The following is a 144,179-nucleotide window of genomic DNA, read 5'->3' as shown; positions in this document are numbered from 1 at the left end:
ATAAGATAACAGCAAGAGGGGCACTGGAACCTCAATAAACCAACCACAAATGGGGTTCTGGATCTTTAAATAAAACAAAGAGTGGCACTGGAGCCTCAATAAACAGTTGGTGTACTGGATTATTAGTTAATACCAAAAGGGACACTGAAACCTCAAAAAACCAACAGCAGTTGGTGCACTGGATTATTATGTATTAGTTAATACCAAAAGGGACAATGAAACCTCAATAAACCAACAACAAATGAGGTTCTGGATCATTAGATAACACCAAGAGGGGCACTGGGACCTCAATAAACCAACCATAAATGGGGTTCTGGATGATAAAATAACACCAAGAGGGGCACTGGAACCTCAATAAACCAACACCAGTTGGTGTACTGGGTTATTAGTTAATACCAAAAGGGGTACTGAAACCTCAATAAGCAAACAACAAATGGTGTTCAGGATCATTAGATAACACCAAGAGGGGCACTGGAACCTCAATAAACCAACCACAAATGAAACACCGGATCATCAGATAACACCAAGAGGGGCACTGGAACCTCAATAAACCAACCACAAATGGGGCACCGGATCATTAGATAACATTAAGAGGGACACTGGAACCTCAATAAACCAACCACAAATGGGGTTCTGGATCATGAGATAACATTAAGAGGGGCACTGGAACCTCAATAAACCAACCACAAATGGGGTTCTGGATCATTAGATAACACCAAGAGGGGCATTGGAACCTCAATAAACCAACCAGAAATGGGGCACCGGATCTTTAGATAACATTAAGAGGGGCACTGGAACCTCAATTAACAAACAACAGTTGGTGCACTGGATTATTAGATAACACCAAGAGGGGCACTGTAACTTCAATTAACCAACATTAGTTGGTGCACTGGATTAATAGATAACGCCAAGGGGGCACTGGAACCTCAATAAACCAACAACAGTTGGTGCACTGGATTATTAGATAACACGAAGAGGGGCACTGGAACCTCAATAAACCAACCACAAATGGGGTTCTGGATTATTAGATAACACCAAGAGGGGCACTGGAACCTCAATTAACCAACAGCAGTTTGTGCACTGGATTATTAGATAACACCAAGAGGGGCACTGGAACTTCTATTAACCAACAACAGTTGGTGCACTGAATTATTAGATAACACCAAGAGGGGCACTTTAAACCTCAATAAACCAACTACAAATGGTGCACCGGATCATTAGTTAATACCAAGAAGGACGCGTTAACCTCAATAAATCACCCACGAATGGTACATTAGTCATTACATTATCAGTTAACACCAATAAGAACACTAAACCTTCATTAAACTACCCACAAATGGTTCACTCGATCATCAGATAACAACAGGAGGGACAATGAACTTCAATAAAACACCCATAATTGGTTCAATGTCAATATACCACTCGCAAATGCTGCACTGGAACATCAATGAACACCCACCCAGAGAAGCACTGGAACATCAATACACACCAATAGGGGGACATGTGAACCTCATAACAACAACACACGTTGGGCACAGGATCATCAGTTAACACCAAGTGGAAAACTGAAACCTCAATGAACCAAATGTTGCACTGAATCATTAATTAACAAGTCAAAAGATCAGTCTGATTTGCTTGAAGACGGGTCGTTTTCTAACCACGCTCTTTGTTGACATACTTAGAATTTAGAAGTCTAAAGGGGTATTTTAGTTAATCAGTTATTGAGTCTATTGTTATGTGAACTTTTCCGAAATATTTTGCTTACGAATGTTAGACAGTTTAAAAAAAAATGAATATATGATATAACATCGAATTTATGTTTGAGCGTTTTCGTACGAAAGCAAATGTTCGAGAAATCAGCTTTGAACATTAGGAGTACGCTAATAAACGGTAAGTTGTATTTATGTCCAAGCTTTTTTCTTCAAATTTAAGCAACTTCTATTCAATATGAAATTTTTATTTAGACCTAATTTACTGGTTACATGAGATGTTGTAGACAAAACATGGTCGTCTAACGTGGGAGCACACATAGGCATTAGACCCATACGAAGGGAAACACAACCTATTCGTATTCGACATGGTTATAGTAGAACGTTTGGCACTAGAGTGTGTATAATATCATTCTCTTTATGAATATGCTGCAACTTTTCCTTCGATTGTTCCATTCTTTGACTCGTAGTGCATTCCTTCGTGGAATTGAAACAACGGGTGATACAAATGTCTATTACCGACAATTTTCCTCGACTTGCCGCGCGGCATTGTTACTACTGCTTACGATTTTTCGTTCAAGCGTAAGGTCTGTAAGAGAATTGGCAAATGTTTGATGAGAGAAGAACATCCTCGTACGTTTGTTTTAATTATAGCAACTGTGGAAAATGAGTGTGTACGGGCCTTTCAGTCTTCAAAATGATCGTGGATGTTTGTTTTCCATTTCGTTTTGTTAACGTCCGTATTGAAGATCCTTTATATCAATTATATTTGTAAATGTATTGATATCTTGTCAAGTGATGGTTAATTATTATGTGTGTTTATAGCCCAAGATATATGGTTTCACTTACGCATAATGGTCCTTTTATATGTCCACAACAACTGATTCTAAATGGACAGCATTCTTCAAACAGTTCTATTCATTGTATGGCATACTTTGAATGTATTTTTCTTAACTCTCTGTGTTTGATTTCTATATCTGAATAGTTAATGTAATTACATAAAAACGTAATTATGATGATAAACCTTTCAACAGAATACTGCAATGAATTCCCATTAACCTTAAACACGAACACTATAAAGATTTCTGAATAGTAATCGAACAGTTTAAAGACGAAGAATTGAAAGATATATTCGATTTCATTTCAATTTTATTGTGTACGTGTATTATCAAAGTTTATGTAATGACGGCAATAATGATAACTTAATAAAACAAAGGTTACTAGAAGTTAGGATTCGCTTAATATATCATGTAATGGCGCACTTGAACCCACCTGCAGTGGATCCTATAATATCCAAACAGTGCAATACAACCTCTATTAACCAAGGAGCCGATATAAAGCATTGTGCACCCCCCCCCCCCCCCCATCCCCACACCCAAAATACTGAAACCTTACTTGTTCGCAGCTGGTACGCTGTAAGGTTTATACAACGTTGTTTTAATTAAAGTGTGTATGTTAGCTCTTCTAACAGCATGAACTAGTTTAAACAACTTGTGAGCATATGATTTACTGAAACTACAAAGAAAGTAACCCACACAATTTGCAAATACATGTTTAGAAGGTCTTCTAAAATACGTATGTGGGTTGTGTAAGTTGTTGCTCTCCTGAAGTGTCAGCTGGTCTTTGAAATTGTGACTTTAAACATGGTCATCGTAAATGTTGTTTCAATACTGGACATGTCCGAGAAGGATCCGTATAATCAGCTACATGATCTTGAATTATTCCAGTAGTATTCACGTATCCAGCCTCTTGACTGGTCCCAGCAGTATCTATATCACCAGCTCCTTGACTTGTTCTAGTAGTATTCATATAACCAGCTTATTGACTTTTCTGAGTAGAACTTATAAAACCAGCTTCTTGACATGTCCGAGTTGTTTTCATATAACCTGCTACTTGACTTGTCCGAGTTGTTTTCATACAACCTGCTACTTGACTTGTCCGGGTTGTATTTATATAACTAGCAACTGGACTTATCCGAGTTGTATTCATACAACTAGCGACTGGGCTTGTCTGGGTAGTATTCGTATAACCAGCTACTGGGCTTGCCAGAGTTGTTTTCAAATAACCAGAAATGTGCTCTTCCTAGTTGAATTCATATAACCAGCAATTGTGCTCTTCCCAGTTGAATTCATATAACCAGCTACTGTGCTCTTCCTAGTTGAATTTATATAACCGGCATTTGTGCTCTTCCTCGTTGAATTCATATAACCAGCAACTGTGTTCTTCCCAGTTGAATTCATATAACCAGCTACTGTGCTCTTCCTAGTTGAATTTATATAACCGGCATTTGTGCTCTTCCTCGTTGAATTCATATAACCAGCAACTGTGCTCTTCCTAGTTGAATTCATATAACCAGCTACTGTGCTCTTCCTAGTTGAATTCATATAACCAGCAACTGTGCTCTTCCTAGTTGAAATCATATAACCAGCAACTTTGCTCTTCCTAGCTGAATTTATAAAACTAGCAACTGTGCTCTTCCTAGTTGAATTTACATAACCAGCAACTGTGCTCTTCCTAGTTGAATTCATATAACCAGCAACTGTGCTCTTCCTAGTTGAATTCATATAACCAGCTACTGTGCTCTTCCTAGTTGAATTCATCTAACCAGCAACTGTGTTCTTCGTAGCTGAATTCATATAACCAGCTACTGTGCTCTTCCTAGTTGAATTCATATAACCAGCAACTGTGCTCTTCCTAGTTGAATTCATAAAACCGCCAACTGTGCTCTTCCTAGTTGAATTCATATAACCAGCAACTGTGCTCTTCCTAGTTGAATTCATAAAACCGCCAACTGTGCTCTTCCTATTTGAATTTATACAACTAGCAACTGTGCTCTTCCTAGCTGAATTCATATAACTAGCAACTGTGCTCTTCCTAGTTGAATTCATATAACCAGCAACTGTGCTCTTCCTAGTTGGATTCATACAACTAGCAACTGTGCTCTTCCTAGTTGGATTCATACAACTAGCAACTGTGCTCTTCCTAGTTGAATTCATATAACCAGCAACTGTGCTCTTCCTAGTTGAATTCATATAACCATCAACTGTGCTATTCCTAGTTGAATTTATACAACTAGCAACTGTGCTCTTCCTAGTTGAATTCATATAACCAGCAACTGTGCTTTTCCTAGTTGAATTCATACAACTAGCAACTGTGCTCTTCCTAGTTGAATTTATACAACTAGCAACTGTGCTCTTCCTAGTTGAATTCATATAACTAGCAACTGTGCTCTTCCTAGTTGAATTCATATAACCAGCAACTGTGCTCTTCCTAGTTGAATTCATCTAACCAGCAACTGTGCTATTCCTAGTTGAATTCATACAACTAGCAACTGTGCTCTTCCTAGTTGAATTCATCTAACCAGCAACTGTGCTATTCCTAGTTGAATTCATACAACTAGCAACTGTGCTCTTCCTAGTTGAATTCATATAACCAGCAACTGTGCTCTTCCTAGTTGAATTCATCTAACCAGCAACTGTGCTCTTCCTAGCTGAATTCATATAACCAGCAACTGTGCTTTTCCTAGTTGAATTCATACAACTAGCAACTGTGCTCTTCCTAGTTGAATTTATACAACTAGCAACTGTGCTCTTCCTAGTTGAATTCATATAACTAGCAACTGTGCTCTTCCTAGTTGAATTCATATAACCAGCAACTGTGCTCTTCCTAGTTGAATTCATCTAACCAGCAACTGTGCTATTCCTAGTTGAATTCATACAACTAGCAACTGTGCTCTTCCTAGTTGAATTCATCTAACCAGCAACTGTGCTATTCCTAGTTGAATTCATACAACTAGCAACTGTGCTCTTCCTAGTTGAATTCATATAACCAGCAACTGTGCTCTTCCTAGTTGAATTCATCTAACCAGCAACTGTGCTATTCCTAGTTGAATTCATCTAACCAGCAACTGTGCTCTTCCTAGTTGAATTCATATAACCAGCAACTGTGCTCTTCCTAGCTGAATTCATCTAACCAGCAACTGTGCTCTTCCTAGCTGAATTCATCTAACCAGCAACTGTGCTCTTCCTAGCTGAATTCATATAACCAGCAACTGTGCTCTTCCTAGTTGAATTCATATAACCAGCAACTGTGCTCTTCCTAGTTGAATTCATCTAACCAGCAACTGTGCTCTTCCTAGCTGAATTCATATAACCAGCAACAGCATTTCCTAGTTGAATTCGTATAACCAGCTATTGGTCTTGTCAGAGTTGTATTTATATAACCAGCTACTGGTCTTACCCGAGTTGAACTCATATGACCAGCTACAGGACTTGTCCGAGTAGAATTGTTTAACCAAAACACATTTTAAAGAAGCTCTGTGTTTTAAACTCGGCATGGGACTAAATTGTACAAAATTGATCTGCATCAAAATGAAATGTTGTTCTACTCATTTTACCAATATGATTAACAATCTGTTGAATGCTTATAACAAACAGGCATTTATTCGTATTCATTTATACGGATAGAGCGATTCGAACTATTTGAATAGTAGCTCTGCTTTCTTGTGAAATGTTCATAAAGGCATTTTACTTCAAATAACCGTCGTTCGGATTAACAACGAAGAAATAATGTTGAGTGGTTTGTTTCTTGCATGGTGTTTTCAAAGTTTTGTGATAACTGCTGTACGATCAGGTTGGTGTTGTACGGAAAAGTAAAATACATAACGATGTGCATTTTGTGTGGCCGTAATACTTCTCAGCAATTCGTAATAATAAAACAAGCATTTTGTTATTACAAAAAAATCATTCGTTTTTAGGGAACGGTTTTCGTCATTCTGAAATAACAGCGTTTAATAAATATGAAACTAATTATTTGCTATGACTGGAATGAAAAATAAAGTTTTTTATGGTTATAAGAAATTATGAAAACGAATTAAGGAATCGTATCTACAATATTTTTATCGAATGGAATTTGCTATAAGGTAATAAAATCAAATCACTGGAATAAACAACAAAACAATTGTCACACTAATATCACCGTAGCAATGAATAAAATAGCAATTGAACACAATAATTTTTATTTTAAAATAATGTTTTTGTTTCCTTGTATGCTTTATTTTGTTTGTATCAATGAATTATACCTTTTCATTATATTTGTTTAAGTAAACAAGAACTGTTGTTGTTTGATAATTATTTTCAGCTTCCTGTACAGGACAGTTGACCGTCGGGGATCAAAACCCGACAAATACTGTTGTCGAAACCAGGACAGGTACCCCTTTTAGTAAAGTAAATAATACTAGTCAAGCCGCAACAAAAAAGAATAAAGCAGACTTATCGAAAGGCAATCGACTGAAGGGCCCCGGAAAATGTTATTTTTAGATGAATACACCGTATCCATGGTGACAAATTTAGATTCTTTGCGCTTGCAAAAGTCATAGTCTTAGAATCTTTATTAGAATAAATTAAACTTTTTTATAACCTTCACATAATTTCAGGACGTGTTTTCTACACTTTTTACGTTTACAGACACTGCCTATCTTGTCTGTGGAACCCCCGGAAACTACGGGTTTGGCTGCTGCGGAAGCACTGCAAGGTTCAACTTTTTCGCGTCTGCCACCGGAACCGTCGTTCTACAGATCTGGAGGCCCTTGTCGGGGTCTACTTACACATTGGTCGGCAGCGTCAGTCACACTGCAACCGAAATAAGTAAAATTGATTGATAATTAGGTATTTCGTTATTTGCTCAATATTTAGCCGTAAAAGCACCATACTTCTTTTTGTTATTCACAATGTAATCATAATCTCATATGTGCTAGCTGTTCTTTTTTAAACGTACGTGAAGTAAGCTGCCTATCAGCGACGTGAAGTAGGTGGCCTTTTGAGATATACTAAAGCAGTAACATTAACAAGTTCATTGAATTAAGCGCAAAGTAAGGCTTTTTAATGTCTATTAACGAACGTTACACAATAATTTTTATTTGCGAATTGGAAATTTTACACTGCATTTGCATTTTCATTGAATAAAGAACTTTAATTCAGTATTTTTCTATGAGAGCAAGATACTTCCCATAGTGTCCACCAAGGACAAAGGGCCGACATAGCCAGAGTTTGTGATCACACTTCTGATGAGATTATAAGTATCTTCCATGGGCGAGAGTGTAAGATAGGTTCATTCCGACCCGAGCGTAGAGTGTTTTGCGGAAACGAGGTTAACCGAGTTTCCGCAAAACACCCTGCGCGAGGGTCGGGATGAACCTATGTTACACGAGCGGCTATGGTAGATGCTTTTTCTCCCACCTCAGTTAAACCAAATTAAGTAAAAATGTATTTTTTGCTGGAACTCTTTTGTGCTTTGTAAAAATAATTGCGTACGGATATGCGATGATTCTTGGTTGTCATGAATATTCGCGCAGTGATTCAGGGTATGTAAATGGTCTGATCAGTCTTTAAATAGTTCTAAGAAGAGTGAAGCGAACCAGCTTCTTGAAAGGTGTGTGAAAACTGTTTTCTGGTAACATTTGAAGTGAGAAATAATTAAATAGCGTTCTAAATATTGCCACCAGACAAGATTTCCATGATGCGCTACAGACGACAGTCTTCAACAAGAGAGGTAATTACAATGTGGTGACCATTAAAAGAAGTTCCATACGGGCATTTTATCTTCGCCCGTGGGCAAGATAAGAATTTCTAGCATGGTTAAATTAATGGATCTACTTATCTGAGGTGGGAGAAAGAGGTTTTTGGAAGTGTGCGTCAAGGTGGAGTCGTGTCTTTAACCGCTTGATGAAACAGAAGCTTTCAAACTAAGGACAAAGGTCATGTCATTAAATTCAAGCAATCCCGCTTTTGCAGACGATATCGCCCTAGTTGAAGTTATTTTTAATCTAAAAAGTATGGTAGAAATAGCATACATGGGTGCCATCCTCGGCACCCCAGCGTATCAGTACCTGTATGTCATAAATCATATAGGTTATGATACGCAAGGGTGCCGAGGACGATGTGTGCCGACCCTGGAGTATATGCAAATTCACCATTACGGGTTTCACCCGGCCGGCGATCCGATCTGCGGAGACACGAGCGTAAACAGTAAACGGGTATATGTGTTTTAGTTTGTTCTGCTTTGTATGGTGATTTGATTTTTTTGCTTTAAAAATCTTAATGATAAGGGAGTTAACTCTAGTACCGTTAGTATCTTTAATTTCTTTTCGGTAATTTTACGCTTAATTTCTTTTATTTGGCGCTCACTTTCATTGTTAGAATATAAAGTCGCGGGACAGGTCGTGTAATATTTTTAAGTAATCAGCCTTTTTTTCGGCCAAAATAATATATATTTTCATATCATGGGCTTTAAATAGTTCGGACATAATTGAGCAGTGTATGAACGTGTGGATTGGTAGAATTGACGGTGCTCTCCACTAGCGTTCTATATTTAACTGTATTCATTAATGAAGATAAACGTATAGATTATTTGCAAAGGAAATCTTTTCGAACTGTATAATCACATTCAATTGTACTGTAGGTGGGGGTAACCTGTTTTGGTGTTATATGTCTATTACTTTTTTCAGAGTTACAGTCAGCTGCAGCATCATTCCAAGTGAAAGAAAATGACTGCATCGGCTGGTAATTTAACGTGTTTAACTGTACTATTGATTTATTCATAATTGGTCAGACTCAGAAAGTCGACACAGCATAATGTTTATAAAACGTTTGACGATATGCTTTGTATATATCACATTATCCAGGATTTTTATCCATCAATTCTCGTTTTCTCTGATATAACAGTATTTACCTTTCTTCCTTTATTCATATCACTCTGCTTATAATTTCTAAAGGTAACAAACTCTTAAATCAGATACAAGTTTCGATATACTATTACTATTCTGCAGCTCCGTCAGTAGTACAGACTCTGCGATTGCATTGAAAATACATTATGTGGATACGAAATTTCCTTTATTTACTATTCTACCATGCATTGATGTGGGTTTCATATTTGATTTAATAATATGTTTTGTAAACATCTATTCATAAACATACAGATATGTGCACAAAGACAAATGTGTCGGCTACAAATTACAACAAAATTAGTTTCAGTTTTTCCAGGTAATATCGTATGCATTTATAATAAAACGTTAATGCAATGTATATAAAGAAGTTTATACTTAAATATGGAAAAGATAATTGTTTAATTTCAAAGAAAAACATGTACATGCATTGTACTAACATCCTTGACCAATAATATAAGGTTTAAGGACGAAAATGGTTATATTTTCATAAAAATGGCAAGATGTTCTCTTATTTTGTTTTATTTCTGTTCCAAATAAAATATCTTTTATTTTTCCCCCATCATAAATCCACATGCAGTATATAACGCAAATACGGTAGTTTGTATTCCACCCCATAGCAATACGGCCTGTCAAATTCCTTTTCCATATCCAACAGTGAAAATACAGCACGCCGTATTGAAAAATCCGTATCATGATACTGTCGTTTTCGGATTCCGTATCATGCAAGTACCGTGTGTAATCTCAGAACTACTTTCGCGTTGCTAAAAATAGCGTGACCAAAAAAAAACCTGGTAAAACCTGTCATCTTTTAAAAACATTAAAGTATCTAACTTTACTCTCGCTCCTGAAGCATGTAAATATTCAGGAACATGGTTCTCATGTTCTTCAAACAACCATGAGGATAAGCACGAAGCAGACAACACTTACAATCTATCTAGACAGCTACTTCAGTGGACTAGTTGTTTGCCATTTCGAAGTAACATTATCCATGTTATCCATGTTTATTATCATAAAAATATAAGCAGCTCGCCAATACAAAGAAAGGCGAATTCGCGTCATCGAAAGAAATATATCCCACGAATATTAACTTAGTTAAAAATGGCCGCGTTACGTCTACAGGAAATACGCGCATTTGACAGATGGCGGTAAATTTAAACCGAAAAATAAACAGGAATAATTAAATAGGCAGGTATATAATAAATGGAATATTACGATAAAACACCTTTCTGGTGGCCAGTACACGACGAACTCGACGTGATACAGGTCCCCAGAAAAGAGTCCTATCATAATATCGCCTATATATCACATGACGTCACATCATTGCACGGTGTTAGACTGACGTCATGAAACGTATATGTATATAATTTAGTACTGTGTTTTTATGAGAAATGTCGTATTCGACTATCGTGTATTTTGTAGGATTTGATTTCACTATCACATCTAAAACATGTTCCTTGCCTGTCCGCAACCACAATCAGGATTACGAGGAAGACCATTTATATGAGATGTGCATTAGGCTTACTGCATGAATTTCTGAACCTTGCATGGCGTATATCAGAAATTATTTCGCCAGCAAAAGAATACTTATAAACAAATGAGTCGTTCTACTTATGCTCCACACCTCGTTTCCACAAACCTTTGGAAGAAGAAATTGTTGATTTCGGTGAAATGCATATAATTGCATAGCTTTCACGTGTAGTATGGGACTTGTCCCTGTAGTTTCCAATGTACTATCTAGTTTATCAAAATTATCAACATATAGATGGATTTCAGTAGAAGGTTGTATCCAATTCACATTTTTATTTGTTAGTTCAAAGATTGACCAAGGCAGGATAACAACTTCTTTTTCCTTAATCCTCTCTCATAGGTATACGTCGGGAACCGATATAATCCCTTCCCAGAATGACGGTAACGTTCCGGACACGATTATTGTCAACGGCGCTCCTACCACCAGCGCTGGGGGAACTCACGATTTTTCCGGTGGCACTGGATCTCCTCTGACAAAACGCCGCTTCGCGATCAATGTTGAGCAAACCACCCGTAAGAACACCTGTTCTGAATCTGAAATGTTAAATTCTTAAAAGAAGAAAGCAATCGTTATAACATATATTCGCACAATCTCAAATAACCATAAATCGTTTGCATGCTGTGTTGATTTAATGAATTATAAGGACTCAGGATAATTCACTGTTTGGTAAGGAATAATTTGAATGGTTTATATTGTTCAGGAATGTATTTCTTCAGCAAATGCGCCAACAGCCCAGGCCGTGACATACGACGCCGGAAACCAAAACATCCCCGACACGACGGCCGCGGGAACAAGTATCGGTACAATGACGTTCACTGATTTAGACGTTGCAGACACCATCACTATCACCATGGCGGCAAATAATTACTTTACAATGGTTGATCACGGGGATGGAACAGGTTAGTATGAGATACGACTGACTATCAGTATCATTAAAAGCACGAACACAAAAATTAGTTAACTTCCCATCTTATTCAAAATATATCTTTCTTAACAAGACTCTTTTATATTTAATTTGAAAGAAAACGTGTCTTATATTTTGGTGTGTTTATTAATATACTTATGTAGAGTAACTGAACGTTAAAATGCGGAACAAGCCACACTGGCACTGAACGTAATTATATTTCTAGCTTCCGTGTCTTTAACCGCTGATACAAACTTCCCTATCTCCGACGTGTCAGCAACTACACAGAACTTGACCTTCACCGCCACGGACTCGTGTGGAACCCCTACCATATCGACCATGCCCGTATTAGTTATCAATATAGTATGTGTCTTTGTAATCGCATTATCTGTTTCTGTCGGTTTCTTGTCACTACAAAATTATAACCTGTTATAGATATAGTGCGTGACTTTGGAATCGGCAGTATTTATTTCTGATAGCCGGTATGTTTTCATTACTAAATTATAAGCTCTTAACGATTGCTTTTTAAATAACAACTAAGCATTAGTAATATTTTTAATTATATATAGTGAATTCAAAGCTCATTATAGATTTGCCTCCATATTTTTTTTAAAGGAAGTTGCATTCCGAAGTTAAAACTTGATATCCGATTTAATAAGTATGCTAAATTATGCAATCATCCTCATAAAAAAATAATATTGCTTTCTACTTTTGCATTAGCCTCCGACTCTGACTGGGCTGGTGCCCGGCCAGACAGAATCAGAGACAGTTGGCTCAGAGAGACAAGTGATGACGTATACATGCTCAGACACCGTCGATGACGTCACTGGAACGATAACAGTCAGTCCAAGCTCCACGCCTGAGTTCTTTTTATCAAGGTTCCTCTCTGGAACTAATAAAAATGCAGGTAAATGCTGACAAGGCGCATATCTTTTTACAAATTAACAGTAAGCACTTTAAATTAGTTAAATGTTATTAATTAATACGCTTTCCAAACAAGAGATCAAAACAGACTTCTTAAAGAGTGCTTCGAAGTCAGCTTATTATATGAATTTACCAGTTTACGAGATCTACCTACCTGCTCAAAGTCCAACGCACCAGTTTGACGCCGCTGCGGACCCCGTGCACACCATCACGGTGACGTGTGATGACGGGAAACCATCCGGCACCGATACTGGCACAACTATCATCAGTCTGAGCGCCAACCAACCGCCATCAATCACCAACCTACCGGGTCAGTAATTGCAATTATAAAAGCCAGATAATATGATACCCTGCTCGGTAGCAACTGGTGAATAAATCATACCTATAAAAAAAAAACATTACATTACATTACACATTTTTTTCTTATTTTTACAGGCACTATATATCTTTTTTATACATTAGAGTTAAACGTCTAAAATAACGTTCCAGCACCAACATCTATCGACGTTTCTCAAACTGTGACGAATGGTGCCATCGTGTTTACAGTTCTCTTCACGGACCCAGATGCAGATGATACGATTACCTTTACCTGGTCATGTACACCAACAGGCTGTCCCTTCTACGTTCTGGATTGTGCGTAAATTTGTATCGTGTCCCATCAAGTTTTATTACCCCACTCATTTTATTTTCTATAATGTACCTCGTTCATGTTTTAATGCGAAAGATGGATTTTATCAATTATATAACAGCGGTGAAAATATCAATTTGATACATTCACTGCAAACTAAGAAATGCCAATATCAACTTTAAGAACTCCTTTAAAATCAAGTGTAGTTACTTCCCTTTGATCAAAACTTGGTTCCTCACTGATGAACCAGTAAATTACGCCTAATTGCTAATTAGATCCAAATTTTCAAAACATTTTTAAGCTGAATGCTCAAAGCCTCGCTTTCGTTCAAAAACATTAAAAGTAAGCAAATGTTCGAACGATGTTAAATCAACTATTTAATATTTTCACAAACTGCCTGACTTTGTTAAAAGAACAAATGTCAAAAAACGAAGCTTAGTCTTCGTACCATCTTGGAAACGGCCTGTATCAAACAAGACCGATCTAAAATTGAAAATATCTCAAATCCTTTCTACTCTGGAAAATTTATGGATTCGCTTTTGATTTGCAGTCGACGATATATACGTACATCTTTGTACAAGGTCATTACAAGATATTCACATTTACTTTTAAAACCATTCGTTTTCCTCAAACACATTTAGGACATTACAAATCACGTAGCATTCAACCGTGACAATATTACGCTTATAAATGCTTAAACATACATGTATGTATTTACTTACAGACATTAATGTTTAATTTCTATTGTCTTTTCAGACGTAATTAATTCATACAACCATGTTCCATGCAAAAAAATTATCTAACTTATAATTGTGTTTATATATGTATGTAATGCTATGTTCAATCTCGTCATCAAAGGAGGACATAAAAAAAACATGTCTACTTAAATATAATTATCAGCCTTACGTAAAATCGTTTACATTTATACCTTTTTGAGGGGGTTTCATTTGTGTTCGACTATAATAATAAAGTACGTTCATTCCTATATCGCAACGGATTGAGCTTAAATCCGCTCAATAACATGCGGAAAAGCATCACTATCCACTTATACCGCAATCTAGTTATTGAACGTTGTCATTGACAACATTTTTGAAATGTTAACGAGTTGCACTGCCTACACGTGTGATATGCAGTACTTCTTGCGGTTTTACTTTAACAAAGTTCTGAACAATCATCTTATTTGTTAGCTGATAATTTAACAAACCATTCTAAATCATTACCAACAATCACGACAAGTGAACGTTTTCATTCTTGTTTGCGTAAGGTTATTTTTATAACACAACTAGCCGGCGAAGTTCAGACTATCCAAGACATGGCAGAGGCCAACTCCAACGGTTATGACATTCTGGTCACGCCAGAGGACAGCAGAGGGAACGTTGGCGTCACGCGCACATTGACGGTGGTGGTGACAGGTAGGATTGTATATTCATCCAATAGTTCGTCTAATCCTCTCTACTTGGAATTGCAAATCGGTCTTAAATCATAATCGATCATAGGAAATAATCGGTTAAGCTATTTCTATGTTATTGAAAAAAAATGTTTATGAAACGGAATAAAAGAACAACTACCAAGTACTTAACAATGATGAACATTAACGCAAATTACTATGCTGTGTTTTTTGTTATTTGAAAGTCATATTCACTAAGACTTATGAACATTTTAGCTGAATACGGAATGATTAATACTATTGTTCTATCATATTATTTTTTCAATTTTTATAGAATACAGCGATATTGGATTCCAAGAGTATGCAATCGATTATTGACTTATTAACGATCGATTTCCAATAAAACTCGACCATCGTTTTATCAATACAGAGTAGCTGCTTTTAAAATTTGCTAAGGCCCGCCATGGTTGCCATACTGATCTTTGTTACATACTTAGTTTGGCGTTTGAGCGGCACACATTTTTGCCTAAAGTTATAAATGCAAAACAAAAGAACTATGTATATGCACACTAATCAATTTGTTCCGATATAACTTATAAGTGATATCAGACGATAGTGTTAACATCTAGGCTTAACTCCCAAACACTTTCTCACACTATTCCGTTTATTTCGTATTAATTAGAATGCTTGTAACTATATACGTTTTTATATCGCTTACGAACGCTCACAGTCCTATCAAAATTTATTTACTTCTTTTCAGACATAAACAGCTCCCCGACGTTCTCAAACCTGCCCATTGACGTACCAATTGATGAAAACATTGCAATCGGAACGTCTATTTTCACCGTATCGTTTACGGACCCCGATGTCGCCGACACGCATACGTTTACTTTAGGAGCCTCATCGTACTTCGAAATGGCAGACCCTTCAAGTGCGTAACAAATGTCAATTAATAATCAGTACATTAGTTAGAATATCTTTCCAATGCATCCATTTTAGTCAGTTAATGGCCAAATAAGTTTTATGCACAGACGAATCACATTACTAAAACACACATTCCGGTAAGAATGACACATTTTATTTTTCAATTTAACATTGGGAATTGATGAACATCTTTGAATATTAATGTTTTTATAGTATATTCCATTACATCCTTTTTGCAGCTGGTGTTATCACAACTAAAGCTATAATTGACTACGAAGCGCTGCCACAAACGTCGTTTCCTATACAAGTGAAAGTTTCCGACGGCATCAAAACGGCAACCTCATCTGTAACTATCACAGTAAACGACCTGAATGAGCCGCTCGTGTGGAGTTCCGCCACCTATCGAACCAACGCTGCTGATGGCGCGGTAAGTAAAGAATAATTGTAATGTCTAATTTTTATCTGTTATTGACAACCAAAAAAAAATGTGCCATCTCCTTTGATGTTGTATAATGACGAGTGCGCGAGTGTGTGTGTGTGTGTGCGTGCGCGCGCGCGCGCGGGCGAGTGTGTGTTGGCGAGTGGGCGAATGTGAAGGTACGCGAGTGGGCGAGTTGGCCGAAACTTAAATACATATCAAGTTATTTGCATATTAAGAATTCTAGGTACCTTCTTCAAATGTATGAATGCAAAAACGTAAACCTCCTCTCTCGTTTGGCAGGCGATCGGTACAGTGATAACAAACCCGGGATTTACCACCATCGATGAAGACCCAGGGGACACTTACAGTTGTTCTATGGATTGCGGAGCAGCGGATGGGTATGACACGGCTTTGGTATTCGATAAGGAAATAATGTACCTGTATGACACGCACTGTTTTAGTCTAAACATACATAAAACTGTAAGTATATTTTCAAAATCAACGCCGTATAAATCTTACCTTGTGCTACGGCAGTTATTTCAGCCTGCTGTCAAGTTGCGCGTCAACCTCCGCTTTGACTGTAACATCCGTATATAGTCTGGACAACACTGGACTCGGCACGTCTGTCGTCTGCAAGGTTATCGCCGTGGACACGGGATCCAACACCGCAACCACCACACTAAGCATAACTATCGGTCAGTGTAGTTATCAGTAACGTCGTCAAATTGGTAATGTGAACCATAAAATATAAATCCAGCGTTCAATAAGACTACTGTATTTTCCCCCTGGGTCTCGAATATAAAGTAGTTCGATTCCATCCCAGGGATACGTGTTCCGTTACTTAGGAGTAAGTTATGGCATAGGAAAAACGGCAGGAGATACCTACGTATCCCTTTTGTTTTTAACGAGATTGGAAATGTAAGGTTTTACTAGTTCTTTTTTTACAGACGACACCAATAACTACACACCGAGCTTCAGCCTCACGAACTACGCATTCACGATGTCGCCTTACACGGGCAGCGGTACCTCCGTTGGCACGGTAAACGCCACTGATGAAGACTCGGGCACGTTCGGCCAGTTCTCGTACTTCATGGACACGTCCTCGCTCCCCGGGAATTACTTCTTGGTATAAATGCCGAAAACGTTGCACAAATTCTCTGTCAAATCTAGAATATGTTGCATTTTAGTGTGAATTTATCAACTTACTAAGGTTTCTATGTTGAATTCAATAAAAAGACTATGCTGTAGAAAAAATTCCAAGTACGGTCAGATTTGTTGCAATCCAAGCGTTTCGTGTGTGCTTTTCGTTTGTCCTTTCGCCATTTGTATTTCGTTACGTGTGCACTTAAACAAGACAAGTAGTAGCAACAATTCCACGCTTGGATCCAGTTTGTGCTAATAAAAATATCAATCTGGATCTAGATGAACTCGGCGACGGGGGAGATCACAACTGTGGTGGATATTCCGACAGCGTGCAACTGTTCCAGCACCTCGTACACATTGCCTGTGACGGCCACAGACCAGGGCGGACGGGTCGCCACCTCACTGGTCACCATCTACATCACGGAGAGCACCACAACCAGTACAACGACTACCACAGATAGGTAACCGGTATTCACTTTCTAATATGGTCCCTTTTTTAAATGTATTTCATATGAATTTAGTACATCTTGACCGCGTCAAATATTGAAAAATGCATATCGGAAGTACCTGCTGATTAAAAAATACATGTATCAAGTATTATACTATGGAAGGGTATTGACGCAAAAAATGCATTATGCTTGATGACGTTTGTAGTTTGCCTTGTGACCACTCCATTCCGCCGGTTAACATTGTACGTTCAATTCTGTTTATTGCTTGTTGCCTGATGGTATGTTTTTAAGCTTCCTTATTATTATTCCTTTGTTGAACAATGCATGCCTGTGTTTACAATTTGGGTGATATTTATCGCGTATAGATGGTTGCATCGTGCATACTGTGGTTTGTCAATTGTACATCTGAAATGTGTTTTTCATCATTGCAACGTTTGTTCTTTCATGTCTTGTTTGTAAACATGGATCCTTCTTTCTTGCCTGGCTGCATTCGAAGTTTGTCACAAGATGTTATTACGAAACAGACATGCAGATGGCGCTTCCTCGTTATTTTTTACGAAAGGATACGGAAAATGTCGAAACTCAACGATTGTACTAGTACAGGCGCTTAGAGTTATTTCCCTTTGTAGCAAATAAGCCACGATTTCTGGTTTCTCCCACAGGCGTCTGACTCATTGCTTGTCTCTAAAATGTTGATTTATATCATTTTGGGTACATATAATGAAGAGATCTGAAGATACGTAATGCCTTTTAAATGCAAGAAAGAAACAAGGTATGTAACTCAAACTTACCGGATTTCACGTTAGAGTCAAGTTTTATTCATATGTCAAGATAGAAACAATCCATTTTTAAATAGGTGACATGAAAAGAGGAGTCAATTTCATTTAAAATGGTATGCGATATGTCGGTATAACTTAATTGTCTTTAGACAAACATGCACATTGCAATGTCCCATTCTCGTTTTTTTTTTCTGAAGTCGGAAACTGTACAGCAAATTCCAAATATCAATCTGTTTCCGTGTAAACTGCACTGCACACAGAAAGGTTCGTCTATTACGTGATTTTATACTTATGTGTATAGTTAATATAATTCCATTTCGAAATATCACAAAATGACAAACACCACAATTTTAGGGACTACCGTATTAGTGTTCAAATTAAATCCACTTTAAAATTTCCTACGAGGCGGCCATTTCCATGACAAGCGTTCAGATAATATCAGCGGCTTTACATATCTTCAGATGTGTTGTTTATCTCATTATATGTACCCAAAATGATATTAATCAACATTTTAGAGACAAACAATGAGTCAGACACATGTGTTCATTAGCACTCGTTGTAATAGCGTCGAAGGCATCTTTGACTCTGTTCAAAACGGATGACACATCAACGTGATATGACAGCTGGGTCAAAACTGTAATTATGCACCAGTCAATTGTAACCAAGGCCCCCAGATCCGGGGGTATACCGGGGACAGCCAGGAAATGGGCCGTGTTCTTACCTTCCAGTGCTGCACACAGGTGAATGGGTGATGGGTGCTGGGTGAATGCGGTTGTTTTGTCATCCCGCCAAATATAGCGGGGAATGGGCCTTACCTAGAGTCCCTTGGGTGCGGGGGGGCATTTGGCGAGGGTTTTACGAGCAGTTCGTCCCCGCAAGGCGCGGACCTTGCATGGGCTTGGCTGGACCGAAAGTCAAATTCCCCGCTCTTTCCCGGACCTAGGGGGGCGTGGTTACAATTGACTGGTGCATTACTGTGTAGTCTCAAAGTATTCCACGAGGTACTTTCCATGCGGTAGTTCGAAATATTATTAGCAAGCTGCAATATCCTGTCCCTTGTATCATCTGTCATCGGCAGAATTTTCTGGGATTTACTTTGGTCGACCCAAATAAGTGTTGAATATATTCAGCCGAAATATAAATATACAGCATACACAAATCACATCAACTTATTGCTATGACCGATTTAGAGCAAAGGGAAATAACTGCTATACATATAGTTCGTTCAACTCCGGACATGTACCGAAACAAATGAATATGCATACAGCGCCCCCTGTTGTCAAATTTCGTCATGCCTGTTTCTTGGCAACCGCATTATGGTTAGTTCATTTGGCTTGCGTCATTTGGCTTGTCTAAATTGCACTGCTTCATTCGGATTAATCTACAATGCTTGGTGATTGTTGCATTGTGCGTACTTGTATTTCTATTCGGTCTCGTCAAATTTCGAACTTTATGATAAAATAAAGAAGTTATGTAGATTGTAACAAAAGATGTATTCATTAAATGATGTTCACAGACATTTAAACAAAATGAAGTTAGTATGTAATGTTGTAATATAATAGCTCTAAACAAGAGTAATGTCAACGTGCAGAATACAAATGCCATCATGCAGTACGACATTTCATAATGCATATTGTAAGGTTCATTACCCGAACGGGAATGCCATCAAGCATAATACAAATGTCATAAAGCATAATGCAATTTTTGCGTCAATACCCTTCCATATTTTACAGCTAGAATATTGAATCCATTGTTTCAGCATAGAAACATATTTTCAGATACCGTACATTTTTCGAGGATACTAAGAATATCGCTTGGTTTTCGATTGCAATGGCGTTGCTTGCAGCTCTGGCGATATTGGGGCCTTTTGTCACCTACAAGTACCTTTGCTCGGGCCCGCCTCTGTGTAGGAACCCCTGTCGACCTAGGTATTTCGAAAGTGCAAGATAGTACTTCAAATAGTTATTAGTTGTGATATAAAAACAAAAAAAATGTAGCACTGCAGCCGATTAACTGCTGTACTGTACGAGGTGAGACGGTTTCCTAAGTAGAATGGTGTTTATTGTTGTATTTTTTTCTGCAATCATTTATGTCTGAACTCAAGTTTATCCTTCTTTACACAGGTACCAGTACTCCCCACGGCGCATCTTCACCCCTTACAGGCCATCTCCTCCTCAAAGACCACCCCCGCCTCCGAAACCTCTACAGACAGGTGAGTTTACCAGGTATTATATCGTTGTAGCAATGAATTTACCGGGTAACCTATGAATTTGAATGAAGAAATAAACATGTTGTTAATACATTTATAATACTTACTATCTCTCCGAAACGTTATGAAATTGGTCAGATAAAATATCGCCTTCACTGACCATTTAGTATATGCTTAATTTAAACACTCCTAAATCGATGTTGTAACTTATCCCAACAAATCATGGTAAAACTCGTACATTAGATGTATATGAATGTTCAGCAGGCACTGTATGGCACTTGGATAAGTTGTCCACATACTGTCTTAGGTCTAGTTTGTACATTTACAAGATGGATTGGGTTGTAGAATTTATTGGATAAAATTGACCAACCAATAAAGATGTTGGCTCACATTGACCAAACCAAGACAGGAACCGGTTTATAAATTGGCTGCAGAGGTTCATATCACTAACACTCTTTAAATTATGCAGATATTCCTACAAGTTTGTAATATGTTATGTCTTTTTCTTTTGTAGTGAGAAAACCTCCACCACCGAAGGGTAAGGAATGCATATTTAAATATTACGATAAAAATACCTCAATTTAAAAATAAAATAAAATGCAAATGCTTACTTATAGTGATAACTCTTTTGAAATGAAGATGTTTTCGAACAATTTGATTGGTATCGAATATTATGTATTATATATCGTACAGGTTTCCAGTTTTGGAGAAGTGAACGCATCTGAGTGACACATAGACGAACAACCAAAACCTGCATCGAATCGAAAAGACTGAATAAATATTCAAAATACTTCTTAAAAATTGGTCTACATCTTCGAAGAACTGACATTGCATGTTTATGATATTGATACTTTCCACAATTCTTTATCACTTAAGAAGCAGCACATGCTTGTTGGAAGAGTACACGTTATATGCGCTCTAAATGTAATAATATATCTCACATTATTTCTGTAAACGGACATTATTAGTTATCACGTTTGTCTAATTGTTTTTTTGTTGATGTGTTGTTGTGTTTTTTTTGCTACTTTGTGTTGTTGCTAGAAATATATAAAATAACATGTGTTTGTCTTTTATCTTTTAAACATTACTTTTCTTTACCTATGTGTTTCTTAGTAATGCTTAAATCACTGGACATAATTTGACATTAGATGACAACCGCTCTTATAGACTAGTTGCGGGCGGGCGGTCCGTCATACCGAAAGACGTTGAAATAGTGTACCAGTAGCTCCCTTTGCCTTACGCTCGGCATTAAAATGGAAAATGCTGTACACAGTACTGGTTTAAACCAAAATTTGTAGACTGTGTGTAGGTGATTTACACAAACACGTTAAAGAACGAAGAGGAATGTGTACAACGAGCTTGGGTATCGTACCCGACTTTCTTGTATTTCACTCTGGATTGTTCCGTCTAATATCTGAAAATGACTGGGAGCTGCAGTCTCCTCTCACCCATATAACTTATATCATTTAAGCACAATTTAAGTAGTGTAACTCTACGGCGGGGTCAATATTTATTCGAAAAACTACAGCAAAAAAGTCCAGTAATCGAAAGCTTAAACATAACCCCTGTTCAATGGCACTGGTCCAAGGTCGGAAACACAGAACAACATCACGCGCATCCACAAACAACAAACATCATATAGAATGTATAAAACTAGGGGTGTTTATCAAGGATTCAAGTCATAAAGCAGCCAATGGGGTCGGACAGACCGTCAATCTATCTAACAAACAATGTTTGCGTACTTAAGAGCTTATGCAATAGTCCTTGGTTTAATTTGTTTTTCATCTTATAAAAGTTTCTACGTTTTATACGTTTATTTATGGAATTGTTTAATATACATAAACAGCTTAGTTATTCATTTTAATCTCTTAATATATGGGGATGGTTTTGAAGGCATTTGTAAAAAGTCAGGGTAAATAAAAGTTGTTTTTCCAAAAACGCTCTGCAAAGATGAACTGATCTTTCTATGGCGTTAAGCAATTAATGCAAATTTCTTTTCATGAAAGTATTTACAGTATATTCAGCCTCAGATTATTTATTTCATTCTGGTTCAAGTTTATATTCACCTAGTTTGATACGTCTATAGAAAGCCATCCTTCAAAAGGCAGCTTAATTTTTTCATGAAAAGATGTTTTCAATGTTTTATCTATATACCAGTTACGCATAAAACGAATATTATTATTTTTTTAATCTGAAAAAAATCCAGAAATTTATCTAAATAACAGTTTTGAATATGAATCTTACAGCAAACATGATGAGAAATACGTGGTTGGTTTTTTTTCTAACTTTTCGACTGGAGATTGTTTTATCAGGTATTTAATATTGATTCTATATTTTAGATATATATAATATGACATTTATATGCTAATTTCATATTTGTTTTATTAATGACTGTTATTTGTATATGCATTTGTATCCCCCTCTAAAGATTTCGGATATATGTTTGGCGTTGTCCGTCCGTCCCTTAGTCCGTGCATCCGTCCGCTATCTATTGGACAGACAGTAATGAAACTTATTTTAAAGTGGTATAACCATACGCGCAAGATGTCGGTCAATAGCACAAGATTTATTGTACTTCAATTTTAATTAACAATGATCAAATTTATCCGTCCGGAACAATCACTATGTTTCTCATCGAAAGAAATATTTTGAAATTTATGTGAAAGGTATATAACCATGATGCGGTAGTGTACGAGCAGTCTTTAACTAATGAAAAACGCTAAAATGTGTTGTCAACGGCCACTTCTATGTATACAATTGACAAAACGAACTGGTAAAGCTTATTTTCACAAGAGTTTTTTTTCTCCTGAAGTGATAACAATTGTTTTGTCGAATATAACTTAATGGAGAGAATATCATACGATATAATAATGAAATTGTGAGCTAATAAATTTATTTATTTATTATTATTTATTTATTTATTTATTTATTTATTTATTTATTTATTTATTTATTTATTTATTTTATCTATCATTTATTTATTTATTTATTTATTTATTTATTTATTTATTTATTTATTTATTTATTTATTTATTTATTTATTTATTTATTTATTTATCTATTCATTTATTTATTTATTTATTTATTTATTTATTTATTTATTTATTTATTTATTTATTTATTTATTTATTTATTTATTTATTTATTTTATATATCATTTATTTATTTTAATATGTTTCAAAAACTTTTGTTTAAGCTGCGTGCACCAACAACAATGAAGTTGGAGAAGATAACCCGAAAAACGAAGATATCGACACAAATTCAGGTAATGTTAGGTGTGTATGTGTGTGTGCGTGCGTGCGTGCGTGCGTGCGTGCGAGCGTGCGGGTGCGGGCGCGGGTGCGTATGCGTGCGTGCGAGCGTGCGTGCGTGCGCGGGCGCGTGCGTGCATGCGTGTTTTTTAGTAGAATCTGTCACAAGTGTGGGTTTCAATTATCCAGTTAAAATCCCTGTGAACTTTTGGACTGTTTGAAGGCGGCAGTAATTCCCATTTAAGTGCTTGCTGATTACAGATATGCTAAAAATTGATTTTAGAATGTTGATGCTTTATTGACTTTCACACCTTTTTATTTTTTCATCTGAAACGAACGTGAAAAAATACTATTTTTGCGGCTATGCCGCTTTTGTAATGACTACATGGATTTTTGATCAGACTGAAAACGTCGCAGAATTCATCACAGAATGACAGTTCGAGGCCAAGTAGTTCTCAAACCCATGAACGCAGTGTACATGAATTATGGTTGATCTTGTTTATTTTTTTCGGCAGTGTTTTCTATCAATGAATGTTGAATGATCTTTTTTATTTTATTTTTACTTTTTTCTATTTAACGTACTAGTCATGCACAAATAAAATTGAATATATCACTCCACGACTATATCAAAAGCCGAACAATTTTGTGAATCCGCCCGAAAAAGCATTTCCAAATATACATCGTCGAGACATTAACAGTTCAAACGTTTTTAGTGTATTTATGTTCGAATTTTAAAATAATCAACAAATTTAACAGTTTTTGTTGCTAAAATGATATGTACATGACCGATAAGTTTCCAAAATATTACTCGCGGACGACTACTGTGACGTCAGCTTTATTATGCACTTTCTGACACCGGTCGAATAAACCAAACGGCAGCCATGTTGTATTTTACGAAGAGCCAAACAAAGAAGCAGTTATCATTAACTAATTCAAGTTCAAAATCTATTGAAGTTATACAGCAAAAGCCGATATTGATGTTGGCTGTCCATGGAATGATTTACATTATCATGTGGATTTAATTACATTAACCGTGAGTAACATGGAATAAATGACACGCAAATTTTTCATGCAATTAAATTTCGTGACATATCATTGCATCATTGCAAATAGAATTTCAATTAGAAGTCAATCGAAATTGAAATAGAATTGAATTGAATATAAACACATAATTATGCACACGGTTTCTTCATCAACGAAGCCAATTGTATGAATATGTGCAAAAGCATGTAAAAAGATCAACACATGAAGGTGATGCAGGCATAGATCAAGGTAATTATAGTTCAACAATATGTTTTAGTATCATTAACATGGTAGCTAAGTACAAATTACTACAAACAATATATATGGTTTCATAGCTGAATGCGCTGATGCCTGATGCATCAATACAAATGATGACCCCCCCCCCCCCAAATAATTCGTGTGTAGTACTTGTAATGCAACAGTAAATTGTATCCACGGCCCCCGCAGGTATAGGGGTATAGGCGAAGGAAATGGGCTGCGTTTTCACCTTTCAGGTGGCCCCATAGGGCAGAGTGAGTGAGATGGTTTTGTTTTCACCGAAAAATCAACTGGGAATGTGTTTAACCTAGCATGTCTCAGGGGTGCAGGGGCATTTTGCTGGGATTTTCCAGCAGTGTGCCCACAGGGCGTGGATTTTACCAGGGACTGGCTAAATCAACAGTCAAAGTCCCCGCTAATACCTTGAACTGGAACGGCCGTGGTTTCATTTGTCTTAAGTGCATAACCAGGACTAGAACGCGTCATTGTACGTTGACGAATTTTTTAAAAATTTGATATGGAAACCCCCACATCTACAAATGTGTTGTACCAAAAGTGGGTCATTATTCCGGTCGGAACTCGAGGCTAAAGCATATTGTGGTTATAAAATAACATAATTACACGAAATATTGCCAGATAATGTTATTTAAATTAGTTCCGTACAATCGCATACGTGACAAAATAGGTCAAACTTAAATTTGTTTTCGTTCATTTTTTGTTTATTTTTTAACACATAACGGCGCCCGCTTTGCTTGCTTGTGATATTTTTCTTAAAATTAAAATATATGAGCGATATCTATAACACACACACGTACTAGGAGTCCACAATTTAGGTATCAGGTGCCTTGAAACACTAATCATTGTTTATACCTAAGGTTTTCATGGCATAATGTTTGATATAGGTGTATTTGATTAATAATTTATTGATAAAGATAATCGCTTTACAGGCCAGGCCGATGCAAATTCAGAATATATCGAATTTCCTGTATTCTTAAGAACAACATGTTCTATATATGTCGTTTGTACACCTTTTTTGTTTATACCACTTAATGACCCGCCTTCTGCCACTTATCCGATAAAAACCATACGTTGCATGAAACTGAAGATATTTCAACAAATAAGATACCGTTTGATCAAAGTGCTAAAAATTACAGTGCTTCCTCTGATTATTTCAGTGTTGATATATATATATATATATATATATATATATATATATATATATATATATATATATATATATATATATATATAGCGTACATGTAAACACCACTGTTAGAAATTTACTTTTTTGTCCCTAAATGTGTGCGGTTTTAATTCTAAGCTGCACTGCCCCGAATTCATTGATTTAGTAAACCAATATGACAATATTGGACTCCAAGAAACGCACATTGATGATTTTGATTTTATAGAAATGAAAGGGTTTGATATATTCACTAAAAATAGAATATCTATTGTTACTAATTCGCGCAAGTCAGGCGGTATTGCGCTTTTAGTTAAAAGTAATGCATCTAAATATATAACGATTGTAAACACTGATAGTAAGTTAGTATTATGGTTCTCCATAAGTAAAGAGCTAGTAAAAACAGATACAGATATTTTATGCGGTGCAGTATATTTAGCACCTGAAAATTCGTTATATTCAATAGAGGACCCTTTTTCAAATTTACAGAGCGATCTTGAGACGCTTTCTCACCAAAACAATTATATTTGCATGTTCGGAGATTTTAATACCAGAACTAAGTGTTTTGGTGATTTAACTTTTGTAGATAAAGAATTTGCTGAAAGGCAACACTTTGAAGTAGTTAACGATGAGTTTCTAGGTGAACTTAGAATGTTTTAAAACTCGGAAAATGTATCTATCAAACGCAATAATAGTGACAAATCCAGTAATAAGTATGGAAGTAGGCTTATCGAATTCCTTCCCCAAAATAATTTTTATACTTTGAATGAACGAACACATGGTGATAAAACAAGAAACCCCACCTGTAAAGGTTGATTATTTTATATGTACATCAAGCTTATTTAAGTATATAAACTGTCTTAAAGTCAATGATTTTTGCCCAATTTTATCCGATGCACACAACTCTGTTAGTTTGACATACAACTTCGAAATGCAGGATAACATGCATAACATTTTCAACAAGGGAGATAAACTTATCTTATGGAATAATATACAGAGAAATAGATTCATTAAAAGTATTGATCAACAAAAAGTATCGTCTATCCACGAACGTCTCAAAACATGCCCCGAATCAAATATTTTTACTAAAGAAATAGCAGATAGCATTGTCGACTCATTAAATAATGTATTCAAAAACTCGTGCGAAAGTGCATTTGGTCTTACAAATTCAAATTCAAATAGTTGTAATAAATTGAAAGATCATGAACATAATATCGTGACAAAATGGTTTGGAACAAAATGTAAACAAGCACGCAGAGACTTTCACCGGGCTTAAAATATATACAAAGTTCGTAAAAATATACAGAATAAGGCAAATCTAAAAACTAAAAGCAAATTTTATAAATCAACGATGAATAAATTCAAAAATAAAGATAAAAACAAAAATATTGATAAAACTTAAAAATCAAAGACCCGCGTTAACACTGGAAGTGTTTAAGTAATAAAAAGATAAGTAAAAATGAAGCTAGCTTAGACGATTTGCACAATTTCTTCAAAGAAGTAAATTTTTCTCCAGATGTAGACATAGCTGATATAGAAAACGAACACAATAATGACATAAACGAAGAAAATAATGCAAAAATAACCGTCGAAGAGATTGAAAAAGCAGTAAAAACACTCAAAAACAATAAGGCGTGTTACATCGATCATTTTTAAAGTGAGCATATAAAAAGTACGTTTCATATATTCAAAAATATTTATGTAATTTTATTCAATTTAATCTTAGACAAAGGAGTTCTTCCACAGTGTTGGACGACCGGTGTTATTAACCCTATTTATAAAAATAAAGGCGATCCTAGCCGTCCGGAAAATTATAGACCGATAACATTATTAAGTTGCCTTGGTAAATTGTTTACTTGTATAATAAATAATCGCCTCGATAAATACGTTGAATCTAAATACCTTATTGATGGCAGTCAAGCCGGTTCAGAAAAGGATATTTAACGACGGACAACATGTTTATAGTTTCATAGTTTCATAGTTTATTTCAAATGCATAAAGGCCATATGCCCATGAGCATACAAGAATTTTGCATATATACATATATCATGACAATTCATAGATCCGCGGTCAAATACAATTTCATAGATACATTATTTTTTATTTATTTTTTTACAATAACTAACACTATATTATTATATATTTAAAACTTTAATATATATATATATAACACTGTATTATTATATAATTCAAACTACTATATATATATAATACTATAATATTATCGCAGTGAGGAGACAGTGGCTGTTATACAGATATAAACTTATTCCATATGTTAGATATGTTAGATATAAACAAAAGTATTTCTTAATTCAAAAGCTTTATGTACATACATCGATAATTTTCTACATGTAGCTTTCCTATCACTAGCAATAAGTTCCACAAATTTCAGTACATTTGGTCTTTTCCAATAATATTTACTGATGTATTGTTTTCTTAAATCATTATACAATGTACATTCTAACAGAAAATGAAACTCATCTTCGAGGATATTACAAATTTGACATTTTCGTTCACTAACAGGTATAGATTCAGGTTTATGCCATCTACCGGCCTCGATTTCTAGTCTATGTGATGAGAGTCTTAACCTCGTAAGGGCTTTCCGAAATTGTACAATATTTACATCACACAAATAAGATTGTAACTTAAAATCTGCAAACAGCACATATGATTTTGCTCTGGATGAGTTATTAATTTCTGCAAACCAGTTTTGTACATAAACATCTTGCAGTCGCTGCTTTAATTCATATATAAATTTATCAACGTCACCAACAGTTTGAAATAACCAAACTTCGTTAAATCCTAATGTTTGTAAAATATCTCTAACGCTCTTTGCCCATGATTTACAATTAGGCAGTCTCTCTAAGTCTCTATACAATATTTTATAAACTGCTCTTACATATTTGATATCATCACAATGCAAAAAATTTAACCAGTACTTTATAACGCTTACAACTCTTTTAGTGACGAATGGTGTTCTTCCAAGTTCTCCATAAACAAAATTGTTCTGAGTTTGGGTTCTTACACCTAGAATCTCTTTACAAAACTTCAAATGAACTCGTTCTATCTTTACGCTATCGTTTAACCCCCAGACTTCACAGCCATAATTCAACACTGGGTATATAAGTTTATCAAATAATGACAAATAGTGGCTTATTGATATACCAGGAAACTTAAGATCTGAATTAAGCTTATATAATGCCTTCATAGCTTGCCCTGACAAGGTTTCAAACGTTGTACTGAATGAACCACCAGGTGTAAATACAATGCCTAGATAAGTAAACTTTTTTAAAATCTCTAGTTCTTGTCCTTTGTACATAAATTTAATATTTCTTCTAACATTGCCACCTTTTTAAATATCATCACCTTTGTTTTATTTAAATTAACACTAAGTTTCCACCTGTTACAATAATCTTCTAGCAGTACTAATCCATTTTGTAACCCACTTTCAGATTCTGATAAAATAACAATATCATCAGCATATAGCAACAGGAACATTTTTAACATATCTAAATCAACCCCTTCAAAACCATGAAACATAAAGTGTTCTTCTATATCATTTAGATACATACAAAATAAAAACGGTGATAATGATTCACCCTGCCTAACACCGAGCACACAAGGAAAGTCATCACTTAATTCATTTTTATATCTGACCCTAGATCTAACATTTTCATACATTGACTTAACTATATCTAATATTTTTCCTCTAACACCAAGCTTTATAAGTTTAAATCACATGTTATCCCTCACTATATAATCAAACGCCTTGGTAAAATCAATAAAGGTTGCAAATAATTTTCTCTTATTGTTTAACAAATGCTCAATGATACCATGTAACACAAATATATTGTCTACCGTTTCCATCTGCTTTCTGAAGCCAGATTGTGCCTCTATATATACATGATATGTTTCAGCCCAAGAACTTAATCTATCATTTATTATTCAATTCATTTAGCACTAAGTCTGGTCCAGCTGACTTACCACAGTTCAGCTTCTTACAAGCCTTAACAATCTCCTCACATGAAAATGGTATGTTTAGCTCATCAAACATTATCTGCATTTCACCATCTAAATATCTTTCATTAAAATATAACACATCTTCATCTGGTTGAAAAAACACAGAGTCTGGGTCATTAATAGCTTGAAAATATGCCAAAAAATCATTGACTGACAATTTTGAAGAGAACTGCTTACTAACTTTTCCTTTTAACAGTCTCCAATAGGCTTTAGCATTTGACAACTTAGTACGTTCTAACTTTTTTGTCTGGTTACTATCATATATAAATTTCTTCTTTCTGACAGTATTTTTGTAATCGCTTCTAGCTTGGACCATAGCTTTTCTATTTTCTGTATTTGGGACATTTCAATAAGTATTCAAGTATCTATAAAAATGTTTTTTTTTATCTTTACATTCAACATCAAAGAAACATTTATTAACATTTTGACTTGATACTTTATTTTGCAAGCTTCTCGCTTTTTTAATAAAGGTACACAAATATCGTCAAACTAAACCATTTAATATTGTATTTGAATAACAGAAAAAAGAAACTGTTTTGAGCATTTATAGACTTAAAGCAAGCATTTGACACTGTATGGCGTTCAGGCTTATGCCACTTACGGCAAAAACTAATTATTACAAATATCAATGGAAAGTGTCTGCAACTTATACAGAACATATATAACAACATTAAATCGTGTGTTACTAAAGATTCAGAATACTCAAACTTCTTTCCAAGTAATATTGTCGTCCGCCTAGGCGAAAATGTATCCCGCTCCTTTTTTCTCGCTGTTTTTAAATGACTTGCACTCCTATTTTACCCAAATTATTTATTTTATTATATGCTGATCACACAATTATTATGTCAGAGACAGAAATAGGACTACAAAATGCTATTAACACATATTTCAATTATTGTGATCTATGGAAACTAACAGTCAATACCACAAAATCAAATATAGTTGTTTTTGGTAAAGGCCGACAACGGCCCTATGATTTTAAATTCAAAAATAACAACTTAGATGTAGTAAACGAATACAAGTATCTCGGGATTTATTTTAGTAGAACCGGTTCATTTCCTAGCTGCAAAAAACATATTGCTTCTCATGCATCACGTGCAATGTATAGTCTAATAAAAACTCAAATCGCCTATCATTACCTGTTGACCTACGAGTAGAACTTTTTGATAAAACAATTAAACCTATTTTGTTGTATGGTGCAGAAATTTGGGGATTTGGTAACAATAGCATACTGGCAAGGGTTCAACTTAAATACTTGAAATATGTTCTCAAATTGAATCGATCAACACCAAGCTACATGGTCTATGGCGAAACAGGCATGAAACCTTTATCAATCGATATAGATTAAAGAAATAAGGAAGATTACATACACCATACAATACTAGACAAGAAAAACTCTCATCACTGATATATAAAGTTATATATAACTATGCACTTCCATTAGATGACAGAATAACAAAGAAAAAATATCTCTGGATATATTTCATTTAAACAATTTTCATCAAACTTGGCCTGAATAACCTATGGCTTAATCAAGAAGTAATAAATCGCAAGTGGTTAAAAAACAATGTAAAGCAAAAGCTAATCGATTTATTTTTAAATGATTGGTTGTCGAATATAGAAAATGCAAGCAACAGTATATTTTATAGAATTTTTAAAAAGGACTTTGGTTTTGAAAAGTATTTCCAAATAAACAGTTATTTTCATTCATCAAATTTAGAACAAGAAATCATAGAATGCCTATTAAAATAGGCAATTGGCGTAGAATACCACTAAACGAACGATTATGTACTCATTGCAATGACAAACTAGGAGACGAATTTCATTATTTGTTTGAATGTCAATACTTAGACGATGAAAGAAAACAGTTTCTAAAACCTTACTTTTATAGACACCCCAATACATTTAAATTAGAGAAACTAATGAATACAAGCAATAAGCAAACACAGATAAATCTATATAGATTTGTTATTTTATTCTTTCCAAAATTAAGCAACTATATGCAATATAGTGAATTGATAGTTATACATAGTGAAGTACATGTAAATTTTCATTATTTTGATTTTTTGAATGCATGTATTACATATATAAATACCTAGTTACACTAACTGTAGTTATATGTTAGTTATTGTCGATTTGCAGATTTTTCACAAACATATATATATGAAATGTGCTGTAGTTTAAATTAATATAATTAAGTAAAACATTAATATTGTCACATTGTCGTAATACAATGTTAGTTAGAAACAAGCTGTGATGTATTATTTACATGTCTCATGTCAGAAAAATAAAATATTGAATTGAAGACCCTTTGATTTCCTATCATTTTGTTTCGGATAGGTTTTCTCATATTAAGGGGTTTTCGTATGACTTCCTCTTCTGTTACAGAATTTCGATCGCCAAATTTGTTTAAATATATCATTTTTTCAAACGCATGTTGAAATTGGCTACAATTATTAGAGAATCTTTTTATTATGTACAAGTGATGTAAAGGTATTATTTATACTATTGATACAACCTTATTCATTGTGATTTGCCAATTATGTTTTCTGATTTCATGTGAATGACTCTCCGATACTCGTATTAGGTATCATATGAATTGTAGTTTGAAATTAACAATGTGTCTGCCGCCATGTATATATGTTTTGTATATGACCTTATTTGCCGTGTGTATGGTATGAGTGAATACACGGTGTTTGACTTTGACTTTGATACACATTCGGTGCGTTATCTTTGCGTTGACAATGTGTCAGCCAATTAGGTTGTATTCTAAGTCAGTAACATTACCTGCAGTAATATCTTAATGATTATGAAGGCCACGCTCCCTACCTTCACTCAGCCCATTCTAATCACTAAGCTTTTTATTCACGTCATATATCTATTACGTTAAAACATGGTCGTCAAAGTGTTTAATGTTATGCTTTCAGGTTATGCGTACCTGGTGTGTGCCACATCCGGAAGATTCGCATTTGATTGTTGCGGAAGCATCACAAGATTCGAATACTACGCACAAGCTACAGGAACCATAGTTCTGCAGGTCTGGAGGCCCATGGGCGGGAACACGTATAAGCTCGTTGGTAGTGTCACCCACACAGCAGGTGCTACAGGTAAGATAACTGGATGTTTCAGTGATTAAACTTAAAGCAACTCATTCGCTAGTACGCTGATTATATAAATAGTTGAACGATGTATCGTCAGAGAATTGCAGCCACACATTATGAATAATGGAGCAAATCAGTGGCATTTCAACTCAGAAATGGCAAAATACAGTCGAACCCCGTTGGCTCGAACTCGCTTAGCTCGAATTCCTCGTTGGCTCGAACTAGATGTAAAGGACCGATTTCATTATATTGATGGTAAACAATGCCGCTTGGCTCGAATTTTCCGAGGCTCGAGGTTATTCCGCCGGTCCTTGGGAGTTCGAGCCAACGGGGTTCGACTGTAGCATTTTTAGAGACCGATAGTCACAACATTTGCCTAAAGTGTCTTCTGACAAACGATTGACCCTACTACGAAGTTACCAGACTCTTACTGATGCCTGCTTTCATAGATCGTCGAAAACTCAGTCACAAAATGTTCACGATCTGTTTTCAAATGGTATTTAACTAACATTGCCAATAATTTAAAATGTAAACATGGTAACATTTGTATCAAATGTAATTTGCGTTATATTGTCAAGGATCGTTAACGCTGAATAAGTTATCACTTTGTTTGTGTTTTCTGACAAATTTGCATGGGGTTTTGTAAAAAATATCCACACTTACATTTCGAATTGTACGAAGAATGCACATTTTACAGTGAAATATACCGCCAACAGTGAAATATACCACCAACAGTGAAATATACCGCCAGCAGTGAAATATACCGCCAGCAGTGAAATATACCACCAACAGTGAAATATACCGCCAGCAGTGAAATATACCGCCAATATATCATGGTTTATTTGCAATTGGTTTAATCGTGTACCTAATATCGTTGTCCTATTTTGGCCACTTATTACATTATTATCATACGGCAGCTCATTTTTAAATATTTTGCTGCGTAAAAGTTTTGCTCTTATAACAGTTGATATGTGTTCAGATGTAGCATGTAACACGAATATTCAAAGATATTTGATAAACGGATAAAAAGGGTTTAGGAATAAGGAATTCTGACCAATCGAAAAGTCATAAGGGATTTATCAGCCAATAGCAGTGGTTCTCAGAATTCCTAATCCTAAAAGGCAGTACTTCGGTCGAGTAAACATTAATTAATATTATGCATAAACGTTGAGTTAAGCATACAAATTTTGACAAAGGGCAGTTACTGTTGTCATGGAAATATCGAGTTAATACATTATTACCTTGATTTATTTGCAATCGTTACAAACAACATAATCCATAACCTTGGAATTCAGAATAAGGAACCCGCGAACGTTACTAAATAGTAACAATATATTAGTTCAGAGTAGTAAATGGTGTAATGCATCCGTTAACTATAGATTTACAATTAACAAACAACATTGTAAGACACTATAAGATTACACTTGCCAGTTACCGGATAACAAATTGGCGGAATAACAGTTCCTTTAGGGCCTTTCATTATCCAAAAGTGGGTGGGGAGGGCCGAAAATTAAAGCTATTTGAAAAGTTCATGTTCAACTTAGTTTTGAGGCAAAATCTTTTTAAGGAGTAGAATCTACATCCTTTGTAACATGGTTTGGTGAAAGAAGAAGATGAGTATTTTACGTCGACTTTCTATAAGCATTTGATGGTTTCTTACACAATACACTATGGCAGTCCATATACAGAGCGGGAATTTGTGGAAAATTTATATATATTTTTAAATCAATGTATGGTCAACTTGAATCGTGTATAAAACTCTCTCGTGGATTGACTGAGAACTTCCCCAGCGAAATATGGACCAAACAAGTGTGCATCTCGTCGCCTAGAATATTTTCAGTCTTAATGAATGATCTAATAAACATACTCAAAGAACATTCACCAAATGGAATCTACGTTACGGAGGAGATTGGGATTTTGTATGCGTTTATGTTTGCGGATGATGTTGCTAGTTTTGCAGATACATCCCGTAATCTACAAGCTAAAATTCACCTTTTCGATAGGTTTTGTGACAGCACAGGTATGAACATTAATACGGACAAATCAAAAGTGATGGTATTCCGAAACGGGGGCACGTTGTGGCATTATGAAAGATGGTGGTACAGGGAATACCTTGATATTGTGTCGTCATATAAGTACCTCGGCACATTTTGTACGCCTAAAAATGGACTACGACAACCGATCATCTTTCAAAACATGCAATGAAAGAAATTTCAGTTATATTCGGCTACCAAAATCATTTTGGTCATTTTCATATTTATGCAAATTGTATTGGTCATATAATGAACATATTTGTAACATCCTTATCACTAAGCGATCACTATCCCATATGGTTTACTCGTCTTAAGAAAAGTACATGTTATAAAAATATTGATCACAAGTCAAATATGTACAAATGTTACAAACATTTTAACGAAAATGATTTGCAAAATGAATTAATGTTATCGGGCCTTGAAACTGTGGAATCTATATCAAATCCAAATCATGCACTGGATGTGTTTTGCTCACTCTTAAATGATGTTCTAGATAGACACGCCCCTCTAAAGGAATAAAGAGTAAACCGCGATTACCAACCAAACTGGTTATCCGGAAAAGTTAAAGAACCTTCTTTACGAAAGAGACAAATGTCAAGATGGTGAACATGACCGATACAAAGTTTTAAGAAATAAGTCTCTGCATTAATTAAACAAAATAAGAAAGCATTTTTCAACAAAGCCGTTGAAAATAAATTGGACCCAAAATATATCTGGAATAATTTGAAAGGTTTAACACATTAAAATAACTGTGATAAAATAAACTTACCAACACAATTGGTTGTAGATGATAAAGTTATCAACGGAAAATTAAACATAATTAATGAATTAAATAATCATTTCATAAACATTTCAAGTATACTTGATACACCAACTATAGATAAACATGATTTTATCTAAGATTTTTGAAAGACACGTAGCTAAGTAACTTCAGTCTTACTTCCAAGAAAATATATATTTTATTCAATAAACAAGAGTTTAGGGAAAACCATTCCTGTATTACCGCATTGACTAGTTTAATAGATGCGTGGATTGGAGATGTAGACAGTGGTAAACTCATTGGAACTGTTTTTCTTGATCTCAGGAAAGCATTTGATTTAGTGGATCATGAACTATTTTTGCACAAATTGAAGCTGTACCATTTTTCGAATCACGCATTGGCGAGCTTTCCGTCATACTTAAGTGACAGAAAACAGTTAGTAAAAGTCGGAGATACACAATCTGAATTACTCACTGTTACTGCATTTTTGGCCAGTCGAGCTACCTGATTCGAGCGATTTGGCCCCTAGGGTGATCTCTTGGACTGAGGATTATAATAAATGTGTTTTAGTACTCTATGATACACATAATAAACAAATAATCCACTATTTAATATGTAAAAATATGCGACTAAAAGAGGATTATTAGTTTATTGATTTAACTCGTTCTTGCAATAGATATCATCATTTAGCTAATATATGCCAGGAATGTAATGAGGTAATATGTTCATGCAGTTTTTTTAGGCAAGTTATGTGTGTTGACCAAATTGAAACGTGTAAAAACATCGAAAGTATACATTCTGAGCTAACATACGACGTCTGGCAAAATGAGAATAGATCTAGCACAAATTGTATCGAAAATAATGTTGCGTTATACGGTCACGTCAACTCGCTAGGAACCGATATTAAATCTGATAAAATTATTACCGATACCGATAACAACGTAAGCACCATAATAAGCCCAAAATGCTGTCAACTAAATTGCACGAGTGTGTTGGGCGGTAGTCATAATTCGCAGTGTATTAATACAAATATGGAAACAAATGGAAACACATATACTCCAGCAGCCTCTTCTCAAGGTGACACTGTGTTCATGTTTGATAAGAAGGGTGTTCGGTGTGCACACTTAAACGTATGTCATTTGCTTCCGAAACTTGAGGAAATTAAATACCACCTTTGTCAATCGTATTCGCCAAATATATTAGGTTTATGTGAAACTTTTTTACACGCAGATATCAATGACAATATGCTGCAAGTTAAGAATTACACGTTTGAAAGGAAAGACCGAGAACATAAAAAGGGAGGGGGTATTCTTGTTTACGTGAACAATAATATACAGTACCGTAGACGTCTAGATCTCGAGGTAAATGACATTGAATCGATTTGGCTTGAAATTAATGGTCTATATTGCAAATCGTTCTTAATCAATTTCATTTATCGACCTCCGAACTCCCAACAAAAATGGATTGACTTATATGATAAGCAGTTAGAAATAGCTGATAGTTCTAATATTGGGTTTCATTTAATTGGAGATTTTAATATCAATTATTCGCCGGAAAGTGGCAAATATAACAACACTAAATGGGCAGATCTTACCACGAAGTATGGCTTGGAACAATTAATCAAATCACCAACAAGAATTTCAAAAAATAACTCTACTATAATAGATCATTTATATACGAATATGAGTAATCATGTAACTAAATGGTGTGTGTCTCACTTATCACTAAGTGACCACTTTCCCGTTTGTTTCACACATTCTATTACAGACAAATTACCAAAATTGGCCCCTAATAGCCATACAGTTATACAATATAGATCTTTTAAGAAATTTGAAAAAGAAGCTTTTCAGGCAGAATTGATGTTTTCAGGACTGGATGAAATAGACTCATTGTCAAATTCCAATGATGCACTGAAAAGATTTTATGAAATTCTAAATGGCATTTTATCTAAACATGCCCCAGTCAAAGATAAACGTGTGAAACGCGAGAATCAGCCTGATTGGTTTACTGAGGAAATTATATCTATAATAAATCACAGGGATAAATGCCGAAAAACTGGCAACATAGACCAGTATAAAATACTTAGAAATAAAGTAACTTCTATGATAAAGAAAAGTAAAAAGAATTTTTTCAACAATGCAATAAAAGACAATAAAAATCCGACATATTTATGGAAAAATCTAAAAGATATTTCACATTTGAATCAATCAACTGTGACAGCATTACCTCATAAAATGACATTTAATGAATTTCCGGTTGAAGATCCGTCAAATATTGTAAACGAATTAAACAGTCATTTTGTAAGCATTTCAAACATTATAAATAAAACAAAGTTTTTGAATACAAATTTTAGAAACTTAAAACATATTCTAGATACAAAACTAGGTACAAATTGGTTTGAGATTAAACATATTACCCCTTATGAAGTCCATACTATTATTGATAAATTAAATGTTGGAAAGGCCACAGGCATAGATGGAGTAGGCCCCAAAATTTTGAAGCAATGTGGTGATACTATTACACCTTGTATAGCATCAATTATCAACAGTAGTATAGCGCATGGAGTTTTCCCTGATAAACTGAAAGAAGCACGAGTAATACCAATTTTCAAGTCGGGCAACAAAGAGGACCCCAATAATTACCGCCCCATTTCAATACTCCCAACTAAATCAAAAATCTTTGAAAGGCATATAGCGACACAGGTACAGTTGTACTTTGAGAAAACCGATGTCATACACAAAACACAATCTGGATTTAGAAAACACCATTCATGTAACACTGCTCTAATAAGACTTATAGATACTTGGCTTAAAGATGTTGACAGTGGTAAACTAGTTGGTGCGATATTTTTGGATTTGAGAAAAGCTTTCGATTTAGTTGATCATGAAATTCTTCTTTATAAATTGAAACTGTATCATTTTTCTGAAATAGCATTGAATTTGTTTAAATCATATCTTGAAAATAGAAACCAAATTGTAAAGATTGGCAAAATTAAATCGCAAAAACTCACTGTTACATCTGGGGTACCCCAGGGTTCCATACTGGGACCCTTGCTTTTTATTTTATACATAAATGATATTGCAGTTATGCATCCAACATTAAATATAGATCTATATGCAGATGACTCAACACTTTATGAATCTGGATATCAGTTGACGGATATTCAAAATAAATTACAACATCATTTAAATTATGTTAATAAGTGGTGTCAACTAAATAATATGTCATTGCATCCTTCCAAGACTAAATGCATGTTAATAGGGTCTGCAAATACATTAAAAAACACTGGGAATCTTGAACTTTGTATTAATGATGTTCAAATAGTTAATGTTGTTGTGCAAAAGTTATTAGGGTTGTATATAGATAATACACTAAACTGGCATGTGCAAATCGATTATGTTTGTAAAAATCTGAATAAGAAAATTGCACTTCTAAAAAATATAATATATTTCCTCACACCTGATACAAAACGAATGTTTTACAATGCATATATTCTGCCAAATTTTGATTACGGCTGCTTGGTCTGGGGCAAGGGAACCAATTCATATGTGAATAAAATAAATAACTTACAAAAACGAATTGCAAAAATCATACTTGGTAAATCTAAACGAGATTCATCAACAAATCTATTTAAAGAACTAAAATGGCTAAACTTCTCGGATAGATGTAAATACCACGCAGCAGTATTAGTTTACAAGACGTTGAATAGCATGGCTCCATCATATATGTCAGAATTAGTAACAGTTTCACACAATAATGTATATATGCTAAGATCAATGGCACACAAAGATATTGTTTTGCAAACTAGACCTCGTACTAATTATATGAAAGCATCGTTTACATATTACAGCAGAATTGTTTGGAATAATATACCTTTGGAAATACGAGAATCAAAAAACTTTAATACGTATAAAATAAAGGTCAAACAGTACCTCATAGGAAACTTGTGATTATACAAATTGTGATGTTTTATTCATAATTATATTTAACTGAGAGTATCTGTCTAATATTGATTCAACATCATCATCATGTCATCATATGCATCATTATCGTCAGCATCAACAGCATACTTATAATCATCATCATCATCGTCATCGTTGTTAGCATCGTCTTCATGTTTGTCTTATGATTATTTGCCATATTTTCATTCTGTTTCAGAGGGCCATATCGAAAATAAGATTCTGTAGTTTTGTACATGATCTTAATATGTCACCTTCTTAAAATAAAGATATTATTATTATTATTATTATTATTATTATGTGTATTATAGAGTACTAAAACACATTTTTTTTATGATTCTCAGTCCAAGAGATCACCCTAGGGACCAATAGCTCGAATCAGGTAGCTCGACTGGCCAAAAATGCAGTCCAAATACCAAGTTACTGTGATGAAAATTGCCGTGGTTACATTGAAACCCCTCGTATATATGTGTTTGTATATCTGTATACATGAACAGAACACGTTCAGCAGGAAGACGTCACAAATCATCATTTTACACTATTTTCAGTCACTGTTATTATGTAAAGTTATTTTCCCGTGTTCATTATATATATTATTTCTTCGTTAAGGTGATCAATCAGTGCCGGCAGTATTTCAAGTCGACCAGAATGACTGCATCGGATGGTATGTTGAGTTGATTGCTTTGGTGTTCATGGAAATTATCTGTTATAAAATTCTAGTATTTTTTTATGTCAGTGCTCTTTAATTACCTTATATATTACTTCAACAAAAAGCTGAGCGCTGATCGAACGTCAACTATTTCAGGTACACGTCGTCGACGGACATGGTCCCTTCTAAGAACGACGGTGGCGCTCCGGACACGATCTATATCACATCAGCCCCAACCAACAACGTTGGAGATACTCAAGTCTTCTCCGGTGGGGGAACTGTAACAAACGAGCGTTTTCAAATAAATGTGCAGCAAAACGTCCGTAAGTCACATCGGATATAAAATATGTTCGTTGGAATGGAATACGTTAATCATTAAATTACGTTCTTTTTTCCGATGCAACATTAAATTTAAATTTTACCCTGGTATATAAAAATATGCTGTATAATAACGTTACAAAGCATTGGTGTCACCTTCAGCAAATGCTACAGTAGCTCAACCGGTTACGTACGACGCCGGAAACCAAAACATCCCCGACACGACGGCGGCCAGTGCAAGCGTCGGTACAGTGACGTTCACGGATTTAGACGTTGCAGACACCATCACTATCACCATGGCGGCAAATAATTACTTTGCAATGGTTAATAACGGGGATGGAACAGGTTACTTGTGGATACTATTAACTGTTCTCATAGCTATAACAATACATCAAGTACGAACAAAAGCATGCGTTTGCATTTATTTTCAATGTTTCATTGCTATATATATATATATATATATGCTTTGAGATATAGAACGCCCTTTACTGTTAATAACTGTTTCTTATATATTCCAAAAGTACATGTGAAAATCAAATTTGCAATCAGTGATATAAAAATGTATATTTTGAAAAATACGTAATTATTTTTTTCTAGCTTCCGTGACGTTAACTGCTGATGCGAACTACCCGATCAACGATGTGTCAGGAACTACCCAGACATTGACCTTCACCGCCACGGATTCGTGTGGGAGCACCGCCACCACAACCATGCCTGTAACAATTATTAATCTGGTAGGTGTCTTTTAAATCGGGACATTCATCAATTATGTAAGCGATGTAATTTGCATTCTTATATCTTTATCAATGACCTTCAAACATTCAAAACAAAGGTAAATACAATCATATGTTATACATTTAATATAAATACTCGAACATTTTAAAAAAGAGGATATATCTTTGTATTAAAATTTGTTCTTAATAACGGATTTCCCATACCCTGATGGATGAATTTTACGATAAGCCTTCCCTTTTAGCCTCCGACTCTGACTGGACTGGTACCCGGCCAGACAGAATCAGAGACAGTTGGCTCAGAGAGACAAGTGATGACGTACACATGCTCAGACACCATCGATGACGTCACTGGAACGATAACAGTCAGTCCAAGCACCACGCCCGAATTCTTTTTTTCAAGGTTTCTCTCTGGAACTAATAATAATGCAGGTAAGAGCGGACAACACAAATCGTAAATTAAACTGCAAGTATTGTGTATTGTTTTAGTCCTTGAATTTTAAAGCTGCGCTCTCACAGATTTACCGTTTTTCCAACTTTTATATTTTTGTCTTGGAATTAGAAAAAATTGCGTAAATATCTGCTAACCAGTGATGAAAGACTGCTGACAAAAGATCAGATCGCTGATCTTCATATTTCTATTCCAAATTTAATGTTTTATGGCTTAAACCGTTACTAACGGTTTAAGAAAAATGCATAAAACATCAATTTTGGGACGGAAATATGTAAAGCTGGGATCTGATCTTTTGTCAGCAGTTTTTTATCACTGGTGTGCATATATTTACGCAAATATTTGATCGTTTCAAGACAAAAAATAAAAAAGTTGTCAAAACGTTCAATCTGTGAGAGTGCAGCTTTAAGCCATCTATTCCATAGAGCGATATATCACTGTCACATGTATTTCTTATCATAACTTTGTTACTTACAATAGTACTGTAAAATGTATAAAATGGCAGAATATGATGTTATTATATATTTGACAAAAAGTCATGCTAGCGTGTTAAATCATAAGTTATATCGCAATGATTTAAATATTTAATTTGTGTGATAACGTTACTCTGAATGAAAGTTCTTCTTCTCCTTCTATGCTCAAAATGCAAACCTCCTATATATTGCATCAGAAATGTAAGGTACTGCTTATCTGGATGCCAGAGATCTACCGAAAAAACTGGGAGCCGTTTCATAACTGAGTGATTTCGTATATTGAATATTGAAGAGAACTTGCATTAAGTATATTGAAAAGATTAAATCTGCCACCCGTTGCTAAATTCAAAGTTCCGTTTGCGTTTCAAATATTTGAACGCGATCAAATGAGCAAAAAACAAGACCGCACTAAATGGAGACTGGCATAGATGAACTTTCATAACGAGTGCTTTTTATCAAATGTTAAGTTATAAATTACCCACAAAATGTATCATTTAAGTAAGTATGATTTCTCGGGCGTGCAAGGATAGATTTCGAAAAATAATGGGCTTTTCTGACAGGTTATGTAACTAATAAAACCAAACAAAAACAATATAAACGAATCAAAATTGAAGTGTTTTCATTGATTTGAATAAAAATAACTCAGCTCTGCAGAGTTTTGCATCCGGTGGTTGGATATATCTATTGTCATGTAAAGATTTGTATTTTCATTGTTCTGAGTATAATTACCAGTGTACGAGATCTACCTCCCTGCTCAAAGTACTACCCACCAGTTTGACGCAGATTCCGTCTCTCAGTACACCATCACGGTGACGTGTGATGACGGGAAAACACTCGGCACCGATACTGGCACAACCGTCATTAGTCTGAGCGCCAATCAGCCACCATCAATTACCAATTTACCAGGTAAACAACTTCATTTATATTATTCTGTGATAAATAAGCTAATACTAAGAAGGGCATATACTGATGTAGTATTGTTTTAAAAAAAATATCGACAATGAATCTTTATGATACACCTTAAATAAAATACATGTATATTGATGATATCTAGTTTTATTATTACGATTTTTACTAAGATTTTTATCTTCCAGCTCCTACGTCTATCGACGTTTCTCAGACTGTGACAAACGGTTCGATCGTGTTTACAGTCCTCTTCACGGACCCAGATACAGATGATACGATTGACTTTACTTGGTCATGTACACCAACAAACTGTCCCTTCTACTTTTTGGACTGTGCGTGGATATGTTTTACTTGAAGTGCTCTTTATGCCATTAAAATACAGCATCAGCTTATGATCTATAATAAGGCCAGTTGCAAAAAATAATATGAAAAATTATTCTTACAGAACATTATTATACAAAATCAATCCATGAGCTGTTGCACATATGCATTAGCGCATTTTTATGACAAACAGGTCATCAAACGTGATTGGGTGCCGGTTTCAGAAAAGTATAGATACAAATAATATCCTAACTGCTGCTTAGTAAATATAGTTTTAATTCGAGATGTTAATGTTAGCTATAACTATAACTATAAACAATATTGTATTGTAAAATTAGCCGGCGCTATGCAGACCATCCAGAATATGGCGGACGCCAACTCCAACGGTTATGACATCATTATCACACCAGTCGACAACAGAGGGAACTTAGGCGTCTCTCGCACATTGACGGTGGTTGTGACAGGTATGTTGCAAATTAGTCCAATATATATGTTTTATCTCTTTTACATGCTAGATTTTAGACAGCATGAAGGTTCGCTAGTCGTTCCGTTCTTGGTGAATCATATAGAGACGCATTTGTGAACTCCTTATAATCGGCAATAAGAAACAGTTTCTTATATTCGTTCTTTAATATGTGCCTGAATAGCGCTATAACCATTTCAGACATAAACAGCTCACCGACGTTTTCAAACTTGCCCATTGACGTACCAATTGACGAGAACATTGCAATCGGAACTTCTATTTTCACCGTATCGTTTACGGACCCCGATGTCGCCGACACGCACACGTTTTCTTTCGGAACCTCATCGTACTTCGAAATGGCAGACACTTCAAGTGCGTAGCAATTGTCATTCAAGTTTTATGAAAAACGTGATAATAATAAAACGTTATACGCGTATAAAGGACGTTTCTGTTAGTTGTTTTATGACATATTTGATATTCGTTAAACTGTATTGGCGTATAACGGACGAAGATATAAAATATTAAATCACATTTATTTCCCAGCTGGCGTTATTACAACTAAAGCGGTAGTCGACTACGAAGCGTTGCCACAAACGTCGTTCCCTATACAAGTGACTGTAACTGACGGTATAAAGACGGCCACCGACACTGTGACCATCAACGTTAATGATCTCAACGAGCCCCTCGTATGGAACTCCGCAACATATCGAACAGACGTTGCTGACGGCGCGGTGAGTCTGAATTAAACGTTTAAATGCTAATATTTTATATCTGTTTCGGACAAGTATATTATTTCTTATACGTAGATTTGTGCTGTTGTTTGAAGTCAGGCTTTACACATATTGTGCATTTCTAACTTGGAAACATGCGTAAAAAAGGATTGAATGACAGAAATAAACATTTCGTTTCCATATGTCCAGGCGGTTGGTACAGCGATAGCTAACCCAGGATTTAACATTACGGACGAAGACCCAGGGGATACTTACACCTGCCGTATGGATTGCGGAGCAGCGGACGGGTATGAAAACGCATTGGTATAAAGTACGGATATAATGTATGTTTTATTAACGTACTGTTGTATGCTTAGCTTCGATAGTTAAAATCAAAAGCATCCGTTTTCAAAATATGTTTAAACATGCAAACAGGCGGGGGTGGTGGGTATTTTTCACAACTTATCCATACATCCTTAAATATGTTACGACAGTTATTTCAACCTGTTGACGAATTGTGCGTCCACTTCCGCGTTGGCGGTGACGTCCGTATACAGTCTGGACAACACGGGACTCGGGACGTCTGTGGTCTGCACGGTTACCGCCGTGGACACGGGATCCCACACTGCGACCACAACACTCAGCATCACAATCGGTATGCCAAAATTATGCTGAAGCAAAGATGTCACCCCAGTCAAAAATAGCTTGCGAGGGGTATTCGAGTAGTTTGCGACGGCATTATCTGTTGGGCCCCACGGAAATCACCTTGTTACTGGCGGGTCATTTTAGGGAATCGGTCGGCCATCGAGTTACTTTGACCTCGGAGGAAAAACCTAACTGTAGCTTTAAAATTGTAATTAGTGTTACCGCATTACTGTGATCGAGTGGCGATCTGAAAAATCGGTTATTCAGTTGAAAATTTCAATGTTTCCAATGAAACAAAAGAAACTCCGTTACTCGATTTTGCAAAATGCTCATTCTAGGCAGTTCTCCAACAATGCTCAATATGTATATGAAAAAGTACAGAAACAAGCTCAGTAGCCAGAATTTTAAACATAAACCCCGTTTAATGGCACAATGTCAATGCCAAATACATAATATACAAAAACAAACAATCTCAAACCAGAAACATGGAACAACAGTAAAAAAGATCCGCAAACAACATCATACATATATACTATATAAAAAAATAGGGGTGTTTATCAAATTCACACACTCACTGATTCCACATCAAATCTCACTTTTTCACGTAAATTTTACAACATTTTGGTTGCTCCAACTCGCGGAGATTGACAAAATACCATGCTGTAATCCATCAGCTGCAAAGCGAATGTTCGCATTCTGAAAGCACACAATGTTAATTCTTCGCGCTTGGACCTGAGAATATGTATTAAAGAAATGTTGACGTAGATTTTGTTCGAATGGAGTAACGTTATGAAATAAGTTTCAAAATAGTGTTTATTTGGTATCCAATTTATTAAACTCTTCTTTTAAAAATCTATCTGCCAAAATCTCGGTTATAATTCGTATTTAAGACATGAACATGCATTACAATTGCATGTTTGTTTTACAGTACTTAACAGTATATGTGGCTAACGAAACCCCACTTTTTAAGGCACCATGCAACTAATAGATACAGATAAATTTGGCTTAGTGTTGATGTTATGGTCAATAGATGTCCAATTACTTACTCTTAACCGATCCAATCATTTGAATGTGACCCCTCTGATACTAACCTAAATTTAACCTGAAGAGAACTTAACCAAGGAGGTATTAATTAGCTGTCTGTAGTGAAATATCAATTGATATAAAGAACATTTTCACCAAATTTCAATGCGTATTTTTGTCAGCTTGGTTTGGTACAATTCCCCGCATTCCTCCACGATGGCATCAAAAAACAATATAACACGTTGATGTCCGTTACGTTGGCAGTGTAGCAGACCGGCTGCCTAAATAAGCAGCATGACACAATGGCAGTTTGGCTGCGTGAACAGCATAACAGCTTTGTATGTATCTTATAGAAACGACACGACAAGTACCCAAACAATAAACAAGTACTCTCTTTTTCTTTTATACATTCTAGACGATGCCGACAACTACACACCTGCGTTCACGTACACCAACAACGTGTTTACTCTTTCTGCGTACACGGCAAGTGGCGTTGTGGTCGGCACGGTAACTGCAACTGACGAGGATACTGGAACCTTTGGACAGTTCACATACTCGATGGATACGTCGTCCCTGCCGGATAGTTACTTTGCGGTAAATAAATTTCATAGCATCACGGATATATTATGGTATCGTAGGTCCGTGATAGTATACCGCATATTCGAGAAACCGTTTAGTGACTGCTTTGTATTCACTTTTTACAAACACTTTTTTCAATGCTATGAAAACGTCATACGCAGAAGTGAACTTTGCAGATGGACTCTGCAACCGGGACCATATCGACGGTGGTTGACTTGTTAACCACGTGTAACTGTTCTAGCACTTCTTTCGTTATGCCGATAACGGCGGAAGACCAGGGAGGGTTGGTTGGCTCCGCACAAGTCACCATCTATATCACGGATGCGACAACAACACACACGACAACCACTACTGACAGGTATGTACGCAATCTTTGCATCTTTTAAGGATTAATGGATATTGCATGGTGATATGTATTTTTTAATATAATGGTAACTATACATTGAAGAAGTATTCACCCGTGGTAGCGTCGCTGATTCCGATTTTACATGTGGCGTTTCTGTTACAATCATATATATTATAAAAAAGAATCTGAAGTCACAAAGAACACTGAATAATGTTTGTTTCTTTGGTAAATGAAGGTACCGAACATTCTTTGAGGATACAAAGAACATTGCGTGGTTTTCGGTTGCCATGGCGCTGTGTGCTGTGATAGCTGCGGTTACTACCTTCGTAATGATTCGTTATGTCTGCAACGGGCCGCCACTTTGTCGCTTCAGAACAGGGTAACTGTAACTTTACGTTAAAAACAAAGATGTTAAAACTACAAAGCAAAAACATCGAAACCATATTATTTTCCACTACATATTTAAGTATTCACTGTTAGTTGCATACTTTAGTATAAAGTGAAATTATTTAGGGACCCATAGTAAGTGAGTCTAGGGCAAGAAACGATGATATGTCTTCTTAATAAAAAAAACGTCTCCTTGTAATAGCGCGTTATGCATTGTATATACATGCATGATTATCTTTGAACCTTTACTGGTACTTTTCACTAAAATTGTATTATGATTTCTTTAGTGTCCTTCCTACTATATTGTAAAATTTTATTCAAGATCCAAATTTTATCGGAGGCAGCTGGACACACCCCCTCGTCCTTTGACACCACGTCGACCGCCTCCACCGAAACAAGAGCCACATCAGTCAAGTAGGTATTTTGATATCTCTCCACGTGACACATACTGCTGACAAAAAAAAAACTGTCAAAGAAGAACCATTTTCGATAATACGCACATATCATGCAAATGCTACATAACTATAATATGTTCTGTATTGTTATTATCAATATACTGTATTATTATCATTATTATTATGGTTCATTATTACTAACATAATGATTCATAAATACTGGCATTGTGTTGCATCATAACTATCATTATGTGGCATTGTTTTTAGCATTATATTTTGCATTATTCCTATCATAAGTGTTTTTATAGCATATATACTCATATTATACTTGGTAAAGTTTAACATATAAATTACACAAAAAAAGATATAAGTAAAAACTGACCGAGGAGTTAAGTCCCACAGTATGTTGCTATGTTTTGCTGCTTTGTGTGTTATTCAAATATATCTACAACCGCACGGCAGTCTTATCACCATGATTACTTTTGAATAGCTTTGTGTAGGTAATGCTGATACATTGATTATGTTGCTATCAGTTTAAGTTTTGATTTATTTCCAGTTCGGCGATGTCCTCCTCCCAAAGGTAAAGCACTGCAAGCTCTTTGTGTTTTTATATTGAATTTGCGAAACGTTTTCAAATTATTATACAATATGATGGCAGGAAAGCCAAAGTTGTTCAAAATAATGGCAATAGTTTAACTTCTCTGTTATTTAAAATGATAACATATTAAACACACGTTTATTGTCAAGATTACAGTCTAGTACACCGGTATTATAATTAATGTTATAAATGCACTGCCGTTGTGATGATAACAGTTTAACTGCACTGCCGTTGAAATGATAACAGTTTAACTGCACTTTCATTGAAATGTTAACAGATAAACTGCACTGTTATTATAATGATAATAGTTCAACTTCACTAAAATTACAATGATAACAGTTAAACTGCACTGTCATTGAAATGGTAATGATTAAACTACTCTGTAATTACAATGATAACAGTTAAACTACACTGTCATTGAAATGGCAACAGTTTAACTGCACTGTCATTGAAATGATAACAGTTTAACTGCACTGTCATTGTAAATGTTAACAGTTAAACTGCACTGTCATTGAAATATAACAGTTAAACTACACTGTAATTACAATGATAATAGTTCAACTTCACTAAAATTACAATGATAACAGTTAAACTGCACTGTCATTGAAATGGTAATGATTAAACTACTCTGTAATTACAATGATAACAGTTAAACTACACTGTCATTGAAATGGCAACAGTTTAACTGCACTGTCATTGAAATGATAACAGCTTAACTGCACTGTCAATGAAATGATAACAGTTTAACTGCACTGTCATTGAAATGGTAACAGTTTAACTGCACTGTCATTGAAACGGTAACAGTTTAACTGCACTGTCATTGAAATGATAACCGTTTAACTGCACTGTCATTGAAATGGGTACAGTTTAACTGCACTGTCATTGAGATGATAACAGTTTAACTGCACTGTCATTGAGATGGTAACAGTTTAACTGCACTGTCATTGAAATGATAACAGTTTAACTGCACTGTCATTGAGATGGTAACAGTTTAACTGCACTGTCATTGAAATGACAACAGTTTAACTGCACTGACATTGAGATGGTAACAGTTTAACTGCACTGTCATTGAAATGATAACAGTTTAACTGCACTGTCATTGAAATGATAACAGTTTAACTGCACTGACATTGAGATGATAACAGTTTAACAGCACTGTCATTGAAATGGTAACAGTTTAACTGCACTGACATTGAGATGATAACAGTTTAACTGCACTGACATTGAGATGGTAACAGTTTAACTGCACTGACATTGAGATGATAACAGTTTAACTGCACTGACATTGAGATGGTAACAGTTTAACTGCACTGTCATTGAAACGGTAACAGTTTAACTGCACGGTCATTGAAATGATAACCGTTTAACTGCACTGTCATTGAAATGATAACCGATTAACTGCACTGTCATTGAAATGATAACAGTTTAACTGCACTGTCATTGAGATGATAACAGTTTAACAGCACTGTCATTGAAATGGTAACAGTTTAACTGCACTGTCATTGAGATTATAACAGCTTAACTGCACTGTCATTGAGATTATAACAGTTTAACTGCACTGTCATTGAAATGATAACAGTTTAACTGCACTGGCGTTGAAATGATAACAGTTTAACGGCACTGTCATTGAAATGGTAGCTGTTTAAATGCACTGTCGTTGAAATGACAACTGTTTCACTGCACTGTCATTGAAATTATAACAGTTTAATTGCTCTGTCATTGAAATGATAACAGTTTAATTGCACTGTCGTTGAAATGGTAACAGTTTCACTGCACTGTCATTGAAATTATAATTGTTAAATTGTTCTGTCATTGAAATGATAACAGTTAAACTACACTGTAATCACAATGATAATAGTTCAACTTCACTAAAATTACAATGATAACAGTTAAACTGCACTGCACTGTTGTTGTTTTATTGTTTTCGTTGTTAGCCACTATGAAAATTATTTTAATAAATTAAACAATGTAATTATTTAGGCCAACAAAATTATGCCATCGGAAAAAATAATGTTGCCAATTGTTAATGTTTTTTGAAGCAAAAGTGACTTGCAAAATGAATCACTACGTATGAAATGACAGTTTAAATCAGCCTGATTTCATTGATTCTTAACATTGTTATACTAGTATATACATTGTTATATGTTTAAGTTGACATGGTTATGGGAGCCCTGTAGGTTTCATGTTTCTCATTTCAGGTTTTCAGTTTTGGAGGAGCCAAAGAATTGGACAGTAGACGATCGATCCCGTTTGATGTGGACGAATATTGTTTCATGTTTAAAGGCGCGCAATATAGGTTCAGCCACATGACACACATGATATATAAAAAAGTATTTAAAAATATTAACCCGTATAATTTCTGTTGTTGTTTTTTTAAATAATTGCTACATTGCCACATGTTGTTTTAAAAGCGCCATCATATCGCTAATATTTGTATCTGTGCATAAACCGTATGCCTTATTTTGTTTTAATAAGTCAAATGAGCTAAACATAATAACCTATATTGTGTTAAACATAATAACCTATATTGTGTTAAACATAATAACCTATATTGTGTTAAACATAATAACCTATATTGTGTTAAACATAATAACCTATATTGTGTTAAACATAATAACCTATATTGTGCTAAACATAATAACCTATATTGTGTTAGACATAATAACCTATATTGTGTTAAACATAATAACCTATATTGTGTTAAACATAATGATGTGTTAAACATAATAACCTATATTGTGTTAAACATAATAACCTATATTGTGCTAAACATAATAACCTATATTGTGTGCCATTTAATATTTCATGTTTCAAACTTTTTGACATAATCAATTTAGCTTGTACCCATACTGGTTTATTACTTCCCAAATCGATATAAAGGTTTGATGTTTTTGTTATTTGTAATTTGGTACCTCCTCTGTTTATCTGTATATGTTATGTTCCATGATATCAACTATTATTCCCATTCGATGATGGTCTTTAATGTTCTCTCATACATATCCATGTCGTGTTGTTCATTGATACGTGTTTACCCTTCCTTCATAGACATTTAAATCATTGACGTATGTTTTTATATTAGATTCTTATGAAAGATCCTTTGGCCCAGACAGACATGAATTGAATCTATTGCAAAATGCCTACATGTAGTGTTAAAGCCAGATCAATCGAATAGAAAAGTGGTGTCAACGAACTTCAGATCAGGTATGGATCGTGCATCAGTCGAGCGTCACGCTTGTAGATAATAAAGCAATTCCCTTTAGCGTTAGATAAATCAATATCGTCAATAAAAAATAAAACATAGTTATAGTTATGATTATGCTTATCAAGCGACAATTTTAAATCCTATTTATTTCTCTTCACGCATTAAATTTGACGAAAACTAAGGGGGAGGGGGATAGTTTGAAGGCGTGAATGTAAAAAAATGAAACATATTTAAAGAGTTTCACTCTCCATTCGGAAAACCAAGCTATATCAGGAAATACTGCAAAAACTGTGTACATGTACAAAATATATCTCAAAACCAGGGGTGGAACCAGGAATTGAGTTTAGAGGGGGGGGGGGGCTGCTTAGGGTCACTACTTTTTTCATTCGCTCCTCCCTCATAACCGAAATTTAAATGGTAAAAGATGTTGGCAGTGGGGGGTTTGTGTGTACTCCCCATTGAAAGTTATCTGTAAAGAGACCCATATAAAACACCGAATGATTTCAGTCATGATGGTAGTAGCTATCGCAAATTGTCCTTTGGAACGAAACCACAAGAAACACATAAGAAAATTATTTTTATGTGTGAATATGACGCGATCAAATAAATATCGCCCGTTTCGTCGCCTAAACGTGAAACGTTTGAATATACGTGTTTAAGCTCATATTATGCGAAGGGCGTCCAACCCTCAACAAGAGCAATTTCACAGCCAATGTATGTTTATGTGTACACGGTTTTCGTAAGAATGCTCCTGAGTGATTCGTAACACGTGCCTATTTATATATACAAATGGACATTTTTTTTTTAAAAATCTATAAAATTATCTTAGATTCTTGGTATATCCTTGTTGTGCTTACTCAAATCTAGTAAGTTTTCGAACATTTTCTATTGTCCAATAAAGACTTAAAAGCTTAATATTTTGTTCAAATGGGTTAAAGAGTAAATGTTGAATGTCTTTCTTCTTTATATTGGTTATAAAAAAAAAATATGTTTCGCTCTGCGCTGGCTTTGGTTTTTATGAAAAATGAAAAATAACAATACTGAAAATACACAGCAGTTTTGATTCCCATTTGCCTAACAGTTCTAATCAGCTACAGCGAATTCACCAACGGTGCAAACGGTCGTATACGATAGTTGAAACAAAAAGGAACAGACCCGATGGGGGGCCGGTCAGTCACGCTCACGGACCCCAACGTTGCAGGCACTATCGATATAACAGTGCTTTTCAATAATTACATTACAAGGTGAATAATAACGGGGGCGATTCAAGTCAGAAACCTTTTGTTAATTAAGAAGTTGCGAGCGTATTAAATTATATAAGGCGAAATGACAAAATGTGTATGTATCCTTCTGCAAGCCTCCATAACATCTGGTATGTTAGCATATGGACAATAAGTTGTAGCACTTGCACATTGTCGGTTCTTCAGCATGTAGAATTTCAGTAGTAACTGATGTACGTGAAGCTAACGGCCTAGCGGCCTAGCGGCATGAAGTTAGCGGCCTAGCGGCGTGAAGTTAGCGGCCTAGCGTCCTAGAGGCCCAATATGGTATCTTATTTCAAAGTACGAATAAATGCCTTTCTTCTTAAACAATGATTTATTAACTGATTTTGTACACGAAATATCAATTTGAAGCGATTTTCAACATATTTTTCAAAAAAGGTAATCAGACATTTATCTATTTTGAAGCATGCAAACATGTCTGCTATTTTAAAACAATGATATATTTGCTGTTTTTATGCACAAATCATCAATCTGAAGCGATGTTTAACATTTTTCAATGAAGTCGATCAAGTGATCCAGCGGCCTAGTGGCCTAGCGGCGTAAAGTTAACGGCCTAGCGGCCTAATATGGTATCTTATTTCGAAGTACGAATACAAGCTTTTTCTTCTTAAAAAATGATATATTAACTGTTTTTATGCACAAAATATAAATTTGAAGCGATTTTCAACATTTTTTTCAAAGATGATCAAACATTTTTTTTTCCATTTAAAGCATGCAATCATGTCTGCTCTTCTAAAGCAATGATAAATTTGCTATTTATATGCACCAATCATCAGTCTGAAGTGATTTTCATCATTATTTCCAAGAAGTCGATCAAGCGATCCAGCGGTCTAGCGGCCTAATATGGTATCTTATTTCAAAGTATGAATACATGCCTTTTCTTCTTAAACAATGACATATTAACTGTTTGTATGCACAAAATATCAATTTGAAGCGATTTTCAACATTTTTTCAACGAAGTCAATCAAACATGTATCTATTTTGAAGTATGCAAACAAACCTGCTCTTCTAAAACAATGATATATTTGCTGTTTTTTATGCACAAATCATCAATCTGAAGCGATGTTTAACATTTTTTCAATGAAGTCAATCAAGCGATCCAGCGGCCTAGCGGCCTAGCGGCGTGAAGTAATTTGAAGCGATTTTCAAAAAAAAATTCAGAAGAGGTGATCAAACATTTTTCTATTTTATAGTATGCAATCATGTCTGCTCTTCTAAAACAATGATATATTTGCTGTTTTTATGCACAAATCATCAATCTGAAGCGACGTTTTACATTTTTTCAAAGAAGTCGATCAAGCGATTCAGCGGCCTAGTGGCCTAGCGGCGTGAAGTAATCGTACTTGAAATAAGATACCATATTAGGCCGCTAACTTCACGCCGCTAGGCCGCTAACTTCACGCCGCTGGGCCACTAGGCCGCTGAATCGCTTGATCGACTTCATTGAAAAATGTTAAACATCGCTTCAGATTGATGATTTATGCATAAATACAGCAAATATATCATTGTTTTAGAAGAGCAGACATGTTTGCATGCTTCAAAATAGATAAATGTTTGATAACCTTTTTTAAAAAAAATGTTGTAAATCGCTTCAAAATGATATTTTGTGCACAAAATCAGTTAATATATCATTGATTAAGAAGAAAAGGCATGTATTCGTACTTTGAAATAAGATACCATATTAGGCCGCTGGGCCGCTAGGCCGCTAACTTTACGCCGCTAGGCCGCTAACTTTACGCCGCTAGGCCGCTAACTTCACGCCGCCAGGTCGCTAGGCCGCTAACTTCACGTACATTAGTAACTGGAAAGTTAATATGCAAGAGGTGTTCAATCACATTTAGTTTAAACCCCTTTTTAAATGAAGTCCGAACATATAACGTAGATAGCCTTTGCATTATACGAGTATTTTCCAAACCGTATTTAAGTTGCCACATGCCACTATTTGTTTTAATTTTATTGTACATTTTTCCAAATGACCTTATCCCAAAGCTCAATCTACACAACCTAAGTCAATTGTATTTATTTTGTTAACATTATTTTCTTCTTATATATGTATTTTCTCTAACGGGCTTCAATTGGCAATGATCTTTACTATTCTTACAAAGTACGTCGCTTTCCACCATGAATGTTCAAAACCTATTTGAACGTTACGTTCGCCATATTAAATGTAAGCAATGGCCAACAACTTGGTAAAGCAGCTGAGACGTTGCTCAAAACAACGTCCTGGTCTCGTCCCACCACTGGCCTACAACTTGGTTGAGAAACTAACATATTTCTTGAAACGTCTTGGCCTTGTTCAACCACTGGCTAACAACTTGGTTGCATAACTGAGACGTTGCTTAAATCGTCTTAGCCTTGTCCATCCATTGGCCTACAACTTGGTTGAACAGCTAAGACGTTGCTCAAATCGTCTTGGCTTTGTCCAATCACTGGCTAACAACTTGGTTGAATAGCTGAGACGTTGCTTAAATCGTCTTGGCCTTGTCCAGCCATTGGCCTACAACATACTTGAACCGCTGAGACGTTGCTCAAATCGTCTTGGTTTTGTCCAACCACTGGCCTACAACATACTTGAACCGCTGAGACGTTGCTCAAATCGTCTTGGTTTTGTCCGACCACTGGCCTACATCTTAGTTGAACAGCTGAGACGTTGCTCAAATCGTCTTGGTTTTGTCCTACCACTGGCCTACAACTTGGTTGAACAGCTGAGACGTTGCTCAAATCGTCTTGGTTTTGTCCAACTACTGGCCTACAACTTGGTTGAACAGCTAAGACGTTGCTCAAATCGTCTTACGTTTTGTCCAACCACTGGCCTACAACATGGTTGAACAGCTGAGACGTTGCTCAAATCGTCTTACGTTTTGTCCAACCACTGGCCTACAACTTGGTTGAACAGCTGAGACGTTGCTCAAATCGTCTTGGTTTTGTCCAACCACTGGCCTACAACTTGGTTGAACAGCTGAGACGTTGCTCAAATCGTCTTACGTTTTGTCCAACCACTGGCCTACAACTTGGTTGAACAGCTGAGACGTTGCTCAAATCGTCTTACCCTTGTCCAACCATTGGCCTACAACTTGGTTGAGAAACTAACATATTTCTTGAAACGTCTTGGCCTTGTTCAACCATTGGCTAACAACTTGGTTGCATAACTGAGACGTTGCTTATATCGTCTTAGCCTTGTCCATCCATTGGCCTACAACTTGGTTGAACAGCTAAGACGTTGCTCAAATCGTCTTGGCTTTGTCCAATCACTGGCTAACAACTTGGTTGAATAGCTGAGACGTTGCTTATATCGTCTTGGCCTTGTCCAGCCATTGGCCTACAACATGCTTAAACCGCTGAGACGTTGCTCAAATCGTCTTGGTTTTGTCCAGCCATTGGCCTACAACTTGGTTGAACAGCAGCTGAGACATTGCTCAAATCGTCATGGCTTTGTCCAACCACTGACCTACAACTTGGTTGAACAGCTGAGACGTTGCTCAAATCGTCTAGGTTTTGTCCAACCACTGGCCTACAAATTGGTTGAACAGCTGAGACGTTGCACAAAACGTCTTGGCTTTGTCCAATCACTGGCAAACAACTTGGTTGAACAGCTGAGACGTTGCTTAAAACGTCTTGGCTTTGTCCAATCACTGGCTAACAACTTGGTTGAACAGCTGAGACGTTGCTCAAATCGTCTAGGTTTTGTCCAACCACTGGCCTACAAATTGGTTGAACAGCTGAGACGTTGCACAAAACGTCTTGGTTTTGTCCAATTACTGGCAAACAACTTGGTTGAACAGCTGAGACGTTGCTCAAAACGTCTTGGCTTTGTCCAATCACTGGCCTACAAATTGGTTGAACAGCTGAGACTTTGCACAAAACGTCTTGGTTTTGTCCAATCACTGGCAAACAACTTGGTTGAACAGCTGAGACGTTGCTCAAAACGTCTTGGCTTTGTCCAATCACTGGCCTACAAATTGGTTGAACAGCTGAGACGTTGCACAAAACGTCTTGGTTTTGTCCAATCACTGGCAAACAACTTGGTTGAACAGCTGAGACGTTGCTCAAAACGTCTTGGTTTTGTCCAATCACTGGCCTACAAATTGGTTGAACAGCTGAGACGTTGCACAAAACGTCTTGGTTTTGTCCAATCACTGGCAAACAACTTGGTTGAACAGCTGAGACGTTGCACAAAACGTCTTGGCTTTGTCCAATCACTGGCTAACAACTTGGTTGAACAGCTGAGACATTGCTCAAAACTTCCTGGCATTTTCCCCACATTGGCCTTTAGCTTCATTGAGCAGCTGAAACATTGCTCAAAACTTCTTGGACTTGTCCAACCACAGGCTTTCAACTGGGTTGAACAGCTGATACATTGCTAAAAATTCAATGTCTTGTCCCCACACTAGCCTACAATTGGGTTGAGGAGTTGAGACATTGCTCAAAACTCCATGGCCCTGTCCCCACACTAGCCTACAATTGGGTTGAGGAGTTGAGACATTGCTCAAAACTCCATGGCCCTGTCCCCACACTAGCCTACAATTGGGTTGAGGAGTTGAGACATTGCTCAAAACTCCATGGCCCTGTCCCCACACTAGCCTACAATTGGGTTGAGGAGTTGAGACATTGCTCAAAACTCCATGGCCCTGTCCCCACACTAGCCTACAATTGGGTTGAACAGCTGAAACATTGCTCAAAATTTCCTGTCTTATCCCCACACTGGGTATAACTGGATTGGACATCTGATACCTTGCTCAAAACTCCATGGCCCTGTCCCCACACTGGCCTACAACCAGGTTGATCAGTTGTAACATTGCTCAAAACGTCTCGGTATTGACCCGAGTCATCGAGGTCACACTGAAAACAGCAAAAAGAACTACTGGAACGACCTAGATATGTCTCCTTAATTTTGCCTGCTCAAAAGAGGTGATTGTATCACCAAGAAACAGATTAAAGGAAAGTATTGCCTGGAAATTCAGCGCGGTTGTCAAGAACAAAACGGGCTTCTACATAATCAAATACAGTAGAAATAAGACTCATACCAAGAAAGTGAACTCGTGTAGGTTCTATCATCGAGTTATTTAAGAGTTACTTCTCTTGGTTTATGATAAGCTATTATTAGTTATGACAACACGTATGCTTTAAATAGTAAACGCGATGATTACGTCACACAACGAGAAATTGCGTTATTACGTCTGCGTTCCGTTTGTGCTGACGCACATGAAAAACACTGAAGCAGCAAAACGCGGTAAATTCGTACGTTGCGTATTAAATGGAAGTGTTAAGATGTCACGTCAACAGCTAGAGGAATTGAAGCTGCGACGGGCGATGTTGGAGTCTTACCAGACAGGCAGACTTACGCCGATTTTGAAGGAAGAGCTGAAGTACCACATTCAGTCAAGAAGACTCTCAGAGGGCAAGACTGAACTTGTTCTGGGGGTAGAACGAGGACAAAATATGGAATCTCCGGTGAGAAATAGATTATATAGATATCATAATTTAGTACATAATTGAAAAGAAATACCTTTTATCGTTTGTACTATGCAAGAAAAGCGCGTAGCTGATTGTACGAAAATACGCAGCTGCGTAATGCAATTATGACAGGTCGAAGTTTTTGTCATACCAAAACCCTGAATTTGGAATAAAAACCGGGGTGGGGGGGTTGTTGGATGAAGGGGTTAATATGCCGTCCGGCATATATCTGCGCCATCCCAAATTGGCCTTAGCTACGCGCCTTCAAGAATATATTTTAAGATTATATTTTCTCAGATAAGTTTTCTATGGCAGTTATTATCCTTAGTCCTGACTCACAAAAGGAAATTAATCCGTGTATTGACAATGCCTTAATCGCAAGCAACTCTGTTGTTGTTTTCTGACTTTGACAGCAATTAAGTCCAGATGAAGTAGCAAGAAGAAACATGAGGAAAGAACAGAATAGAACAGCATCAAGGAAATTTCGTAAAAGGAAAAGGTCCGAAATCGAGGGTTTGGTTCAGGTCAGATTCGCATTTGTCTTCTTCTGTTGCAAGAAAAAATACTTACATAGATTTCAGTATTCTTCTCTCAGCAAAACATGTAACATAAAATTAAATTGGGGATGTAATGATGTATAGCTTATAAAATATATATCTACCAATCAATAGGATTACATCCAACATGTGTATAACATAAAGGGAAACCATTTGTATACTGAACCAATATCACGAAACATCATTAGATCCTTAGCTTATGATAAATCCTAGCCAACCTATTTGTTTTGGTATAATTCGTGTAATAGAAGTTTCTTAGCTTAAAATTAACCTTAGCCAACTGATTTTGTTTTGGAACCATTGGTGTTGTATATACTTTCTTTTTTCTTTTTTTTATAATAAGATAAACTACTCTCTTTTTTATTAAGTAACGTCAAGATTAAGTAAGATATTGGCTTAATGAAATATGCTTCTCAAAGCTGTTTGTAACGCTTCAGAACTTTCGAGGAATCGGACCAGCTCCTTAATATTAATTTTATAGCCCCTTTGCTAGAAATCTGTATTCAGATATATAATCAGTTAAAGTGTTTAGTTACGTACTGAGCTGGAGGCGAAGAACGCGGAGCTCAAGAAATCTGTGGAGAGGTTGCAGGCTGAGAAGGACGCCGTGTGGGACGAAGTAACTTCCGTCCTACAACACGTGACCAAAGACGCGGACTGAGGCCCAGAGCATGCAGGCGAACAGACGGGATAGTGTAATAGAAGGGAGAATGGGCCCCTCTTAAAACTACAGTGAACGTTTGGAAACTAGTTTTCTAATTAAAGAAAGCAAAACACTGGTAGTTTGAAGAGGCTTTAATGAAAGTTTTCTATACGTAAGTTGTGTATATAAATTAATACGAACAGTAAATATCCAATGCCTGGAAGTGGATACGCAGTGACACTATTTACGGTGACACTATGTGCGGTAGAGAACAATGTGTCAACATACATGTTTGGACAATGTCAACTAACACTCTTACTTCACACATGTTACAATGTTTCTTTTGACCAGAAATATAATTGTGTATCTCATGTTTTCATTCCTAACACTGTCCACATTTAGGAAGAAGTTGAACGTTGGAGTGCATGCCGTGTTCAAACAAATTTCCCTTTTAAAATTTAAAAGTAATGAAGATACAAAATGTACTTACATTTGTAGTTTGTGCATCTAGCGACAAAAGCTATTGGTTGATATCTTTACCTTTTCGCGTGATTTGGATTGTGCCCCGTGTCACTGTCTATCTGATTATCAATGGGTCGTTTGCTCAAGTATTCCGTTTGCTCATGCAGTCTTATCACATGAAGACAGCTGATTATTATATTATTTTATGACCTTTTTAAAACTGCTGTTGACAAATCGCTCCCTTCATGCATTGTGTCATTGTTTTCTTAATTGCAACGTTTTTTTTCTCCAAAATGTTTGCTTCAAATAATTGTATCATTTGCCAATAAATTTATCTTTCCATTATGCCTCATGTCATTTTTTTAGAAAAGTTATTGCCATGCTTGCCAATGTCCATTGTTTTGTTTGCCATCATTGCTAATACTCATCGTAATTACTGTCATATATAAAACAAGTACAGCTGTCTCACATATTGTTAGAAATACTGCATATCACAAGTGTATCCATTAAACTTCCTGTTCAATAACGTTTTTATATTAACAACGATAACATTCACAATGTTGGCCTGGACCAAAAAGTAAAAGTCTTCAAGATTTCAAAATAGTTCATGAATATCAATGAGGTTGGCGTGGACATCCATATTATATTTATAGAGCCATTTAGTAGTTTAACAACAAGAACAACATGTTTATCACCAAAAGGTATTATCATAATCATCCTTTAACTTCCCGAGATGTCGACCACTGCATCTACGAGTGGCAACAGCAGCAGTATCCTAACCATGAATAAATCCTGCAAGAATTATTCTTCCATTAATTAAATGTTATTATCACGAACACATATAGTAGTGTAGTTAGCATACGAAAGATTGGATAAAAAATAATACATTAAACAATGTGCACAATTTTATTGAAATATCATTTTTAATAAAATAATCAATATAGCACTGATTGCCAGCCTATGAGACCCAATATCTGGCAAAATGTACATGTCATTTTTACCTCTGCAGAACTGGGCGTAGCCATCCACATGACATTTAACCGATCCATTTTTTTTTGCAATCTAGAATAGGGTAACATCATTAATGTATAGAGAGAAACTTATGTAAGAATTTCAAAATGCTTGTTTTCGATCTATTCAGATGCATTACATAGGATAAATTCTGTACATAGTGCATTTATTTATGCTTTTCATTGTTCTGAAAACATATGTTTAAACTAATTTAAGGTAGCAAATGATTAATCAAATTTAAAAATCAATAAACAGATTAAATGAAACACCCGAAATATCAACGCTGTTGGCTAAGACAACACAGCCTTTACAGAGCTTCCACTACCATAACAGTCCCAAGTAGAGTCAACATAATGTCAATACCAAGGAAGTGAACTCGTGTAGGTATACTTTATTAAATTATTTTGGAGTTGCTGCTCTTAGATAACGATCTGCTATGTTTAGTGATGACAGCACGTATGCTTAAAATAGTAAACGCGATGATTACGTCACAAAACGAGAAATTGCGTTATTACGTCTGCGTTCCGTTTGTGCTGATGCATACAGTTTTAGTTTAGAAGTAACAAAAGCGGTAAATTCATATGTAACGTCTTCAAGGGAACGTTGAGATGTCACGTCAACTTCTAGAGGAATTGAAGCTGCAACGGGCGATGTTGGAGTCTTACCAGACAGGCAGACTTACGCCTATTTTGAAGGAAGAACTGAAGTACCACATTCAGTCAAGAAGACTCTCAGCGGGCAAGACTGAACTTGTTCTGGGGGTAGAACGAGGACAAAATATGGAATCAAAGGTTATAAATAGTATGAAAAATAGTTTGTACAATTTAAAAGAAATATTGTTTATCGTTTGAACTCGCTGCAGGAAAATACTTCTAGCCGGATTATTTTATTAATAACTTTCATGACACTTGTTATCATTAGTCCTGACTCACAAAACGAAATTAATTTGTGTCATTGACAATGCTTAAATCGCAAGCAACATTCTTTTTTTTCTTAATTTGTTCAACAGCAATTAAGTCCAGATGACGTAGCAAGAAGAAAACTGAGGAAAGAACAGAACAGAACAGCATCAAAGAAATTTCGTAAAAGGAAAAGGTCCGAAATCGAGGGTTTGGTTCAGGTCAGATTCGCATTTGTCTTATTCTAGTGGAAAGAAAAATGCTTACATAGATTCCAGTATTCTTCTCTCAGAAAAACATGTAACATAAAATTGAATTTGGATGAAATGGTGTATAGCTTAAAAATATACATCAACCAATCAAGTGGATTACATGCAAAATGTATAATACGGAAAGGGAAACCATTTTATACTTTAATATGATAATTTCTAAGTTTGTTACACACTTTAAGATTAATAAAAGAAAACTACATTGTACTAATCCTGACCAATTTCTCGAAACATCATTCGTCCCTTATCTTTGGATAAAGCTTAGCACACTAGTTTTGTTTTTATATAATTTGTGTAATATAAACATTCTTATGAGGTCTGTGACTTTAAAAGATTTTTTTCTTATGATTATTACGAAAAACAATCATTCATTTAGTAAAGTCAAGATTAAGTAAGAAATTATGCGTTATGCTTATGTTACGCATAAGATCTTTTAATGAATCTGGTCAGCTCCTTTACATTAATTTTAAAAACCCATGGCTTTGCTAGAAATGTGTATTCAAATATATAATTATTAAACTTCTTTAGTTGCGTGCTGAGCTGGAGGCGAGGAACGCGGAGCTCAAGAAATCTGTGGAGAGGCTGCAGGCTGAGAAGGACGCCATGTGGGATGAAGTCACTTGCGTCCTACAACAGGTGGCCAATGACGCGGATTGAGGCACAGAGCATGCGCGCGAATAGACGGGATAGTGTAATGGAAGGGAGAACGGGCTCTTCTTAAACCCGCATTGAACAATTGGAACCAGTGCTTCAATTAAAGAAAACATAATTACAGGCAGTATTGGAGCATATCAATGTGTCAGCGTATGAACAATGTCAACTAACACTCTTACTTTAGACATGTTACAATGTTTCTTATGAAATATAATTGTGTATCTTATGTTTTCATTCCTTAGACCGTCAACATTTAGGATAAAGTTGAACGTGGAAGTGCATGCCGTGTTCAAACAAATTTCCGTTTTAAACCATGATTTTATTGTAATGAAGTTTCAAAATCTTATATTGTGCATCAAGCGACAAAAAGCTTTTGGTTGATATCTTTACCTAACGCGTGATTAGGAGTGTACCCATTTTCACTGTTCTTTCTAATTACCAATGGGTCGTGTGTTAGTTAAACTATTATCTCAAGTATTCCTTTTGTCAATGCAGTCGTTTTACATGTTGGAAACACATAGACTCATGGCAAGAAAGTCAACTCGTGAAGGTTAAATTCCTCTGCTGATTTTGGAGTTACCCATCTTTGATTACGCTCTCTTAGCTTTTATGAGTATAGAAACGTATCTAACGGCTCTATGAAGGATTCAGGCGTTGAGATGTCACGTCAAAATCTAGTGGAATTGAAGCTGCGACACGCGATGTTGAAGCCTTGCCAGACAGACAGAATTACGCCGAATTTGAAGAAGAAACTGAACTACCGCATTCAGTCAAGAACTTTAGAAGACTCTCGGGCTGAACTTAAAAACGACTTAGTACATTTGTGTACCTGTATGTATAATTTTCATTATTTAGAAGCAATCGTTTTAAATCGGAGAGGCTAGTGGTTGAGAGAGTGACGAATTGAGATGACGTCACTAAAAGAGAGGACGGGCCTCTTCTGACTGCATTAAAAGATTGGATGCAGCACCCGTTTCAGAGATAAAAACAACAACAACAACAACAACACTTTTTAGAATCTGGTATACGATGCAAGACGAGTTTAAATCACTTAAAAACACATAGCTCCATACTTTATGGCTTCATAATCATCATCATCTTCATCATCATCCATCATCATCATCATCATCATCATCATCATCATCATCATCATAATCACTACCACAACCCCCATCAGAAGCACCATCAAGGAGTGCATTATCAAAAGTATTATCAGAATCATCCTTCTTCAACATTGTGGGTTTATTAATCAGCATCGATGAACACGGAAGATGTTTTTGTTTTTTATTTAAGTGTTTTTATTAAGAACACATATAGTAGTGTAATTAACACGAAAGACAACGAGAACATAACATACACAACAGCATTTAGATATATCAAACGATGTACAAAACAGATATAAACATACACTGGAAACTTTGAGGACATCCCAACAACTTCTGTACAACATAAACAACAAACTAGGCTTTTCTATAAGCCCTAGAATATATCCTTCTAAATAGTGAGGTATATAGCACAAAATTGTATATGAACACTAGCGTGGTAATCGTCGTCATACAGTTTGAGAGTCATAATATATAGATGAATCTTCAAAAATCTATGGCCTTTATTCTGCAATTTATTTAATTAATATAACGCTCTAATATTCATGAAATGAACTTGAAGAAGAAGGAAGTGATCATCATTTCACACACAACAACAGACTTATGGGTACAAATCTAATCCAAATAACAAACTAGTAAATGACAGAAAAATTGTCTCAAAAATATTTGACTATTTCTAATTGAACACATTATATTGGCACCGTATCCACAAACAAGTTACCAGCAACTCTGCGCACTGGCCATTCTAAACAGCATTAAACAAAGGTGAAAAAATGTACATTTGAAACAAGTGTTTGATTCAAGCGTATAAGTGAATCTTAAAATAAGTGTCATAAAAGTCATTAAAAGTCATTATGTAACAAATCTAAAAAACCACAGTTAACAAATCTGGAAAAAATAACCCTATTTCTAGTCATCTCAGCAAAAAGTCCTTAACGAAGGGTTTCACCCTTGATCCAGTCATTCAGTAAAATGATGGAGATGTGGGGTTGACACAGGCGTCCAGGCTTCCGGGAACTGTAGCCTCATCCTCACCTATGTCCGCCAACTGCACAAAGTATTCCACGGGCACACTGCTCACCGTTTCCATTCCGGTGACACAGGCGTTATGAACACTTGTGTCTTCACTGACAGCCAAGAGTTTCTTGACCATGTCTTGGTCATCCGCGAGAAAGTCAAATTCATCCACTGTAATTGTAGTGGCCCCGTTAGAACATACAGGTATGTCACTGATGTACTGTTCAAAAGGCATAAATGTCTCGTGGAAACTGCTGCTACCGTCCTTGGCCTCAGCTGTGGCGTACACCGGATCTCTGTGTGTTTGTGCGCTTGCCTGTGGCACGAGAGACACCTGGGGAAAGCATGGGAAGTTTGCAGCAGTGTATACGACATCACTTGGAGGATGAGCATCATGTGTAGAGACGGAGTCATGGGTGGCAGGCGGCTGGACATCCATGTAGACAGAAAAGGGGAAGCCGTCGGCGCTGACACGCCGGGGAATGTACGGATAGGGCGGCGGAGGTGGTCTAACGTCATTACAAGAGAACCTACGAGACATCTGTTGACCCTGATCCATGTGGTAGATCCCTGAGGATGTTGAAGGCTGGTCGCTGATGGACTGTGGTGGCTCGGTGGAATGTGAGCATTGGAGTTTCTCTGTGGGAGGTGGTTTCTCGGATGAGCATAAGGAGAAGCCAGGCGGGAGTCTGATGCCACTGTCCTTCAGCTTTGTTATAATGCTCCTTTTCTCCGTCTCGAGATCTTCAACCTTCCTTTTGAGTGAGAAGTTTCTTAACTCAAGTTCGGCTTGTTGCTAAAACAAAATGAAACCAAATTCGGCATTTTAAAAAATCACAATTATATGTATACGGAAATGGATTGGACAGGCATTATTTTTAGACGTCCCTTTGGAAAAAGTAAGTGAGAACACATATGTCACATGCAACCTTGCTGGTATTTAACCGTTCGTGTTTAACGTATGAAAGGTAACAATGCTACTCACTGTGTTGACACTCTCTTTAGCAGTTTTTTTCTTCTGGCGGCACTTGGTGGCGGCCTCGCGGTTCAGCTTCCTTCGGTGTTCCCGCTTCTCCTCCTCCTCCGCCGTCAACTGGAGAAGAAGAAAAAGAGCCCAAGTGAATTTAAAAACCAAATCCGCTATAGCTTAATATACAGTAGAAAAAGGGGCTAATGTACCTCCTTTTTTCCTTAGGGTTAAAAACAAACTCCACCACCACTACAACTGACCTCGTATTTCTCGGGCTCCTTGAAGACGGTCTTAGGCAGCTCTTTCTTGCCAGCCGCCAGACGCTTCGTCTGGATTCTCAGTTTGAGCTCCTCCTTCACGAGGGGTGTCAGCGACTGGCTCTCTATGGACGCCAGGGTCGCCTCCATCACGTTGAAATCCAAGCCAGCAAAGTTTATCGTATCGCAATAGTCAGAGGAGGTAGTAGGGCCTTGCATTCTGGGAGGTACGTCTGAAAAGGTACGTAAATACATGTATGATTAATACCATATAAAGTTTTATGTTTGTTGGCTGCTGTAAAAGATAACAAGTAGTAAAATCTTAAGTTATTCATTTATGATGCGATTGCAAAAAGATTTTTTCATGAAAATTATTTGTAAGTAAAAGTCATTTCTCTATAAGCTGAAATTGGACCCATTTCCAATTCAATCCAGACTATACTTTATCAGAAAAGTGGTGGCAAAATTCAGAACTGAAATAATTATATCATCTTTTTTATCTCCATCATTTTATTAATGTATTACTGTGATTTCCTTCCAGTTGAAAAAGAACACAGTAAACAATGATGTAAGATCCATGCATAGCTATTTTTCAATTATCAGTATATCAGTTCAAACACACTGACACAAAGATATTTAAATAATGAACGAGCAGAAGAAGAAAACATCGCCCTTGAATAAATGGCATAAATATATATATTCACGAAAAATAAAATAATGTATCAATCAATCAATCAATCAATTGCTCATTGATTCATTCTTTCATGCATATTTTTTTCACTTATAGATTAATAAATTAGTAAATAAATACATACTACAGAAGTCAGTACATCTTACATAAAAAAGATTAAATAAATACACATTTCATTTTTAATCATGATAGACACAAACTTAACTTCTCTTACCATTGAAATGACCAATCTACATTTATGAAGTCAATTCCAAAATATTGCAGGAATTCCCTATTTGCACTCTTTTCATAAACTCAAGATTTCCTTTTTTCTAACAAATCAGATATAAGTCATAGAATGATAATTGCATCAGAAAAGTTGGGGTCATCGTTACAGTTAGCGAAGACTCAGCAATGCACAATTAAATATGTCCATCAGAAAAATTATAATATTACGTTACACATCGGATCGATAGCTAGGGCGAGTTCATGTGATTGTTTCTTATTTTGAATAATCTTCCAACATGTACATTCCTTGATATCCGAATCAAAATGGCGGCTTAAGCCCTTTCGGTAAATGCACTTTTAAAATGACTACCGTCTGTATGTTGTCAAAATATTTTTAGACAAAATAGTTTCCATGTTAAACATCATATGAGAAAAGCACTGTCATCTGGTATCTGATTCTGTTTGAAAAGCGTCTGGCCTATGTTTTCTTGTTCGTGAAACTTTGTGTAATTTAACATTTATTTGGACTACGCGCACGGAAAATGATTGAAATTACTGAAAAAAATCACTTAAATTCTCTGTTTACATTGTAAACTTTAAAGTTGCAGTTGCACGTTCAAAATCTATATTTATTTGTTATATGTATTGTCGTTATATGTGTTTTATTCCTCGATACTTGCAAACATTCGGAAGTTTCCATCCGCTGCGAACGTCCTCCATGAATGAATGCTATAATCTTGATTTCAATGTTAAATAAATTGAAACGATGTTTAATATCATAAAAAAATTAACCGATTAATTTTGTATTTTGCTATTAAACGAAGACAATTCTTAAAAATGTTAACTCCTTGAATATAAATGCCAGCGCAGACAAATCAACAAACGTACGACAAACGTTTTCGCTTCAATTTCGCTGACGCACGAACTCAAGATGGCGACGGGGATTCCCCTTCAAATACATATCTGCTTGGAATGTGACTTTTTATTCGTCTATGAAGTAAATATTTAAGTAACTGTTCAAGGTTATTGATTTAATTATAGCATTACACTTGCTTTTTGCATATATAAGCGTTTGAATTATACAGAGAAGTTCGCAGTTCAGCCACAATCAAGTACCTGCGTTAAAGTGTGCAAAACTCCCATTGAAAAGTTTCCACTTTTATTTATAAGTATTTGCAATGCAGAATCCCATGATTATATGATTAAAATATCTTCTCTAAAAACTAATACAATGATGGTCATTCGAACAAATATTTGCCAATTAAAAGGTTAAGCCCTAAAATAACCGCCAATTAAGTCCTACAATAAGTGCAATAAAACATGCAAAGATTATTAATCATGTTTTGTTTTTGTTTTTTAAGACTAGTTTTATAAAACTTTAGTTTTATCAACTTGCAATCACTTTTCTATAGCTCCATGGGCCGACATATATGTACTTCCATACTTGCGCAATTCATTGATATATATTGTCAAAATACAATACTTACTTGTTCCTGCCTTTGTCTCGGGGTATTTAAATCCAATATTCATAGATATATCGATTTTATCGGCGATTGGCTCGTCTTAACCGTCCTTCCCTCTGTGAACCTATACCTCATGAATGAATAGCTCAGCAAAATTTTGTTCATGTCTGGACTTGTTTTGGCAACACGTGGGTTTTAAACAAGGGAGACAATACGTAAACATTGTGCGGTTCACCCAACCGAAAACTCAGCGAAGAAAACCGAGTGATTCCGCATGAAAAGCCTCCACGTCACAGCGAATGACACAACAACGATATTTATAAATTAACGGAAAAACCAAGGTTTGATATTTTCTGCATTATGTGTGTTTCTAGGTCAATATTTAAATACATCAAAATAGCGATGAATTTCATATGCCGAACGTGAAGAAAATTTGCATCATGTTCAATGTCAAGGGGTTGACCGATTGCATCTTGTTAATTATGGATATAGCATGTAGCTAACTAAAGAATACTTTATTTCCAGTATTTGAAAGCCGACACCCACACGGTGCAATGAGTAGGATCGGGGTCAGGACCGTATTGCATGTTCAGACATGAAATAACAGCTGAACTATTTTCAAAATGTCTGTCTATATGAGCATTGTTCATCAATACATGCTAGAGGGCGCTGCATCTCTTGAACTCACGGTCAAGCAGAGCTTTCGGATTGTTCATAGTCGTACATAGCAAAAACTAAATGCAATATAATCATAACTATGCGAAACCGTGATAATTAGTTGCAAGAACTATGCGGCAATGAATTAAAGTTTTATTTGAGCTTTTGCGATAGGAAACATTAAAGCAAACAGACATACAAATCATATACAACGAGAGTCTTGGGACGGTGATATGAACCGCATAAGGTGCGCACGTGTACAAGGTGGGCCTCAAACTTCCAACATACAGGCGCCGGCACGTCGTATTTTCAAAGAAATAGTGTATTACTTAAAGCGTATACTAAACACGTACAGTCATTGTCCCATTTGTATCTGAAATCAAGAATCCCAAAGAGTTATGTCAAGAATTCCAGGCAGTTATGTACTGCGGAATACGAGTGCATGATGTCAGCCTGGTGACCAGACATGACCCCGGGACGGGACGATTTCATCAGAATATCGAGACACACTTATTTATATAAATAGTGTGTTTTAATATTAGTTGTGGTTCTAGATTTAAACCGGGAATATGTTTCCTAACGTGTATCATTACAGGGTTTGTTTGAAATACAGATGAATAAATCCGAATCGTAATACGTAATAAATTGATAAATCTTTTAAGCGTATTCACTCTCGCCAACACATGAACATGTGACTCAAACAACAACACAAAACGCAAACATTTTTTCCCTTTTACTTAACAAGATAAATTTGTGTAAAATACAAAATATTGAAAAATACATGATCAAGGTGAAACTTCTGAAACTTGCCAAGATGAAATGGTGACAACGAACACAGCTCTTATAATAAGATATATATATATATACAAAAAGCAACTGAAATGCATCTTAATGGCTATATATCTATGTATATGTTTTACTCATTCAATATTAAGCTAAAGTAATATCTACTTGTATTGCATTGTTATGAAAAGAGAAGTACATACATGAAATCGTGGACATTTGAGATCGACCTAACAGTTCCAACAAATATAAATGTACATGGTATACCATTAAGAAAAATAGTTTTACAAAAAAGAAAGAAAAAACGTTTAAAATTGCCATACAATTGAAAACATCACTAAAACTTACAACATCAATTGTGCAAATGCATTTTTATAATAAGGCATAAAAAAGTACGATTTCTACGAAATAACTACTACAAAATAAACGCAGTCATCCTTTTATCAAGATACATTTCTGAATTAATGTTCTTAATCTGTGTACATGTATTTATCTACAATTGGGTACCAAACGTTTCATTCCTATGAAAGGCCTTTACGCCTCCGGGGACTGGGCCATCCTTCAGTTTTGGTACCTCACTCGGAACTGGCGAGAGTGCAGATACGCCGGTACGCTAAACTGTTCCTCACAAACAACGCTGCCTGCGTTGCCCTTTCCCGCAATGACAGCTTAACATCAGTGTTACAAGTCCTAAACAATGAACTGGATGGGAAAACTTGTATGCATCTCAACGTGCTAATAACGGCATTTCAGCCATGATGAGTACACTGGCTGTCATGTGGTGCGGGCAACATAAACTACCTCGTGCAAATACGTCACGTTCAAGTTCAAACAAGCACGAGATTTGGGCCTCATGGAGTCGAACTGTCTCCCGACGAAGGGGCGCCGCCGGGCATGCACTGGGGCATGTTGGTGTTGGTGTTGTTGTTGGCGTTGTCTGGCGCCATAGCAACAGGTCGACACTCGTTGTCAACGGTCATGTTCATCGGGCGACAGTTGTCGAGCTGGGGGAAATTGCTCGCGCCATTACAGCAAGGCTGTTCGGGTGGAGGACATGACGCGCCGAGAGTTGTGTCACCGGGATATGGCGGACTAATCGGCTGAACGATGGGCTGAATGGGCTCGTGTTCGGGGATGGTGGGCGTGCAGTGGTGGTGTGGGGACGGTGAGGCGCGATGAAAAGGGCACCAGGGAACGCGCACACAGCTCTTCAAGTACTCCTCGACGATGTGCTTCTCGGCCTCCAGCTGGCGGACCTGGTCAAGCAGGTTCTTGTTGTGCACTTGCAGCGATTCGAGTGACTGGAAATGTAATGGCGGCGCATTGAGTTACTTATTCGGCTTAAAATATAGCACATTTTATTCCTTCCAGAATTTTAAAGAAAATATAGAATACAGACTAACGCGATCATATCCTTTGATATTACAATGAAAATAGTTATGCTCCAGTCAATTGTAAACACGCCCCCTCCCCCCAGGTCCGGGGAACAGCGGGGACTTTGACTTTCGGTCCAGCCAACCCCGGCTAAAATCCCCGCCCTGCGAGCACGAACAGATGGTAAAAATCCCGCAAAATGCCCCCGCACCCCAGGGACCCTAGGTAAGGCCCATTCCCCGCTATATTTAAAGCGAAGACAAACCACCGCTTTCACCCGGCACTGCGGGGCCACCTGAAAGGTAAAACACGGCCAATTTCCCCGGCTAACCCCGGTATACCCCCTGACATGGGGGGGGGGGGCGTGGTTACAATTGACTGGTGCATTACCGCGATACTGTTAGGTAATTTTTATGGACAAATTCTGAACGTAAGCAGTGTCTGTGAATACCTTATGGGCGGCAGAGCTCTGTTGCCGACGTCTCTGTCTGTAATTTTGTGCCGACACTTTATTACGTTCCCGACGACGTTCCTTCTTCATAACAGTCACGTCCTGAAACCAACAATGCACATCGTTAATTAGATATTTATCAAATGTTGTTTGATTGATATACTAATGTTGTTTTGTTTCTATATGTGTTTACCAACAGGTAAAGCTAATTATTAAAGAACTAACGTAAGTTGGTTTATTTTGTACCGAATAACTCTTTTTAAGTGCAACAATCCGTCTTCGTTCAGGTAAAACACAGGTGTGCAGTGGAATTTTCAATATCATAAACAAACACGTGATATATGTAGCATATAGTGAAAGTAGTCTAAAATAGCAGACGTTCACAACGGGTTTCTTCTTATAATTTGCCATAAATAAAGATCGTTCTGTTCACGTACTCTTATCTCGACTTTAAATTATCGACACCATAATATATAATGCTTTAAAGGAAGACCCACTGTTGTTAAAATGACCGATGACAGTCTCATGGATAAACTGAATTTTAAGCAACATTAAGGCCCTCATAGATTATTTGTCTTGAATGTTTATTAATCAATGGTCAAAGCTTACTGTAAATGTCTTTCAATTTATATATAAAAATTATCAGTGTCTCACGAAATGTACCGCAACTATGAGCAACTAGCATTTAACACTTTATATATACAGGAAATTCTCACAAAATGTTTCCTTTCAAATCAAAACTGCCATCATTGGTATGCGAAAAAGAGGATCTCCTAAAAAATGACCTGTCATGATGATGTAAGAAGGAAGGACCTTTAGGACAGTAGATAAGAATGAACTGAATTCGTTCCAGATAGTGGCCGGAGCTGACATACATTTGACAATAAAAGACGGCAGAAGTGGCAAGAGACAAGATTTTTATATATTAAAGATAAAGTCAAATTCCACAACGAACGACGGGTCAGTGTAACATTTAACAATCAATGTGTCTTTGAGGCACTGGCTTTGACCATCTTGACGCGTTTAGGCACTGGCTTTGACCATCTTGACGCGTTTAGACACTGGCTTTGGAGTTCCTTTACTTGAAATTTATCAAAATGACTGCTTTAGTTCTAGTCCATTTAAACATATTCGGACGACTCTCATATAAGACCAATCCCTGAACGCTGCATAGTTGCATGCATGTAACGACGGGAAGAGGTTATGCAAGTATTAAAAATAAAGCTTCTATATATAAACCGATCTCATTCTATATTTAAAGCGTGTCTAAACGCACGTGAACAACAGATGACTGACATAATAGAAAACCTTGACAGTATTATTATAGTTTTACAAGTTCACATTCCAACAACTCGCAGTGAACAGTGCAGAGAACAGTGCACTATCGAAAGCTTTTCAAATATCGACAAATGCTCCAGTTTTACACCAGCCGAAATGTAGATAAACCTTGGGAAAATCCGATAGGGGGCGCTCGCTATACTACTGAACACCGACCAAACAGCTGATTCACAGCTGATTGAGAAACGGCGACCGAATTTCAGCCCGGTTGTGAAAGCACATTAGGTACAGAATGAATCAGTGATCACTCAATGTTTCATCATAGCCTTGATACTCGGTCGAAAACTTAAAACTAACAAAACAACTCAGAGTTTCATCGACTAATTAACCCAAATCAAGTCCTTTAATTTAATATACATTAGATACACATGTATGCCAGAGAAATTATGTCGGTCAATGTATTCTCGAGCAGTTTAATATAAGTCAATACCTGGTACGGATGAACGTTATTGTTCTCTCTGTCTCTTCTGAAGCATCTACCATCGTCCTCCGAGTCTTGACCACTGTATGAATCGTTCGTATCCGTGTTACAATCAATCACCAACGGTTTTGGAGACAGGTCATCTTTAAGTGTCTGTTTGTCATCAAACGATGTACCGGTAGCTTTCATTTCGGCGAACCTTTCGATCATTTCCTCGCCGGAACTGTGTCGGCTCCTTGGAGTGCTAAATCCCTGACTTATCACACGAACCATTTTCACTTATTATTTTTCCAAAAATAATGCGCAAAAATATTTAAAATTGAAAATTACAGCTCTGTTGGCTATCTCTGTCACTGTTTCGTGAACTGTGGGAAACGTAGTGTACTGTATCGATTCAGGTTTAGTTATGTGGGGAACTCCAACGAATCAGCTGTAGTATTTATTGGGACCACGACTATGGTGCGTGATCGCTTAGTAAGGGTTCATATGTATGCTTGTATTGGGTTAAATCGGTTTCGTGCTTGCATCAGCCTTTCCCGGGCCTGTATTATGAAGGTCGCTGGCTCGTGCAATATAGAAATTGCTCGAACTGTTGTCGGAGGACGTGTCCTTAAAGGAGTTTTGAATGAAAAATGTATACATGTCTGATGAAATATTTCATGTTAATTCTCTGGGAAAATTATAGTTATATAAAGGTCGAATGTGACCAAAATGTGTCGATGTTCATGTAAATGCGTTGTTTATTAGAGACTGGCAATGTTTTGCTCATTAAATTATTTAACTTTTCAATTTTAGAACGTTTAAACTTGATTTATTAACTGTAAAATAATGAACTTGAATAATGTTGGTAATATGATGATTATAACTGCGTTCATTTTCCCTTCATTCATTTATGTTCGTGTGGTTGTTTGTGTGTGCGTATGTGAGTGTTCGTTGTATTATATTTGTCCGTCCGTCCCTGCATTCAATAATTCATTCTGTCGAAGAATACAATAATGTGGGCCCACCGTCAAGGAAAAGAAGACTTCTGTCAAATTGAACAGTCTATGGTAAAGAACGCATAATTGCACTAAATTATTCATAGATATGGTTAAGTTCTTAAAATAGTTGCGTGTTTTATTGTTATATTATAGTATTCAACCCACAAACATGTAAATGCTTGATGCTTCGTGACCCCATATGGTTTTGGCATCGTTTGAAAGGGTTTTATGTGTCAGAAAAAATACGTAGAACAAGTACAACAAACAAGCTTTTTAAGTTATGCAAACTACGGTAATTTTATGATAACAAATATTCGGTAAATTAAATTACTTTACATATAAGTAAATTTAGCAAGCAATACCCTTCAACTACTAGCAGAGTTACATGGGATTGGGATACCCGGGGCTTCTACATTTAGCATTATATGGTTAAAGGTGCTATCAGACCTAGAATGACTCATGTGTGGGTCGGATGCCTTAACAATTAACTGAAACAAAAAAACGTGTCCATGATATCGAACATACGAAAACATAATGACAAACTAATGTTGTTTAATGAAGCGTCGTATTCGACACAGTATATATTTTAATAGCCTGTTTACACTTCAAACGATTATCAGTGTGGTTATAATCTGTAACGAATAGTTCCTTTATCACCAAGTCGGTATTGGGTAACTAGTCACACATATTTCACTATTATTTAACCTTACCACAGTTGATGTCAACATTAGTAAGTAAGACCCATTATGATGAAATCCAACAATCATTGACCCATGCCGCAACCACAACCATAGCCATTGCCTATGACATACCGTGTGATTCAAATGTCTAAATTAGGTCGAGTTGCACCTCTATTCTTAAGTACACCGCATCTCTATATTTAGGCTATATATATATACCTCTTTTTTAATATAATGAGGCGCAGCTCTATCTGAACTTTTATATTTAGAGGTACCCTATATCCGCAACGCTATATTAAGAGGGGTTGAGAGGTACACCTCTTTCTGTACTTCTATATTTAGAGGTGCCCCTCTATCCCCACCGCTATATTAAGAGGTGTTTAGAGGCGCACCTCTTTCTGTACTTCTAATTTTAGAGGTGCCCCTCTATCCCCACCGCTATATTAAGAGGTGTTGAGAGGTACACCTCTTTCTGTACTTCTATATTTAGAGGTGCCCCTCTATCCCCATCGCTATATTAAGAGGTGTTGAGAGGTACTCCTCTTTCTGTACTTCTAATTTTAGAGGTGCCCCTCTATCCCCACCGCTATATTAAGAGGTGTTGAGAGGTACTCCTCTTTCTGTACTTCTAATTTTAGAGGTGCCCCTCTATCCCCACTGCTATATTAAGAGGTGTTGAGAGGTACACCTCTTTCTGTACTTCTAATTTTAGAGGTGCCCCTCTATCCCACCGCTATATTAAGAGGTGTTGAGAGGTACACCTCTTTCTGTACTTCTAATTTTAGAGGTGCCCCTCTATCCCACCGCTATATTAAGATGTGTTGAGAGGTACACCTCTTTCTGTACTTCTATATTTAGAGGTACCCCTCTATCCCCACGACTATATTAAGATATGTTTGGAGGTACACCTCATTCTGTACTTCTATATTTAGAGGTACCCCTCTATCCCCACGGCTTTATTAAGATATGTTTGGAGGTACACCTCTTTCTGTACTTCTTAATTTAGAGGTGCCCCTCTATCCCCACCGCTATATTAAGATATGTTTGGAGGTACACCTCTTTCTGTACTTCTATATTAAGAGGTACCCCTCTATCCCCACGGCTATATTAAGATATGTTTGGAGGTACACCTCTTTCTGTACATCTAAATTTAGAGGTGCCCTTCTATCCCCACCGCTATATTAAAAGGTGTCTAGAGGTGCACCTCTTTCTGTATTTCTTTATTTAGAGGTACCCTATATCCCCACCGCTATATTAAAAGGTGTCTAGAGGTTCCCCTTTATCCCCACCGCTATATTAAGAGGTGTGTAGAGGTGCACCTCTTTCTGTACTTCTATATTTAGAGGTACCCTATATCCCCACCGCTATATTAAGAGGTGTTCAGAGGTACACCTCTTTCTGTACTTCTAAATTTAGAGGTGCCCTTCTATCCCCACCGCTATATTAAAAGGTGTCTAGAGGTGCACCTCTTTCTGTATTTCTTTATTTAGAGGTACCCTATATCCCCACCGCTATATTAAAAGGTGTCTAGAGGTTCCCCTTTATCCCCACCGCTATATTAAGAGGTGTGTAGAGGTGCACCTCTTTCTGTACTTCTATATTTAGAGGTACCCTATATCCCCACCGCTATATTAAGAGGTGTTCAGAGGTACACCTCTTTCTGTACTTCTAAATTTAGAGGTGCCCCTCTATCCCCACCGCTATATTAAGATTTGTTTGGAGGTACACCTCTTTCTGTACTTCTATATTTAGAGGTACCCTTTATCCCCACCGCTATATTAAAAGGTGTCTAGAGGTTCCCCTTTATCCCCACCGCTATATTAAAAGGTGTCTAGAGGTGCACCTCTTTCTGAACTTCTATATTTGGAGGTGCCCCTCTATCCCCACCGCTATATTAAGAGGTGTTTAGAGGTACACCTCTTTCTGTACTTCTAAATTTAGAGGTGCCCCTCTATCCCCACCGCTATATTAAGAGGTGTCTAGAGGTGCACCTCTTTCTGTACTTCTATATTTAGAGGTACCCTATATCCCCACCGCTATATTAAGAGGTGTTGAGAGGTACACCTCTTTCTGTACTTCTAAATTTAGAGGTGCCCCTCTATCCCCACCGCTATATTAAGATATGTTTGGAGGTACACCTCTTTCTGTACTTCTATATTTAGAGGTACCCTTTATCCCCACCGCTATATTAAAAGGTGTCTAGAGGTGCACCTCTTTCTGTACTTCTATATTTAGAGGTACCCTTTATCCCCACCGCTATATTAAAAGGTGTCTAGAGGTACACCTCTTTCTGTACTTCTATATTTAGAGGTGCCCCTCTATCCCCACCGCTATATTAAGAGGTGTCTAGAGGTGCACCTCTTTCTGTACTTCTAAATTTGGAGGTGCCCCTCTATCCCCACCGCTATATTAAAAGGTGTCTAGAAGTGCACCTCTTTCTGTACTTCTATATTTAGAGGTACCCTATATCCCCACCGCTATATTAAGAGGTGTTTAGAGGCGCAGCTCTTTCTGTACTTCTATATTTAGAGGTACCCTATATCCCCACCGCTATATTAAAAGGTGTCTAGAGGTTCCTCTTTATCCCCACCGCTATATTAAAAGGTGTCTAGAGGTGCACCTCTTTCTGTACTTCTATATTTAGAGGTACCCTATATCCCCACCTCTATATTAAAAGGTGTTTAGAGGTTCCCCTTTATCCCCACCGCTATATTAAAAGGTGTCTAGAGGAGCACCTCTTTCTGTACTTCTATATTTGGAGGTGCCCCTCTATCCCCACCGCTATATTAAGAGGTGTTTAGAGGTACACCTCTTTCTGTACTTCTAAATTTAGAGGTGCCCCTCTATCCCCACCGCTATATTAAGAGGTGTTGAGAGTTACACCTCTTTCTGTACTTCTAAATTTAGAGGTGCCCCTCTATCCCCACCGCTATATTAAGAGGTGTTGAGAGGTACACCTCTTTCTGTACTTCTAAATTTAGAGGTGCCCCTCTATCTCCACCGCTATATTAAGATATGTTTGGAGGTACACCTCTTTCTGTACTTCTAAATTTGGAGGTGCCCCTCTATCCCCACCGCTATATTAAGATATGTTTGGAGGTACACCTCTTTCTGTACTTCTAAATTTGGAGGTGCCCCTCTATCCCCACCGCTATATTAAAAGGTGTCTAGAGGTGCACCTCTTTCTGTACTTCTATATTTAGAGGTGCCCCTCTATCCCCACCGCTATATTAAAAGGTGTCTAGAGGTGCACCTCTTTCTGTACTTCTAAATTTGGAGGTGCCCCTCTATCCCCACCGCTATATTAAAAGGTGTCTAGAGGTGCACCTCTTTCTGTACTTCTATATTTAGAGGTGCCCCTCTATCCCCACCGCTATATTAAGAGGTATTTAGAGGTTCCCCTTTATCCCCACCGCTATATTAAAAGGTGTCTAGAGGTGCACCTCTTTCTGTACTTCTATATTTGGAGGTGCCCCTCTATCCCCACCGCTATATTAAGAGGTATTTAGAGGTTCCCCTTTTTCCCACCGCTATATTAAGAGATGTTTAGAGGTACACCTCTTTCTGTACTTCTATATTTGGAGGTGCCCCTCTATCCCCACCGCTGTATTAAGAGGTGTTTAGAGGTACACCTCTTTCTGTACTTTTATATTTAGAGGTTCCCCTCTATCTGTACCTCTATATGAACACGTGTACCTCTATCTGAAACTTTATATTCAGAGGTGAGAGAACTTTATTGTGATATATAATCATGATGCTATAAACACGAGTTTAACTTTTCAATTCTGTCTAACTAAAACTCTGGCCATAAACTCTTTTTCTTCCATCTCTTCTTAAAACGATGAAGATACATTAGGTTTTCTCAAAGTACGAAAAAAGGGTTTTCCCCCGAGTGTTCATACCAAGGAGACATTGGCATCTTACAATTGGCCGAAAGGTTAAACATAAATATTGCAAAGTACTGGGAAAGGGCGAATTACCAAACTGTTTCAACACACTCTTAGCTCTCACCATAAACATCACTTGAGAAAACAGGGCGCCTCTGCCCCCTTAAATTGTCTGTGGGTGAAATTGTATCCAGGAAGAATATGCATAAAATACTTGAGCCAAACTTGGCGTTGGGAAAGACCCGCGTACACCGATGTTACATTAATTTTAGCAAATATTTCAGTGTCCTGGGGAGATGGCGCACTTTTCTAATGCATCCCCTAGTTGTACCCACCACTAACGTCAAATCGTGGATCAGCACCTGATTGCCGACCCTAGACAATATAATTGTACTATGGCTTTTGTCCTTCAACTTGGTGACATCGAGCTTAATCAAATAGACCAGTACAAGCTACCTTTTTAGATGCATGCATGCATTTAAAAACTATTCAAGAGCTTCAACTTGATTTATTTTGCAAAACAGTTCAACAGATCAGGCTGAAATGCAATATAAGATGCGATAACTCCGAAAAAAATGACATCGATGACGGACGACAGTTCACTGGGAGGAAAATTTAAGTGTTAACCCGTTTCAACGCCCAGATATTCTAATGTTTTAGCTGCCCGTGTCTAGGCAGTTACCCTTACATTTACTAATAATGATAAGCTGATACTAGTCGTTGTGTAACAGACTGCACACATTGCTTAGTGCGTCTGGTGGAGTTTGAACCGACAACCCTCGCTCTGCTAGCTGACATCTATGATTTCAAAGTCTAATATAGAACCTGAATTCGCTGCATTAGCTCCAGTGTATTTATAAAGTCTCAAAATGTGTCTTAGAGTATAAACTGTGACTATAATGTTATAAACTCGATAACAGCAACAATCGAATTACCCCCGGTTACATTTATTTAAAGCTTAAAAATATGTTTGTTTCCATTTTCCCGACCTACCCTATTGTGTTGCCCCGACCCAAGACTTTTTTTTTGCTTTGAGATTTTCTTACTTTTGTTTGATAATTTTGCTTTTATATGTCGGAAATAAAATGCTTTATGCTTATTACAATACCAGCGATGCTAATAATGATCGAATAGGTGATTTTGAGCATATAATTAATACTTTTTGGTAACAGAAAAATCTCAAGAAATAATTTGCAAAATAAAAAAATTCCGACCTCAAAATTGAGGAGAAATAAAACAGGAAACAAAAATATTTTTTGTTGACGCCTTACTGAGAAAAAGAGAGTTATGAACGGGACTTGAAAAAAATGCGATCACGGCAACTCTCTTCAGTGTTTGAAATTTCAGACGGACGACTACCGGGGAAACAAATTTGATCCACCTATTAACTCGAGTAGCCTCCCTTTTCTCCGTTCTACATACTCGCTGTCTATATTTGCCCTCATGAATATTCATGTCGTATGATTCAGATTCTCATGACAGTGACTGCGCATGCTCACCTGATGATCTGGAAATCCCCGCCAGTGGAAAGGAAAGACACGTCGGCGTTCAACGTATGGGTCACCATGGTTACTGTTTATAAACTCCTGAGCATTAGCATTCTATCCACATAAAAGCATTTTAACACATGTTAAGAATATTCATTATTTAAAAAATCGTCTAAATGAATAACTTTATTTGTCACGGTCTAGTTAAACGCAGAGCTCTAAAATAAAGAAATCTCTAAAATGATGCGTGCGAATGTGTGATGTAAACATAATCAATGATAACTTTAAAGTTGCCAGCGTCCTGGCGAAGGGCTGTCAAGTCCCAGCTTTTTCCTACCACTAAGTATTTCGGATCAGTAGTGGTCGGCACGACTTACTTTCTCGTTCCTAACACTAAGTTTATAGAATCAGTCGTAGACACGACTTACTATCTCATTCCTACCACTAAGTATTTAGGATCAGTCGTAGACACGACTTACTATCTCGTTCCTACCACTAAGTAGTTCGGATCAGTCGTGGCCACAACTTACTATCTCGTTCCTACCACTAAGTAGTTCGGATCAGTCGTAGACACGACTTACTATCTCGTTCCTACCACTAAGTAGTTCGGATCAGTCGTGGCCACAACTTACTATCTCGTTCCTACCACTAAGTAGTTCGGATCAGTCGTAGACACGACTTACTATCTCGTTCCTACCACTTAGTAGTTCGGATCAGTCGTGGCCACAACTTACTATCTCGTTCCTACCACTAAGTAGTTCGGATCAGTCGTAGACACGACTTACTATCTCGTTCCTACCACTCAGTAATTCGACTCGGTCGTCGCCACGACTTACTATCTCGTTCCTACCACTATGTTTTTTGGCTATCTTGTTCCTACCACTAAGTATGTCGACTCAGTCGTGTCTACGACTTACTATCTCTTACCTAGCGCCACTAAGTATGTCGACTCAGTCGTGTCCACGACTTACTATCGCGTACCTAGCGCCACTAAGTATGTCGACTCAGTCGTGTCCACGACTTACTATCTCGTACCTAGCGCCACTAAGTATGTCGACTCAGTCGTGTCCACGACTTACTATCTCGTACCTCAGCGCCACTAAGTATTTCTACACTAAGTATGTCGATTCAGGCATAGCCACGACATGCTATCTCGTTCCACCAAGTATGTCGACTCAGTCGTGTCCACGACTAACTATCACGAACCTCAGCGCCACTTAGAATGTCGACTCAGTCGTGTCCACGACATAGTTAAGAGATAAACAAATATTCACACATGTCTTCTCTATGTCACTGTAGAAAACGTAATCACTTAAAAAACTTAAATACGGTCTGACAATATTCCACAAGAAATACCAAAATTGTTGTTATACTTTTATTTTTTAAAACTTGTTCACAATGCAAAACCTACAAAATAGTTGAAACACACAAACTATAATAACATCATCCCGAAGAATTGTAACAATGAGGTAAAAATCTATGTCAATATACAGTTCAAGTAAAGTTATATGAGAATGTCAATGGTGCATGTACAAACAAAAGATGAACTATAAAAATGCTGCCTTTTAATATAGCTTGATAGAATGTGCATGGTTTACAACATTGTGTTCAACAACTAAAATGATGCATGGAAACAAGTTCAGGTCAGATGTACCAGTCTCTGCAAGGCATCCGGAACGATGACGCAAAGGTTCGGTTGTAATGAACCAACCTTTGTAATACTTGCTTAAGACGAAGTTTAACTTTTTTCTAGTTAACCAATTCAATATTAAATAAAATAGTAATCTAGTTTTAACTTATTGCACTAGAAACCGTTGCCACTGTAACAATGCATTACCAACTCACAAACACCCATAGTGTTAGTTCATTGTCGCGTTTCATTAACACTTTTAAGATGACGAAAGTGTTCATTTTTCAATGTTATAAATTAACATATTTATAAACAAAAGACACTCAATATACACCCACGCATATATACTTGTCCATTGTAGGATATATACATGTTTATCTATGATAGTGACATTGAAAACGTACCCCATTCATGATCGTTTATCTACAGCGGCCGTATTAAATATCTAGGCCGCTCCCCGTTATTCAGGAGTGTTTATGCAAATTGCTGACTTGTACTTTCTTTATTTATTACATGTACAATTCTATGTTTCACTTCTACGTCGACGTGCGGAAATTCATACGCGGAAAAGTTCAACTGACTTCTGGTTTCAATCATTCTCAATCTGGCGGTCAAACAAAAACTTCTAAACATGGTTTGCTCAGATATTGTCATACAAATTAAATATAACAAACATCTCTGCCGCTTCGGTAAGAACAAAGCTGACTCCATCACACGTAATGTTCACATTTAAATAACAACATAATAGATAAAATATAGTATTTCATGATAGCTATCCAACAAATGCATACATGTATATCAGTCACCGCCCTGTCACACCGCGGCCAGTGTTGGCTAACGTTCAGTTCAACAGACTGATTGGTCAAGTCCAGTGGGGGTCCCGGGTTTGTCCGTCCGTGCGCTAGGACGGCGGGTGTCAATGTGGCGGCAGCTGCGCCCGGAAGACGGGACACACCTGGCTGTGTACGCTGATTACGTCCATCAGGTGATCTCGCTCCTCGATCAACTTCTGAATCTCAGTCTGGAACGCAACCATCTTTCCCTTCAACTTTCTCGTTTCCTGAAATAAAATACAGGTTGTTTTAATTAACATATCTATTATATTATCCGTTAATGCGTTATGTTATCAAAACAGAACAAAAACAATGTAACACAAGGTAGATGAAGGGCACTAGGCGTTGTAATAATGTACGTGACAATTGCAAGGTACGGTACAACATAATCTTAAAACATTATGCTCGTGCTTTTTTTCTCTTACATATTTATTTATTCACATAGAAAAAATAAAACCCACCGCTTCTAGGACATCTATTCTCACACGTTTCTTTTCTCTACATTTTTGGGCCGCCATTTTGTTCTTCTCCCTCTTCTCATCTCGCAGCGCCTTCTCCTCGTCGGTTAGCTGAAAACGAACATACTTTATAGAAGCTACCACTTGTTAACAGTCACACCTTTCAACTGAACCATTACTACAGCATGTGTGCACACGAAGCAAAATTGGGCATTTTTTAAAAGAAGATTAATGATATTGGCCCGTCAATTAGCATGTAAACATTATATTAAATATGCTGAATGATAGGTCTGTTTTGAAATCACTGCTGATAGATAATTACCTGTTCGGGAGCTGGTGGCACGAACTCCACCCTGATATCACCCTTCCCCTCGCTCCGCCTCTTGTTCCGAATGGCCATTTTTAAACCCTCTTTTACGAACGCCGGCACGTTCCCGGAAGTGGAGTCGGCGGACGTGGAACTCTGGGAGGAGGTGTCGCCGTAGGGCAAGAACACGGGCGAAGAGGGACTGAATGGCGTGTTTGGGACGGTAGACGTGGAATACAGAGACTCCGAGTCCACTGTGTCTTCTGGTTGGCTAACACAGGCAAAGCTCTGCAGAAATGAGGCGTCCAATGTGGTGGTCTCGGTTTCGATGTTGTAAGGAACAGTTGGTGGGAACTGAAAGACAAGCGATTCGCCGTCATGCAGGATCTGGTCGTCTTCATTGGACGTCGTGACGGTGACATTGTAGACTTCCTCCGGAACCGACGACTGAGGTACAACTTCCTCGACGAAGCACTGGTCGCCTGTAAGATTACGTGTATTGTTGTCTTAACAAATCGCAAACCATTATCAATGCATTCAAACTTCAATAACTTGAATAGTCGAAGCGATCCTACATAAATTATTTACATGATATTCATTCTTTTGTTGACAGTGACCATGATGTGTAGGCTGCAATGACTATGCAGACCATGCAACCTACCTGCGACAATGTCTAGAAGAGTGAGGTCCGCATTGTCTTCAAATATGTCCATGTCAAGTGCCTGTTCTCGCTCCGTCGACGGGGCAAAGAAATTAAACTCCCCGCCGGCATTTACCAGTTCAGGGGTCCTCCCGAGTAAAACCTCCAATATATCGCTTTGTCCGTGCATTACCATCTTGTCTGCAAATAGTGAAAAATTCATATGAACAACGAGTATAGAAAAGTCCGACACTGAAATCTAATTATTTTCATTAGCGACGTTTAGTCAACAGTGCGGGCAAACCCCACGCAGAGTTACTTCCCTTACAGTAGTATAATATCACTGCGACCATACAAACACGTTATCATCGGTTAATTACCTTTAATTTTATTTTATTTCTGTATGTTAACCTCAATGCACCTTGGAAAATTGAAATTTGGTAACAATTATCTCCCAAAAAGGAAAGAAAAAAATATTTAAAATTATTTCTATATTAAGTTTATACAGCTGAAATCCAGCGGTTGCAGAGATCTTTTCTGCCTGTCAGGGAATATCACTGCGTAGGAGATTGCCGCATGCGGTAACTATTATATGTCTATTGGTCCCAGATATAAATAAGCGTATTAATATCCAAAATTAATTAGTACGTACGAGCGAATACATTTTCAAGAGGAGGATAGTGGTTTTAATCAGATAAAAGGCAGCGGTGGCAGCAAAAGACTCCACTTATACCCTAGCCGTATATCGAAGATGAATGAACTGCCACTCCCATGTTACTTCACCTTGAACGAGATCGAACGCCGCACTCATTTACATAACTCCGCCCAATGATGTCATTCGCGCATGCGCCTTGCCTACATGAGAAGGGTATTTCCAGATTACGAATTCAACCGACCGTGTCAACCGCATTCCAAGACCGCAAAAGATTCTCACGCATGGAACCACCCTTCCCCAGCCTCACTATCCTCAGCCCCGACCCAAAGAATAATAGAGTTCAATTAGTAAATGATTTTCATTTCTTTCCATCGGAAAGACATGGTGACTTACAGCAAACATTAGGCATACAAAACGTTTTACAACTACACTCATGACCCGGTCAATTTTGCAATGTCATCTAATATTTCAATGTATGGTGTAGTCGTTACCGCGTGCATTTTCCATGACAGAAACAATGAATTATAGCATTTTCAAATTTTATAGTGAAGTTGATATAAAAAAAATCAAACATAGAAACTATCAAAATATTAGGTAAAATCATTGAACATTTGGATACGTTCAATGCATTCAATGCAAGTTTTCATATATATATATATATATAGGAGTTGACATTAAACAGAGATAGATAGATATTTACAAATCACAATAAAAGAGCAACATTTAAAAAAGCACACCATGATACACCTGTTCAAAATGAAATTAAACATTTACTTTTGTCTTTCATGTGTTTTTAAATACAAAAAAAATGGTTGTGATGAAAGTTATTCAAGTACAATGTATATTTAATAAATATTAAACTAATTAATACAAGAAAAGTGACAACAACTTACATTTTGATAGATCTAGTGCTTCCTAAACAATCCGAATTACTCAAAGACATTCACAATATAAGCTTCGATCTGAACAGTTCAAAATCAAAACGTTTTCTGGTCGTTGTGAAATAGTTTTGTTTCATTTATATTTGACCCCAATCTGTCTATTTTAAGAAATCCGTCACGTGACCCTTAGCCTCATAAATATGCACTACTTTTCTAAATTTATCCAAAGGCCACGTTTGTAAAAGACAACGAACACCCTGCTTTTTCAGCTTTCAAACACTACAGTGATTCATATTTTCACACATTTTGCAAATACAACTCTTTATCTACACCCTTTTTACGGAAATCATGCATATTCGAATTAATTTAGATATTTGTCTAAATATAGCATATGACATCGTTTTGTTTACATCACGTGATAAGCTTAAAATGTAAATATTGGCAACGCGTCTCCGACCACGGTGGCAGATGAATCACACCGAAGCCGGGAAACAAGCGATCTCGCTCGAATGTTCGAGAAAGTGGTACACATATTCCGTCACATTACGCTCCGTGCTATGTTAATAAATAAGAATAATTTAACAGTAAATATCCGTGATTATATATTTATTACATGTTTATCTCACTTGAATGAGCAGAGCCGATATATAATGACTAAAATCAAACATATATAGCTTGTTTCTGAAAATATGTGCAATTTCAGCAGCAGCAGCAGCAGCAACAACAACAGCAGAAGCAATAATAGTAGTAGTGATAATGGTATGTAGTTGGAAAATACATGCACTATTTCAGGTTGTAAAGTAGTAGCAGTAGCAGTATTTGAAGTAGTAGTAGTAGTAGTAGTAGTAGTAGTAGTAGTAGTAGTAGTAGTAGTAGTAGTAGTAGTAGTAGTAGTAGTAGTAGTAGTAGTAGTAGTAGTAGTAGTAGTAGTAGTAGTAGTAGTAGTAGTAGTAGTAGTAGTAGTAGTAGTAGTAGTAGTAGTAGTAGTAGTAGTAGTAGTAGTAGTAGTAGTAGTAGTAGTAGTAGTAGTAGTAGTAGTAGTAGTAGTAGTAGTAGTAGTAGTAGTAGTAGTAGTAGTAGTAGTAGTAGTAGTAGTAGTAGTAGTAGTAGTAGTAGTAGTAGTAGTAGTAGTAGTAGTAGTAGTAGTAGTAGTAGTAGTAGTAGTAGTAGTAGTAGTAGTAGTAGTAGTAGTAGTAGTAGTAGTAGTAGTAGTAGTAGTAGTAGTAGTAGTAGTAGTAGTAGTAGTAGTAGTAGTAGTAGTAGTAGTAGTAGTAGTAGTAGTAGTAGTAGTAGTAGTAGTAGTAGTAGTAGTAGTAGTAGTAGTAGTAGTAGTAGTAGTAGTAGTAGTAGTAGTAGTAGTAGTAGTAGTAGTAGTAGTAGTAGTAGTAGTAGTAGTAGTAGTAGTAGTAGTAGTAGTAGTAGTAGTAGTAGTAGTAGTAGTAGTAGTAGTAGTAGTAGTAGTAGTAGTAGTAGTAGTAGTAGTAGTAGTAGTAGTAGTAGTAGTAGTAGTAGTAGTAGTAGTAGTAGTAGTAGTAGTAGTAGTAGTAGTAGTAGTAGTAGTAGTAGTAGTAGTAGTAGTAGTAGTAGTAGTAGTAGTAGTAGTAGTAGTAGTAGTAGTAGTAGTAGTAGTAGTAGTAGTAGTAGTAGTAGTAGTAGTAGTAGTAGTAGTAGTAGTAGTAGTAGTAGTAGTAGTAGTAGTAGTAGTAGTAGTAGTAGTAGTAGTAGTAGTAGTAGTAGTAGTAGTAGTAGTAGTAGTAGTAGTAGTAGTAGTAGTAGTAGTAGTAGTAGTAGTAGTAGTAGTAGTAGTAGTAGTAGTAGTAGTAGTAGTAGTAGTAGTAGTAGTAGTAGTAGTAGTAGTAGTAGTAGTAGTAGTAGTAGTAGTAGTAATAGTAGAAGTAGTAGTAGTAGTAGTAGCAGTAGAAGTAGTAGTAGAAGTAGTAGTAGTAGTAGCAGCAGCAGCAGCAGCAGCAGTAGCAGTAGCAGTAGCAGTAGTAGTAGTAGTTGCAGTAGTAGTAGTAGTAGTAGTAGTAGTAGTAGTAGTAGTAGTAGTAGTAGTATCATTTTTATTATTATTATTATTATTATTATTATTATTATTATTATTATTATTATTAATGACTCAGCATTTATATTCAGGTTGTCGTCTGAGGTCCCGGCCGGCAAATGGCCAACATTACACGTATACTAGTATTTAGAATATTAATCATCAACGGCGAGTCATATCATTTTGAAATAATTTTAACTGTTTAAATAGGTTAAAACCGTATATCGTCTCATTAGTTTTCTACCGGCGTACAATATAATATAATGTGTAAGGCTATATACAGAAATAGACATTAGTAGACAAATTTCTCATACAGACGTTCACATGATTTTTGGTTTGGTTTGGAAGCGCAACGATTTGAAACTACCTTAGCACAGTTTAGGTGACTAACTACGGTGTCCATATTTGTTTAAACTTAAGCGAACGTTAAATTATCATTGCTTCTTGCTCTAGATATCAGCCGATTTATGAGGTAATGTATACAATGATTACTCAATAACCAGTGTTTTATTAACCACTTTGACGTCATGTAGGAACTGACGAAAATTATTTTCTGTATGCTTGGAAACTACTGCTCACATTATTTGTAATTGTATATAAATCTTTAAAAAGAACGATCGAACTTTACCTACCTAAAACGATGAACTTCTAACATATAGTATATACTACTAAGTATCATGAATCTCATTTATTCGGTGTAGTCAAACATTTGGATGATCATGCTGTATCATCAACCTGACAGAATGCAGACGAACGAACCGTAAGAAAGAAAATAATGCTTGAACTCCTTTAAAAACCAATCGGATGGCAGTGGTTTTTTTTTAATTATTTGACCCTTAAGCATATATTTTGATCGACCTTTTACTGAATCGTCAATAAATTGGTTGCTCATATTAAAATTGTAACTTAATAGTTTATGTGAGTAATAAATTATAGTGATGTAAGAAGTACACGCGGTATTGTCATAAGTAATAAACCAGAAATGTGTACCTGGCAAAAACTTAATATAGAAATAATTACATTCAAAGTGTTTCATCTACAGTCAGTCACGCCAAAGCTGGACCTGAGAGGGACCACCCCGGATTAATACGGACACCTCAGATCAAGGGATATTCTTGATCCGGGATGGTCCGGAGTGGTTATGGTGGAATGGAGTCGACGGTTTCTCGACTGTCCCTTACATCGGCCCAGTCCGGACCCAGCTCGCCACCACAACGGATGAACACGGAGCCAGCACGGGTAAACACGGATTACCTCGTAACAACAACGGCATCGCCACTGACCATCCTAGACCTGGACCATCCTGGACCAACACGATGTCAACACGGATGCCATCCGGGATCAGCTACGGACGGTCCCGGATGACCACGGCAATTTTAACATTTTAAAATTGCCGGCTGGTATATCAGTCCAGGACGATCCTGGACAGTCCTGGAGGTCGACGGGGCTAGGGCTTTACGCGTACCCAATTTCAGAAGAAGAGACCAAAGATAATAAAATATTTCGATAATTCAAAGTATTAAATTAATTTTGTTTAGCAACAATGTACTTCAGTATTCAGTTCGAAACATTTACGGATTTATTTTAGCTGATCATTCGGAGCTCCTCGGCCATTTTTTCGATAAAATGTCCGAGGAGATCCGAATGCAGTTTGATATAAGGCAGTGGAACTATTTCCATGTAGAGGTCGATATTGGCGAAATGATTTATCAATATAAATATTTGATTTGAGTACCAATTGTAAATAAATTATACATGACCTACTTCTCTCACTATTTAAATCAGCTGTGTATTCAAAACAACAATACGAACTATTTACTGCCATTGGTACGCGCTGATTTTGGCGTGCTTTGGCTGGTAGTTGGATCGGCTGATGTGCCTACTTAAGACCGGCCCTGAGGGGCACCGTCCAAAAACAACTGGAAGTCAATACAGCCTAGCCTGGCTTTGTTAGTCTTGAACCATTATATACGTATTAATTTGAGGTGTACATAAACAGTTAGTCGTTCATCTGGCTGCGACATAAATGCACCAGTCAATTGTAGCCACGCCCCCAGGTCTGGGGAATAGCGGGGACTTTGACTTTCGGCCCAGCAAACCCCGGCTAAAATCCCCGTTCTGCGGGGACGAACAGATGGTAAAATCCCCCGCAAAATGCCCCCGAACCCCAGGGACCCTAGGTAAGTCCCTTTCCCCGCTATAAATAAAGCGAAGACAAAACCACCGCATTCACCCGGCACTGCGGGGCCACCTGAAAGGTAAAAACACGGCCCATTTCCCCGGCTATCCCCGGTATACCCCCTGACCGGGGGGGGGGGCGTGGTTACAATTGACTGGTGCATAAAGAACAATTAACATCAATATTGATACACTGAACAAAACGGATTTTTTTATGAGAACTAAATAATGTATCGACTTGAAACTGGTTACTACATCGTGCCTAGTACTTTACAATTTTTATAAAGAAAATCACACCTTACTGTCGAGGTCAACCATGCGAGACGATAGAGATGCCATGTTAGGCTTTCACGAGGTTTATGAAGTTAATGCTAAATTTCAGTTTAACGCAATACATTTTGAATTTCCAATTTGAAAAAAAAAACAAACGGAAAAAGTGGCTAGAATGACCATTGAAGAGCGGGCAAAGGCCGTCGGGATGATCATACGATGCAGGTACCTCCATTCGGCAGGTTTGACCAATTTTGTAAATTAACAAATTCATTCCGATATAATGTGGGAAATGATATTAAAAGTGTACTGTTTTAACCAATGGCGTAATTACAGTAATAATAATTCAGGCTGTTCAATAGGCGACACTCGAGTATCCGTCAGCTGGTGGAGAAATTTAGAAGAACCGGAAGTGTTGCTGACATGCGCCGAAGGCCAAAACGCACATATATGTACACTAAACAAAATTTCTAAACGTCCACTATATTTTCTATTAAAATATGTGAATAAAATAACAAAATCACAAAACTTGTTCAATACACAAGTTTTACGCATTTTATTGAAAACATTTTAATACAATTTAATTTCATTAGAACTATTAATTCATTAGAAATAACAATGTTAAAGTTAGTCACCCATTTAATCGAAAGTCACAAAGAACTGTCCAGGAGAAAGTGTTAAATTTAGTAGCTTGTGTGTCCGACATTTGCAGCGATAACTGCTTGGCACCTTGATCTAATTGAAACCACATATCTGTGCATGTAGTTCTGTGGGATAATGTTCCACATCCGACGAATATCACGCCTGAGTTCGTCGGCATTGTGTTGTTCGGGCAAAGTCCTAACTTTCCTCTTTAACAAGTCTCACACATTTTTATTGGATTCAGATCTGGGGTTTTTGCCGGAAAATCTATAACACGAATGTTGTTTGTTGCCAGCATATTCTGATTCCCCGTGCAACATGACAAGGCGCATTGTCTTGCAACAACATCATGCCTTCCGTGGTCGACGGACGCGAAAACCGACGGCCCGGAGCCGGTTGAGGACGGTCTGTGGGCAAATTGACCGGTGGTGCGTGCTTAACGGTCCGCCGTTGACGTAGCCGGAGTGAAACGGTTGCGTTGGTGAGAAAGAACCATTATATATCTATCTTGGTGGCGAGTTGTTACTCTGCGTTTGGGCCTCCGGTGTATGTCAGCAACACTTCCGGTTCTTCTAAATTTCTCCCACAGCTGACGGATACTCGAGTGTCGCCTATTAAACAGCCGCGCACCCTGAAATTCATTGATTATTATGCGTCATTGGTTTAAACAGAACATTGTTTATATTAGTTTGCAAATTATATCGGAAATTATTAATTAATTTACAAAATTGGTTATACCTGCCGAATCGGGGTACCTGCATCAATCATGCCGACGGCCCTTGCCCGCTCTTCAATAGTCATTCTAGCCATTTTTTTCTGTTTTTCGAGTTGAAAATTCAACATGTATTGCGTTAACATGACAATTAGCGATAATTTCATAATCTTCGTGATTCTCGCGCCAAAAAATTGGAAATCGCACCTATCGTCTCGCATGGCTAACCTCGACCGTATGGTGTGATTTTCTTTATAAAAATCGATAGAGTACTAGGCATAACGATGTAGTTTAAATTTTCAAGTCGATACATTGGGTAGTTTTCATAAAGTAGACGTTTAGAAATTTTGTTCAGTGTATATGGTTATATGTCACCTACGCAAGCTTTTCATTCCGGCTACGTCAACGGCAAGGCGTTCATTTTGCGCGCACTACCGGCCAATTAGCCCGCAGACCGTCTGCAACCAGCTCCGGGCCGGCCGCCCACGGAAGGTTCCGGTCCTTACTGCGAGGCACATAGCAGCATGGTAAGCATGGGCGAGACGGAATCTACGTTTAATCAGAGCGGGCAGGGCTAATGTCATGCAGATTGAAGCTCCGTGGGTCAGACGGGCGCGTCCGCATTTACCGACGGACGGGAGAGCGAAACAGGGAATGTTGTCTCATTAACGCAGACCAGTTTGGCGGCGGTTCCGTGATGATCTGGGCAGAAAATTCAATGCACACCAGGTCTCCATTGTCACTATCCATGGTAGTTTAAATGAAGTGAGGTATCAGAACGATATTATTCAACCTGTATTGATACCGCACATTCAAGCTAATCGAGGCATGATGTTGTTGCAAGACAATGCGCCTTGTCATGTTGCACGGGGAACTCAGAATATGCTAGCAACAAACAACATTCGTGTTCTAGGTTTTCCGGTTAAAAGCCCAGATCTGAATCCGATAAAAAATGTGTGGTGGGACTTGTTAAAGAGGGAAGTTAGGGCTTTGCCCCAACAACACAATGTCGACGAACTCAGGCGTGATATTCGTCGGATGTGGGACATTATCCCATAAAACTACATGCACCGATATGTTGTTCCAATGAGGTTTAGGTGCCATGCAGTAATTGCTGCAAATGGTGGACATACAAGCTACTATATTTAACACTTTCTCCTGGACGTTACTTTGTGATTTCCGAGTGTATGGGTGACTAGCTTTAACAGTTTTATTTCAAATGAATTAAGTATTCTAATGAAATGGAACTTTATAAAAATGTTTGCAATAAAAGGCGTAAAACGTGTGTATTAAACAAATTTGAGATTTTTGAGCATTTCGGCGCATGCAAATTAAAACTAAACCGTACGTTGTATTATGAAATAAATGATTTTGAATGACTGTTACAAAGTAAAAAGTAAACACTTGGTTTGATAACAAATAATGATTCATGATTAAGATGCCTATCCCATGTATGTTTGCGACTATTAACGAGTAGAGATAGCGCCAAGGTCATCACGCACGGGCGGACGGTACTCGAGGCTCTGTCAACAAACGTATCTCAACTACATGCAAGATGCTGATGATATTGAAGGGCGAGAGAACTTTACGGCATGCTTTGGACAAAACAGTAAAAAAAATATTACTAATGCAATATAAATTACTGCTTAATTATACGGCCATTGTTGTGAGCCTAAAACATGGATTTTTCATAATATACAAATACGATATTCAACGCAAAATGTCAAACACCCTTCGCAATAAAAGTGATGAATATATAACACGTGAGGTTGCGAAACACTACTTGTTCGGGAACGTGTACGTATGGTCTACTTTATGTGCACTATACGTCGTCCAAGAATGTGTACATTGTACAAATTTAGAATGACATGTCGCGACAAAATTGAATCATGCGAGTAAAGCGAGCATACAAGACTAGTACAAGTGAAATTTCGCCAACAGCTGTTAAACTCAACTAAAAGTGTAACATGTCCGTGTATATATACGTACACGAGGTCCTTTCTAATACATAAACTAAAATTACTAGTATGGCTTCAGAATGCTGGCTGGATTGTGGTATTTCAGTGAAGTGTATTTACGTAGTAAGAAGGCTTGATTATCTGGGGCGCGCATAATAACGAAAACCAATTTTTCAAAACATTAAATACGCTGGGAACCCAAAGTGTCAATTCTTATTTCTCAACTTTGTTGTTTATAAAATTACAACGATGTGAATTCTAAGTAAGCATTTGTATATTTGTGTGTATATAAGCTACTCTTGTTTCTTTATATCATACGTATTTCCATTTTCCATTCTCGATAACAAGAGAACGAATGAGAGGATTTAAAGCCATGAACATTGAAATCTAATACAACATACCAATTCATTATTATCGATACAGCGGCTATAGCCATAAATGCGATTTTTACCGAGCCTAGCTCATTTACCATATAAAGCCAGAAGTCTGTTATTTGTTGTATCGGAATATGAGGCGACGCTAGGTAGTAATGCCCATATATGGTTATGTCCTGGCCCGGGGGTTATACCCATAAAAGGCGATGAACGATATTGACTGTGCACTAATGCGATATCCATGACCTTTTACCTTTCTCACGCAATTCACTCAGGTGCAAACTTTCGAAGACAGCGAGATAACAGGTTTGGCAATGCAACATATATCTTGTATTACCTTAAATGGTAGTTAACTATATTTATATTTTCAACATTCAATATGTTCACATTGGCCGGCAGCAGGGGGCACATCAACGCCTCTAAGTTAGCGGTCGGATACTATATCCATGCCATGGTAGAGCTATAGTCTTGACGAGATTTATGAAATATATAAACAACAGTTACATTGTGGATTGAAGCGAACGTTTAAGTTTTAAAAAAGTTTTTCTGTTATTGTTTTAGGGAGTAAAGAAAATACTTATGTTTATGGACTGTGTTTGCTATTCGGTAGGAGGGTACTATCAGAAGTTGTCTCATTCAACTTAACACTTATTTCTATATTTGTCGATGTCAACAAATACGCTCGTCAGAACAGAGTCTGCTGCTTGTGTCGTTGTCACGTTGACATAGTGCTAAAAATCACCTTTTAACCACATCACCCCTCCCAGTGCTTCTCTATACATTCTGGAACAATGATGAACCCTTTGTAAGCACCAAATACATACAAAGTAGTTCCATGTCTGTGAAAGTACGTATGGAAAATGGAAATTTACACTGATTGAGAATGCTTTTACTGACAGCTATCGAAGAATCTACTTTTGTTTGTAAATAACGTGAATAAATTCTACTAGTCTGTCAGTTAATGTATCATGATCGCAATAGGTGGACAAAAGAGACGGCCTATTTGTACCGCCCCAGAAGCGGCATCGAACACTCATGCAGTTCCAACATTTCAGCAAAGAAACTCGTTTGTCACCGGAAAGTAAATGCGAGCGTTATTATAAACTACGATTTGATAGGTCCGTTAAAGTAAAGTTAATACAAACTGTCTGTACATGTACATGTATGGATGCCTTGCAGTGGTATGAGTCCTCCTCTTTAGAAGCTTATTTCCATGTTATACTACAAACGTTGATCGATGGCCTAAAACGGTTTCTTTGACGTGTGAACCTTCTTTGAAATTGACTTTAGGGATTTAGCACAATCATTTAATGCCTATAAACTATAAGGGAGTATTCTATTTTCAGGAATCGCTATGTAACAGTGACCTGGATAATTGAAGGCAGTGAATAATTCCATTTACTAGATGCCACACTATTCTTAATAACAAATTTTGTGGCTCGAATTGTTTCCGGTCGTTGGAAGGGTCTATCATTGTTCATGTTGTATCTGCTCAGAATGTATGCTCACAAGCACTTTTATATTTTCCAAGTCTCTTGTTTTCTTTAGGGATTAAATAGTCACTAGATATTATAGCCGGCACCAGCCCCTCGACCCTGACCACGTAGAGAAAGTGAGAGAACCTAGAGAGTACTGATAGAAGGGGAAACATCTGACTCCATCGATGTAGAGTCTGGGGTGCCACAAGGATCTGTGCTAGGACCCAGCCTCTTCCTCTTCTATATCAATGACATGCCAGAAAACATCAAATCGACCGGGAGGCTCTTTGCAGATGACACCATTGCATACATCACAGTAACATCAGATGATAATACCCTCCAGGAAGATTTAGACAAGTTGGTTCTCTGGGAAGAAAAATGGATGATGAAATTCCATCCAGATAAATGCCAGGTACTATCGGTAACAAAAAACAGAACACCAATTATAAAGGATTACCAGCTACACAGCCACACTCTGGAGCACGTAATATCTGCAAAATACTTAGGGGTAACCATAACATCAGACCTTAAACGGGAAAACCATATCAGAAACATCTGTGCCAAGGCAAATAAAACAATAGGATTTCTCAAAAGAAACCTCAATATCTCCAACAGCGATATCAAAGAAAAGGCCTACATCTCCCTCGTTAGACCAACAGTCGAGTACGCCAGCGCTCTATGGGATCCACATCTACAAAAAGATAAATATAAATTAGAAATGGTACAAAGAAGATCGGCCAGATATGTAACAAATCGGTACAGAAACAGATCATCCGTTACTGATATGATAGAACAACTAAGGTGGACACCGTTAGAGGTTAGAAGAAAAAACGCACGTTTGTCAATGCTGTATAAGATCAACAACCAGGAGGTCAACGTTGCAGCAAGCCACAAACTCGTACCACCAGACAGGATCTCAAGAAATATGGGCACAAACTCTTTCCAGATCCCACAATGCAACACAACGACTAGGAAAGAGTCATTCTACCCGAGGACCATCAGGGATTGGAATGCCTTACCCTCCTCTGTTACATCTGTCAGCAGCCTGGATTTGTTCAAGAGGCTCCTGACAAACAAATAAATCATATTCAAAATTATATTTGCGCACACCCAAAAGTGACAGAATAGTCAACATGATGACGGTGGTCACTAACCGGTAGAAGTAGAAAGATCAGTCTGTTCTATATACGGAATTTTTGGATTGGATAGTGCCAGCATCTGTGTACCTGCTTTTTAAACCGTTTGATATGAGTATTGCGGCTTGTGACTGGACACGTTTGAGTTTGTCAACATCGTTTTGGAGATACGGATGACCATTTGAGATATTGAGAGATGGTGAGTTCCAAATATGAGTTCGCTTCATTTGTTTCAATATATCGCCACATAAAGTAAAAATACGAGACATTTTTAAACCAAAAAATTAATACCTCTTTGAGTTGAGGCATTGTAAATTTTTCCTTGCTGTCTGATGTCCAGTGAAAAACTCTTACAAGATGTAAGGGATTTCTCTGGATAGAAAGCTAGTAATCGCACTCCTGTAGTGTATTAAGCATTTTGATTCAGATGAAAATTCAGACTTTAAAATAAATATACATTCAAGGATACCTTCGACCTCCCTTTGAACGGGAGATAACTGCGTATAATATTGTTTCACCGTTTCATTTATTGACGATATAACTTAGTGTAGTAATCGATTAAGTACATTCAGAGGTCAGAGGTTATCCTTCTGAAAATTCGTGATTTGTTTACAAAATATCAACTCATTTTATTATGGTAAACCATGTTCAAATACACCTTTATAATATGCATCATAAATTGTATTGGCTATCCTTTATTCGTTCGTATAATCTGTAGAGAGGCTACAATAATGAGCTTTCTTGACCCTGACAGTGACAGTCACTGACTCATGTAACTGGGTGTTGAAGTCCACTCCCAACAGGCAGCGTAACCAACTGACATAGCCACATTTCTATTGCTATTTCGCCCTCAATCTGCTTTTGGCAGACAAACAAACCACTACTCACCCTCCTCAGATTCCTTTGAAGTTGACTTGTTGATGAATGCTGCACAGTGATGATATTAAGCACCACCAATTGGTACCAATATTCACAATATATTTAGTAGCCTTTTCAATGTTTAAATTGGTATGAATTTCTTGACCGATTCACCTGGCTGATGAAACTTGGCCAATCAGGTAAAATTGTCCGATCTGGCAATTATTGGCCATTCAAGCTGTATTAAGAATGAAGGAGTAATATTGTATGTGTTGTTTACTAAAAAAACCAAACTGCTAGTTTGCCCACACCCATAATAAATGTATTTTGAGGGTACTTTCACAAAGCAATCATTCTAAAACATAATTAAACCTATAAAATACCTTGAAAATACCTTGAAAATAACCTAAATATTGGTAGACTGGGACCAGACCAAAAAAGTTGCTACATGTAGGTCAAAAAGACCTAATAACCTCTTGTATAGTTTATGTAACATATGTTACCAATTACACAATGTTTAACAAGTCCCCGCCCTGAAAGTTTAGGTCCAATACTAGAAACATAACTTAATATATATTGTGTCATAAATAACAACCTCAGTTACGGTGTAATTTGAACAATTAGTTGAAAAAATTAAACCAAATTGTCTAACACTTCTATTATGCCGAAGACAAAGGAGATGGCTGAAGAGTCTGATTGGTTTACAGAGATCAGGTGAGAGGTCAAGTGACCTGATAAGCCCGCGTGCCGTAACAAATCTCCTGATTGGCTGATTTGGGTCAGCTGACTGATAAAGGCACTGCTAATGAAATATTCGTTGCACAGTGACATAAAGAATTGTATGTGTGCATTAAATACTATAAGTACACTACCAGCCACGCGTTTCTGCCAAAAATGCGTTGCCTTCATGGGAGAGATTATGGTAAATATTAGACATATTCTGCGGAAGCCAATGTGGTGGTACGCACATCACTGCGTTCATCTGCTGCTACCGCCTGTTATTTCTGAAAACATGCATGCGGCACATCACTGCGATATTGCTTACCATAATATGCAGTTAATTTAACAGGAATCGATTGTACAAATAGAAGATTGTAAATTGTACCGTGCTCGCAGAATGGCTTTCAACCTATTATGATGTTTATCATTCCTCTAAACATGATAATTAGGTCACTGGAATATTGAGTGTTTGTTAAAGTATTTTTGGAAATAAGTAAATTGATACTAAAATAGTATTATACCTTCAAAAGGACTGTGAATGGAGCTACCGGTACTTGTGCAAAATCTTCCTTAAGGCGTGAAGCCTTAAGGAAGATTTTGCACAAGTACCGGTAGCTCCATTCGTTTTAAACGCGTCTTTGATGGAAGTGCATTACTGGACGTTTTTGTAAGTGTCAAAACTAATAAAACAAACTTGAACTTAGTATTCATCAGTAATCATTGCAACAGTAGTGATTTCAAAGGGTTCTCATATGAGTCGCGATGGGTCACAACCGATATAAACAAACAAGTAGATGACATTAATTTCTCAAATTACTTTATTTGACCAAAAAGATATGAAAATATTTTTTAGCCAGTGAAAGACTTTGCTACTTTTTGCTTGGCCAACATTTCAGCATTGCATTGTTCTAAAAAAATTAAAGAAAAATTCCAAGTTGAAATATTGACCAAGAATTGTATTTTCAAAATTCAAGCAAATCTAAAATATTTCACATGTGTAGAAGCAGAAAATAGCTAACTAGATATGTTTTAAGTACAGACCATGTGATTTATAGATAACAGGTCAAGTTCATATGAGTTTAAAAAAACTAACTAAAATTATATTTATAGAACGGCAACAAAGAAATAGCCTTCAGAAAATTTACACTGCCATCATTCCTAAGATGAAACTTTTATATAAAAAGAACAGTGTTGCTCAACTGAACATGTTCAAAAATTTTTTTGTAGAATGTAAACATTACCAAATCCTGATCTGGAGTCTCATGGCTTAAGACATTTGACTTAAGGTATTAGCCGCGTAATACACACTTTTTTAAAAGCTTTAACCGACAACATAGTTATAATCACGGTACACTATGGGACTTTTATCCAAATTTTGAAGATTTTTTACCGTGAATTAAAAAAGTTATTTATGTTTCATTACACCCACCCCCAAACTCCAAGGGCTACAAAGAGCGACAAGTAAATATTTTGTCTATATTTGATTTTTTTTCACATTATCAGAGATTATGAAATAAACACAACAGTTTCTGGTAAAATAAACTTCAGTTAACAGAAAACTAAAGTCCAAACGAACACATTATTGATACACATGGAACAAAATCATTTTGATTGATCTTATGATTCTTCGGAAAAGAGCAGTTTTTCGATGTTTGAAAATATATAGCAGTTTTATAAAATTCATAAAAAATAGTTAACTATAAGGCAAGCTGCTGAAATCATTTTAGATATTATCTATGATGTCTATTGAACAATTTAAAAGACAATTTATGATAGTTTACCGTCCAGTTTTGAAGAAAATATACATAATGTCATGTTACCATACATTTTTATAGCTAATAAAATGCTTAAAAATCAACCTTTTTCTTGTAAAAAATTATAAAGCTTAATTGGACTTATTCATAAAATGTACTCTTTCAAATAAATGAATTTTACTTATGATACTAACTCAGAATACAGAGTTTAAAACAAATGAGTGTACTTTTAAAACAAATGAGTGTACTTTTAAACTAAAATATGTGAAGAAACAAGAACACTAAGTGGGCTTGCCCCTCCAAAAATATCAGAGAGAAAGTTCTCAACTAATGTTTTTTTTAATATTATAACATGTAAACAAGCTCTTGGGTAATTTGATGTATATCTGTTTTATTTTGTCATTGGTATTCTAACAATTAGTTTTTTTCACAATAATTCTTCACTCTTCAACATTTGAAGTTTGGTCTGTTCCCATGCTTTGAACTTGTAGTGTGTGCACAGATGATAACTCAATGCTGAGTCAATGGCTGATTTGGTTTTCATGCACCTTCAGGTACTTTACCCATCAAGAATGTTTAGTGCTGTAAAGGAAAGAAGTTGTACTTTAAAGCCTTTCTAACTAATTAGTATAGATAATTATACTGCCATACATATACAAAATAAAATATGAACAGTTTAATATTTCTTGACATTATTTTGAAAAAACAACAACAAGCTGATACATACATGTATATATATAAAGAAAATTATTAAATTTATCAATAAAATTCATCATCATCATCATCATTATCATCATCATCACCACCACCACCACCACCACCACCACCACCACCACCACTTGACCACCATCACCACCACCACCACCACCACTTGATTATTGAATACAGTAGGTTTATAAAAACACAAACCAAGTCAAATATGTTTTATATGAAATACTCACCTCATCTCAATCAGATGCGACTGCCTTGTGGATGGACATGGCTGTCAAATCCGCTCTCAAGGATCCAACATAGTATTTAATGCAGGCTGGAATTCTTCATAACCCAGTGTTGTTGACTAAGTAATATTCAGTCATTTTCCTGCCTGGAAGAAATTAGATTTCTGATTATCAACCAGCAGAAACTACCACCGTAAAATACAAATGCACAAGTATTATACATTCTGCACTTAAATCTGTTTTAGCCAAGAGTAAGGGTTGGTAGGCACAAATGTGTAGTTGTTGTGCATATGGTTGATAATGATTCACAACAGTATGGGGTTTTAACGAGACCTACACCAAGCCAATGAATGTCAATAGTGTCCTAACAGATGCGGCTTCAAGCCCCAAACCACATACAACTTTTTTCACAGGTTAATTTTGAAAATATGCATTTTGTAAACAAATAACGGGTATGTACATGTAATAAGGTGACATAATAAAAATGGCATACAAGTGTTGTTTATAGCTATTCAAAAATGAGGAGAGCTATACTACAAACTCTGGCGTTGGCTTCACACCTTGGTTAAGCTTAAGGTTTTGCATGTAAACACCTTGAAGTCAGTATCTTAGCAAAAACTTCATGTATTGCATTGAAACTTTAGATATGTGTTCATCAACATCATGTATTGCATTGAAACTTTAGATATGTGTTCATCAACATCATGTATTGCATTGAAACTTTAGATATGTGTTCATCAACATCATGTATTGCATTGAAACTTTAGATATGTGTTCATCAACATCATGTATTGCATTGAAACTTTAGATATGTGTTCATCAACATCATGTATTGCATTGAAACTTTAGATATGTGTTCCCCTCTATATAACCTTCTTTATTTATGAAGTTTGTTATGCTATTTTGAATATAATGCGAATAATGGGCCTTTATTATTCGACTTGGAAATTATTGCCGAGGTTTAGCATGTAAGCACACATAAGTGTTTATCTCAGCAACTACTTGATGTATTGCTATGTAACTTTAAACATTTGCTCTTGATAATCCAACCTACTTAATTAAATAAATAACATAACTCTATCTTGCAAATAATGCAAATTATTGCCCTTTATTAATCAACTTAGAAAAACTGGTTTAGGTTTTGCATGTAACCTCATGTAAGTCAATATCTCCGCAATTACTTGATATATTGGGACTTATTACAATGACACTCAACCTTCCAGCCTACTTGAATAACCAAGTTAGATAATTATATTTTGCATATAGTTCTTATTTTAGCCCTTTATTATTTGACTTAGAAATTCTGGATAAGGTTTTTCATGTTACCAAATTAAGTCAATATCTTAGCAAATACATCATGTATGGCATGGAAACATTATACAAGGCCTCCCAACCATCCAACCTTCTTGAATAATCAGGTTAGAAAACCTTATCTTGCACAAAATATAAATTTTGCCTCCTTATTATTTGACTTAGAAATTCTGGATAATGTTTTTCATGTAAGCAGATTATGGTAAGTAAAAACTCAGAAACTGCTTGATGTATTGCATTGAAACTTCATATACAATCAAGTATGATAACTCTATCTTACATATTACCTATGTAAATTTTCCACCTTAATAAAGTTAATTATTTGACTTAGACATTCTGGTTAAAGAAATTTCCTCACAAAGGTGGGTATAGGTGCCTCAGTTTTCTGACCAGGTGAAAGTCTGAATAAATTTCCTCACAACAGTAGGAATAGGTGAGTCAGTTTTCTGACCAGGTGATAGAAACATGATGCAGGTAGCAACAACCAGTAACCAGACATGTTCTAGGTGATCTAATGTAATTAGAGAGGCCATCTGTTTTGCAGTCATCTATTCTTGTCAGGAAGTCAGCAGGCTTATATATCTTCTAACATAGTTGTGTGCTATGCTACATAGCTTGCATGATATAGTTTTATTCAATGTAATTTAATGATGCATGTATCGATTTCAGTAAGTGAAGAACAGAAATGTAAAACCAATTGTATTCACCCAGCTTCCATTTGTTTTGTTTTTGACATGAATTTCAAAGTTGTTTTAAGTACATGTGGTTGCAATTTTCAATGAAAGGAAGTTATCAAGGATGACCAGGAAATATAAAGGGAAATGAAGTGCTTCAATCATTCTTCAGTGTTGACTATTGCAATGTGAGAATGGAGTGCATTGTTGCTGAACTTAACTTCAGTAGACAGTTTGTGAAATAACTTCAAAATGTATAAAATCGTTTGGTGACAATGGATAATTGTTGGTTTTGACATTGTTTAACCTGTTGTTCTCAGTTTTGCTCTACTTCCTCATGTGCTGTGAGATGTTCAACTGATAAGATCCGTCTGTGTGTAGGGTGGGGATTTACATTGAGGAACAAGTTTTCATAGTAGAGTTGTGTTCCTTCATTGGCTGAGAAATCAGAAAGCAATGGTCAAGTGTCCATGCATCTTGTTGTAGACCTTTAGATGTTTAATATTCGGTTTCCTTTTATGAAATTCTTATTACTTCTGATTAAAGTAGAAAAAGGGTTCTATTACAAAATTGATTGCAATCTTTGATATTAAGTAATTTGTTTTTAATTTCCCACTTACTGACTTATTTTCTGCAGTAGGCAAAAAAACTACTGAATATATTTGTAATTCATGACCTACTGACCCACTTTAAGGCTTCAGTTGGTCTCCCACAACAACAAAAAACAATGTTTAGGCTCATGACCAGTGATGATCTCATTTGATTTAATAGTTCTGTTCTCGAATATTGGACAAGACCCAAACATTTTATTTAAACTCATTAGCTTAACCTTTTCAAGGCTGGGTATCACTTAAACTGCATGTTTTTGCATAATAAAGGACTTCTTATTAAATTTTCATGAAGTAGATGGTAAATGTAAATTTTCTTTGCATTTGTTTTTCAATTACATTCTTACCACTTATCTGCCACTTAATTCAGTCAAACAAGTATCTATTATGTGGTACATATTATAACACATGTTTTCCTTGGCCAGACATGACCTGTTTACTTGTAATTTCTTCTTTTGACAAGCAAGGCACTTATTTTTCATGCAAACTTATAAACTGCCAATGACTACTGATGTTGAAATTAGCGTGAAAAATTACATAATGCAAAATAGAAGATAAAATTACTAAGTTTATATTTTACCTATTAATAATTGTTTATACCTCTTAAAGTCTAGGTCATATTATCATGATAATCTGTCAAGCAGATACAAATTGAAATGGGGGAAATATCAGTATTTTGCATGGGGAAGCAGCCTTTAAATGGCAGAAAGTTGCATGAAAAAGTTAGTGAAATGGTATATGCTAAATTCGCCATAAAATTATACACTGGGCACTACTTCTTGATTTATGAAACTGATTTATTGAATACTTCTACTTGTTGATATTTCATTCCCTACTGTTTAAGTGTTAAGCCTTTTTAAAAAAAAAAAATGCAAATATCTTCATTTTTCCTTCCAGGCGAGATCAGAATGAATCAGTTAGAAGCCGGTAGTTCCCAAAAATCATTATTTGCACATAAGAGCTCTTCATTTGGAGGATAAAAAGGAGGAGCTCTTCAGTTGGAGGTAGGATGAGTGTGTGGAAGAGGCTCCAGCGGGTGGGGAAATCTGCCAGCAAGTTCCAGTTTACAGCTTCGTACCAGGAACTTGAAGTGGAGAGCTCTAAGAAATGGTGAGGATGATTTTTTTAAGCTCTTTTGTTTTATTTAAGAAATATAGTGGAAGACTAATATTATAATCTTGGTGTTGTTTTTGGCATAATCATTCTTGGTCAAAACATTTCATGTAGGTCGTATAATTTCCAAAGTTTCAAAATATGCAGAAAATTAGACTTCCACTTTCCATGACCTTGTTTATTCTGTCAGAAACTTTCATAATTAGGATGAAAAGATGTTTGGAAATATATGATCAGTGATAAATGATGTACAGTCGAAACCCTTTGGCTCAAACTATTAGAGTCAGTCGATAACAATTCAAGTATAAAGCAAGATTTGAGCCATGTTAAAAATCAATTTGCACAAGAATCCTCATTGGACAAACCTTACTCTATTTAGTATTTAATATTATAAATAGTTTATATATATATATTGTTGTAAATAAACATTTTTTATTAACTTTGTAAATGTAAATAGCTTTGCAATTGAACACTGTTGTCGAACAACATCAATACAATCATGCATGTTGTATTTTCCTACTATTAAAACATTAAAGAATATTATAAACAACAAATCCTGCATAACGTGTTCAAAATTTTTGCGATTGATCCCAGTACTAAATTGTGATACTGTATTTGTAAAATGTACAACAACTTTTATCTTATTATTTTGGACTTTTTGTACAGTAAAACTGCGGTCGTTCGACCTGGTGATCGTTCGAGAACCGGCGGTCCCTCGAGGTCGGAGCTTGGTCCCGAATATTATTCCTTCTATTTTCATATAAAATATACTGACCCTGCATCGAAACCGAAATAAGTCGAGGAGTCGAGCACAATATCCGGTCCCAAATACACAAATCATGCTCAAAACCTTATGGCTTCTTCGAGGTCATAATTTCACACTTTTTCCCGAACGCGTGTTCCAAAATGAACAAACAATTGCTAGGTGTTAACATTTTCGCAAGTTGTAAAAATTTGGATTGAAAGGAAATTTCATAAGGCGTAAAAAACCGTTTATCACTGTTTACGTATGACCGCTAATAGTTGATAAGGGCATTTGAGAAGATAATTATGAGCAGGGCTTCTAAAATTTTGGAACCTCAATCGGTCCGGACCCGGCCCTCCTCCAAAGAAAAAAGACCTGTTAAAAAAAGTCCGATTATATAGAAATCTCACACATTTTCGCGATGTACATTCTGTCAATATTTTTTGCGATGTGACACTTCGTAAGAGGGCTGTATCTAGAGTGATTGATACAAACTTAATTTCAAATGAGATCCTCATCCAGTTCTGCGGCGTTTCTAACAAAAAACGCTGAAGACGTAATTGACTGCGGCCGGCGGGAAGCGGTCAGACGACAAAAACTGGAACAGTATTATGATTTATTTGCTTAATGCTTGAATGCTACTTCAGTGGGTCAACATTCATCTTGAATAATCATGTATATATCTAGATTTATTACCGCTGCTTCTAGCTTTAAGTTTGATATCGCAGCGAATTTTTCAATACAGTGTATTAAAATGACATAAGCGGCGCACTCTGCTTTCAGAGTCTGTAGTTAATCAAGCATGTCACTGTTGATTTCCTATACGAGTAGGTTAATTGATTCAGGATTTTAATGTTTTCGTGGATTAACAATTAACACCTATTCAGGATAGCTGCAGCTCATAATTTGTTTAATTGTGTCTTCTGCGACCTACCACTACACGTGATTGGACCGATTGCAAGCGTCTGCTAAATTAACAGATATCAAGTGTTCAGTGTAGCGGAAAAAGCAGCTGGTCGCATTTGTATGATGGTAACTAGGACACTTTTATTGGGGGTAATTTTGAATGTGTGAATGACCCAAGAATGTTTGTGTATTACAATTTCTACAGTTTTTACTGACTTAGTCATTTTGGACTGAAATTATAAAAAAAATGAGAAAATTTCAGACAGATTCGACACTTTTTGAAACTGAAATTGGTCTCGCTCGGTCAAAATCGGTCCAGACCAGCAAATTGCCGGTTTTTAGAAGCCCTGATTATGAGTTTGAACAGTTTTGCGAGACAGACAAGATGCACCAATCATCAATCCTTGATTTTGCGAATCTTAAATCTGACTTAGGCCATAATATGTAATGTCATATATAAATGTTGCTTGTTTAGAAAATCAGCTTTTTGTAAAAATAAACATATTAACTATTTATTCATTTATAATTGATTTTTTATTTAGTATACGACAGCCTTTGAAAATATGAGCAACTTCAAACTTAAGATACACTGAAAGATATTTCATAACAGACTGGAAAATTGAAACTCGGGTCATTCGAAACATCGGTTCCTTCGAGGTTTCAGCTTGGACCCCGGAGTCCTCCAGCGATCGCAGTTTTACTGTACAATAAACATTGTTAAAATACAAGATTGTATAAAATTTCAATACAATGTTTCATGAACATGACCAGTGTCCATTTTTAAGTAACCAAAAATTTTATTTATTTATTTTTTCATTTTGTTGACAAGTTGACATGACTAAAATGCAATTTAATTAAATTATTTTTTTACGTAATTTAATAGGCATTTTTTTTATTTCACGTGAATTGACATTTTGTTTTTGTGTCTATATCGCTTACAGGTTCGCTTTAACTATGAAGCCAAATTATCTTTAATCATGATCATAGCACCATTCATCGTGATTGTTCAAGCACAATTAATTGATTGGCAACTCCTCGTAGGATTGAACAGAGCAATCAATACAACATCCAAGAAATGTACTTCAAGCAAAATTCTAAACATGCAAAATAATTTATGTTTAAGTAATCTAGTACAATTTTGGTTTGTGGTACAAAAATTGAGGGAACAAGAAATTCGAGCCAAGCAAGTTTGAGCCAGGGAAATTTGACTGTACTGAACAATTTATATATGACTATTTAGAAATGAGCACTATTATTAGTAAAAAAAATGATGATGTATTTGTAGACATGTGTGTTATTTCCAGGCAACCCAACAAGATCTGTATTGTATGGACTCGGAGAAACAGGAGGAAGTCAACAATGGTGGGTCAAGAAACATGTGAAGCCTTACTGTATACATGTGTCCTCGAACATTAACTTGTTTCATGATCATAGCAAGCAATTGTAATATGTGATGTTTATGTAAATGATTTAATGTACTGTTCTGTTCTACATTAAAATTTCTTGGTTTCAGGCCAAATGGTCACTCCATGTACTGCATAATTTTAGCATAAAATTAGTATACCATTCATCAAAATTGAGATGTTTTTGCACAAGCCTGCATAGCAGGCATATGAACATATCAATGTGAGATAATACTCATAAACTAAGATATATAAACAAAATAACGAAAAACCAATTTGTTTTAACAAGCTCTGTCTTGAATTGGGCTAAAAGTCTTATCTTAATGCAACAAAAACATCATTCTTTTTTAAACTGTCAACACGTCTTTCCATTTTTCAGTTACACACATGGGAGCCAACAATTAAGAACCCGTACCTGGGGGTAGTGTCGTGGACGGTCCCGGAGAATGTTGAGATTCAGGTGACACTGTTTCGGGATAACAAACACTCACCATACGAGGACAAGGAGTGGCACTTCGTACTTGAGGATGTGAGTTGGGGGGGGGGGGGTATTGAATGAGTTAAGTCGATATAAGTTTAAAATGTAGTGTGCAGTATTGTCCATGTCTTCGTTTCTTAATTGTCACCTTAGTGCAAAAACTCAATAACTGCATATAGAAATAAAAGAAGGTATTGAGTTATTGCACTAAGGTGAGTTTGTTCTAAGCATGTCTGCTTTGTTTACTTTCATACAGTGTTATGTCAATTTTTAGCTTGACTTTTCGAAGAATAAGCCCGCTTTACTACTCGACCCGGCGTTGGCATTGCCGTCAGCGTCCGATTAAGGTTTTAGGTTAGATTTGCATTTGTTATTATAACTCCTGCATTAATTACTTCTATACCCTACATTCAATTGACTTAATACTTCACGCAGTTGATAACAGCCATCACACAATTATTTTACAGAACTCCATTATAACCCTAAATACAAATGATGGCCCTTGATTATTTATTTTTTTTCATTTTTTATTTTTTAATGCTTTTGACAGGCACATTTTTGTATTTTTAACCAAAGTGAAACATGTTTATTAAAATGACATATGCCATTGTTGGGGCGGGCCGGCATGAGGGCGAGGTCAAACTCATCTAATGAATATTTTTAGTTAGGTTTGACATACGGTGACAAAACATGGTATATAGGAAGAGTTTATGGAGACCTTTCATGGGATTGCGTTTGGGGCCCCTAGGGTCAAGGTCACTGTTACTACAAATTATAAAACAGTTGGTACTGAATAACTTTAGTTAGGAAAGGGTCGACAGTAACTTTTATTGTAGGGATCCCACAGTGACTTTTCCTTTTGAATTTTGCGATCCTTTCATAAAACCAGGCATTCCTCCTAAAATTAACATAACATACTGTAATAAAAATTATTTAAAGAACAACAGAAGCCAGATGGACATGATTTTATTTATATCATCATATCTAACAGCATATTGTAAGCTCTCTTTTGAAGAAGAGTAACATCTTGCAAATGTTCAATAGCTGCATCATGTTCTTCATCATCATCAGCTGGCACATCATCATCACCACAACTGGCCGCATCTGCGTCCATGTATATCTCCTCAATGACATAATCAGCTGCATAATGAAATCGGTGCCAACCTCAGTCTCCACAATTTCCTTTTTAGAATTAATATAACAGATTCAAAAAAACATTTCAGACAAAAAGTGGTAGATTACCAGATTTTGCTCAGTTACAAATTTATAAGAAATATGATACTGGTTTATAATACATATGTATTCATGGTTTACCAGTCACGTATACTTTTTTGCATGAGTTTTGGAACACTCTTCTTTCTTTTTGACTTCTTATACTCTCTGTGAGTTTACAATCTTTCCTCGGCAGTCTTCGCTTTTTTGGCTGGAGGCTGGAATATGCTACTTATAAAGTTCCACATTGGTCGTCAATAAAAGATACTTGCGAAAATAGATTGCAATAATCAAAAAGCCAAAAGAAATATATTGTGAATTTCACATTGTGTATTTTGCCGATATGATTAGCTGATTCCCATACCCAGATGGGTAACCAGTTTATTGTCCTTGGTGGACGTTATGTTTTGTTTGTTTGTTAAACTTTTAATGTTATTTTTATTTTTCGTCAAGTATTTTGATTACTTATAAGTAACAGTTTGACCTCAAACGAGGATCCCACAGGAATTTGTAACCTGACTTGGCAATGTAGGGTTCCCTCCTTAAAATTTGGGATCCTCTGGATTCCGGGACCCCATTTGTGTTGACTCATGTTAGGGTTTACATATTACGACCAAACTTGTTATAAAGCAAGTGTTTATGGAGACCTTTCATGGCATTGCATTTGAGGCCCCTGTGGTCAAGGTCAAGGTCACTCTGGTCACTGTTATTAAAAGTAGATAAGAGTTTGGTATTGAATAATTTTAGGTAGGGTTAACCAACTTTGGTATGTAGGAAGAGGTTATGGAAGACTTCCTTGGGATTGCATTTTGGGCCCATAGGGTCAAGGTCAAGGTCACCGTTACTTAAAATAGCAAAAATAGAGTTTAAAATGAATCTCACAACGAAGGCTGAAGTTCTTCTGTCAATCATTGAAAACCTGGTTTTGTCGCAATGCGGCAATTCTTGTGTACTTTTTAATTTGTCTTTTTTTATTATGCCCCCCTTCGAAGAAGAGCGGTATATTGCTTTGCACATGTCGGTCCGTCGGTTGGTCCATCGGTATACCAAAGCTGGTCCGAGTGATAACTCAACAATTCCTGGATGTATGGTCATCAAACTTGACATGAAGGTTGGGCCTGACTAGTAGATGACCCCTATTGATTTTAGGGCTCATCGGGTTTAAGGTCAAGGTCACAGTGACCTTTAATGGTAAAATAATTTTAAAGCTTGTCCGAGTGATAACTCAACAATGCCTAGACCTATGGTCATCAAACTTGATATGGAAGTTGGGCCTGACCAGTAAATGACCCCTATTATTTTTTGGGATCATTGGGCCAAAGGTCAAGGTCACAGAGACCTTGAATGGTAAAAGGTTGTCCGAGTGACAACTCAACAATGCCTGCACCCATGGCCGTCATACTTTACTTGGAGGTTGGGCCTGACCAGTAGATGACCCCTATTGTTTTTTGGGGTCATCGGGCCAAAGGTCAAGGTCACAGTGACCTTGAATGGTAAAAGGTTGTCGGTGTGATAACTCGACAATGCCTGCACCCATGGCCCTCAAACATGACTTGGGGGTTGGGCCTGACCAGTTGATGACCCCTATTCATTTTGGGGGTCAAAGGTCAAGGTCACAGTGACCTTGAACGCAAACTCGACCATTTCTGGACCTATGGTCATTAAACTTGACATGAAGGTTGGGCCTGACCAGTAGATGACCATTCTTGATTTTGGGTTTCATCGGGTCAAAGGTCAAGGTCACAGTGACCTTTAACACAAAAAAGTTAACAAAGCTTCTCCCAATGATATCTCAACAAAGCCTGGACCTATGATCATCAAACTTGACGAGGGGGTTGGGCCTGACCTGTAGATGACCCCTTTTAATTTAAGGAGTCATCCGGTCAAAGTTCAAGGTCACAGAAATTTTTACCATGAGTACAGTTTTGAAAGCATTTTTTTTGTCAGATGACTTTTACTTGGCACATATTAAAATAGTTCATGCAACTAATCTCCTTACAATTCTTTCTGAGCTCAGATGTTGAACGTGCAACGTTTTCAGGTAACCCAAACACAAAATGTGAACTATATGTCTGTTGCCTTTTACCCATACATACATGCTCTGGATTAAAAATGACCACAAGAGCCATGCCAGTAGAGCATAGGCCCTTTTGGGCCTCTTGTTCATGCAAGTTATGATTTTGAACCATCGATAGCAGTAGGTTTACAGTTTCCAACATGTTAGTCATGATTTTGAACCATCAATTTAGGTTAACAGTTACCAACATTACACATTTTTATTTGTTTGTACTTTACTAACAGTTTGTGCACTATATTTCCAGCAATCACAGGCTGGTAGACGGAAGGTTCTTGCTTCTGCAGCCATCAACATGAAGAAGTTTGCCTCTGACATCCCGTCCCAGCATGATATCACAATCAAGCTCACCCCAGCCACCAAAAAGATTGTGGCAGCACAAATCAAGCTCACAATCTCCTGCGTGTTCCTGAGAGAGGGAAAGGCCACGTATGTATTTTCATTAATGAAAAAAATATTTCGAAGAATGAGTGATGAATGAAATGCCAATAAATCTGGAAAGATAAAGAAACATCTAGTTTTGGCCTAAGGCAAATAAAATTATGATAATTGATTTCTAAATGGAGTGAGATAAACTTTCCCCCTTGTTATCTTGTATGTCCTGTGAACATTTGCTTCTGTATGTACATACATTAAAGTATAATTAATCAGTATGGATAAAACTGAACGTAGTGAACTTTATTCATGGGCATACATTTCAAGATGGTATTGCACATTATCAAACTTAAAAGAGCTATGAAAGGTCTTGAAGTGGGAAATAAAACTGGTCCTTGCAGCTTAAAAAATACAACTTACAGCACCAGGAGGACTGTATACATGTATAAGTGTTAACAAGGATATTCTTACCTTAACCTTACAGAGATGAGGACATGCAGAGTGTTGCCTCCCTCATGTCCATCGGGAAGTCGGACATCGGGAATCTGGAGGACATCGATGATGACGAGTCCGATTTGAACATCTCTGCTAAATTTGCTGAGGTGACCAGTCAGATGGCATTGCTGGAAACGAGTCAGAACTCTGGTAATCCCTTCGGCGACCCAGACTTGGATGTTGATGAAGATTTTGATGTTGACATTGGTATTGTTTTGTTTGCTTGCTCTTTGTTTCTTACTTGTTTGAGCTATTTTTTGCATTTAAATACATTCCACTGAACATTTAATCATAGCATATGTTTTTGTGACAACAAGGCACTTGTTGTTATCTTTATAGTTCTAGCATTATGTTCTTTTATTGTTTCTTATGTTTTTAATGTTTTATTTTTTAAAGTGGTAACATTGTATGTATAGAGAATCCTGCATGCACATTACTTTCACATTGGCCATTCATGTGTTGTATGCATGTGTTGGATGGTGGCATTGGCTAAAGAAATTCGTATAAATAGAATAAGACATAATTGTTTGCTTGTTTTATGCATTATTATAATCATAAAAGGGAAAGATTTAACCTTTTTTTGTTTTGAAACTGCAGAGATCTTCTTTAAAGATCATTTAAATATAACTACATGCAAGTTATCTTCTCTCATATTTAAATATGTCTTCAGTGATTTTTCTCTGTGCAATATACTGCCTTCTAAGGGATGATTCCCCTTTAAAAAAAGTGTCCAATATCACCCCAAAATCTGACTTCTTTACCAACTTGTTAGACTCAGTTTCCTTGAATGAAATAAAAAAGCACTTCATTTCTTGTAAAACAATATCTTTGCAAGACCAACTCTAATACAGTTTACTATATAAGTATAGTGCATGCATAAAAGGCCAAAACATATATGATTGCTATTATATCAGCTATTTGGCATAAGTTTGTATTTTCCAAAAGTTAAAAATCTTCCCAATTTGTAAGGCACAGGGAGTGGAAAATATTCCATAAGAAATTACTGGCCTTAGTGAAAATGACAAAGACAAACACTTATTCGCTACAAGGTCACTAGCTCATTGGAATATACACATATACACCAAGTACACAGCATTTAATAAATAAATTTGGGTTTGCATAACATAGAGCATTGTTTACATCTGGGAAGTTCTTTCAAGTACATGTTCTCATATATGTGACACCTGGTTATTTTTCAGACCAAGCATTCAAGAAATTTCAGCCCAAGAGGCCCGTCATGAACCCCTTCGAAGAATCAGAGGAGGACAACTACAGAAGTCCAACAGAGGAAAATGTTGATTACAACCCTTTTGCTGCAGACATGGAGGAGGAAGTGACAAAAGACACTGAAGTGAAACCAACAGCCAAGGAACCTACAAATCCCTTTGAGGATTCGGGGGAGTTTGATGAGTCAAATCCTTTCTGTGAGAAATTTAATGACACTAATTCATCTTTAGAGAGGCAGAAAAAAAAGAAATCTGCGCCAGTGCCGCCTAAATCAAAGCCACAGACGATACAATCTATTTTAGCTGAGAATCCCCCTCCCACTCGACTGCCTCCTAAACCGGATATTACTGCAAAAGATATTAAGAAATTAGATAGTGCACAAAATGTTATTGAACCTGTTAGTAATGAGCATGGTTCAAACAAAAAAGACAAGACTGCAGGTAAGCAAGAACCAGCTGTGAATAAAGAAAACAAAGAGAAGCACCACAGATTTTTGAAAAATACTCCCAAGAAAAAGGCGCCAGTGCCCCCAAGGCCGATTTACCAGGGCACCCCTCCGTCTTCACCTAAGGAAGAGAGGAAATCTCGGTCCATGACGCCACCGAAGAGGGACGAGAGTGCCAGCAGTGGACAAAATACGCCCCTGTAGGTGGTTTGGTAGTACAATTTCTATAAAATCACCAGGCAGTTTATATCTTAATTTTTCAAATAAGTAGTTTATCAGCATAATTTTATAACATGAAATGAATTTCACCACTTCAATTAGCATTTATGAAATATCTGAAGAATTAATCATTTACCAGTTCTCTCCTTTGTCCCATACAGTATATACCAGTTCTCTCCATTGTGCCATACACTATTTACCAGTTCTCTCCAGTATGCCATACACTATTTACCAGTTCTCTCCATTGTGCCATATACTATTTACCATATACCTCCTTTCCGTCATTCAGTATTTTACCAGTTCTCTCCCTTGTGTCATACAATATTTTACCAGTTCTCTCCCTTGTAGTTGCCAGTTCTCTCCCTTGTGTCATACAGTATTTTACCAGTTCTCTCCCTTGTGCCATACAGTATTTTACCAGTTCTCTCCCTTGAGCCATACAGTATTTTACCAGTTCTCTCCCTTGTGCCATACGTTATTTACGAGTTCTCTTCCATGTGCCATACAGTATTTACCAGTTCCCTCCATTGCGCCATACAACATTCAGAATCAAACAAGCATGGTTTTCTTGCACAATAAGAGTCATACGTAATTTTGTGGTCAGTTAACAGTTATGTGTTATATTTGCATATTTTTTTTATGGAGATGACTTATCATACCATAGTTATAATTTAATCATTTGACATGCAGACTGGTTAATGTATATTGCAGAGAGAAGAAAGCCAATGGTTTACCGCCAAACGATGGCACCCCTGCCCTAGATTCTAGTAATGTTAGTATCCAGTTTTAGCAGAATTTGATAACAGAAGAGTTATATAAATGAACGATTTCATAGAATTGTTTTACCTTATAAGTACCGGTACATTTAGTCTCCGTATCAAAATTGCAATAGTTTCAGGAATTTAATACATGATTACAAACTTGCTGCCTTTTCCTTTGGATGATATATTCCATTTGATAAATGTATAAACAATAAATGTAATTATTTTAGGGTGAATCACCCAGCAAGGCCCCTAGTTCTAGCCTTGACCTGTTGACATGGTGTAAGGAGGTGACACGGGGATACCGAGGGGTCAAGGTCACAAACCTTACAACCTCCTGGAGGAATGGCATGGCCTTCTGTGCCCTTATACATCACTTCAAGCCTGATCTCGTGTAAACATTTGAAACTAGTCAATAACTGTTTAAATCATCTGTAAAATAAATACAAAATACTTTATTTGTCATCCAATTTCAAAAGTTATAGTCTGTGGGACCAAAATTTAATTTGTATAACTGAAGGATTGAATATACATGTTAGTAAAACTTTAAATAATTATTTTAACTCATCTGAAAAGTAAAAAATGTAACCTATTTGAATCTTGTTCAAAAAGGTTTACCGTAACATTTATCAGAATTTGCTTTTGATTTTCAGAGAATTCGCAAAGCTAGCTCCACATGATATTAAAGGCAACAACAGGATAGTAAGTAACCATGACTTGGTTGTTTTCTTGTATACGCCCGTTTAAAAAATTGGGGATGTATTTTAGTCTTACCTGCATTGACGGGTAGTTTGGCTGGCGGGTTTGCCGGGGTTGTCCAGTTTGTTGTTCACTCAATAACCTTTGAAAATTTTGTCAAATCATCACCAAATAAAGTCAGATGTGTATGGGCATAATATCTTGGACAAGTTAGATAACCAGCTGCATGGCTCCAGTCACTCAAGAGTTATTGCCCTTACATTATAAAAATAACCTAAAATGGTTCTTTGCGCTACATTAATTGAAAAGCCTTTGTCCAATTATCACCAAATTTGGTCAGAATGTGTATTGGCATAATATCTCGAACAATACAGCCATATCACTCTAGTTACTTGAGAGTTTTTGCCCTTTTGTTTTCAAAATTGCTTAAAATCTGTCTTGTCTAATCAATTTCTTCCAATCATAACAAATTTTGGTCAGAATGTGTATGGGAATAAAATCTCAGACAAGTTTTATGACTAGTTATATCGCTTTAATTCCTTTGTCTAATCATCAAAATTGGCCAGAATGTTTATTGGAATAATATCTTGGACAAGTTCATTACCTATCCATATCGCTATTGTCACTCCAGAGTTATTATCCTTGAATTGGTAATAACTGTCTTTACAGTATCTGCATTCTGAATTTGGCTTTACGTACAACTACTTATCACCAAACTTGAACGGACATATTTTGTGACAGTTGGCACTCTTGTTTTAGATTGTCTGTTTAATGTGTTGTTGTAATCATGGTATCTTCAGTTACAACAAAGTCAAAATATTCAGATGAAACTTAATACATATTTTAATCATGAAAATAAACATCCATAGCAAGTTGAATCACGCAAATCAAACTTTTTAAAGTAAGTCACTTGTAAGACACTGGAAAAACATAGGACAGGCTTTGATCATCATGCATATGCTCAATTGACCAATTTCATATCTGTCTTAACAAAACACTGTTGGAGGATGAACCATGCTGCCATGTTTGCTTACAACAGTTCTGTACTTCATCAAGACCTGCAGTTTGTCTGAACAATGAAGTTCTTTAGTTTTAAGATATCTTGTCATACCTTACAGGCTTTTGACGCAGCTGCCAAGCTGGGCATCCCTCGAGTGATAGAGCCGTCTGACATGGTGCTACTAGCGGTGCCGGACAAACTGGCAGTGATGACATACCTGCACACACTACGCAGTTACTTCACTGGCACAGCACTACAGGTACAGAACTAGAAGGGTATAATCAAATTATTTGAATGTGGTACTAGCATTGTCTTTACAGCATGATAGATGTCGTTAATCACACCATTATTAGGCTGTCACCTTGTATTTTGATCCAAAGAAATGTTCTACATTTTAGTAGAAGCAACAAAATGATTATCACCTTCATTCAAGAATTACTTAGGCTGGTACTGTATACTCATGTAATAATATCATTAGAATAATGGAACAATGTAAACTAAAAAGAATTATTTCAATACAGGTCCAACAGATCGGTAAAAGCTCTAGTGAAAGCCGATACACACTTGGAGACCAGAACGTTGCCGAGGACAAGGAAATCTCCAAGGAGATGTATGGAGATACCGTCACCAATAGTGACAAGGCTAAGAATGGGAAAAAGGGGAAGAATGGTGAAAAAACTGACAGTAAAACTGTGGTTAAGTCTGGTGCTGACAATGTCGATGTTGTTATCAAAGGTGATAAAGGGGAGCGATCTAGTCTTTCAAGGGAGAGTTCTAAAGAGGGCTCTCCTGTAAAAAGTGTTAGTGAAACTAGTGAACTAAAGACGCCCAGCTCGTTGACAAGTGAAGGTGATGTGCTGGAAAAGAGTGTTGGGAGTGAGGGGAAGAACCCATTTGAGAGTGATGATGACGAGGTGGGGGAAGGGACCACTGGGGAAAGCGAGGATGTGTGGATACAGAGGAAAGGAGAGGATGACACCAGCACAGATGAACTCAGGTATTTGGGCTGAAGTAGATGTATGTGTATAGATACATAACTCATAAGAGTTCTGTGAAAATAGTGGCTACAATATGTGCCTTTGTTAAAACTTTTTTAGCTAGACTATTCAAAGAATAAGAAGAGCTATACTACTCACCCAGACGTCAGTGTTGGCGTTGGTGTCACACCTTGGTTAAGGTTTTGCATGTAAGCACGTTTAGATCGTTATCTCAGCAAATGGATCATGTATTGCATTGAAACTTTGGATATGTATTCCCAACTATCCAACCTACTTAATTAATCAAACAATTAATTTGAATATAATGCAAATTATAGGCCTTTATTATTTGACTTAGAAATTCTGGTCAAGGTTTTGCATGTAAGCACACATAGGTTTATATCTCACCAACTACTTGAATTATTGACTTGAGACTTACTACAGTGATCCATGCATGTTTCGCCAAAAGTAATAAATTTTAACAATGAAAAGCGGAATAGGCGAGCACGCTGCCTCTGTGACAGATCTTGTTTGAGAATTAAACTATGTTTAAATTTCATGAAGACCGTTTTAAGAGATTGCATCAAATGCATATTATATACCTTTCTTTGTTTTAAATTAAGAAAAATGTAGCACTGTTAAATGTACTGTTTCAGGCCAGAGCTTGCTGAGAAGAAAAAGAAGGACCTCCACTTGTCAGGCCTCCAATCTGCTAGTACTGAACCTCAGGTACCACATCACATAAAACTGTTCAGACAAATCAATTGAAAAAACTCTACCAAATCAAACTACTTTAAACCAATTCTTTACTGACAATTTTCAAAGAGTGTAAATGTTCAAAATGTTTATCCCAATATAAAACAGAGCAAAATCGGAAACTGACAAGTGTGTTCATGTAGGTATCCTGACACCTGACCTTATTTTCATCTTAAAATACCACCGTATATACTTGTTATTACAGAAACGAGTAGTTTCCAAAACAACTTCAAGGGAGGCAACTCCAGATACTCCTGGTTCAACAGCCTCAGATACTTCACAGGTAAGACCTGCTGCCCAGGAGAAGTATTTTGAACAAATGTCATTACTACAATCACCAAAGTTAATGTTTAGAATCTTAAAGATCTGTCTGTCATGCAGGTTGAAATTTTGCTTACGTTGTGGCTATTTTGCTCAGACTCATTTCCAAGCATAAAAATAAAAAAAATGGAACTTAAATTCAGGACTGGTAATTTGAGGAAAAAAATGTCAATAACTGCCCATTATGTTTTTGTTTGGGAAAGGGAAACATTCAAATGTAATGTCCACTGTCAAAAATCAACTTAAGTAACCCTGTAGTTATTCCTTGTGGAATATAAAACAGAGTTAATTAAAAGATTGAAACTGAAAACTGTATACCATGTATGTTACCAGTCTAGTCGGAAGTCCCGCCAGCTTGAGTTGAAGGAGCGAGCCCAGTTGTTACTGCAGAAGGCGAGACAGGAGACGGAACTATCCCAGTCAATTGAGCAGACAACAGTTCTAGGGGCAAAGGGAGATAACCAGGAAACCGAGACAGAGGCCAAGACACAGACGGATGTGAGTTGTTATTTGGAATGTAACACTTGGGTATATATGACTAATTGACTAGTTCGAGATTCTGTCTGTTAGCGGGGTCTTTGACCATTTTGTTTTAATTTGTTCTAAGAATATATGGAAAAAGAAAAAGAAAAGCCATCAAGTAATAATTTCCTGAATGTTTGTCCATTTATTGATCTAGTATACTGTAAAACCTGCACTGAGTTCTCAAACATTGACATTAGGAAAGTAATAGATGATGTTTTCATTTAAAGGAAGAAGAGCGTAAGCGTCGATTGCGTGAGCGTGCACGGAAGCTAATAAGCGAGACTCGGGAAAGTCTGGGGAAACCTGAGGCGGAGTTTATCCGGCAGATGAGCGGGGATGGGCTCTCGGCATCTCTCCCACTCCTCAGGAAGGAGAAGAAAAAAGAGAAACTGGAGGACACAGGTACAGGCGTGCAGAGATCGAGAGATTTAATCAAACTTCCTATTTCATTAGCTTCTTATTGATATTTTGGACTGGAATTTTTTCTCATTGTGTTTGTTGTTGTGTTTTTTTGCAAGATTTTTGGAGAATTAATTCGTAATTTGACAGCTTTCATCTTAAAACTTACAAAATATTAGACTTCCATTTGTTTAAATCATTGTAATATTCATTCTGCTTAAATGTAATGACATTCACACTGAATGTTTGCATGTTTGTTGTTAAAACTAGTGTGATATTTCCTGAAGAATGTTTCTAATTGCCTACCAATGCACTGGATGTTGTGAAGATTTAGTTTTCCATGTTTATTGTATTGTACAGTGCCCCTGTACCACAGACAACTGTTACGGTCATATCTGTCCGTAACACGCAGCAGTAAGTATAGCGACCAGCACTCCCAGGTGGACACTTACTAGGTGCACTCATATATATAGTGGTGGAGGGGGTAGAACTATTGGTTACAAGGTGTTGGTCTTCCTGCTGTATCCCTTCTGCTTCTGACCTTTCCTATCTTGTGTCATGTATGTGTGTATGGATTCAATGTGTCCTGTATGTGTGTATGGATTTAATGTGTCATGTATGTGTGTATGTACTCAATGTGTCATGTATGTGTGTATGGTTTCAATGTGTCGTGTATGTGTGTGGTGATTCAATGTGTCATGTATGTGTGTGTGTATGGATGCAATGTGCCATGTATGTGTGTTTGGAATCAATGTGTCATGTATATGTGTGGTGATTCAATGTGTCATGTATGTGCATATGGATTCAATGTGGCATGTATGTGTGCATGGATTCAATGTGTCATGTATGTGTGTATGGAATCAATGTGTCATGTATGTGTGTATGGATTCAATGTGTCATGTATGTGCGTATGGAATCAATTTGTCATGTATGTGTGTATGGAATCAATGTGTCATGTATGTGTGTATGGAATCAATGTGTCATGTATGTGTGTATGGATTCAATGTGTCATGTATGTGTGTGGTGATTCAATGTGTCATGTATGTGTGTGGTGATTCAATGCGTCATGTATGTGCATATTGACTCAATTTGTCATGTATGTGTGTATGGATTCAATGTGTCATGTATGTGTGTATGGATTCAATGTGTCATGTATATATGGATTAAATGGCAAAAATAGTGATACAGCATTGAACCATGCAACTTTGAACTTAATGAGGTATCAACAATTAATGCATGACAATCACATTGAGATGTTTGATTAAAACATTATTGACAGGCTGTTTAAGCTCATCTGCTTTTCCAAGATGTTATTGCTGCTGCTTTACTTGTGCTGAAACAAAACTTTAAAGAGAAAAAGCTGATGAAATCAGGCCTGGTTCTTGACTTTCACAGCAGCTGTGTTGTTTGTAATGCTATTCAAAGTTTTACATATTGTGGACATGCAGTTGCATTTGGCTTCCAGTTCTTTCCCTTGGTCCACTAATAACCATGAATATAAGAGTGCCTAAAGGTACATTTGTACCAGGGTAGTTATTAATATACAATGTCCAGTAAGTACCTCCAAACCTTAAAAATCTTTGTAGCATCATCTACCTTTACTTTCCTGCTATGAAAATGTATATTAAATTCAATTCCTACTTAAATATGAAGAGATTGTTAGCTGGGATTAGCAAATGTTGTGTTAATTTTGCTTTCCTTCTATATAGCATATTGATATCTCGCATATATTCATATTTACCCAGGCGATTCTTCTGATACACATTCATACTGTCTTAACACTTATAGCTTTACCTTTCTTGTCCCATAATCTCAGCCTGCATATGAATGTCTAGCAATTCGAGCTGCATAATTATTTAAACAGTTTGTATGCAAAACTTATACACAAATGTAGATTAATAACTAGTGTACCAACTTTTCCCTTGTATGATATAACCATATTGCCTTGTATTTATAAACTTTTCTGAAGAGATTGAATTTTTTTTTTTTATTAATTAAGTGCATGTTATTTTTCTTTTATGACTAGTCTGAGATGCATTATTTTACTCATACAGTTATTATATTCTTTCTTCATACCAATGAACCGAACACAGTAAGCTAAAATATGGCTACTAAACTTTGCCCTCTTACTCTGTTGTCCCCTGTATTCTAGGCAAGCTTATGGAGCACACAAGCGAGGGAGATGAATTGGTGCCTGAAGAACTGCCCGCCCAGCCAGAGCCCGTTCTGAAGAAGCCAGAGCTGGCCCGTCCTCGGATACAGCTGACGTCACCAGTGTCACCCGGGCTTGAGAACAAGGACTTCCCTCAGCCTAGTGAATCTCAGCAGGTCAGTAGAGTATGGTTGTTCTGACCTGTCCTCTGGGAGAGAGTTATTTTTACCATGATGCTTGGCATTTCTTAAGCTGCCACTTTATGCCCCTGAAAGAAGACATATAGTAATCAGACAATCCTTCCTTCCATCCCTACGTCCGTCCGGCTCCACAGTTACGCTAAATACCCAGGGACCTCAAACTTGGTGCCACCCTATTGATTTTGAGGTCAAAGGTCAAGGTTGTTTTGACTTTAAGCTGTTCAAAAACTGAGGAGTGCTTTGGCCAAGGATGACCAGCAGATGAACCCTCTTGATCTTGAGGTCAGTGGGTCAAAGGTCAAGGTCATAGTGATGTTAAGTTGAAAATCAGTTTCTGGTCAATAACTGAAGAACGCTGAGGGCCAGGGACCTTAAACTTAGTAGACATGTTTGTCATGACTAGCAGATGGACCCAGTGGGTCAAAGGTCAAGGTCATGGTGACCTAAATCATGAAAATATGTCAGATACTGAAGGCTATCTGTCTAACGAGGCCATCCGGGGACATTTGTCTGTGTCATCTATTGTTAATAGAATGCTGAGTTGAATAAAACTGCTTGAATTAAGATCATAGTTACATCCATTGTGGACACATATGTTGTATGTTTTTATTAAACTAGCATTTAAAATTAAATTAACTAATTAAGTGATTAACAAACCTTATATGCCTTTTCCAGTCTCCCACCAAGTCTACACAGAGGAAAGTTCCATATGATCAGAGAATTTCCCTCACCAGTATCGATTTTACAGAGAAAGGTAATGATCTATTGAATAGGCAACAAAGTAGTGATAATTTCTTAGTATTTTTTTCATTGTCTTATGTTGTAGCAAGAGTAAGTCTTTTAGCATCACGATGGAAACATTAAACACAGAGTTTATGCATAATGAGTGAAACGTTGAATGAGTGGGCAATTGGGATGACTTGAACAACTTCTGTCAGGGCTGTAATGTGGCCATGCATACGGGGATAATAATATAACGGTGCAAATGTACACCATAACAAGATGGTGTGTCACAAGCAAGATCTATGTCTCTTAGTCAAGATCAAGGTCACATTAAAGGGTCATAGGTCAATATGTCGAAGCTGTAACTTATCCATGCATTTACTTGTCCATGCATGAACTTGTGCATGCATTCAACATTACTTCAATGGCAGAAATGTTTACTGTGAGAAGCTGTAGTGTCAATGTAAGATCTATGTTAGTAGGTCAAAGGTCAAGGTCATGCTGAAGGGTTGATGGTCCAATTTCCTTATGTTTTGGCTTGTTCTGGCTTTCACTTGACCATGCGTAAGGGTATCTTAAAATTTGACATTGTTGGTTTTTCCCTACAAAGTTAAAGCCAATATAGGGCATGAAGTTACCCTTATCCATCTGTAAGCCAATCCATAATTTGGTTAAATTCCCTAAACCTTTGGATTGCTGAAATTGTATACCTGTATATCGTTTCAGTGTAGTGTGTCTAGTTTTATTGTATATATACATTTTTTTGTATCAGGAGACCCTTCTAGTGATGAAGATGATGATTTAGACTCGTTCAACATTGATGAACTGCTCCGACAAACTGAGGTAGATATTTTAAGTCCATATGAATATTGTAATAAAGAGTATGTAAGTAACAGAAATAGCATTTGTACAAGAATAACTTAAATTAAACTAGAACCTAGAAATTAAATCAGTACTTTAGGTAATGTTACTTTCTTTTAAGCAGTTGTAAAATGTTACCAAGGACATTGAATTTTTTACTGTTGAACATTAATAACACATCTGTTCCCCCTCCCTCCCCAGAACCTGCAGGATACAAACCAGTATGTGATCAATGAGTTGGAGGCTCTGGAGAGGGAACAGGCCCAGATAGATTGTCGGGCTGCCATCCTTGAGATGAAGTTACGGAAATGTATGGAGAAAGGTAATATTAAGACTTCAATGTACGTTTTCAGAACAGTTGGGGTCTGAATATATACAAAATGGCTGGCTGGTCTGAATGTCTGTGAGAAGGGCAGGGGAGTTCTGCATATATGTGAAAAGGACTCGCGGGGTCTTAATATATGAACAAAGGGCTGGCAGGTCTCAATATATATGAGCCGCATCGCGCGATTTTGGGCCTTCGGACATATATTTGCTATCATTATGTATTAAGGTATTTGAATTAAATGATATTCCAGGAAGAAATTCTGAAAATTTCATGATGATATCATTTAAATTGCGTAAGATACCTGTTTATAAGTGAGACCATGTATTTCGCATTTTGAATACTAAATTTGACGTCATTCACATGACGTCGTTACGAAGCACATTATTCAAATGGCGTGCAAAATAAACGTATCAATATTACTACTAGCTTATAATTTAAATGATTTTCTTAAGACAGAATCTTTGAGGAACATACATTAAGATAAAAATGCTAAATCATTTTTGTATTTTTAATACATTTGGCCGTTTTAAACACAAAATATTAATGCAGTAAAAATATGTCGGGACGAAATCCATGGTTGCTATGGAAACATGAGTAAGCCAATGGTCATAAATCGTCGAGAAAATGATGCACCAATGACAAATCTTTAAAAGAAAGAAGTTTGAAAGAAATTGATAAACATAGAAAAAATCACAATATATGGCACTTTTTATTCATGATTATTTCATTTATAATAATTATGCCCGAAGGCCCAAAATCGCACGATGCGGCTCATATGTGAAAGTGAATTCCAGTGTCTCGGCACATCTTTAAAGGGCTGGCAGGTCTGAATGTCTGTAAAAGGGGTAGGGGTATTCTGAATGTATGAAAAAAGGACTGGTAATGTCTGAATATATGTACAAAGGGCTGGCAGGTATGAATATATGTAAAAGAGGAAGGCAGTGTCTCAACCCCAGTTGAAAGGGCTGGTGGATCTGAATATATGTACATATAGGTCTGGCAGGGCCTGAAAGGAAATATGTAAAAAAAGGTCTGGTATAAAAGGGCCATGAGCTCGGTGTCTTTATTGACTGAAAGTGTTAGTAGACTTGGCATTGATTTAATATCATTTTGTAAGTGTTGACCTTACTTTTGTCTAAATATGCAGGCTAAGATACATATTTTCAAGCAACTTTTGTGTAAGTCAGGACTCCTGTTAAATGCTTTATGTACTAGAAAATTAGAAAGGAAATAATGGTAGGGGTAACCAAGATTTGTTTCCCTTACATTAGAAATGCAAAAATCAGATAAACAAGATTTGTTTCCCTTACATTGTAAGTTATCAACATATGTTAACAATATCCAAGTTACCATCTGTTATAATTTGAATAAAATTTACTCCAAATGAACTTAAATTCATTTTATTAAGATAAATTTTTTGTAGACTATTGACATGAAGAATATTATAAAACATCTTTTATGGTGTAAGCAGTACAAATGTCACACATTATTGTTCAGGAAGTGATAAGGGGAAGGAGGAGAAACTGCTCCAGGAATGGTTCCTGCTCGTCAACAAGCGTAACGCCCTCATACGACGACAGATGCAGCTCAATATACTGTACGTACATGTATATCTTGTAACTTTGTGTGGTAAATATTGAATGATTCCTACTCGTCAACAAGCTAAATGCCCTCATATGGCGACAGATGCAGCTCAGTATACTGTGTGTACATAGATATCATGTAATTTTGTGTTGTTAATGGTTGGTTCTAGTCAACAAGTGTAACGCCCTCATACAATGACAAATGCCGCTAAATATATAGTATGCACATATATATTATGTAACTACATGTAGGGGTTGAAAAAACTGAATGTTTCCACATTGTCGTCAACAAGTGTAATGCCCTAATACGATGGCAGATGCAGCTCAATATATAGAATAAACATGTTTATTACATTACTACATATATAGGGGTTGAGCACACTGAATGTTTCCACATTGTGAACAAGCGTAATGCCCTCATATGCAGACAAACTATTTGTCCATTACCATATTTGTGTTATGTGACTTTGTTTTTATTTGTTATATATATATATTCACAGTCAACATATCCCTGTCTTAAGACAGTTTACTATATTCTTCTCTGTATTGAAATTAAATGCCTTTCGAGAGGTGATTTACTGTCTACACTCATAAGCTTCATAATTGTTTTTAATACAAGCAAAACACAAATTCAGGTATGTATTTTTTTCTGCGTATTTGCAAATTTCCGCAAATCAGATGACCAGAGAACAAAAACAAATATGTAATTATTTCTTAAAATTTGTTGTTTTTGTTTTCAGTATTGGCACTCCATTTTGCTTCAACTATGAAGCCTTGAGAGCGCTCTAATGGGCTTCTAAAATGCCACTTTACCTTCTGATGCATGGGAATTTACACCTTTCACCCCCATTCCCAAACCCCTCGCCAAAATGTCACATCCCTTCTAACATTTAAAAATAGTTCAAGAGATATAAAGGTGTATGTCAGGTGTGTCACAGGCACAAACTGGACAATTCTGAATTGTTATGATACTTCGGTATGTAACGGACCTTCGCACAGTGTTAATACCATATGGAATGGAATGCATGTGGAAACATTATATAAAAAGCAAATACTTGAGATGAAATATCATTTTCACTGAAATATGACTAATTTTCTGTCCAAAGCTTCAAGTTTGCCTGACCAGGCATGTGTGACAACACCAATTGCCACAAGTTGGATCTATGCACCTGGCCTTCATTAAGCTCGGGTCATTATGAATTTTCTTGTTTGTAAATATTAGTTCAAATATGCTCTTCAACGACTCTTGGACATCAATTGAAATTCAAGAAACGTTTCTATATTTGGTACAAGTACTAAGTGCTAAAATCACTCAAATATGTGGTGAATACCTGTGGTCTTACAGCTATAATGAAGTAATTGGACAATCATTTGAAATATTGTTTTGAACACTAAATGAAGTATGTTTGAGAGGCCACTTGCTGGGCTGGTGAAAGGCTGGTTGCGGCAGGGTTAAGTAATCAATGCTTGACCATATTTGTCTGACTTGACCAATTGTCAATATCTGATAATATTTTCCTGAACGCACGCTAGGGAAGGATGGATTTTGTGTTTAATTAGCCTATAGCAAATTTTGACCAAACACTCTAGATTTCCTCGAGTCAACATATAGTTTAGAAAACGCTGATTTGAGTACATATGGTTGTTGGTCCAGGGTAATCATGCCATGTTTGATTAATTTTCTCTTTTCCTCCCTTTGGTTGGAGAGTATGTTTAACATTCTCACATTATGATTTTTTGATTAACTGGAACAGTGTGGTCATTTGTATGATCATATTTGTTCAGGAATGGGACTGATTGTTTGTATGTTTTGGCGTAACCAGCCACACTTGAATGACCAAAGTTTTTATGCTTCAGCAATGAAAATCCTGTTCTCTTTCAAAATCCTGCACAGTCATACAGATATCTTAATTTTACTTTCTTAAGTCTGTGAAGTAACATATGTATTTATTGTCAAAAATGAGATTCTTAAAATGTTTGATATTGGTCCAGTTTCTTGCATCGATATCAACATAAGCAATACAGGGTTATTCAGCAAATTACCAGCAATATAAGTATATGTATCATTTCCCACAGGACTTAGGTCATGTAACAATGCATCAGTCCGTGTTTTGTCACTGCGGGCGCCCGGACACCCAGGTGTAGGGATACTCCGCATTCTTCTGCTACATTCCTCCCCAATGAGATGGACCAGTCACCGTTGATTATGTATGCTTAGTTTCCTGCATCTTTGATCTTTTTCTTAATTAGCGATCATTTTCACTGTGTTAGCTGACCACTGGTATATGACTGGTGTCTTGTGCACTGACCACTGCCTCTAATTGGACGTCCCAGCATGACTAATGACCGTTAGGGCCACTTCCATGCCCAGGTACAAACAAGAAAGTATTTCAGCTATGCCTCTTAGCATAGTTTTCCGTTATGTTCTTGTGACTGTATTCTTGTTGTACTTGCTTACATAACAGGAGAATAGAATGTTTAGGGTAGAAGGTATGAACGTATTTAGAGAGATTAGGTTTTGGTTAAGAGGTTTCTAATCCCATCATGGTTCATAATGGCCAGCTCTTTAGTAGATCTGTATCGGTCTGCAGAGTTGACAAGTTTCCAACGAATGTGTAGTCTACAGTCGCCATGGACCTTTGACGGCCAAAACAGCCAGGGTGATCTTAGATCTGATTGTTGATATGTTTGTGGGTGGTGTACTCGCCCAGGCAGAATCAGGAATATTCAGCTCACTTTTGCTAAAAATAATGACTTCCTCTTGTACACTAAGCGTAATGTTGAAGTCGTGTCATAGATCTTAACTTTGATAGTTTCTATCCACTTACGGTTAAGGATATCCCTCCATTAGTGTTTTGCTAATTACTATTACCATAATATTTTATAATTTCATAGTAATGTTATAGTGTATTTTGTACCATTGGTCCATTTAGAAAATATGCTTGTATAATTGTCATTTTCATATATAAATAAATATATATTCCAATAAAGGTAAATCAAACAGGAATGTGTGCATAGGTAAAGCTAGAAAAATGTTGTTTTCCCATATTAGTTCTGTTTTTTTTATAGTTCTGTTAGAAAACAATGGTAAACAAACATGGTGTGCACTCTATGGTGCTTCATAGTTATAATGTGGCCAAATCATGGGGCTAGTTGGGATTAATTTTTATTAATTGTCAATAAATAAGTGCCATGATATTTTTATTTACACAGATTATGCTTGTGTTGATTTGTAATGAATAGGCAAATAGTACATTGTAGAATAAGTGTGAAAATAGTAATTGAATGCTCTGTATGTCTTTGATGGGTTATTTGTGCATTTGTTATGAAGGAAGTTGTCAAAATTAGGGATAATAGGGGTCAAGATTAGAGTCCAAAAGACCTCAGCAAATAAAGAAAGCAACAATATTTTCTCTCTGAAGTCGGGTTGTTATTACAGTGTTATGTCAAATAAATGAAAGTAGTAGCAAAATAGTATCTAACTATGACACTTTTGGGAGGGGGGAGTGCGGCTTGGACAAAATGTTCCATAGCCATCATTTCCCATTTTATAGACTTGGTAGAAAACATATCCTACATCATATAAATGGTGTGGACAAAATATCACACATAAATTTGCTGCCCTAGACTAAAATTTAATTACCCCACCATTTTTGTCAACCTGGACAAGTATCACATTTTTTTCAAAATGCATCATTCTTCCCCCAAAACAATTTGTTTATTTTCATTTAAAAATATTTGTTTTCTTCACAAATCCCTTATCAGTTTTCTGTATTTGATATGTAATTGATGATTTGGTGTTAATTATTAAATTTCTAACAGCATGATTGCTGGAACTAATATTTGTTATTCAATTTAATTACAATTACTTAGTTTATACACAATTTCACATTTTTCATGCCATTCGAAATTTCTGTTTTTCATTTGATTTTTACCTCCCAATGATATAAAGAAAATGTTATGTTAAAAGAAAACCTAGAAGTGATCAAATCACATGACTGTATCAAACACAGAAAGCAGAACCATTTGAAACTGTGAGTAAATAATACCCATTAGATAGAAATTTGCCAGTATTACATGTATAATTAAACGAGAACATAATTGAAAACATCCCTTAAATGTCCGCTCTCATACAAACATTAATTGTGTTCATGTTGCTGTGAAGGAAATGTTTTCTTCTGGTTTCCATCCTGTGTTTACAGGCTCCATATTTTCCCTGTTTCTGCCGTATCTTCCCAGAAGAGGCTTAAAAGTTTGCTAAGAAGATTTTCCCGACTTAAGTCTTGTGCGCGGCATTTTCCATTGGGGACCTCATTTGTAGGTTCTTAGTGTAATCGGCTTGTGTGCTTGGAGCTGTGTGGGGATGATGTAGTGCCATTTTTCTGGCTGATTGCGTGTTGAGCAAGATTGATACAGTAGATATCTTGTCAGGATAACGTGGCCTGTCACCAGCAGAACTCCGTAATTCTTGGTAAAACAGGCCATGGAAAATGGCAAAGCCACATCTGCAATGACCATTTTGAAGTCACTTATATGACCATATAAGAACTACATTGAAGTCTATGTTGTGCATAGTTACTGTTGTTCTACAGCGGCAATGTCTATTACATTTCTATGATATTATACACATTGTCAACAGCATTTTGTTGCTTAATGTGATGGTTATACATGTATTGCTTCATGTAACTCGCTGTTATAGATGGTATGTGGTGTCCAGGGAAGCCAGAATGGCAACTTAATTTAAGTTAATTTATCTCTATGATCTCCCTATCTTAATGCTGCAAAAGACTTTCAACAAGCAAAGAAGATGTCACAAATGAGATTAACAGGGCATTAAAGCCTGCAAAAACCCTGTCATAAATATGTCAGCCCCTTTTTGTTAAACAACTATGTTTATTGTTCCCTAATAAGGTTACTAGGAGAGATAATTATGATATACATGGGGATTGGGGGTATTTGACTAAATAGCAGATTTAATGTTCAGATCCTTTGAGAATACTAGAAAATACCTTAAGTATATTGAGAAAATATGATCATCTACTAGACTTAAACCCATTACACTAATGCCGGCTAAGAAATCTGATTTGGAACCACGTTTCCCCTATATAAGTGGAATAAGAGAAAAGAAAAGAATATTTCTTATTAAAGCCCCAACTTTGCAACTTGGAAATGTTAAATGTTAAAAGATGTGCTTTGTTCTCAATGCAGTCATTTCTTCAGTTTGGATATATGTTTCAAAGGAGCATGGCTTATCAGGGTGCAGGCTTGTGTGAATGGTTGTGTGAAATATGTGAGTGTCATTCCAGACCAGTTATGGTCAAGGATCATGTAATAGTGTTGTCCAGTTACTGGACAGTGCAATTGGTCACAATAATGTCCAACCACTTACATGGGGGGATATGGTTACCAAGGAATTACCACTGGTTGGAGTACTCTGACCATGTTAGGAGTCCACAACCAGGTATTAAAATGATATTAAAAAAAAATCTTTACCCTTATAGATGATATGAAGCTGAGTTGGATGCTTGACAAGCTACAATTAAATGAATTGCTCATTTGTCAAAGTCTTGATTGCAGTTAATTTGTAAGAAATCCATTGAAATTATTGCCATTATGGGTTGCAGTGGTTGATGTTCAATACTTCATCAGTTATTATTTTTATATGGTAAAGTCAACTTTTTTTTAACTTCAGTGATTATGAAAGATAAACCGCCTGATTGAGACTTGTAAATCTTAATGAAATGAAGGCCTTTGCATTAATCCCATTAATTAGGAGTTTGTTTTGTTTGAATAATTTTTCGAAGTTGATTAATCAAATCATATGCTAACTTCTTCTTTCTTCTTTTACTTTCAAATGAGCAAATTAAAGGCTTAGTATTTCAATGTCCAACAAATCAAATTCACTTATAAACTATTATTGCAAAAAAATGTTTTCAGAATCCAAAACCTGTTCAAGATATTCTTAGTAAATATATACATTCAACCAGTTGCAAAAAAGCAGGCCCATTACTCTCGTTCTTAATTTCCTCATCCTGTATATTTCTATGTTTGTATATTTCTCTGTGTGTATATTTCTGTGTGAGTGTGTATGTGTGTGTGTATATATTTCTCTTTGTGTGTATATTACTCTGTATATATTTCTCTTTTCATATATTTCTTTGCGTGTATATTTTTTCTTTGTGTATATATTTCTGTTTTATCCATTTCTCTGTTTGAATATTTCCCGGTGTGTATATTTCTCTGTGTGTATAGTTGTCTGTGTGTATATTTCTCTGTGTGTATAGTTGTCTGTGTGTATATTTCTCTGTTTGTATATTTCTCTGCGTGTATATTTCTCCCTGTGTATATTTCTCCGTGTGTATTTTTCCCGGTGTGTATATTTCTCTCTGTGTATATTTCTCCGTGTGTATATTTCTCTGTTTTTATAACCGATGTGTATATTTCTTTGTGTGTATATTTCTCTCTGTGTATATTTCTCTCTGTGTATATTTTCAGAGAGAAGGAGGATGACTTGGAGAGGAAGTTTGAGCTGCTCAACCGTGAACTCCGTGCCATGATGGCCATAGATGGTAAGTACTACATAAGGGTAGTAACAAGTAAAAAGTCGTTATCTTGGGGAAGGGCATAGTCAAATACAGCTTTTCACCAACATTTCATTGAAAAATATACAGCCATATTTGTATTCTTGTTTGATTATCTAGAAAATAATGTTTCTAAGAAAACAAAGACTTCTTCATAAAGCATTGTTGTAATGAAGTGCCATTATTACCTTCATGACAAGGCAGTACAAATGCAGTGTTATGGAACAGGTTTAAGGACTGTGATACCATGATCTTTTGCAGGGGTTTACATATCAAGTAATTACTTTATTTTTTTAGTGCAAAAATGATGTGATATATTACAAAACCTTGAGTTTAATTAAATGATGAGTACCTGTGGCTGGAGATTTATATCATAATTGGGTATTAGAGCACCTGTATGGCCATATTGCCATCTTAAAAGCCATTTCTGCTGGTCTGTAATTAACTGGCAGGACTGGCTGCTGGTTCTGTAGCTCCTTATCAGGTTTGTGCAGATATCAATTGTCATTTGTAGTATTCTTTTTCCAATTGGTTTCTTTTGGTCATGAACTACTGTTCATTTTGTAATCAGAATATCTTTAATTTACCTCAAATCAGTAATGTGCAATTATTGTCGCCACTTTGTCGCTCCTTTTCAAACACAAATGGTTTTATTTAATTCAAATACATTTAAAAAAGATTTTTGAAATACTTGCAATTTGTTGCAGACATAAATTAATAATTCCTTGAAATATTTGAATTCTGTTCAAACATTTTAAGAAAATACATTGAATAAGAATTGTGTCAGTAAAAATTATAAGCAAATTGATATTGGTTTGGACATAGCATATGTTGATGTAACAACAAGGACAACCTATACCTGTATCGGCCCAGATGTAACAATAAGCACACCCCATACCTGTCCCAGTCCAGATGGAGAAACCTTAATTCAAGTGACCGCTACTTTGTCCCTGACTGGCTGAACAACACTGACCAGTCAGCAGTCAGTTCCTGGACTGGACATCACCACCTGTGGTCATCAGTGGGGATGCAGGCAGGCTTTGTTCCAGACATTGTGTTTACCGCCTGTCATATAGGGGATAACTCACATGAACAGGACAGCAGGCTAGGGGTGTCACGTTTCATGTAGCTTGTAAGTTGTCAACTGCAGACACTGTTGCTGATGGTTGACACACTTTTTGTGTTACCTGCAGGTAAAATGACGTGCTGCAATATGCCCTATTGGTGTCCAGGAAAATGGGATTCCAGCATGTAAACAACATCTCTTTGACAGTCACCTTCCCTTTCTCTCTGTCAATCTGTTTCTAAATTGGTTTTATTTATTTTTTTAAAGCAAACAATAATTTATTGCCCTGATCTCAAATTTAAATCATGAGTAGCTTGCTTCCAGTCTTCATTTATGTATGGGGAATAGGACAGTATGGAATGCAAACATTCACATGAAAGTTATGTAATTTGAATTTTGTTTTTAAGCATGACAATGTTTTGTCATCACACCGCAGACATAGCCTGTTCCCTGTACAGAAGACCTGTCGTGCCATTTAACTTCACGCTTCCATCTTTGGAATCATGTAGTTGGAAACATATTGTTTTGAGGCTGAAATTGTTAATTCATGAAATCTGAATTTGTGAAATCGTGAACTGGTGAAAGTGAAATCGTGAAGTTGAAAAAATTTAGTTGATATGACACCACGGGTCTTTCGTATCTCTGACTTCCACTATTACCTTCATAGGAACATCAATGTAGTCATTACCAGCCTGAGTGCACATATCTGCTTTAATGGTACATTACAATTCAAGTGTCGTATCCAACTGATGGAAAAGGCGTACCAAAAAATCAAAGGCAATAACTTGGGAAACATTATTTTATGACGGAGATTATCATAATGTTATGCAAAGATATTCATACAAGCAACATGTGGACTACATGTCCACGTATAAATGTATGTTATACAGCAGAGGTTATGATTGTTATGGGCAGAAAATGGACAGCTGTTGGCGGCATCAAATCCGTTACCCGCCCTCTGGATTAGGGGAATGATTGGGGTAATGGACCGTGTTCTGTGTTTGCAACATTTTGCAACAATATTCAATACAACAATTATTTCTAGTTGTGTTCTTTAACAATGAATATTATTTTAATGGCAATATTAAAATGAGAAATTTCTGTTTATCTATTAATTGTGCATACATTTAATGTTGAAATGTTGAAAAAACCTTGTCCTAAAACTTATAAGGTGTGACATTTTTCTGAGATACTCTAAAAGAAATGTTTCCTTCTGCCCAGTACCTGTTATTAATCTCCGGTCCAGGCCTGTGTAAATGTGGGGCCAATACCTTCTGCCCCACTGCCACGAGACACATGGTCGAATGTAGCCATGTTGGGCAGGATTTTAGGCTTCATTGCCAGCTTTATCGGCCACAATGTCAACCAGCATTGTGGTGATTATCAACCATATGGTGACAATTTCCATGTTTCCTTATGGCAAATTGAATGTGCACATTCATTAGGACTGGTTCAAAGACGCATCCTCGCTACAGGTGATCAGTGTGATCTGTTCTACAATCATTTGATTTTATTAAATGTACACAAAAAAGTCATTGTAATCTTAGTTATACAATTATACCAGTAGTCGATATTGCTTTATATTATTTTTTTGTATGTGAATCTCAGGTGAATGATTCGAGTTAACACAGAAAAAGAGTGATATAAAAGAAACCAAAATATTATACTATATTTAAGGACTTTAATTAAGACCTGCATTTATCATTTAAATCTTATTGTGAAAGTGCACAGCAATGGTGATTAGTTTAATGAGAAGTCTTGATTTGACCAGGCAATATATTCCTCTCTTTTTTGTAGGACATTGGAATGACAGTTCCAGATTGCAAGGCTTAATGCCTCGTAATTACCTGACACTGTCTGTCCTCAGAATGATGGTGTTCCGTTACATATTCACCAATTTCCATGGCTTAAATACCATTTTCGATTATTTGTTCCTTTCTTTGAAAATCCCTTCCGAAGTACTGTAAGCAGCTTACCTCGACACATTTCCAATTGGCAAGTTCGGAGAAAATTAGAAATTGATTTAATAAGCCCCAACATCAATTAATTTCATTTTTCGTGATTCCTTACAGGCAGTTTTGCTGTCGTCTTTGTGTCAATATCCAAGATTCATTTTGTGACCAGTCCGCAGTAAATGTCAGCCATGTTAGGTTTCAGACTGGTTTACAATCATGTAGTCGGTCAGTCAACAATTTGCTTCACTTTTTCTGGAGTCAATAAACTTAAGAACAATATTGCCTAATTTTATGAAGACAAGTAAGAAGATGCAGTGAGAAATAACTTGAAACCCAAAAACGTTTGATTGATGATAAAATTCCTAATATAATTATGAGGGGGCTTAAAATAGATATTTGGTCATTTATGGGCTTTGGCTCATTTCCTGGCAATATGGTCACTGGTAAAATCTGATTGATGAACCATAATATTATCTAATGATTGTGTTCCCTCGAATTTCACACATCATTTCATGTTGCTCAAATAATGACGGACTATGGTGTGTCGTGCTAATGACGTTAAGAACCGTTAACTTGTGCCATCCTCTCGGAGGATTTTCTCCACAGTCTCCAGGCACACTTCTTAATAAAGACCTTTAGTGTTTATTTTCACTTTTCATTAGACCTCTATCATTTAAAGTTAACCAACTGAATAAATAAATGGTAATCATTTCAAATGGTGTTTTTCAATGCCTGTTATTTGTAAATATGATTATTTAAGCTAAGTCTTTGTCCTGTCTTTGTATTTTAAGCTGTATTAACAATATTCACAAAATGGCCTCCCCCTTCTTTCTGATATTGACGCTCTGGTCATAAACACTGCGTCTTAGAGGATTACACGAGCTAAGCTGATTTCTTCCCTCCTCTAGATGTGCAATTCTTCTTGTCATCTTGTCGCCCATAATTGTCCATTAGTTTGTATGTACACAGCGGAACATGGGCTCTGATTTGTGCTTCTGGGCTGAGCCTAATCCCAGCCCCGTTGGCAGGCACAAGGCTCGACTTTCCTGAAGACGGCCGAAACAATTTTGGAGAAGTTGATTGGATTTGATTGCTGCGCCTTCATTAGGGCGTATCATTTCAGAGATGGCTGGTGATAACATCACAAATCAAAACTTTGCATTTAATTGTAAAAGTTTATTTTACTCACTGATAAAGAAGTATGCATGCAGATAAAATGTCAATTAGTATAAAAAATTCATTATCTTTGCAAAAATGTGTTGCACTTATGCCATCAAAATCTGGTAGATAAAGTAATTCAGCATAAATTAAAAATGCATTCAAAATTGTATGTTATATATTTATATGTATCATATTATGCAGTCTAAATCAGATGTGTAGCATTTTTAGATATTCTTGGAACAGCTGTTCAACAACATATACTAGTATATATATATATTCATTATCTTGAGTGTGTTACAGACTGGCAGAAGACGGAGGCTCAGAAGCTGCGTGAGAAGTTACTGCTGGAGGAGCTGGTTGTGATCGTGAACAAGAGAGACGAGCTAGTGCAGCACCTCGACTCACAGGAGAGAGCGTAAGTTGTGGACGCTATTATATTCCAGGGAGGGGTAAGTGGTTTATAGCTATGATAATGCTCTAAAAACCAGGGGAGGCGTGAGTGGTGGATGGCTATTATATTGGTCTAAAAACCAGGGGAGGCATAAGTGGTTGATGGCTATTATATTGGTCTAAAAAACCAGGGGAGGCGTGAGTGGTGGATGGCTATTATATTGGTCTAAAAACCAGGGGAGGCATAAGTGGTTGATGGCTATTATATTGGTCTAAAAACCAGGGGAGGTGTAAGTGGTGGGTGACTATTATATTGGTCTAAAAACCAGGGAAGGCGTGAGGGGTGGATGGCTATTATATTGGTCTAAAAACCAGGGGAGGCATAAGTGGTTGATGGCTATTATATTGGTCTAAAAACTAGCGGAGGCATAAGTGGTGGATGACTATTATATTGGTCTTAAACCCATGGGAGTTTTACTTAAAATCAGAAGGAGCATTATAAGTTCAATGAAATGAGCCTTATATATCTGAATTATCAGTACTGTAACATGTAAAGTCAGCAGATGTATAATCTAGAAAAACTGTTCTTATATTGTAAAGGCAAAAAATGAGTTAGTGTTCTATTTAAAATAAAAAAAATTCTTGCTTTTAGCTTGTTCTCATCCATTAATATGCTTACTTTTGAAAATTAAGGATCATAATTGTTTCCTGAATAAAAAACCCAATATGAAAAAGATCTAAATTGAAATCCCTTTAAAAATTATTTTTGCACTCATTACAGTTATGTTTTGCATTTAATAATTGTTAAATATTATTCACACTTTGGAAAGATGTATTAGGTGATCATTATACCAATATATTGTATCATCTCAATCCAGGTAAAACTCCCTGATTGATATGCAACATGCTTTTTCAACCTGATTTTTCATGCTGAATCTAATCCATAATTGAGCCATTAACAAATTAGTAAATGTTCCTGACAGTATTGAAATGTTAAGGTAGTTGGGGAGCTAATGCAATAATGTTTTCCCTTGGAAGTTTCTCTCATTTGCCAGGCGAGTGGCTCTCAATGCTGCCCCCAGCCTCTGTTTGTGGGGTATAATGAACAAATATGGCAACCAGTATTTGTGGATGAGCCATCACCCTTTCAGACTCGCCCAAGCGGAGGAGAAACAAATTTCTGCAATATTGTTTAGTGAATAAAAGCATGAGTTCGCGATCCACCCAATTATACTTTCTCCTGCGACAATTATGTTTTTTTCTCAGCACATCATTATAGTCAACAATAGCTGATGACAGGGGTTTCTGTTGTGTCCTTTCTTTGATTTTCGTTTGCAAACATTGCTTTGACTTGTGTGAGATTTGATTGAAGCAAAATTTCATTCAGTGTTTTTCAATCAGTGTCCCCTGGGACATGATCTTCAAACATGATCTCATAATGGATTTCTCTTTCAACCATTATTTTGGTGGTATTTCATTCTCAACTTTGATGGAAAAAGTAACTATTCTGCCTGATGGTAGACTTTTGTAAGGGATTGTAATATAAAATATCTGCTAGAAAGTACATTTCATTAAAGGTTCTAGTCACTTTCTGATATATTGTGATGGTCTAGATTTGCCTATTAAATGACGCTGTTTTCCTTCTGAGGCGATTTTCATTGTTGATGTTGTCATTTGTTTTAAATAAAACAAACAAGTTTCAGAAATTTTTATGTGACTTTTTGGCAGTATATAACAGATGATATGAAAAAAAAGAAAATATTTATACTGATAGTCACAAGACACATGGTAAACACAAGTAGAGCTTGTTGTCCTGTAGTGTAATAGATGGTCAACATAATTGAAGCCCTGTATTTGCTGTTAAAGCAGGGAGAGCATGGATAGGGAAAGGTTATAAATCTCTTCCATGTGGACACAGGAGGGGAAGCCAGACCATGGAGGAGAGATATAGGGCTTCATACAGCAGGCCAGCTTCACCGGCAAGGTTGACAGGCAATGTCATTTGCAATGGGAACATGTAACTGCTGCATATCCGCACATATTGAATTCTCCCTGACTTTGATCATAATGAATGACTTTGTTACAAAGAAAGAGTTTTGTCTGGTTGTTAAATAAAATTAATTTGGAAATTCTGTTGAAAAAAATATTGAACAGGATAGGATAGGCATGAAAATATTGTTCTCTAAACTCTAGTGTTCAAAAAAATTTATTGAATGAAAATATGACATTACAATGAAATTTTGAATTCATAAATATTTACAAAATGGTTTTTAATGTTTGAAAGGTCAGCAATATTTCTAATGTCAGCCTTTAATCTCCAAAAGAAACAAATTTGTCAAGACTTTATCCATTCAGTTCACTATTGTCAAGAATTCCATCCCCTGGTCACTTTTTTGGAATTTAAATATAATTAGGAGTATTTATGACTCCAGAAAGGAGAGGGATTAAAGGGGATTAACTCTAACTGTCAAATGTTTCTCATTTATCAGCTGGACCACACGTGATGTGAAAGTTGTGACTTTTTAACGTCCATTGTTGCTGTTATTTCTGTGTTAATTCCCTGGCCCCTTGGCATGTGACTGCCGAGATTTGGTGACTGCCAGCCCCCTAGAAATTCTCCAGTTTCAAGGGTTTGATGGCTGTCAATACAAACCCATACTTAACATTGCTCTCATTCAAAGTTTAAACTAAATATAAGTCTGTGATTCCAAAGAATAATTCAAACAGCAAGGACAATCAAATATTTAATCATAACAATATAATTATGTGTGTACCTATAATTTATAAAAAAAAATCAAAAAAAAAAAATCATACTTTAAATTGGTACTTTATCTGCAGAGCAAAGCATTGATCTTGCTTCTGACTAAAAGTGTTGCCCATTTTGGAAAACAGGTAGTTTGAGTAATTTGAGAGCTGTAATAACCAGTCTTTAGCAAATTACCATCAGCCAAGAGCAACACTGGGACACTTGATACGGCCTTGTTAGGGCAGATTGATAAATGCATGTCGGGGTACAGTCCATCTCTGTATGAAAAGGCGAATATCAAAGGACAGTTTCTTGTCAGTTCTTGTGAGGATGTATGGTGAATACAGTAATGTGCCGTGTCACATGCAGGAAGTGTGTGTTATGTCTGCTGCATGCCGCTTGCTGCACAGATATTGTTTCAAGGCTCCGCAAGGGCTGTAATTAGATATAATGGATTATTAGTGGGTGGGGTGACTCGGGGCAGAATATTCTGTTTTATGACTGATGGAAGGATGCTGCGATGTCAGACAGGGAGGTTTATGACTGGAGAAGTGTGTCCTGGTGTAAACTTGTGCACAGGGGTGTCTGTCTGACCCTCGGGCTGTTTGTTGTTCAGTTCTTGGCAGGAAGCTCACAATTAGGGGCTAATTAGGGGGCAGAAAAAATACAAATGTTATGTTTAATGGTTTAAATGCTTCTGTTTACAGATTGCCCTGTGTCAATACAGAGTTATTGTTTTGAAGCCTTACTTATTTAGATCTCTAAAACATTATTTATATCTCGTGATGGCTGGGAAGTTTGACAATGGGTCATGTTTTTGCCTTGCAATATTAATGTCAATTTGTATAAGCATGGTTGTTCATTCAAAGTAGGATAATTTTGCAAGAAATGAGAGCTTTTGATGCACATTTATTATCTGTGTATTTCAAGGATCGATGATGAAGAATACCTGGACAGGAGAGTAACTGAGGGCCGACTACTGCAGGAGGATAAGAGCTGTGTTGTACAGTAGCATGGTGCCAACACTGTGTCATCCAGTCAGGCTGTGTCAACACTGTGTAGTGCCCAAGATATCATACAGCCATACAGTGCAAATAATGTGCACTGCTTCAGACATTATACTGTATCAAATGTACAGTGCTGAAGATATTATACATTAATACAGTATAGCAGTGCATAGACTGTAGTCCTCACACAGTTGCACTGTATCATGATGTAGATGTCATACAGTGCCAATACTGTGTAGTTCCCTGGTGTCACACAGTGCCAACACTGTGTAGTTCCTTAATGTCATACAGTTAGTTATACAGTGCCACTACTGTGTATAAGTTCCCTTATGTCGCACAGTGCCACTACTGTGTATTTCCTAAATGTTATACAGTGCCACTACTGTGTAGTTCCCTGATGTCGCACAGTGCCAACACTGTGTATTTCCTTAATGTCATACAGTTATACAGTGCCACTACTGTGTAGTTCCCTGATGTCACACAGTGCCAAAACTGTGTAGTTCCCTGATGTCACACAGTGTTGAACACTGTGTATTTCCTTAATGTCATACAGTACACAGTGCAAACACTGTGAGTCATGCATAATACCCAGGCCAAATAAAACCTAGAGGTCAAGGTCACTTACATGAGAATCATTAGCTCAAAAAACTAAGTTTAACATATCCGGACTGTCCTTTGACATGAATTGGCAAAATACTGACCTTGATGAGACTACATGTATGTTGAATTCAAGACTCAGGTCTGTAGGGCATATGCCACTTAACATTTATGGTTTATATTGCTTTTGTTTTAGCTTGCATGGACTGGATCTTAGTCTTAAATTGGCAGGTTTTAATTTATCTTTTCCCAAATATTCGATATGATGAGATGATATATTCGACCTTGGTATGAAGGTCGCACTTAGGGGTCAAAGTTTGAAAGAGAGACTATTACTTATGACCAGTTACTTGATGTTTTAGTTATGTTAACTGTATATATTTGTTTTATTTATTTAATGAAAATTAAAACTGCAACAGGTAAACATATGTACCTTGCAACAGGAAATAATGAAATTACACACAAATTGTCAGATGATATTAGTTCACATATCGTCTATTGTTAAAAACTATCGTTAAAATACAGAAAGATTTGGCATTTCTTTGCATCCCAAAATGTGTTATGTTTTTGTTCTTGCATTCATAATTGAGAATCTTATAACAGTAGTTGGTGTATGTTTTGTTCATGTGCAATATCTGAATTTTTAACTTTTAATGCATTTATTTGTAAATTTTGCCTGTGCTACTAAGGGTTTTCTTGTTAATGAGACTGTTATAAAGTGCCAACTAGTATTGCTGTTATCAATCTCTATATGATTATTATATTTTTCCTTTCTCAATTTTATGATTTCCATTCATTTTATGATTGGTAGAAGTATGAGAAATAATTATGCATGTTGAATTACTTGGTGGATATTAATTTATTGTGCTTGTGTCACTTATGGTTTTTGTGGCTGTAAAATGGTAAGCCTGGGGCCATGGTTACGAACAGTCTCAGTCCAAGTCTAGACTCAGACTCAGAAAAGCACTCTCATTAAATTGCAAAGAATCATCTTTATTCCATCTGTTTCTATACAACAAATGTGAATAATATACAATAATGAACGGTGATTAAATATAGCAAATTTCATCATCAAAACTCAACAAAAAAGAAAGTTGCAAAAAATAAGATTTGCAGTTTTGCCACTGGAGTCTGCACTGAGACCAGACGGTTTGTAATCATGGCCCCTTAAGTACTTTAGTATGTTATAGTGAGTGATTATTTCTTGCAGGAGATGTTAAGTTCATGTTACATAAACTTATATAAAGTATATATGTGTAACTATATGTATTGCTTAATGTACAAATTACTGTATTTTGCCTCAAAAAACTGTGAGGAAGATGGATATTACATGTATATGACATATTCTTGTTAATATATTTTAGCTTTCTGGTGCAGTATGCTGGGTAAAATGTTGTAAATCCTGCGCCACATTTGTCTTTGCTATTTTAATGTCTTAAAAATACCCAAGCTTTAATCACTTGTTTTCATTTCTGTATAGACTTTAGTACTTCATGCATTACCTAATGAAATACAAAATTACCAAATTTAATTTGTGAAAAAATCTTAGAAAAACTTTGTTGTTAAATGTATACAAAGTTCAAAGTGTAGGGCTACATCATTTCCAACTGGTCCGACAATGCACCGGTACATTTAAGATTCACGTCTAGAAGTTGTCATATGGCGTTCATAGGAACAACACTGCAAATGTGTATTTGGCGAAGCGGTAATCTAAACGTTTTCCACAATGATGTGACTTTCTGAAAAGTAATTTATGTTAAAGCCGTAAAATTCCTCTCATGCCTAGCCAATTTGGCATGCCGAAGCTATATTGGAGCACAGATTTGGTGATTTTCGTTCATCGGTACTAGTACGACAGGGCAACGAAACCACATCGCTTAGAACGGTAGTACATCGTCAAAACATCAGCGTAAAAATAGAAAAAAATGAACATGCTCAAATTTTTCTGCCGTTGCGCTGACGGAGCGGCCTGCGAGACTACATCGGCAGTATTTTGGTATGGGTTCGTCTATGTCGGTGGAGTACCTGTAGCGCACCGTACTGGATCGGTGGCTATCCGGTGGCCACTATGTGAATCGTTCTGGTACAGATGTGATACCGGGGTCCTGCCTATGTAGTGCAACTGCAGCGCA

General features: G+C 36.5%; 8 protein-coding genes, 1 long non-coding RNA gene and 1 pseudogene across 22 annotated transcripts; 6 read left to right on the top strand and 4 right to left on the bottom strand.

Moving 5' to 3' along the window:
* The window catches only part of LOC128208370 (cadherin EGF LAG seven-pass G-type receptor 2-like), a 24,112-nt pseudogene extending 2,329 nt beyond the window's left edge, over positions 1-21,783 (top strand).
* A 1,125-nt stretch (positions 21,784-22,908) lies between these two features.
* On the top strand, positions 22,909-52,608 carry LOC128209944 (cadherin EGF LAG seven-pass G-type receptor 2-like). Its single transcript, XM_052914219.1, has 21 exons — positions 22,909-23,040; positions 23,925-23,993; positions 33,388-33,567; positions 40,923-40,977; positions 41,119-41,285; positions 41,443-41,625; positions 41,878-42,014; positions 42,257-42,443; positions 43,668-43,841; positions 44,030-44,173; positions 44,501-44,626; positions 44,827-44,997; positions 45,169-45,356; positions 45,546-45,643; positions 45,830-45,990; positions 47,419-47,597; positions 47,759-47,940; positions 48,164-48,307; positions 48,638-48,729; positions 49,267-49,290; positions 51,507-52,608. The coding sequence occupies exons 1-21, from the start codon at positions 22,962-22,964 to the stop codon at positions 51,542-51,544; spliced, it is 2,778 nt and encodes a 925-aa protein (XP_052770179.1). The 5' UTR covers positions 22,909-22,961; the 3' UTR covers positions 51,545-52,608.
* LOC128209947 (uncharacterized) lies at positions 51,794-53,540 on the bottom strand. Its single transcript, XR_008257085.1, has 2 exons — positions 52,040-53,540; positions 51,794-51,950 (listed from the first exon to the last, which is right to left on the bottom strand). It is a non-coding gene; the product is annotated as an uncharacterized LOC128209947 (long non-coding RNA).
* Positions 53,541-58,991: 5,451 nt separating this feature from the next.
* On the top strand, positions 58,992-61,251 carry LOC128209946 (cyclic AMP-dependent transcription factor ATF-3-like). Its single transcript, XM_052914220.1, has 3 exons — positions 58,992-59,244; positions 59,661-59,771; positions 60,337-61,251. Exons 1-3 carry the CDS (start codon positions 58,996-58,998, stop codon positions 60,463-60,465), a joined length of 489 nt encoding a protein of 162 aa, XP_052770180.1. The 5' UTR covers positions 58,992-58,995; the 3' UTR covers positions 60,466-61,251.
* A 1,277-nt stretch (positions 61,252-62,528) lies between these two features.
* Positions 62,529-63,766, top strand: LOC128208369 (cyclic AMP-dependent transcription factor ATF-3-like). Its single transcript, XM_052911929.1, has 3 exons — positions 62,529-62,711; positions 62,930-63,040; positions 63,617-63,766. Exons 1-3 carry the CDS (start codon positions 62,529-62,531, stop codon positions 63,743-63,745), a joined length of 423 nt encoding a protein of 140 aa, XP_052767889.1. The 3' UTR covers positions 63,746-63,766.
* Positions 63,767-65,077: 1,311 nt separating this feature from the next.
* LOC128209284 (uncharacterized) lies at positions 65,078-69,615 on the bottom strand. Of its 3 annotated transcripts, none has more exons than XM_052913253.1 (4): positions 69,475-69,615; positions 67,093-67,322; positions 66,848-66,955; positions 65,078-66,658 (listed from the first exon to the last, which is right to left on the bottom strand). In XM_052913253.1, exons 1-4 carry the CDS (start codon positions 69,515-69,517, stop codon positions 65,810-65,812), a joined length of 1,230 nt encoding a protein of 409 aa, XP_052769213.1. In that variant the 5' UTR covers positions 69,518-69,615; the 3' UTR covers positions 65,078-65,809. The 3 variants fall into 3 exon arrangements, with proteins under 3 accessions (XP_052769213.1, XP_052769215.1, XP_052769214.1); XM_052913255.1 differs by lacking the exon at positions 69,475-69,615 and adding an exon at positions 69,104-69,123; XM_052913254.1 differs by lacking the exon at positions 69,475-69,615 and adding an exon at positions 67,995-68,890.
* Positions 69,616-70,827: 1,212 nt separating this feature from the next.
* On the bottom strand, positions 70,828-74,893 carry LOC128207299 (uncharacterized). Its single transcript, XM_052910139.1, has 3 exons — positions 74,484-74,893; positions 72,716-72,817; positions 70,828-72,191 (listed from the first exon to the last, which is right to left on the bottom strand). Exons 1-3 carry the CDS (start codon positions 74,745-74,747, stop codon positions 71,742-71,744), a joined length of 816 nt encoding a protein of 271 aa, XP_052766099.1. The 5' UTR covers positions 74,748-74,893; the 3' UTR covers positions 70,828-71,741.
* A 7,976-nt stretch (positions 74,894-82,869) lies between these two features.
* On the bottom strand, positions 82,870-87,057 carry LOC128209744 (protein c-Fos-like). 2 transcript variants are annotated; one of them, XM_052913927.1, is made up of 6 exons: positions 86,925-87,012; positions 86,160-86,337; positions 85,398-85,577; positions 84,752-85,218; positions 84,433-84,540; positions 82,870-84,198 (listed from the first exon to the last, which is right to left on the bottom strand). In XM_052913927.1, the coding sequence occupies exons 2-6, from the start codon at positions 86,185-86,187 to the stop codon at positions 84,055-84,057; spliced, it is 927 nt and encodes a 308-aa protein (XP_052769887.1). In that variant the 5' UTR covers positions 86,188-86,337; positions 86,925-87,012; the 3' UTR covers positions 82,870-84,054. The 2 variants fall into 2 exon arrangements, with proteins under 2 accessions (XP_052769887.1, XP_052769888.1); XM_052913928.1 differs by lacking the exon at positions 86,160-86,337 and having other exon boundaries at positions 86,925-87,057.
* A 699-nt stretch (positions 87,058-87,756) lies between these two features.
* Positions 87,757-89,100, top strand: LOC128208368 (uncharacterized protein DDB_G0271670-like; the record flags this gene model as incomplete). The annotated part of the gene is made up of 1 exon (XM_052911928.1): positions 87,757-89,100. A coding segment is annotated over one exon (1,344 nt), but the record flags the coding sequence as incomplete, so codon positions are not given.
* A 9,171-nt stretch (positions 89,101-98,271) lies between these two features.
* On the top strand, positions 98,272-143,503 carry LOC128207788 (EH domain-binding protein 1-like). 11 transcript variants are annotated; one of them, XM_052910920.1, is made up of 26 exons: positions 98,307-98,341; positions 99,233-99,276; positions 105,465-105,677; positions 108,636-108,693; positions 109,114-109,263; positions 112,746-112,927; positions 113,358-113,575; positions 114,568-115,240; positions 115,971-116,031; positions 116,251-116,414; positions 116,674-116,722; positions 117,838-117,978; positions 118,241-118,716; positions 119,353-119,425; positions 119,658-119,735; positions 120,107-120,271; positions 120,526-120,700; positions 121,058-121,111; positions 122,850-123,025; positions 123,725-123,803; positions 124,545-124,615; positions 124,835-124,955; positions 126,459-126,558; positions 133,040-133,113; positions 137,608-137,722; positions 141,374-143,503. In XM_052910920.1, the coding sequence occupies exons 3-26, from the start codon at positions 105,577-105,579 to the stop codon at positions 141,453-141,455; spliced, it is 3,636 nt and encodes a 1,211-aa protein (XP_052766880.1). In that variant the 5' UTR covers positions 98,307-98,341; positions 99,233-99,276; positions 105,465-105,576; the 3' UTR covers positions 141,456-143,503. The 11 variants fall into 11 exon arrangements, with proteins under 11 accessions (XP_052766876.1, XP_052766880.1, XP_052766882.1 ...); XM_052910916.1 differs by lacking the exon at positions 99,233-99,276 and having other exon boundaries at positions 98,272-98,341; XM_052910922.1 differs by lacking the exons at positions 98,307-98,341; positions 99,233-99,276 and adding an exon at positions 104,019-104,147.
* Positions 143,504-144,179: the final 676 nt, after the last annotated feature.

The sequence above is a fragment of the Mya arenaria genome, chromosome 11, assembly GCF_026914265.1.
Source record: "Mya arenaria isolate MELC-2E11 chromosome 11, ASM2691426v1".
Classification (NCBI taxonomy): Eukaryota; Metazoa; Mollusca; class Bivalvia; order Myida; family Myidae; genus Mya; species Mya arenaria.
This window is presented reverse-complemented; position numbering and strand designations above follow the sequence as displayed.

Bases quoted from the DNA above. Each gene is read 5' to 3' on its own strand.
- LOC128209944 (XM_052914219.1), top strand. From the start codon at position 22,962: ATGAATCTTACAGCAAACATGATGAGAAATACGTGGTTGGTTTTTTTT. The intron at 41,626-41,877 runs GTTACTTGTGGA...ATTTTTTTCTAG, and splicing joins TAATAACGGGGATGGAACAG to CTTCCGTGACGTTAACTGCT. The intron at 49,291-51,506 runs GTAAAGCACTGC...TTCTCATTTCAG, and splicing joins GCGATGTCCTCCTCCCAAAG to GTTTTCAGTTTTGGAGGAGC.
- LOC128209946 (XM_052914220.1), top strand. From the start codon at position 58,996: ATGAAAAACACTGAAGCAGCAAAACGCGGTAAATTCGTACGTTGCGTA. The intron at 59,245-59,660 runs GTGAGAAATAGA...TGACTTTGACAG, and splicing joins GACAAAATATGGAATCTCCG to CAATTAAGTCCAGATGAAGT. The intron at 59,772-60,336 runs GTCAGATTCGCA...TAAAGTGTTTAG, and splicing joins AAATCGAGGGTTTGGTTCAG to TTACGTACTGAGCTGGAGGC.
- LOC128208369 (XM_052911929.1), top strand. From the start codon at position 62,529: ATGTCACGTCAACTTCTAGAGGAATTGAAGCTGCAACGGGCGATGTTG. The intron at 62,712-62,929 runs GTTATAAATAGT...TTTGTTCAACAG, and splicing joins GACAAAATATGGAATCAAAG to CAATTAAGTCCAGATGACGT. The intron at 63,041-63,616 runs GTCAGATTCGCA...AAACTTCTTTAG, and splicing joins AAATCGAGGGTTTGGTTCAG to TTGCGTGCTGAGCTGGAGGC.
- LOC128209284 (XM_052913253.1), bottom strand. From the start codon at position 69,517: ATGAATATTGGATTTAAATACCCCGAGACAAAGGCAGGAACAA. The intron at 67,323-69,474 runs GTAAGTATTGTA...GTACCTTTTCAG, and splicing joins CGAGACAAAGGCAGGAACAA to ACGTACCTCCCAGAATGCAA. The intron at 66,956-67,092 runs GTCAGTTGTAGT...CTTCTTCTCCAG, and splicing joins AGGAGCCCGAGAAATACGAG to TTGACGGCGGAGGAGGAGGA.
- LOC128207299 (XM_052910139.1), bottom strand. From the start codon at position 74,747: ATGGTTCGTGTGATAAGTCAGGGATTTAGCACTCCAAGGAGCCGACAC. The intron at 72,818-74,483 runs GTATTGACTTAT...TGTTGGTTTCAG, and splicing joins ATAACGTTCATCCGTACCAG to GACGTGACTGTTATGAAGAA. The intron at 72,192-72,715 runs GTATTCACAGAC...TTACATTTCCAG, and splicing joins AGAGCTCTGCCGCCCATAAG to TCACTCGAATCGCTGCAAGT.
- LOC128209744 (XM_052913927.1), bottom strand. From the start codon at position 86,187: ATGAGTGCGGCGTTCGATCTCGTTCAAG. The intron at 85,219-85,397 runs GTAGGTTGCATG...GTAATCTTACAG, and splicing joins TCTTCTAGACATTGTCGCAG to GCGACCAGTGCTTCGTCGAG. The intron at 84,199-84,432 runs GTGGGTTTTATT...ATTTTATTTCAG, and splicing joins GAATAGATGTCCTAGAAGCG to GAAACGAGAAAGTTGAAGGG.
- LOC128207788 (XM_052910916.1), top strand. From the start codon at position 105,577: ATGAGTGTGTGGAAGAGGCTCCAGCGGGTGGGGAAATCTGCCAGCAAG. The intron at 117,979-118,240 runs GTACAGAACTAG...ATTTCAATACAG, and splicing joins TCACTGGCACAGCACTACAG to GTCCAACAGATCGGTAAAAG. The intron at 137,723-141,373 runs GTAAGTTGTGGA...GTGTATTTCAAG, and splicing joins CTCGACTCACAGGAGAGAGC to GATCGATGATGAAGAATACC.